Genomic DNA, 144,179 nt, shown 5'->3' with positions numbered 1-144,179 from the left:
ATGAAAACTGAAGAAATAAGTGCCATTGACTACTGAAAAGGTAAATTTCATTTATTCAAGCTACTTCTGAAAAGAAATGAGAAGAAAACATATTTTTGTGCTTTTGAGTGTTTTTATGTGGAATTATTATGCTTGTGATTTATCTGGTTGTGATTGTGCAAAGGTTTGGTGGCAAAGGAAGATGGAGTTGGCTTTTGCAGAGGGTGAGGAAGGTGTGGAGAGGTCCTAAGAAGCCCCTAGTACCCTTCTGAAGACTTCCATAGCGATCGGACTTTAAAAAATCACACATAAGACATTCTACAGGAGGCTGCAAGGGATCTATAGGAGGAGGCCGAGAGCTATTTTTGGAGTCTTGAAGGTGCAAAAATGATAGGAAAGGGGAACTGAAAGCTACATGAAAGTATTGAGGTGTCTAGAACTTATCAAGGAAGATCAAGAAAGAACGTGATGGTTGGATTTGTTCAAATAGCAAGAAATCAGCTTTATGGAAAAATGCAGAAATTAGGGCAGATTGGCGAAATGTTGTGAATGATTTGGGAAATATGTGAGAAGTGGGCTGGTGTTGGCTGTTCTATGGATGTGTAGTGAACTGAGATGTCCTGCAAGATATCTGCACATTTACTTATCAAATCTGACCAAAGAAAGAACTAACTATACCATGAAAACAGAGCTTTTTCTAGCTTGACAGAATCTCTGACCTACAAACAGAAAATGTTGAACAGTAACCTATGAATAGAAAAGCATGAAGAGAGGTCTATGGTGAAATAATAGGAAATTATCTAAGAAACTAAATCTAAACCAATATATTAATCTTTCCAAATCAAGTTATCACACTAGTAGTTGCATGGAAGAGAAAAAACTTTTTTTTGGTGGCAACAATAGTGCCTTGACCTCAGATCATTGTCCCAGGAAGGGAGAAAGGAGATCAGGGCCTATTTTTGACCTTTTTGGATCTTATTCTATCAGTGTAGTAACCTACTTAAGCAACTAAAATAAGAACAAGTATACTAACCATCAAAAGCAACCCAATCTAACAAAGTAAAATGAATCTATGCAACAGAAATTAACTCATGAACTGAAGAAAAAACATATAAGTAAATAGTAGGAGGTTCTAGGTAGCTTAGGTTGGGCCCTAACCCAAGAGCTTCAACCCTCTGAAAGAGATCAGTGCTGGCTCAAAAATTGTTTCATCTTCATTATCAAAAATAATAGTTACATTACATAAATTGTTCTCAGAAAGGAACTCGAAAATGAGCTGAACACAATGCTGCACAAAAGTGAAAAAATCTACTAATAACTGGCTAACCTACTAAGGCTCTAAGCCTCCTTATTTATACAAATGGATTCCTTCAACAATCCTCCTAAAATCAAGGAACTTGGCTTCCTAGAACTGGAGATAAACAACAGTCCTTCTTTAGTTGCTCGGCTACCCCTTGGAATCATCAATGTGGAACTTTGTGCTCTGAGTTACTAATGGAGGATTCAAGGAAAGGGGTCATAAGTGAAGGAAACACCCCCCTACAGGTCCTCTTCCCTGTTTTCCTCAATCTTTGGCTACCATTTGCTCATAATTCCCTTGACTTTGTCCAAAATTGACCAAAAAATCTGCATAAGGCACATATTAGACTACATGGCAAAATGACAACCCAATTCATTCTATTAGCATAAATATATTCAAAAACATGCAATAAACTAATGAGAATGGTGGATTAAGTCAAATTAAGAGGTAGAATGAGCCCATATAATTACCCATTTTTGGGGCTCATCAGGCCACCTCAAGAAGGTACCTTGTCAACACACGTCCTAGCAGGAACTTCAACAACAGAGAAAATTTTGCGCGCAAGGATGGAAAATACAATAGTGTTGCCAGAGGGAGCTCTAGCATCATCCAATGTAATGGATTGGTTGTTTATTAGCATGACGAAAGGCCTCAGCCTTAATCTGGATGTCCTTCCTTAGGAAACGATGTATCAGTTACAGGATGGGATAACGGCAGAGCTGCAAGCTAGGGAAAGCCGTGCGGTCCAAGTTCTTAGTGAGAAGAAAATAAACATAGAAAAACTCAGCTTGTAGTGTGATGATTTGGTGTCACAGAATAAATACTTGGTGTAGATGGTAGATGATGGTTGTCGACGCATCCCGGAGCTGGCCATGACACCACATCTACCGGTAGAAGTGCGGATCCACAGTTTGGCTACTGGAGTCTGCAGGCTACTGGAGTCTGCAAGGCCGGAGAAGAGACGACAAAGGTTCAACTAGAGTTTAATCTTTAGATCGTCAAACTGTGGTTGACAACGTAGCCTTCCACGCCCCGAGAAGGTCGAGAATAGTACTCTAGTTCTATCACAGTAGGGTTAGAAGGAATTGGAGGTGCAGTGCGTGACTGTACCAACATGTTGGAATAGGTACTCGAGGTCCTCACATCTTTGAAAGAGGACCCCAACATCTAGGGGTTGCAGATAGAGGCACGCAAACTCCAACAATAGTATGATAGTATCAGAGGAACTGCGCAAACAGTAGTCCTCACTCAGCATCTTCTGAGGATGAAATAAGCCAAGGCGTTAAAGGAGCAGGTGGATAGGACGTGCTATAAGGAAGTAGTTCTCAAAGCACGCGTTCAACCATGGATTGACAAGGCCTTCACAATCACAAAGAATATTCAAGGGAAGCTCATGCACATTCAAGGGATGCCTGCGCGAATGCAGGACAACATGCTAAACATAGAGGTCTCATAAGAACGGATGCAGCAGGTTCAACAAGCAGTAAGTCAGTGTGCTGCAGACATCATGACCATTCGAGACCAGTTGGAGGGACTCTGCGCCAAGATCACTGCGTCGACAGAGTGGCTCGAGGGTGAGTCACGATGTTTGCGTTGGGGGCCTATTGGGCATGGAATCCCCCCAAAGCATGTTTTGGGGCTCAAAGCCCATGTTTTGAGTGATATTATTGTAATGCTCCGTGAATTGCGGGCGCGAAATGTATGTTAGAGTCATAGGGTTGCCCACCCTATGTTTGAATGTAATGTCGGCCTACCCATGGTCCGATGACCATGGGATTATATAAATAGAGCGAGGCTCTAAGTTGCAAAGAGAGGAGAATAGAATCTAATGGATAGAATAAGGTAGGAGCACAGAGTAAGTGTCTAAGTGTGTCTTGGGTCATAGTAGTAGGAAGAGGCTCTGCAGCTAAGTACGCGGACCCCTGCAGCTAAGTGCGCAGTGCTGAATAGAGTTTGTAACCAAAGGAAGAAAATAATAGAGAATTTTTATCTAAATTACATGTAACTGTCTTGGGTTATTATCTGTTGAGTATGAATTACAATCATATTGTCTATTTACCGCACTCACTTGTATGAATTTTCAATATTGTTAAGTATAACTATAAGCATACAAATAAGCTACATTAATCAACTAAGATAGGATTACTAGTAAGGACTTGGGTAATAACATTGTTCGACACTCGAGTAGGGTTGCGCGAAGATAACATGACAGGCTGCAAGGTATAGGTAAGTGCGTGTAGCGACGTGTGCACAGGGTCGAACAAATGACCACTTGAACCCATCAGACATCCCCAGGGTACAGAAACCTATTTCTAGCACCCTCCCATACTACTTTAGGTGAGACCTCAGTGCACACTCCACGGATTGTTCCCGAAAGGACCAGTAGTATCAAGATTTGTTTGGATAAATCACCTTCGAGGCTGGGTCAGGCCCCAATAAGCCAACATGTATGTTCTGAAGAACCCTAAATGTCCTTCTATATGAGAAGTCTATAATTCCATAAAGTAAATTTTGTTTAATTTGAGAATTATTACATAAGGATAATCGACCCTGATAATAGGAAAAATAAAATTTCCACATAATTTTTTCTACTGTGTTGGGGTCCTCCTCTAGTTTTTGAAGGATAATGAATACTTTCTCATTTTATTCCATTTTGTCCTTCCTTTTTCCACTTATTCAAATTGTGGAATAGAAATAACACATAATAAACAACACGTGTCTTTGTCTTTCTTTAAGAATGTATTTGTCACAATATTTGGTTTTCCCTTTTGATAGATAATTACAAAGTCATAAATAAAACCTTTTTCACCCATTTTTGTTTCTCTTTTGAATAAATTATCTATTCCAATAAATAGTTTAAACTATGTTCATGATCTATTTTTACTATAAAATGTCTTTTAATTAGGTATGAATGTCATTTCTTAACTACATGTAGTATGGCCAATGTTCCTTTTCATAAATCGGTATTAGTGAGTACTTTCCTCTAGGTTTTGTATTTTAAAACAGAGGGTGGACTCTTTCTTACATCAAAATTGAACCAATTCTATTGCTTGAGCCATTATATTCCACAAAGAAGTTTCTTGTGAGGTCAAGTGTGGCCAAGAAATTATTTTTACACATATCGTCTTTTAAGATTTTCAAATATTTGGTTTTAATATTTAGTCCATGAAAATCCTTCATTATTTAAGAATTTTGTTAAATGTGTTGCTATTTGACCATAATTATGGACAAAATTGTCATAATATCTTAAAAATATTAAGATTCCTGTGATTTTATTCATGGTCTTGGGCATTGGTCATTCCCTCATAGATTTGATATTCTTAGGTTCAATTTCAAGGACTTCATGAGATACAATATGTTGGAAAATTAACTAAAGTAGGGGAGTGAATCAATTTATTTCATTCCTGGACAACAAATGCAATTTATTTTCCTTTTCAATATTTATCTAAACCATTAAATAAGAAAAATTACTCCGTATAAAAACCATATTTAACACATTAACAACAATCAAATACAACATAAAAATCAAGACATGTAAGAAACATGTGTGTACATATAAGTGGAAACCAATAAAAGGAGACAACCACAACTTTTTTTTTGTGATGCAAAAGCAAGCTCATACATCCTCTATTACATTAGCCTTGGAGGCTCCAACCTCTCTTCTATTTTGTAGGCTACAACTTGATAGTAAGCTCCTACTCCCACTTACATCAATTTTTTACAGGCTACAACCTATAGGAGACTCCTACCTCAATTTTTTCTGCAAGCTACAACTTGCTTGGAAGCTTCTACTTCCACTCCAACAAACTTCAGCCTGTTATTTTTCAGGCTACAACCCAAAATGAGACCAAAATCCTGTGATACATAAAAGGAACAATGTGATGTTTTACCTTATCTTTGTCTCTGTTATGAATTGTGTTTCTGTCATCTATACATGTTCTTATCATTGGCTCCTCCTTATTTTTGCATCACATCTTCTCCTCTTCCTCTTTCTCTTTTTACCAAGTAACTCAAAAAGATTGTCTCATCACAACTCAATAAATTATCTAACATTTCAAGTTCCAAAATAACATATTTTATGACTGTTATAGCTCCAAATCTCACACTTGATGTTTGTGATGCTGCACTCATAGCCTAGTGCAACCCCTCCTTCCAAACCTAGTCCAAATATTCAAAAAACGGTGTTTTGCTCCCTATACATGACATTTCCCTGAGCTAAACGCGTGTGTACGCAGGTCTGTGTATACCCAACCTATGTATATGTCTTAAAACACTTAAAAAAATTAAAACTCCTTAATTTCGGGCAGAGATCGCTTGTTTTACCTACTTATTACCTATTAGTTCCCATGGCCCAACTATTCCCAATGAATTCCCAACTAAAAAACTACTTTGGGAGAAGTATAAAAAGGCTTCAATGGGAAGGCCTGAGGGAGGAGAGAATAGAGAGAAAGATCACTCTACTGAGATTTTCCCTAACCAGGTTTGAAGATCCTTGTGTTTCCAGCACTTCCCCCATTTGCAGGAAACCCTTGTTTCCTTGTGTGACGATGTCTTTCTACTTCAGAGACCATGGAGTAAGTCATGGAAGGAGTTTGTTGAAGGCTTGAGACTCGACGAATCTAGAGGACGATTCCGCTTGGAGCCTACGAAAGGATGAATCATGTGAAATCATTCCTTTTTGTACTTTAATTATTTATGATAAAAGAAACACTTGTCTTGTTCCTCATATAAATCTTCTTCATATTCATGATGTCAATGTTATAATTCATATGTGAATGGTTGTTTCTAATCATATAACTAACTACCGTTCCTTATGTTATGAAGATGATTCCTTTATGATGCTTGGTCAATATACTGTTGTACTTTCTAGAATTGTTTGTTTTGCAGGTTGAAGGAATAAAAGGAACTCAAAGAGTGTTCGGACCCTAATTAGATCTTCTCAAGCGAAGGACCTCAGGTGCACCCCTTTTTCGTATAGATTATTTATATTAGCATCATGGATGTGTGGAATGTGTGTTTCTCTGTGTAAATAACCTCCGATATGCTAGGGTATCAACTCAATACCATAGGAGAATTTATCCCTTAACAGAATTGGCGACTCGACTAGGGACAATAGTATTGTTGTTCCTAGTTTGGGTTTATTCAGGTCAATCACGGCTCATCTGTCTGTTTGCTTGCTGTTACTATGTAGTATGTTCCTGTAGGAACTTGAATTATAAGTTTGGTCAGTTTTGTTGGTCACTTTAATTGTCTAATAATAAAACAGTCGAGTGCCACATAAATTATAAACCCGGGAAAGTTTGATTATTCCAAAGGTGACTACGTACTGTATGTACTCAATCTTAATGGTATTAAAATTTGTAGTATAAACAGTCTACTATCTCTTAAATCCCTACTCTGTGTTACAGCAGTTACAGTAGTTACAGCCTGTTGCAGAAAATGATGTAAGAACAAATAACTTAAAGGAAACAAATCTGCAGAAGGAAGTGATGGCTGTCCTGCAACAAAGGATCAGGACCCTATCCTCAGAGTAAGGACTTTCAACACCTGCCTCTGTTGTCCAGTTCACCCATACACTCTGTAAATCCTAATCACCGGTGAGGCACTCATATGCAACATCAATCATTTAAAAAGGAAAACAGAGTTTCAGCAAAAGTAAATATCATTAGAAGCAGTAACTGTGATATAAACAGAAATCACACACACACCACACAACAGAAAGAAGATGGGTGAATCTTGTTTTGAAGGTGAGCCCTGTCCTTCTCACAAGATTCCCCAGAATATGGGAATTAAAATAAAATACTCAGAACAGAATTACTATTCATCTGCCAATAAATCATATTACAAAAAGAGATTCAATCTCATCCCTTCACTACAAGTTCTATGTTACAGTTTGTTCCCCTCCTTTCCGTCCCTCTCTCTAATGTAGATGCCTCCTCTTTATAGAGGAGACATTTATTACAAAATATTTTCATACATTCTGATTCAACCCTTCTGTACCAAAAATAGGAAAGTTAGTTCTTGATAACAAAATATTGTTACAGTCGTGAGGATCATGATCATTATGACCAATATAGTAATCGGTCAGACTCCTTTGCCGATGCAGATTTGTTACATAAATCTCAACTCTTCCTCAAAGTGCACGTGTTGTTCGTGCTATTTCAGCTTCGAGGTTCATGCTGTTATTGCTGTTTCAGCTTCACAGTTTGTGTTGTTTTCGCTATTTCAGCAACGACAAAATGTGATCCTGCCAGTTAGGCAGTTTCAGCAATTGGTCAGCACTTTAATCAACTTCGGGGAACAATTATAAAGATAGCATGACTACGTGTTGAATAATTAAACATATAGTAATGAGGAAAGTTACTCTGTACCTTTTGGAGTGATTAAGCCAAAACACTACCAAAGGCTTTCAACTAAGGGTTGAAGAGGGTAAAATAATGGCAAAATATACAGTAAAAAATAGATAATATGGGAACCTAACATCCCCCCCAAATGAAAATGTTGCATGTCTGTATGCAAAGTCTACTTTGAATTGGAATCAGAATGCTGGGCTGAACAGTGTAGATTGCTTATGCAGTAAGTGTAAAAGGTGCTGTCAACCATGTCTCTGAACCCTTGGACATTATGAAGTCTTTTCCATGCTGCCAATTCTTCCCTCTTAGTCAATGTAAATTGAGCCTTGTATTGTTCTCCAGGAAGCCATAAGAGAGGGACATGAAAATAGTAACCAATCCACCATTCAGCACATTGTCTCATGCATTTTACATAATCAGGTATCCATGATATTGCTACCTGAAGATTGAGGGGATTGTAGGGATGGTATTACCGTCTTTCCTTGGGACAATGTTCCCAGAATAATTCATTTGCTTTTATGGCTAGAGGTCCTTTAGCTTTGACATAATGTTGGAAGTATTCCAAGACTGCTGCTTGCAGATTCCTAATGTGATCAACCATCCCTGGTTCTCGTAGATTTCGTTGATGTTCCATAAGAAAGATGGCTGCATTCTGTGGTTCCGAACGAATCCAGAGAAGATAGTTCTCCTGATTTTTTTTTGCAGACATGAAAGCATTCTGCCAAGTGAGTTGATTGGCCAAAAAGGAAATAAAAGCTCTTATTTGAATATCACCACAAATAGGAAGTATATTAATCTTTCTATCTTCAGGCATAGCCTCATTGTGAAGATAGAGTTCACACAGCAAATTCTGGTCATTGTTTGGTGCCTCTACAAAAGATTCAATGAATTGTTGTGGTGTAGAGACCTGGTGTGATCTTTCATCCTTTATTGCTTTTAATTGGAGGAATGCTAAGCGTTCTCTCAAGAATACAGAATAATTAAAAGAAGGCTTTCTTGTAGCCAGTAAGCGCTGGACCAAATCGAGGATAAGGGACAGTCTGGCTTTTAATTGCTTATTTTCTTTGTGTTGTGCACGAGACTGTTCCATTGCTTCCCAATTACTATAGGCATAGTTAAACCATAATGAATTCTACTGTTGAAATGCCTTTCCTTGGGAGAGCTTGTATTTTGCTTTCCATGTGTTGCTTAATTCTTGAAAACTAGAAGTCTGTGCATGAGCATTGCTAACATGGGGAGGTTCAGTTTGTATATGCACAGTTGTAAAAGATTTTGATTCTGGTTTCTGCTCATTAATAACTTGGGTAGGTCGGGGTGGTTGTATTTCTTCTTCTGAAATCTTTGAAGACCCTGTTGGTTCTTGTGTAATAGCAGGGTGTTCTTTTTTGAATATAACAGGGCTGGCTCCAGTCAATGGGACTGCAATTATCTTATATCCTGCTTGAGTATAGATATCCCCACATTCACTGCACATGTATTCACTGTATTTCTTTTTCTCTACACTCTTTTCAGCTTGAGATGCTACCTGAGGTAGCATGTACAGGTTGAGTTCTTCTTTGTAGGCTTCCCTAGCGATTTATAACTCTTTCTGATAGGCCTTAATTTCTGATTTTAAGAACTCATTTTCTTCTTGTAGGGAGGCTAGAGTAACTGGGGCTTCTATAGTTACAGATTCCAAAGGAGAAGAAAATTTTTGTTCGGCATTAACTTCATCATATGCGTCCCCAATAGGTGGTTCTTGTGTGGCACCTATTGGGTCAGCGGCTGGTTTTTGTGTAACAGCCACATGCAGGTCGTCTTCTTTTTTCTCCCCAACAGGTGGTTCTTGTGTGGCACCTATTGGGTCAGTGGCTGGTTCTTGTGTAGCAGCCACATGCAGGTCGTCTTCTTTTTTCTCCCCAACAGGTGGTTCTTGTGTGGCACCTATTAGATTTGTGGCTGGCTCTTATGTAACAGCCACATGTAGGTCGTCTTCTTTTTGCTCCCCAACAGGTGGTTCTTGTGTGGCACCTATTGCGTCAGTGGTTGGTTCCTGTGTAACAACCACATGCAGGACGTCTTCTTTTTGCTCCCCAACAGGTGGTTCTTGTGTGCCACCTATTGGGTCAGTGGCTGGTTCTTGTGTAACAGCCACATGTCCTATATGATCTTGGATGTCTAGTTTGAATTTGTCGGCAGCTAGTTCTTGTGTGATAGCCACATGTCCTATATCAGCTTGGATGTCTAGTTTGAATTTGTCGGCAGTTGGTTCTTGTGGAGCAGTGTTATAGACATTTTTGTGCCTTACAGCATGAAGCATGAAATGTCGATAATCCGAGGGATCCAAAGTCCCTAAAAATGTCGTTCCTACCCCTAGAGGAACAAGGTCAGCAAACCATAGCACTAAAAATCAGTTCTCCACCTGAAAACACTCTAAAACAAGTTAATTCTGGATCATGTCAACTGCTCCACTGAGCATCTGCGCTGAATGTCAACTGCTCCACTCTGTACCTGCGCTGAATGTCAACTCTAATGAAGGCTACCTGCGCTGGGCGAGATTTGCCAAGTGGCACAGTCATTCTACAAGGTGTCAAATGCCCAGGAAGCTTCCAAAGTGACACTTGGATCAGGGAATTCACCTTGTGATGAGTAAGAGGATCTAGATCTTCAAGTGGAAGCAAGAAACTCCAAGTGCTCCTCTATATAGAGCTCTCTCATGAGGTCTAAAGAGGCTGGAATCTTGTGAATGTAAGGAAGTGTTGTTGGTTTGAGTATAGAACTATTGGGTGATTGCTTTGAAGGAGGTGAAGAGGAGATTTCTTTCTGTTGAGAGGTGTTGCTGGATTGGGCCTCTTATGGTTTTAACACTCTTAGAACTTTACTTCTTCCATTAATAAAGCATTTGAGGTTCTTCTATATGCATGTGTCTCTGTGGAGTATTGATGCTTGTATATTTGATTTATTCTAATCCTTGAATCAATTATGGATGTATGCTTCTTGTAGTTTCCTTTTCTTGTGCTTTTGCAGGATCTTTGTGTAGCTGGACCAGTGAAAGAGCAAGGAGCTAGGAGCAAGCAACAAAGAGGGAAGATTGGATCAATCATTAGCGGAAGATAACGGTTAGTGGATCTCTTTCTCCTCTCTCTTACATCTCATAAAGAAGGAATTTTGAATAGCTTTGCTTTGATTGTTGCTGAGGTACTATCACCCTTAGAGTGGGATAGGGTCATTCCGTATTGGATACTTTTCCCAACAACAAATTGGCGACTCCACTGGGGATCGTATCTTGTTGGTTGTTTGTGTTTTTTGCTATTCATTTCATAAACAAAGGGAGTACCGAATCGAACTGCATTTGGATCTTTCAAATGCAAAGTAGAGGGCAGCTACTCTAGCTCAGTTTCTGGGTAAGTTTATGATTTGAAGAGCTGATCCACAAGGACTCTAATAAGCTCTTAGTGATAGCTTTTCATCCTCCTTGTTATCCCTTAGTGTGTCCTTGACTGATAGCTTCTGATTTGGCCAAAAACTGTGAATTTTTTGAGCAATCTGTGACCCGGAAACCAAGAGAAACGAAAGTTTCGTTCTTCAGTGCAGGCTGTGTGAAGGCTGTCTGCATTTCAGCGCAGCTCCCGAAGGGGCTACCTGCGCTGAAGGTCAAACTGCCTGTGTACCACCTGCGCTGGACCAGTCTTGCCTTGTGCTACTGGGGTTTCCTGCTGTTTCTTGCCCTGTTTTCACTCTTGTTTTTTGCTGCCTGTTACCAGTCCATGTGCCTATCTGAAACCAACTTTCCTTGTCACTATTCCGCCTCCGTTGTATAAAGAAATTGTGTTTGTTCTTTGTGTATTTCTTGTATCAGTTACAGTTTCCCATAACGAAAGTGAACTAGTCTTGCTGTGGCCTCTTAGATCTAGACCTGTGATAAAGTGTCGTTGTGATCTTAAGAGTTAGTTTGTTTGCTGTTCATAGCTGATTGAGCTTTTACTTTCGTCATATGGTTTGAATTTATATATTTCTAGTGTCGAAACAAGTAAATCTTAAGGTGTCTTTCGATTTTGGACAAGCTTGTTTGCTTTCACTTGAAATTGAATTCGAAATTATACAACAACTTTCTTTTTGTGTCGCACAAACATTAAGAAAGAGAAAAGAAATACCTGCATTTTTTGCATTTTGCATATAAGTTTGTATGTTGAATTAGGGGAAAAGTGCATTAGCGAGTGCTCTTTGATCTGTGTGAAAAGATTTTGTCTCTCTTTTCCCTCAGTAGTTAAGATTTTCATAAGTCGAAAAGATTGAAAAAGCTTGCTTCTCATCTTCGACTGCATTTAGGAATTTGTATCAATACATCTCGTGGTGAACCTTGAAAGGAAAACTTTAAAAAGATCAACTTAAAATATATTGAATGAACCTAACAATGCTTTGAAACATAATGCAAACATCTAGAGTTCTAAGCTAGAGACGTGTTCCGGCGTCGTTAAACGTAGTGACTGTCGATCTCGACGAAGGTGGGTGATTCCTCCTGAGAGTCGGTGGCACTAATACGGACTTGTGCTCCCACGTACCGTCGCATATATATTGGGAGACCCCTATAGGAACAAAGCCTTTATCGATAGGAAACCGTGTCAGCCGCCCTACTAATCGCAATGCAGTGAACACAGCATTCACGAAGATCGACCACTCGTACCGTAAAACGTATTCTGTGGTTTTGCGAAAAGTTTGGCACACCCTCTGCGTAGAAATCCAGAGCAGTTTCTTTTGGCCTTTTTCAAACTCTATAACTGGAAAAGTCCAACCGAGCATTTATCACTTCGGGCTCGGTAATACATCGAAGGAGACTAGAGTCATCTTTAGCTTTTTCTCGACTCTTAAAAAGTGAAAAAGCAAGTTGTGTCTAAAAGCGTCTAATAAAATTCATTCAATTCGGAAACACAAATTTCCCCTTTTAATATTTTAGTTGATCGAGTAATCCGCAATCGTGGAAGAAAGTCAATTGAAACCCCGTCATTCGCGGAGGCTTACGAGTCAACCGTCTTTGTCTCCGGAATCGAAAACAGTACGGGCAAAGCGAACTCGTTTAACCGGTTCAAAATCTCCTTTGAAAGTTAGAACAAGTGTTCCAACTGCATCTGAGGTTCCGGTTACTCCTAACATTTCTGGAAACCCTGCCTCTATAGAAGAAGTTCAACAACCACATAAGGACAGTAATATTGATCCTAGTCTGGGGGCAAATACTTGTGTAACTGAACCAGTTCCATCTGTAACCGGTCCAGAAAGTTTTGTTCCTCAAACAACTGTTGCTGTCGAAGCAACCACTTCTTCGGCACCAGAAATATTTTACGGACCTGACGGTCTTCCTCTTCCACCGGGTTTGATTGCGATAGAGGAAATTGCAGAGGATCCGCAAGCAAGTACTCCAACCCATTTTGGAGTCGGGGTCACTCTATTTCCTTCATCAGAAGTTAATCCACTACAAATGGAAGTTCCTGTAGAATCGCTAGGCAATCTATTGGATAGACTTAAAATGTCTGAACAACCGTCATCGTCTAGGACTGTGTCAAATGACATAGCGACAGCAGAAGCCCCTGCCGTCACTCCAACGATGTTTGCCGGCATACCAGCTGTCCCAACTAACTCTCAACAGCTAGAAGGAGTCCACCAAGGGACTATTTCGACAGTATGGTCTGTTCCAGTTTGTTCATCCGGAGTAATACCCGGTAATTCTTATGTTGAAACTCGCCAAATTGATCCATTTGGAGGTCAATCTGGGCCATCAATCCCCTTGAGTTCTGGATTGATACCGTATGGGGGGCAGTATGCCCTTTCATTACCCCCTCCGGGAGGGTACCCATACGTGAGTTCACAACCATGTTCAGGTTATACTGGAACTGCATCAAGTAGTTGGGTACCTATGCTGCCTCAACAACCAAGGATTGTATATTCTATGCAACAGTGTGTACCTGTGACGAACATCCCAACCACACCGGCTATTGTAACCGTGTCGCAAGTTCAAGCGATACCTGTTACATGTCAACCTCAGATTTCTCAAGTTGTAATGCAACAGTCGCTTGACCATGGGTCACAACCACAATCGCCAACTGGTGGGACGACACAAGTACAAACGGGTACAATTACCCCACACCTTGGTCCAATGGTTAGCATGGCGCAACAAAACATGGCGTCACAACCATGGCTTGTACAATACCAACAACCGCAATTCCAGCAAGTGTACCAAGGTTCTGAGTAGCAGATCTTTGCAAACAGTGGACAACCGTATATCCAAAACGGTCAAAACCAACCACTTTACAGTGGTCAATTCCACCAACCGTATCAGTCATACCAGCATCAATTACATTATGCTTGTATGCAAAGACCCACTGCTCAAGCGATTCCATCGTACCCTGGTTACGCTTCGCCTAACCTGAATCAACAGTTACCATTCGTGGCAACTTTAGAGTTACCCGATTTACACCGGTTAACGAACAATCTGATTGCTTATGCCCCTTGGTGGCGAGCGATTCCTCATAAACTTCCATCTGACATTCCTAAATTCAATGGAAATCCAGGTGAAGACCCGTCAAATCACGTGATGACTTTTCATCTGTGGTATTCGTCGAACACCCTTAACCACGATTCGATAAGGCTTCGCCTTTTTCAGAGGACATTGACAGGTCCAGCAGCTAAATGGTATATTGAATTGCCAAGAGCCTCTTTCGACAATTTTAGTTCCCTAGCCACGACTTTCTTAACCCATTTTCAACTACCAATAAGGTATGAAACGGGAACAGAAATATTAACCAACTTCAAACAGACAACTGCTACCCATATATCTGATCATATACATGAGTGGCGTCGTCGTCGTAGGATGGTGAAAACATATGTTCCCGATCAGCTATTAGCTGAATGGTTTATAAAGTCGTTACTTCCGGCTATTACGGAAGATGTGGCCAAGGGGGGAGTCGTAACAGAGGAGCAAGTGATTGCTCGTGCACAATATTTGGACTTAGTTTATACTCAGTCCGGCACACTCTATGACAAAATACCTGACGCCCCTAGACCAGAGTTTTCAATTCCTCCCCCTCCTAAATCAAATAGTGACTCTCATGCCAGTGATGGCGTGATTGGCACAGCAAACACGAAATCGATAAAGGCTTCGTCAAAGAAAGCCCGTAAGAATTCGGATCAAAATGCAAAAGAAGAAATTCTTGCTTCAGAAGCAACCAATCAACCAGGAAGCAAGAAGAAACAAAACAAAGGGAAGAAGAAGAAACAAGGTGAATCATTTCCTCAGAAAAATTCTTCAAACCCTCCTGGAAAAGGGAAACCAAACAGTCCATGTATGATATGTGACGAAGATCACTGGACAAGGGATTGTCCTAACAAAGCTGAGCTTAAAAGGTTCTTTAAAAGTTCCCAAACCTCAGCTGTGTTGACTGATCCGTTTCCCAACCCAGGTCAAAATCTGGTTGATAGTGGAAATGCTTCCCCGTCGCAAGTACTTATGTTGTCGGTTTCGAAACAGCAGAATGATGCTTTGATTTCGACAAGGAACAAAGATTACAGGAATCCTCAGCTGTCGAACGAAAAAGGTAAAGATCAACCAAGTAGTTCGACAACAACTTCGACAGAAGTTGTAACGCCCACCATCCCTGAATTAACAATAAAACCGCCGAAGGGTGTAGTACACAAGTCGACATTTAATCCTCGTGCCAGAGCGGTGCAGCATTATAACATAGTGGAAGATTTGGCCCAATCGCCATCCGCTATGTCGACTCTTGAAGTGCTACAAAATTGTCCAACCCAAAGGCAGGCGTTGTTATCGGCAATTGGTGGGGTTGATCCTAAGGATTCCAATCTTGTATCCTTTGATCACAAGGGATATGATCCTCAGTTACCAGCTCAGCTAGCTTTCCTTATTCAAGTGAAAGCACTCAACAAAACTGTTCACAGAACAATAATTGATGAGGGAGCCTTGACATGTATTATGTCGATGAGTTGCTGGAAAACTTTAGGATCTCCAACCTTGTCGCGATCTTCGACGACATTAAAAGCTTTCGACGGAAGGACTTATACCCCTTACGGTATCCTTAATAACTTGAAAGTTGAACTAGGAGGAAAGACGGTAGAAATTGATGTAGAAGTCATTGATGGAAATCTTGACTATAACATCCTACTAGGTAGACCATGGATTTATGCCATGGCAGCTGTCGTGTCGACTTATTTTAGGAAGATCGCATTCCCGTTTGAAGGAGGGATTACGATCGTCGACCAACAGAATTTCCTCCCTAATGGTTCGCAAGTTATAGGAAGCATTCCCATGATCCATGAGAGCAACCATTCAATTCAAGATATCGGAGTAGGATTATTGAAAGACCCCACATTGATGGGAACTTTCGTGCGACCACCTCCTATTTATACAGGAAATGTACCGTTTGTAGCAACCTGCAACATGATATCTTCCACGAAGGTCAACATGGATCATTCAATGGTTTTGCCCCCAAGCCCTTTTGAAATATTGTGGCAATCAATGTTTCAAGCATGGGAGGCAAGCCCAAATCAACGCTCGTCAAGCGTTTGGGTAGATAGGTCTAGAGAATATGGAACCCCATTAGATCCTTGGTCGAGAGTACATGGGACTGACGAAGGAATCTTACAAGCAATGATGATTGAGGGGGCACCATGGAATGATTACCACCATCGTTCCCTTCTTCCAGAATATGAAGAAGATACTCAAAATGACCTTTATCACCCTTCAGTATTTGAATTCCTAAGAAATACTGTAAACACGGTGGACTCCGAGCGAAACCTATCCAATATTGAAGAGACTATAGCCATAAATATCTCGACTAAAACAGATGTTGTAGAGAATATTTATGTCGGCAAAGGTTGTTCCCCTTCAGAACTGGAAATATATAACGCTCTTTTTCGCGAATTTAGAGATGTCTTTGCTTGGTCATATGATGAAATGTTAGGCATCGACTCGAGTATTGTTGAACATGAAATTAAAATGTATCCTGATGTCAAACCAGTAAGACAACGGCTTCGGCAAGTGCACCCGAAGAAAGCCGCTGCCATTAAGGCAAAAGTTGAAAAACTTCTCCATGCTGGATTCATCTACCCGGTTCCTCTAACCGATTGGGTATCGAATATTGTCCCTGTTATGAAGAAACAAGGGACGATTAGAGTGTGTGTTGATTATAGGGATGTAAACCAAGCTTGTCTGAAGGACAACTACCCTACACCCTTCATCGACCAGATAATTGATGAATGCGCCGGATGTGAAATCTTTTCATTTATGGATGGATTTTCCGAGTATAATCAAATAAATATCCGCCCACAGGACCAGTCAAAGACTGCATTTATTTGTTCGTGGGGCACATTCGCTTATCAAAAATTACCCTTTGGTTTAAAGAACGCAGGGGTGACGTTTCAAAGGGCAATGAATTATGCCTTCCATGACATCAAAAACATCGTTCGACCTTATCTCGACGATCTGCCGGCTCATTCGCAAAAGCGGATTGATCATCCGCAGCATTTAAGAGCGATATTTCTACGTTGCCGACACTACAAGATAAGACTCAATCCGCACAAATGTGTGTTTTGCGTCGGTTCTGGTCATTTACTGGGCTTTGTAGTCTCTAAAGATGGGATTCGTCTCGACCCCTGTAAGGTTCAGGCAATCATTAATTTGCCTCCACCTTCAAATTTGCTTCAGATTCAAAAACTACAAGGGAAAGCAAACTTTCTGAGGAGGTTCATTCCAAATTACGCAGAACTTGCTAAGGGTTATACTCGTCCTTTGAAAAAGGATGTACCTTTTGTCTGGGACCAGGTGGCGCAAGCTTCTTTTGATGCTCTGAAAGATTGTCTAGTAAAAGCATCATTAATGTACGCCCCGGACTATCAAAGAGATTTTAACCTGTATCTGGCTGCACTGGATACGACCATTGCGATGGTTTTAGTTCAAGAAGTCGATGGAATTGAACATCCTATCTTTTATTTAAGTAAAAACTTAAACGATACAGAAAGTAAATATTCTTATGTTGAAAAACTAGCGCTTGCTGCTGTTCAAGCGATTCAAAGGTTTCGACATTATGTCCTCTTTCGGAAAACTACCATCTTGTCAGATTGCAACCCCATGACTTATATACTGTCGCGACTGTTGCTGGGGGGCAAATATTCAAAATGGATAGCGATCCTTCAAGAGTTTGATCTGGAATTTGTGAAATCCAAATCAAAGAAAGCTCTAGTTTTCGCAGAATTATTATGCGATCTACCATCATCGTCCAACGATGAAACATCGGAAGAGTCAATCGTGGACGAAAGTTTGTTTCTGATATCTGTAAGCGATGAGTGGTATGGAGATATCATACTTTATCTCCAAACCCAAAAGTTCAGGCCTAACACCTCTCGCTCCGAACAAAAACGTATACGATACCAAGCAAAAGACTACATGATCGTCGGTGATACACTTTACCGTCGTGGTGTCGATACAATTCTGATGAGGTGCCTTACCCATGAGGAGGCCGAAAAATCCCTGAATGATTGTCATTCAGGCACGTGTGGGGGGCATCAGTCTGGATATGCAACAGCACAAAGAATCTTACGAGCAGGATACTTCTGGCCAACCATGTTCAAAGATTGCATAACTGCAGTCAAAAGTTGCCATGCTTGTCAAATCTTTGATAGCAAAACCAGACGACCACCCGCACCTTTACAGCCGATAGTTGCTGTTGGGCCCTTCACCAAGTGGGGCATCAATTTCATGCAATGTAACCCCACCTCGACCAGGGGGCATGGGTATATTATAGTCACCGTTGACTATTTTACCAAATGGGCCGAGGCGATGCCTACATTGGATAACACTGGTGAAACAGCTGCCCTTTTCTTTTTCAATCATGTATTCGCCAGGTTCGGCGTACCACAGGCTATAGTTACAGATCATGGGTCACACTTTCGCAATCACATGATGGTCGAATTAGCTGCCAAGCTAGGGCTATCTCACGACAGCTCTACCCCATATTATCCGCAAGCCAACGGACAAGTTGAGGCAATCAACAAGGTCCTGAAGTGTATGTTGCAAAGGATGATTGGGGTTCATAAAAGAAGGTGGCACCTAATCCTGTACTCAGCCTTGTGGGCTTACCGAACGTCAGTAAAGAACGCAACTGGGTTCACACCTTTTCAACTGGTGTATGGCCTGGAAGCTGTCTTACCAATCCAGTGCGAAATTTCGTCGCTTAAACTCGCAATCGATCTTCTCCCCGGAACTTCAGAAGAAGAGACTCGTTTCTTGGAACTAATCCATTTGGATGAAACCCGTCGTGATGCCGCTTTGGCTAACGAAGCTCATAAGAAACGAGTCAAGGCTCAGTTCGACAAAAATGTCAAACCCCGTGTCTTCTCAGAAGGTGATTTGGTCTTGCTTTATGACCAAGAATCTGATAAATTGGGAGCAGGTAAATTCAAGTCCTTATGGATGGGCCCCTGTATTGTTAAAAGGGTGTTAGCAAAAGGAGCCTACGAGTTAATGGATTACGATGGAATTCCACTGGCGCAGCCCCGCAACGGGTTGTACCTCAAGCGTTACTATGCTTAAATAGTAACCTGCATGCTTTTGTTGTATTTTGTTTTCGCTAAAGTGTTTGTCCTGGTCGAGTGATCCACCTTTTCATTTATTGCAGATGTCGAACCTTCTCGAGACATGTGTTGGATATGCCGACGGAGCAAGTCGTAGTTCACGGAAGTTATCTTCCGCAGCCTGGGCCATTTTTGATCCAAGCGGCGAGTTAGTAAGTTTCAGAGGTGTATGTATTGGGCAATCAACGAATAACATCGCTGAGTATAGCGCGTTGATAGAACTACTCTCTGATGCCATCACACGTGGCATACGCTGACTAATTTTCAGGCTAGACTCACAGCTCGCAATACTACAACTCAATGGTATATATTCTGTTCGCAATCCAGCTATTTATCGCATGTTCCTAAGGGTTAAGATCTTGGAAAGATGATTTGATTCAATTCAATATCAACATATTTCAAGAAACTTAAACACATTAACTGACTCATTAGCAAACTATGTGTTAGATAGACATTTGCAGCATTTATAAAAGGGACACATCATCAAAGATTGTACATATGGATCACATAAATCAACCAGAATAAAACCCGAAAATCAAAATACATATAAGCTGTTTATATAAATTCATACATAATGTTCTGTAACCAAGACAAAATTGGTCATATGACCTAAAAACTCAAAAAGATGCTAGGGGCCACCCTAGCCTAGTGGTGCTCATGATAGTACGTCACGGCCTGTGCAATCATGTGCAAGAGACGAGTCCATCGTCTAGGCACGCCAATAGTATGTCGCTGCAGCTGTAAAGGTAACTCATCAATCTGTACATCCGGAAGACCATGAGTAAGGCTCTCAACCTGCTCCTGCACAGCTGTAAGGGTCTCAGTATCGTCAAGATCGCGAATAACAACTCTCCTAGCAGGCTCCGCTGCCGGGGCAGCAACTGGCGATCTCGGACGAACTGCTGGACGAACAGGACCAATATCTGCATGCACCCAAGAGTACAATTAAAAGTCTTGATAGAATAAAGCACAACAACATTATAAATAAGAACAGTGAACAGTAATATGGTCAAGGAGTTTACCAATGGCGCCCCACTGTTCGCCATCCGGTAGCACCAAATCCGGATCACCTCGGAAATCCATACCCACATATGGATACTCGGAAAATGCCATCTCCTGGCGCTCGAACCACCTAAAGAAGGCCCCGGTAAAAGTAATCTGAGGTTGACCAGCATGCCTAGACATGTGGTCGACCCACCTCTGCATGCGTGGCTCGGTCGGAGAAGGCAAGTCGAGTATGATGTACTAAGGCTACATCAGTGGGATTTTCTCCAAGGCGAAGGCAGTCAGAATAGAACCAAATCCAAAGTTCTTCAGCTTCCCATCCTTTACCTTGGTCAATTGACTTTTCATCTGAACAAGTACTGCATCACACCAGTTGAATACTTTCGGTTGGAGACACTCCAAAGCGTGCTGCATATAAGACCTGTTGGCAACATGTAGAGCTGCACTGCCGGCCATCCTACCAATAGTGAATAGAATGGACCTGAGAGCCCAATCAGTAATCTCACGGATAACAATCTTGCCGTCTCTGCTCGGCTGAGAGCCTTCCCTGCCGTACCTGACAAGGAAATGGGGGCACCTCGCCTTGACAGTCCAGTCAAGAAGTACATGTCCTCTATGGTCAAGGGGATGGCCTTTCCCCTAATCTAGAACACTTGGTTAACAGGATCCCAAGCATCAAGCATGTACTGCAGCAAAGAAATCTGTGCTCTCATACTAGAGATACGGAAGAACTTCAGCAGGCCACAGTTCCGCAACGCGTTCACCGTGACAGGGTCATGGAGGGCAATCATGTCCTCCTCTTCATGTTCTCGTTCTCGCCATGTAAGGGACATTTTGTTCAAGAGTTCCCTGCAAAGCAAACAAGAGAAATAGTAAGTTCCTGATTTTGATGAAAAACTGGCGAAAAAATCATCAAAAAATGACCTTAAAAACTCAGTTTTTGAGCCCAGCGCAGGCATAGAGTCTCCCACTTGCGCTGAGGGTCAGGCTGCCTTAAGGCAGCTTGACCTTCAGCGCAAGTTTCAAAAGGGGAACCTGCGCTGATCCTAGGGCACCCTGGCAAAACCCCAGGGGCTCAGAAATACTGGAAAACATGCATGAAACAAGAAAAGGAAACCATGAAAAGAAAGAGCTAGGGTTTAGCTCCTACCTGGTCCAGACGGCGCCGAAAATCGTCCGCAGAATCTCCCGGAATCAGCTGGTGAAAATCAAGGGGGAAGAGGCACCTCCAGAGCTCCAACAAACCAAATGCAAATGAAATGGTAAATGAGAGGTAAAAACACCTTTTAATGGCTTTTTACACAGTTTAAAGTGAAATATTAGGGTTATAATATCATTTTCATGCAAATATTATTCATTTCTAACAAAGTTTGTTGCAACAATTGAAAAAGCAGTACTATATTTGAAAAGAGAAAAGCTAGTAATGGTAAAAATCAAAATTTGACCATATAATCGAGCAGTTTTACCGCGGAATTTATGCTCGTTAAAAAATAGAAAAGCGAGATCCGAGCAGTTTTAGCGCATAGTTCATGCTCGTTAAAAAATAAACATAAGATTGAGCAGTGTTTTGGCGCATTCAAGCTCTTTAAAAAATGAACCCAGTGCTGGTAAATAACCATTGTGATCATAAATTTATTAGCCATAAAAAGCCTTGGTCGTGTTTGCACCCGCCACCTCCATTCCATTTGGCCAATCGTTCGCCTCCATATGATTGTTTACCTATTTTGAGGAACAGCTGTGAAGAGTGATTTCACCTAGCCATCCTTGTGACACTGCCGTGATTGGAAAATTCCAACCTGTACCTGGAATCTGCTGCTATCCCTGTTTATCACTCGTTCCTCAAAATATGAGTCTTCTTTGAGCTCTTTTCATCTGACTCGTAAAATATGAAAAGTTTGCCGAGTTTTGGCCTTCCAGCTCGTTAAAATGACCGGAAGAGCTATCCCTCCTCTAGATTTTAATCTTTTTGGACCTGAGGGATTATTGCACAAAAAGGTCGAGCGCTTGTTTTATTCGGCTCGTTAAAAATTATCGAAAACTCATCCCTTCTGTATTGTTTTATACTTTTTCGGACTTAAGGGATTAGATGACGAAAAAGGAATTCTGGAGTTAACTTTCTGTACCTTTTTAGACTCTCTAAAAATGAAAAGGACCAAGTTTTCCTTGTCGTTAGACTCGTTAAAATGATTAAATAGCGACAAACTTGTCTTTAGAAGAGAATGAGTTTCCCTATCGCTAGGCTCGTTAAAACATAGCGATGGGCTTGCCCGAAGGGCAGGTTATAGAACAAGCATATGTTATCCTCCTCAAGCTTGACAAAAATAAAGAGGTACTGGTCAGAAATGACTGGGGAAAAATTGGGAGAACCTCAAAGCTTTAATGGTAGCAAGTCGCTCTTGAACATGACACTTTGTCCTTCGTATCACATCGGGTTGGGTTGTTTTCATTCACCGGTTTCATCACCGTGGTCCTCGCCAAACCATCCACATTTGGGGTAATGCTACCAATCCATCACATCAGTGTCGTTATATGTTCAAGAGATGTTGTTCAGAAAGAGTCAACCATGTCCCATCCACTGCCATACATTATCCTTCATCCACCCATGATCGCCACACTGAATCATATTTCACAGATTGTTTTCACCTCCACTAAAATCATTAGCTCCGTTCCGTGTCACTGATGGGGGATTCATTAAGGCCCTCCTTTGACGGATCGCTTATTGTCGACTTCAGCTCATTATCCAAGAAGTTGATCTAGGAACACCCCCCTCAGTACTTTGAAGCTTGCATGCCTCAATGGCAAGTTTCTCACTTCCGGCGACAGGTATACATCAATGACCTTCGACCAGAAGATTTTGCGTGGTGTTCGACGCCAAGTCCTTTATTCACACCACGTGAATTGTACTGCAGTACCTTGACGGTCATTGTCATTATTGGTGATTCCTCTTGCGCTTGTTAACGGTTTACCTTATTGACCGGTAATCAAGTGATGTCTTTCCATGTTCGACTTCAGCGCAATTCTCACATGGATCGACTTGTACTTAGAGTGAAGATCGAACGAGTTTGAAGACCCCGGATCTAGTTTCATCCATCCGGGCTGTGATATATATTCAGGAAATATAAAGACATTTGATATGTACATCATTGCAGCAGATGATCATCCTACTCAAAGGATGATAAATTCAGCAGAGAATTATCAGTCTACCATCAGACGATCGTCTGTTCTATGTACCAAAATGAATTTATAAAGCTGAGCATGGGAACGCCCGCCTCAACTAGATCATGAAAGCAGAATGAAAAATAATGTATTGTATTGTATTTTATTACAGGGCACCTCTCAGCGATTGAATGAACTTCGGATACTCCTGATAAAGCATTTCACCCGATAAACGACCTCATACTTTAGGGGGCAACTGTTATAGACATTTTTGTGCCTTACAGCATGAAGCATGAAATGTCGATAATCCGAGGGATCCAAAGTCCCTAAACATGTTGTTCCTACCCCTAGAGGAACAAGGTCAGCAAACCACAGCACTAAAAATCAGTTCTCCACCTGAAAACACTCAAAAACAAGTTAATTCTGGATCATGTCAACTGCTCCACTGAGCATCTGCGCTGAATGTCAACTGCTCCACTCTGTACCTGCGCTGAATGTCAACTCTAATGAAGGCTACCTGCGCTGGGCGAGATTGGCCAAGTGGCACAGTCATTCTGCAAGGTGTCAAATGCCCAGGAAGCTTCCAAAATGACACTTGGATCAGGGAATTCGCCTTGTGATGAGTAAGAGGATCTAGATCTCCAAGTGGAAGCAAGAAACTCCAAGTGCTACTATATATAGAGCTCTCTCATGAGGTCTAAAGAGGCTGGAATCTTGTGAATGTAAGGAAGTGCTGTTGGTTTGAGTATAGAACTGTTGGGTGATTGCGTTGAAGGAGGTGAAGAGGAGATTTCTTTTTGCTGGGAGGTGTTGCTGGATTGGGCCTCTTATGGTTGTAACACTCTCAGAGCTTTACTTCTTCCATTAATAAAGCATTTGAGGTTCTTCTATATGCATGTGTCTCTGTGGCGTATTGATGCTTGTATATTTGATTTATTCTAATCCTTGAATCAATTATGGATATATGCTTCTTGCAGTTTCCTTTTCTTGTGCTTTTGCAGGATCTTTGTGTAGTTGGGCCAGTGAAAGAGCAAGGAGCTAGGAGCAAGCAACAAAGAGGGAAGATTGGATCAATCATTAGTGGAAGATAACGGTTAGTGGATCTCTTTCTCCTCTCTCTTACATCTCATAAAGAAGGAATCTTGAATAGCTTTGCTTTGATTGTTGCTGAGGTACTATCACCCTTAGAGTGGGATAGGGTCATTCCGTATTAGATACTTTTCCCAACAACAAGCAGCTGCCTCTGTTGAGAAAAATGATGTTACAAAATCGTGAACACTTTGAATTTCGGCATCTGAGGGTGAAGGAGGTGAAGGTTCAGGGCTATGCGGAATACGGGGATTTAAAATGATAGGAGGAACAACCTCGGTTGCTGCAAACAACCTTGTTCGTTGCCGAGGTAGGGAACCAGGAGAGGCAGTAGTTTTCCTCTTACGAGGACTTTTACTCAGGGTAAGTGAATCATCAGAAATAGTAGCTGCCTTTACTGAGGCCCTGGTTCTTCCTTTTAACGGGGTTGTAGTTTTCTATTGCTTTTTCATTTTAAGGAAAGTGATGAGGGTATCCTCGTCTGAATCATTGGTAGGGATATGAACTATGGGGGTGGATGGTTCGGCTTCATCAGGGGGTGAGGACTGCTGCAGATTTCCAGTCCTGAATTGGGGTGTTCCTGCTGCTGGTTGCTGAGTTTCAGCATCTTGCTAGGAATTTTCTTCATTTTGTTGAGGATTTTCCTCAGCTGGTTTGGGAGGGTTAATGAGGGGAGGTGGATTATGCAGGGCAAATCCTCTATTTATCAAGAGTTGGACCAAACGATGGTGCGTGAGGTAGAGGAGTTGGTGCCTTGCATTCACAGTATAGTGTGCCATATTTTTCAGACATCCAATGAGATAATAAGGCATATTTACTAGACGACCATGCCACAAATGATTTAATAAAACAAAGTCATGTTGGTAGACTACCTGATAACGACCCTCACAAGTGAAGTAATGCTTGATGAATTCTGCAACTTTTGGCCAAGGTGCTGATAATGACCGAAGCGCAACACCCCTGCCTTTAGCTTCCACTTGCTCCACAGGTAACAAGAAATCTTACTGTGCATTGAGGATAAGATGCTTCCTGCTGAACCAGCGAATGCCATTGGTTGGAAGCCTCGAAACATCCGCGATGTCTTCTTCTGTTACTGGGATTCTCACCCCTTGGACAGTAGAGTACCTCTCCCTCAAATTGCATGCAAATTCGAGAACCTTCTGCAAATCAAATTCCGGAAGTCTTCTGAAATAGTCCACCCATCCTGCTTGTAGGAAGATTTGGTATGCATCTGGGTAAAGTTCCAGTAATGCCGTCCAACCCAGTTCATGTCTAACAACATCTCCTACTATGGTTACTGTTTTAGGCAGAATACAAAGTGCAGAGCCGAGTTGCCGAGGTCGAAATAGAGCAGAACGTTGCAAAATGAAATTATGATGTGGTAAGGCATAAACGAGGTGGATTAGACACAATCCGCGAGGAATAGGGATGGTGGTGATGGGCGTATTATGTAATGATTACAATATTTCGGTAATCAACCCCAACTGCGGCTGAATGATATGGTTGGCAGTACGACGCTTTTAGTGGTCATGTCAACTATCTCCTTATTAACTACAATTTAATATTCACACATAACATGCATACCTTTACAATTACCTTTGGTTGTTGCACCGAAAAGTGTTATCTCATCCTTAATAGGTCAATGATCATTATATAAAGGGTTTGTAAGGTGTGAGGGTTTTCATACACGAGGTTTTTATTATTCACAAGAGGCCGTAGTGAAGGGGTATTATTAACAGGATAAATGGCTGATTCCTTTGAATAAAGAATGATATGTTTCTATTGAAGTAATAGTTCATTCTCGGGAGTAAAAATGGGGATAATTAGGAAAACATAAAAGATTGGTGTTTAAGCAGTGGGATTTGGTGTTTCGACACTGGAAAGTGGTGTATCAGCAACGGGAAAGGGTGTATCAGCAACAGGAAATGGTGTTTCAACAACGGTAAATGGTGTATCAGCGACAAGAAATGGTGTATCAGCAACGGGAAATGGTGTATCAGTGACGGGAAATGGTGTATCAGCAACAAGAAATGGTGTATCAGCGACGGGAAATGGTGTATCAGCAACGGGAAATGGTGTATCAGCGACGGGAAATGGTGGAGGGAATGAATTATGATTTGGAATGACAGGGCAATGCTTTTTCAATCTGCAGATTAATTCTTCCTATATTGGAATTTTTCTTTTTCAGCCACCATCCAATGCTAAGATCTGCAAAATAATTAATTGTAACATGGCAACCCTTGACAGGGTTTATTAGTTAAGAAATCTATTCTAAAAATAACTACATAAACAGGAAATTAAGTGTATTGAGGGGTAGCTGGTTCCCCCAAAAAGGCATAGTGTATGTTTGTCATGCAAGTAGCTTTGAAATTCTCTTTAGAAACAGGCCGTTGATACAAATGGAGTTGATACCGATTCACTAATAATGGTGTTCTACTATCATCAATTGTTAGGATTCCAACTGTTCCATTTGGAAAAACAACATCTACTTCATAAGGTCCTAGCCACCTTGTTCTTAATTTCCCCTGAAAATTTTCAAAACGAGAGTCATACAGTAAGGCCCAATTACCTTTTTGGAACTACTTGTGCTTAATAGTTTTGTCATGCCACCTAGTTATTTGTTGTTGTATCATGGTTCTTTGATGGATGGCATCCAACCTCTTTTCATCCAATTCGTGAAGCTATTGCTACCTAGCTGTCTGTGCATCAGTCAAATCAAGGTTAACAGCTAAAGCAGTCCTTAAGGTTTTGATTTCAAATTCCACAGGAAAAACAACACTTTTACCATAAACTAATTCATAAGGTGAAAAACCCATAGTGTTCCTCCAAGTAGTTCTGTAAGCCCATAATGCTTCAGGAAACCTTTGAAACCAATCCATTCTATTCTCCTTGACTGTCTTTGTTAAAATGGCTTCTATGACTTTATTTGTACTTTCCACTTGCCCATTTTCCTGGGGCTGATAAGGTGTAGTCATTTTATGCTTAATGTGATATTTCTGGAGTGTATTTTTGAAGCCATGAGAATTAAAAGGAGGTCCTCCATCTGTAACTAGCTCTGTAGGCAAACCAAACCTAACAAATATTTCTTCAAATAGAAAAGTTAACACTGATTCTTCATTAGCTTTGATGAGTGCCTTAGCTTCTACCCACTTAGTCATATAATTTGTGCAAACCAGCATATAAACTCTTTCATTGGATGTAGGATTGATGGGACCTATAAAATCTAGTGCCCATATTTCAAAAGGTTCAAGTATTACCTGGGGGTTAAGTGGCATTTCATCCCTGTGATTAGGCTGGCCCATTCTCTGATAGCTATCGCAGGCCCTAACATATTTCTTTGCGTCCTTGAAAAGTGAGGGCCAATAGTAACCCATTCTGAGAACTTTGTGTGCTGTTCTTTTGTCCGCAAAATTCCCTCCACAAGGGCCATCGTGGCAAGCCTTAAATATATCATAAACTTCATCTTCTCTGATGCATCTTTAGATTTCCTGATCGAGTCCTGTGTGAAAGAGGCACCCACTTATCCAGCTGTACCTAGCACTTTGCTAAACGATCTTTCTTTTCTCTCTGTGTGATAGGTGTGATGGTAGTTTCCCTGCAACTAAGTAATTGGCAATGTCTGCATACCAAGGTGAGTGAGCAGATACTACAAATAAATATTTATCAGGAAAAGAATCATCCACTGGAATGTTTTCATCAGTTTTTAACCGAGAAAGAAAATCAGCAACTACATTTTCTTTACCTGGTCGATCTACAATTGTGATATCAAATTCTTGTAATAATAATAAACATCTGGTAACTCGAGCATTTGTAACTGATTTATTCATTAAATATTTAATGGTCGAGTGATCAGTATGCACAAAGGTAGTGTAACTAGTAATATAATGTCAAAACTTATTAATAGCATAAATAACTGCTAAGAATTCTTTCTCGGTGACTGTATAATTAAGTTCAGCAAGGGTCATATTTTTACTAATAGAGTAGATAGCATAGAGAAGATTTTTTTATTCTTGACCCAAGATAGCTCCAATTGCAGTATCTTAAGCATCAGAGGATATATGAAAGGGGAGCACCCAGTCAGGTCCTCTTAAAATGGGAGTTGTAGACAATTGATGTTTAAGTTCATTGAATGCTTTTTGACAACCATCAGTCCACTTAAATTCAGCATTTTTCATAAGTAACACAAACAAAGGAGAAGCTATTTTACAAAAATCCTTGATAAATCTTCTATAATATCCAGCATGTCCTAAAAAACTTCTTACATCAATTTGTCTTTCCGAGATAGGAAGAGTCTAAATTACTTGTACTTTAGCTGGATCAACTTGAATTCCCAGGAATGAAATGAAGTGTCCCAAAACAATACCTTGATTCATCATCATATGACATTTTTCAGTACTTAAGGCAAGATGTGATTCTATACACTGTTTAAGTACTTTTTCAAGGTTTTGTAAAGCATCTTCAAAAGTCACACCATAAGGAGTAAAGTCATCCGTAAATATTTCTAAGGAATCATTAAGCATATCTGAAAAAATTCCTATCACTGCTCTTTGAAATGTTGCTGTGGCATTACATAGTCCAAATGGAAGAACTCTATAGGCAAAAGTCCCCCATGGACTAGTAAAAGTGGTCTTGTCCTGATCTTGGGGTGCAATATTGATCTAATTATATCCACTAAATCCATCCAAAGAGGAAAAGAATCTCTTACCTACCAAATTATCTAGTACCTGACCAATAAATGGTAAGGGAAAATGATCTTTCTGAGTAGCCTTATTTAGAGCTCTATATTCCACACACACTCTCCATTTCCCATTTTTATTAGGTACTATTACTAATGGTGAAACCCATTCACTATCAGATATAGGATATATAAATCCTGCATTCAACAGTTTTTGAAGTTCTTCCTTCACAATTTCCCTTAAATTGGGATTCATTTGTCGTTGGGGTTGGCAGACTAGGCAGGATCCTTATTTAATATAAATACGGTGAGTACATAATTCAGAAGAAATTCCCTTCATATCTGTGTAATCCCATGAGAATGCTTGTTTATTCTCGTGGAGTAACTTCATTAACTATTGTGTTTCAGCGTCTGTTAGGTTAGGGTTTATATTTAATTTTTTTCCAGGCTCGATTTCGACTGCTATACTTTTGGAGGGGGTGTCAGCTGATGTCTGAGATAAGTCTTCAGTTTTAAGATTTTGCTGTGATTCAGATTCCAAGATTGTAGTCAAGTGATCATGTATTTCAGAGTTAACCGAAGAAGGTTCAGAAATAAAGCTACTAATTAATTCATCTTCGGTTGAATCTTTAAAAGTTAGGTCTTGTCTAACAATCAATATGGGTTGAGTCTCATCATCCTCATAATCTAACCACACAGAGTTATCATTATTAATCATAGGTGTAGCATAAGGGTACAGAGTAGGCTGTTTGGTTTCACATTCATTAGAAATTTTCATTGAACCTGACCTACAGCTGATGAAGGCATCTGCTGTAGCCAGCCAAGGTCTCCCTAAAATCAATGGATGACCCCCCAACTTTGTTTTGGTCTGTAACACCACAAAATCAGCTGGGTAGTTCCAAGATTTGACTGAAATTATCAGGTCTTCAATGACTCCTTCAGGTTTGATTGTGGACCAGTCAGCCATCTCTAGAATGGTTGGGGTTTCCCTAATTAAATTTTTTAACTGCAGCAACTGTGCTGTTTCAAGTGTCATGATGTTTATTGCAGCACCCAGATCTACTAGAACTCTAGAAACAAAGGTTTTACCAACCTGAACTGTGACTGTAGGGTGACCAGGGTCACCATATTTCATAGGGGGGTTTTTTTCTGACATTAGAGCAGCTCGATCACCCATCACATGAACTGTGAGGGGGTCCTTAGCTTTTCTTCCAGGTTTCTTAATACAAATATCTCTAATAGTTCTAGCATAAATCGATACATCTCTCAGTGCTTGTAAGAGTGGAATTTTAACATATAAATTCTGCAGCTCTCCTAACAGATTAAAAACAGGTGGCTCAACTGTTTTGATAAGAGCCAAACGTTTAGGGAATGGTGGCTCTGCTACTTCAACAGTCTTTTTAGAGGATGTTTCAACTGTTTCAACATTGTTATTAGAGGATGATCCAACTGTTTCAGCATTGTTACTAGAGGATGATCCAACTGTTTCAGCATTAGATGACTTTTCTTTTCTGATTTCTCCTTTATCAGAATCGGAAGTAATGTCATCAATAATGGGTTCAACTATTCTTCCATAGCGTAAATGAATGTCATTACATTGCATAGGGGAAACCAGTTGGTTTTGAACATCAATTACTTGTAGAGCTTTATTATTATTCGGGTTGGGGTTAGGTTGTACAGGCAGCTGAGGTCTTATTGTCTGATTATTTGGTGCGGCATTTGATCGTAATGAGAGAGATTGCTGATACTGAGGTAATTGGTTTGGAAATTGGATCTGTGGAGTTGTCCAATTCGGGTTCCATTGATTAAAATAGGTTTGTTGTAGAGCCCAGAGATTCCACATCATAGGATCAACAAAAGGAGGGTTTGGTTGCTGCATGGGTGGGAAATTCATTTGATAAAGGTGTGGGTACTGCATTTGATTGAAGGGTGGGTAATTTGTTTGAAAAGGAAGATGATTATTCCAACGATTAAATGACATGTTATAATTTGTACCTTGTCCTCGGGCTTGCCATTTCCTTCTCTGTGTGAGGAGGTACACTGCTTCAGCTTCTTCTTCAGTTGGCTACAGTGCTGCTTTTATTCCTGGCAAAGAAGGGCATTGTTGAGTCTCATGGTCCTTTTCACAGATAGATCAGATTGGTACCTTGTCCAAGGGGCATTCTCTTAGTGGGTGTTTTTCCCTGCATTTAGAGTAGAAAATAGCCAGAGCAGCTTCTGCTTCTGCCTGCTTCTTTTTAACCTGCAAGGTATCAATTTGTGAAGCAAAAGAGCTTAACATTTCAGTTTTAAATTCTTCAAGTAAGTTACCTATCCCAGCCCGTGTTGCTCCTCCACTTGCTGATTTCTGGACTCTTGAGTATGTACTGTCTTTGCTCTTTGGTTTTCTTGCTGCTCCTCTCGAACATCTTTTACAGAGATTGATAATCTCATCACAGGATTCCTTAGATATGTCTCCTTTTCCAAGCATATTCAACATATCTAAACAATCATCTCATACCCCTTTTAGCAATATTGACTTGAGAATATCCTTACTCATATCAGGATGATCAGATCATTGTAAGTTATATTGTAGCCTTTCCATGAAGTCCTCCAGACTTTTGTCCTTCTTCTGAGTCATCTTGAATAATTCCTCCTTCCTTTCTCTTGTTCAACAATAATCTTGGTATTTAGCCAAAAATTTCTCCTTTATATGGTCCCATGTTGTAATCACATGAGCTCCAAAGCTCATGAACCATCTTAATGTGTTCCCCTTTAATGTAGCTGGAAACAACTTCAATTTCTGAGCAGCATTAACATAGTCATACCTTCTACACAATATATCAAATTCAAAAAGAAATTCATCAGGATCTTCTATGGATAACCCATAGAAATTGGGTAATGCTGAAAGTGGGATATTCTTCATAGGAGTTGCTCCTCTAGGGAGATCTCCAATGGGGAATTCCAGGGTGGAGAGAAAATTTTCTCCCCTTCCCTCTATTCTGCAACCTCCACCGAAACGTCCTTCATTTTTATCCTCCATTGGTTGTTTTCCTGATGCGCTTGCCCGATCTTCGAAGTTTTCTGTTGGAATTTCAATGTCCTGCACTGGGTCCTCCACCTTAACTTCCTCTATTGGTTCTGCTACTGGTCGTTCGTCTTCTTCCACTGGTTCCTCAGTATATTCTAATGATTCTATAACCCTCTCTGGTCCCACTACTTCCTCTGTTTGATAATCTGTCTGGGAAGAGTGTTGGACCTGTGGCCTTCGAGAGCTTAACCTCTGGGATGTCTCAGCTTTTGAAATAATATCGTCAATAAAAGTTTTTCTTCGTCCTCCTTTGCCTTTGCCACCTGAATGGTTAACCTTCTTGCATCCTCTCATGCATCCTACTTTTCTAAACAAAAATGTTAATACCCTTAAAATCTTCAGTTGCCTTCCCCGGCAATGGTGCCAAAATGTTGGTCACTTTAATTGTTTAATAATAAAAAAGTCGAGTGCCACATAAATTATCAACCCTGGAAAGTCTGATTATTCCAAAGGTGACTACGTACTGTATGTACTCAATCTTAATGGTATTAAAAGCTGTAGCATAAAAAGTCTACTATCTATTAAATCCCTACTCTATGTTACAACAGTTACAGTAGTTACAGTCTGTTGCAGAAAATGAAGTAAGAACAAATAACTTAAAGGAAACAAATCTGCAAAAGAAAGTGATGGCTGTCCTGCAACAAAGGATCAGGACCCTATCTTCAGAGTAAGGACTTTCACCACCTTCCTCTGTTGTCCAGTTCACCCATACACTCTGTAAATCCTAATCACCGGTGAGGCACTCATATGCAACATCAATCAGTTAAAAAGGAAAACAGGGTTTCAACAAAAGTAAATATCATTAGAAGCAGTAACTATGATATAAACATAAATCACACACACACCACACAACAAAAATAAGATGGGTGAATCTTGTGATGAAGGTGGGCCCTGTCCTTCTCACAAGATTCCCCAGAATACAGGAATTAAAATAAAATACTCAGAACAGAATTGTATTCATCTGCCAATAAATCATATTACAAAAAGAGATTCAGTCTCATCCCTTCACTACAAGTTCTGTGTTATAGTTTGTTCCCCTCCTTTCTGTCCCTCTCTCTAATGTAGATGTCTCCTCTTTGTAGAGGAGACATCTATTACAAAAGATTTTCATACATTCTCATTCAACCCTTTTGTACCAAAAATAGGAAAGTTAGTTCTTGATAACAAAACATTGTTACAATCATGAGGATCATGATCATTACGACCAATATAGTAATCGGTCAGACTCCTTTGCCGATGCAGATTTGTTACGTAAATCTCAACTGTTCCTCAAAGTGCGCGTGTTGTTCATGCTGTTTCAGCTTCGGGGTTCATGCTATTCTTGCTGTTTCAGCTTCACGGTTTGCGTTGTTTCCACTATTTCAGCAACGAAAAAATGTGATCCTGCCAGTTAGGCGGTTTCAGCAATTGGTCAGCACTTTAATCAACTTCAGGGAACAATTATAAAGATAGCATGATTACGTGTTGAATAATTAACCATATAGTAATGAGGAAAGTTACTCTGTACATTTTGGAGTGATTAAGCCAAAACACTACCAAAGGCTTTCAACTAAGGGTTGAATAGGGTAATATAATGGCAAAATATATAGTCAAAAATAGACAATATGGGAACCTAACAAGTTTCTTCAAACTGTTTTTTGTTTTTTATTGAAATCTTTTATAGACGTTGTTTTTCTAGTTTACAGAAGCATATATACACATGTTTCCTTTAGTAAACCTAAGTATACACAAGTTTCCTTAGGCTCAGTCGTGTATACACGCAGATGTACATCAATACAGTCGCATATATCTTAAAATTTTCAAGATTTTTCAAATCGTTTTTGTTTCTGAAGGTTTGTCTGTTGGTCTGATTCAGTCCTAAACAGTTACTTTTCTGCGTCAATCTTTAGTTTTACAGCAAGTATCTGATTTCAAATTCTCTCTGATTGTGGAAAGTGTTGGTATTATTTGTTTTTGCAAGCGTCATCGTTTTTGTTTAATCACAAAAGATTTCTATCTAGGAATATTTGTTGCTCTGATTCCTCAGGGTAGGAAGATTGATCTCAATCTTTGTGTCAAATCTTGTTTTGTTGACATTTTTGTTTTCTTGTCGAAACTACTTTTTTGTGACCATCTACTTTTCTTGTTTTCCGAAACTTGTTGATTGAAACTTTCTTGAAAATTGTATTTTTGATCTTTTGGCCTTTGTTGCCAAGCTCTTATTGCTACTTTTGATTGTTAAGAGCATCTCGAAACACATTTTTTTTGTTGAGTTTTCATCCATTTTGTGTTGTCAGCTTGCAAAGTGTTTTGTTGCCGATTTTTCAATCATAAAGTTTCAGTCTTGTTGAGAGCACTTTTGAAAAGACATTTTTTCTTTTGCTTTCGAAGAAAACTTCTTGAAAAACTTGGTTTTTCTTTCTTGAACTTTGTTTTGATTTAGTTTCTTTTAGTGAATGAAAGTGCATTTTTGTTTGTCTTGAAACTTGCTTTTAGTGTAGAGACAAAAATGAACATTAGCAACTCATATTCCATCTAAACATTTTAAGTGGAAAATCATATTGATAAACAAGTTACTTTCATTTCTTGATTTAGAGTAGTCTTAAGTCTTGCATCAGCATGTAGGCATTGCATTAGGATAAATTTGCACATTTTTTTAGGACATCCATAGTTTTGTTAACTTTTTTGAGTGTGAAGCTTGAGTAAAAGAAAAGAAAAGAAAAATTTGTTGGTTTCTTTGAAGTTCCTCTAAACCTAGTAGAAATTTCTTTCATTGAAGAACAAAACAAGAGCATTTGCATGTAGTTTGGTTTTTATTAATTTATTTTGTGTCAAAACACCACAAGTTTCATTTCCACTTATCCCTTGACTTAAGAACAACCCATTTAAAAACAAGCGCTAATTAAAATATAAGAGAACTTTTTATAATTGTCAAGTTAGACACACCAACACGTTTTAGGATATTTTATGGCCTTCGATTAGGTGAGTGGAGAGTGAACTCTCCAAGGCCATTTAAATTGTCAAACATAAGATTCTGAATAGTGAGTGAAAATCCAATAGCGTTAGGGAGACCAGGAAAGCTCTGAATCTGGGAGCTAAGCACGAGGGTTTTTGAAGATAAGGAAAAGAGATACCCCCTCTCCTACTTGTCGGATCTAACCTCAAGACTGTTCCGCCTAGGTTTTGATACTAGTTAGTAACCTTAGTTGCTACTCCTAAGGATCTACATAGGTGGTTGTGGAGGTGCATCTCATGGCACCTGAGGTCGACATTGTATCACTCTCAACGATACTACTGGAGGGAACCCTTGCGAAGCTTGGGGGCTTGCACCAGCGTAGGCTGTTGTTAGGAGGTCACCGTAAATTCCTCTATTACCTTCGCTAGTAGGACTGGGCCGTCATTATCCCAGACTATCTTCGGAAGGCCCCTTACTTCACTTTCTTGTATTTTGGTGTTCGGCCCTCATCACCCGGAGCGGAAATACTCAAAAATTGTTTGACTGGATGATATCTTCTAAGGAACTTTTTAGTGTGTGCTTTATGCTCATAGTTGTCCTAGCTTTCAATTTTTTGAGTCTTTAGTTAGATCTTCGTAAAAAATTCAAAGTGGTTGACCGATCACCCAGACAGTCTCGAAGACTTCGTGGTCTTTCACCACCAAGTTTAGAGCCTTCTGCTAGAAGGCGCAGAGGTAATACTTTCAGTGGGTTTCATCCTGTGGTAGCTGATGCATCGGGGATTGATCCTCCTCAAAGGGACATTAGTGTTCAAAATAGGCCTGGTACTTCCACGGAACAAGAGAGGAACACTCCTCTTCTTTCTCAAGTTCTATTTTGACTAGAAGATAACATAGAAGTAGAAGAATTTAAAGAGTCATTAGTGGCGTTGAATTCTCCCCTACCTTCTAGTTATCTAGAAGTATTACAATACGTTGGGTCTCTTACGCGTAGATTGTCAAGTCTAGGTCATATTAGACACTTACCATCGATGACTACTACTGGAAGCATGGCTTCTACCACAAGTGCTACAACTATGCAGATTCCAACATCAGTACAATGTGGAGGAACCATCTCCATCCCCTCTGCATCTTTATTTGGGTCTTTTTCTAGCACATATTTAGTTGGTTCTACCTCCATTCCTTCTACGAGTGGAAATTCCCAAGCCAATGCTTTTAGTACTAGATTCTTCCCATTTGACACCCATTCACAGGGTATTCCGTCAGTTCCATTTAGTGCCTCCACATCCATGATGGGTGGATCAGCTTCATTTCAGGGTTTTCCTTTTGGAAGTGGTCATATACCACATTCCAACCCGACGATAGGATCTATGCCTTTTTCTGCCACAGGACAAAGCAGTAATCCCTTTCAAGGTTGGACTAACCTTGTGGTTAGTGGCATGGGAACTGGGAATCCATTTTTAGGCCAACAAGGGAAAAGGCCGTACTCCACAGTTAGTTTGTTTTGAAATATTCCTCCCTTAGCTTCTGCTTGGAATCCTTATCAGGGGTTATCAACTCCTTATAATCCTTTAGGAGGGAGCTTCATCGGCTATGGAGGTTTTTTGGCCGGAGTTGGTCAAACTCCGAGTTTTGCTAGATCACAAGGTCTGCCTTTTGGTTCAGCTGTTTTTGCAGGTTACTTCAGGTATCCTGATGCCTTCCAAAATATAGGCCAATATTTTCAGAACTTTGGGAACTCCGCCCAGTCAAGGTGGAAACCCCAAGTTCCTCTTAGGCTTCCCTTTTTGGCAACACTGAACTTGTCGGATCTCATGAAATTAACAAACGATCCAATCAAATACAATCTGTCCTAGCCTACGGTCCCAACCAAACACCCTTCAGACATTCCGAAGTTCGAGGGGAAGGGCAGTGAAGACTCGAGCGACCACGTAACCACATTGCATTTGTGATGCTCATCAAACTCCCTTATTGATGACTCGATTAGGTTGAGACTTTTCCATTGCACCTTGATTCGTAATGCGACCAAGTGGTATATAGGGTTTCTAGGGGGCATCTTTACATCTCTCACTGACTTAGCTAATATTTTCTTAAATCATTTCCAGTTGCCCATCCATTATGATGTCGGAACTGAACTTCTAGCCACTTTTCGTTAGGATACGGTAACTCACATTTCTGATCACATTCAGGAATGGAGACGGAGAAGAGGCACATTAACGCCGAAATTCCTCTGAAATATTGTCTCGAATGGTTTTTGAAGTGTTTACAACCTGAGATCTCTAAGGATGTCTCCATGTCCGAAGTCTATTTTGAGGAGCAAGCTATTTTTAGGGCACATCAATTCGAATTGATTTACTCTCAATCTTTTATCCTACAAAAAATCTTACCAGATGCTCCTAGATCTAAGGTTGATATAGCTAAGTTGAAGCCAGGTCCTCATGTGGATGGTATCGTTGGATCAGTAGACACAAATGCGGTGAACTTGTTGAGCCAATTGTGGCAGTTGTCTTTACAAACTTCTTCCAACAACCAGGTCACATCGTCTAACCCTTCATCTTCCCAACCCTCTTCAGTTAATTCCATACAATCTACCAACCCCAAAGGAAATCAAAATCCGAATGGGAAGAAGAAAGGACGAGGTAAGAAAATGAGTCAAGATGGGAAGGCTGATGTAAATAATCCTTGAAATAATGCTGGTGGTGGTAGAAATGAGTCTAAAAAGAAAGTCAAGTTTCCATGAAAGTTATGCAGTGGAGACATTTAACTCATCTCTACCCCAAGATTCAAGACACTCAGTGCTTGTTAGGGAAGCAAGGGACTTCTAGTTCTAAAGCTATGTTAACCAACCCTTTTCCCCAAGGGCAGCAACTTCTTGCTGGCGCAAGTTCAAACCCTCGTACCTCCGCAGGGGGCAACTAGGAAGGAGAAAAGTCATCGAATGTTTTCATGATGGGTTCCAATGTCCATGTGGCCACTTAGTCACATGATTATGGTGAAGCAGAAACTTCCAAGGAGAAAACTGCTCCCAGAAATACCGACCTTCATATTGAACAACCCTTGTTGAGACTGCACCACGGATACCGAAAGGTTCCGCTAAACGCACAACTATTAATCCTAATGCTAGGGCTGCCAAGAATTACTCCATTTTTGAGGATCTGGATCAGAGTCCATGCGGTTTGTCTGCTTTAGAGGTTCTCCAATCATGTCTGGCTCAAAGAAGTGCTTTACTCTCGGAGATTGGGGCAGTTGATCCAACTAACTCTTTAATCCTCACTTTTGATATGTTAAATTTCAAAAAATGACTCCCTTATCATATGGCTTTCCAAATAAAGTCAACATATCAGAAAATTAACATTTTTCGTATCGTTATTGATGAAGGAGTTTCCACGTGCGTCATGTCGATGTCATGCTGGAAGGCTATTGGATCACCTTCGGCTATTCCTTCACCTACCCTCCTGACTGCATTTGATGGATATTCTCATAGGCCACATGGGATTTTCCCGACTCTTCCCATATGTGTTGGGGGGAAGGTCGTTAATATTGAAGTAGAAGTCATTGATGCTAACCTAGACTACAATCTCCTCTTAGGAAGGAATTGGGTATACGAAATGGACGTCGTTGTTTCGACTCTATTTCGTGTCATTTGCTTTCCTCATGAAGGGAAAATCATTAAGGTTGATCAATTGGATTATTGTCTAGTCGATCCTCAAGTAACTTCTGACTCTATTGTTCCTTTAGTGGATAACCCTCATCCGGTTACTGAGAATCTAGGAGTTGGGATGTATTCTTCATTGATGGGTACCTTTGATCATCCCTCTCCTATCACTAAAATCAATGTCATTTCATCATCTAAGAAGTCTCCTTGAAAAGAGTTCTTTTGAACTCATTATTTTTCAGACCCTTGGACCTTGCCTTCACATAAGACGACATTAGCTGAAGGACAAGTTGATGTAATGGCATTCCCTATTTCTGCAGCTGAGCTTAGATACCAGTCTATCGTTAACTCTGCAGATGACCACTCTACTCCTTTTTCTGAGGAGGAGCTAGATGGTGATGTGGCCCTAGCCTGGACCCTTGATTCTACCTCCACCTTGGAGTACATAGATACGGTGTTACCTTCCGAAGAAGAAATCCTAGAAATAATGATGGGTGTAGATTGACCTTGGGAAGACTTACACCATCATTCATATTTTCTTCCTGCATTGCAGGAAGTAGAATCTAGGTTCTCCGAGCTCTTTACTAGTGATGTTTGTACGGTATCAAATCCTTTGGCTCTAGCACACTTTCATGCCGAAGGTAGTATGTCGGTGATTTCAAAAACGATATCTATAAACATCTCTATGAACCCTAATGTGATCAAGAATCTCTTCATCGGAGTCGAATGTTCCCCTGAATAAATTCAAGGAATTTTGAGGTGCATTCGCTTGGTCTTATGAAGAAATTCCTGGCATTGATCCATCTATAGTTCAACATGAGATCAAGACAGATGAAAATGCCAAACTAGTTCGTCAAACACTTCGGTCGGTTAATCCTAGGAAAGCAATAGCCATTAAAGTTGAGGTAGAGAAGCTGCTCAAGGCGGGTTTTATATACCCTGTTCCTCTTACCGATTAGGTTTCTAATCCAGTCCCTGTGGATAAAAAGCAAGGAACAATCTGAGTCTGCATTGACTTTAGGGACCTAAATAAAGCTTGTCCCAAAGATAATTACCCCACACCATTTATTGATCAGATTATTGACGAGTGTGTGGGTAATGATATTTTTTCCTTCATGGACAGTTTTTGCGGTTATAATCAAATCTCTATCCATCCTGAGGATCAACATAAGACAACTTTTATATGTCCTTGGGGTACCTTTGCATACAGAAAGATGCCTTTTGGTCTTAAAAATGTTGGAGCTACTTTCCAGCGGGCCATGTCATATGCTTTCCATGACATTAAACATATCATCAAAGCATACTTGGATGATCTGGGCTCATTCTTGAAAGAGAATTGATCATCCTAGTCACCTTCGATTGGTTTTTGAGTGATGTCATTTTTATAAGATCCAGTTGAATCCCAATAAGTGAGTTTTCGAAGTTACATCTGGTCGGTTATTAGGGTTCAACATGTCAAATGAAGGGATTCTAGTTGATCCCTTCAAGGTTGAGGCAATAATTTAGTTGCCTCCCCTGTCCTCAATTCGACAACTTCAAAGTCTTCAAGGGAAAGCTAATTTCTTGAGGCGGTTTATAGTGAATTAGGTTGAGATCACTAAAGGGTTTATGTGTTTGCTACGCAAAGTAGTTCCATTCGTATGGGATGACTTTGTGCAGCGGTCGTTCAATGATTTGAAAAAGGCATTAGTCTCTGCCCCGCTTTTGAGTCCATCGAATTATGGTAGGGACTTCCTTTTATATCTCGCTGCAGCAGAATCAACCATTGGTATGGTTCTCGTTCAAGAGGACGATGCTCTCACGCAGCATGTCATTTATTATTTGAGCCGAGGCTTGATAGGTCCTGAACTTCGCAATTCTCCGGTTGAGAAGTTGGCTTTGGCAGCTGTCCATGCTATCCAACAGCTCCGTCATTATATCTTAGCGACGGTCAATCCATTTCAATTTGTCCTCAGTAAGCGAGTGATTGGGGGCAAATATAATTGATGGATAGTCATTTGATCTTGAGTTCTTGTCCGCCAAGTCTAAGAAATCCATGGCTTTCGCCAAGCTAATTTCTAAGCTGCCTTGTGGAGAGAATACTATTTATGAGGAAATTTTTCCTGATGAACATTTATTCCTCATCTCTTCACTCGACCCTTGGTATGGAGATATCATTGTCTATGTCCAAACTTCGAAGTTTCCCTCTACTTTCTCTACAGATGAACGTCGGAAATTACGTCACCTAGCCAAGCACTATGTTATGATAGGTGATACAGTATACCGTTGAGGGGTTGATTCAATCCTTCAGCATTGTTTAAGCCTAGAGGAAGCAGAGTCAGTGCTTAATGACTGCCACAATGGAGTTTGTGGTGGTCATCTTTCAGGGCTTGCTATAGCCCAGCGTATCTTACGTGTCGGCTATTTTTGGCCTTTTCTCTTCAAAGATTGTGTTGAAGTGGTCAAACGTTGTCACCCTTATCAAATATATACTCGGAAGATGCACGCACATCCAGCTCCTCTTTTTCTCGTTGTCACTATCGGTCCTTTTACTAAGTGGGGTATTGATGTTACAACTTGTAATTCGCCTTGAGCGGTGAATCACAAGTACATTATCGTGGTTGTAGACTACTTTACGAAGTGGGATGAGGCCATGCCCACTTATAAAAATGATAGTGAAATGACAACATTGTTCCTTTTTAATCAGATTATCTCAAGATTCGGTATCCCGAGAGAGATTGTCACTGACCATGGCAGTCATTTCTAGAGTCAACTAATGTCTGAATTGGCTCTCAAATTGGGTTTCCACCAGTAATATTCATCTCCTTATTATCCTCAGGCCAATGGACAGGTCGAGGCAGTCAACAAAACTCTCAAGATGATCCTACAATGGATAATCGACAAAATCGGTCCAATTGACATCTTATGTTGTATCCGGCTCATTGGGCATATCGAACCTCCGTAAAGACTGCTACTGGTTTTACACCTTTTTAGTTAGTTTATGGGATGGAATCTATTTTTCCTATCGAATGTGAAATTCCATCTCTTAAGTTAGCTGTTGAGCTCCTTCCAGAGACTTATAGTCTCGAAGAGCGCCTCCTTCATTTGGAACATCTCGATGAGCAGCGTCGAGATGCTGCCATGATCAATGAGGCTCATAAGAAAAGGGTTAAAATGTAGTATGATAAAGTTGTCCGCCCTAGAGTCTTTTCTGAAGGTGATCTTGTCTTGGTCTATGACCAAGATAAGGACACCTTGGGGGTAGGCAAGTTTAAGCCTATGTGGTACGGTCCCTTTATTATTAAACAAGTTTTAGAAAAGGGGCGTATGAGTTAATCAATTTTGGAGGAAACAGTTGGCGAAGCCCTGAAACGGGATCTACCTTAAGAAGTACTTTGCTTAAGTAGTAACTAGGTTGGCTTCTTTGTATATTTTGTATATTTTTACATATCTCATCAAGATTTTTTGATATCGATACTTTTTGATCTGTTGTGGCAGGAGTTGATGGATGACTTGGTCTATTTTGGATTCACCGATGCTGCTAGTCGGCACACTCAGAGCCTCGCTTCCACAGCTTGGGTACTCTACTATCGAACCGCTCAATTGATGGTGTCAAGGGGAGTATGCATTGGTCTCGCTTCAAATAATATGGCTGAGTATACTGCCATCATTAATTTACTATCCAAAGCTATTTCTTATGAAATTGATTCATTGGTAGTCTATCTTGATTCATAATTGATAGCGTCACAATTGAATAACATCTATCAGGTAAGGGATCCATGTTTATATTGCCAGTATTTAAGGGTGAGGTTGTTGCAAAGATCATTTACTTACATCAATTATTTGCACATTCCAAGATCTCATAATTGGTTAGCTGATTCTATCGCTAATCAAGCGCTAGACTGGCACATCAATCATTCATCATAATAAAATCAAGCATCAAAAATTCGAACTGTATATATATATCATAAAACATCTTGAGTGTACGTAAGTGTGTCCAAAATAATATACAAAAATTTGGAATCAAATTCCCATAATCATGTCTAGTACATCTAATGCCCCGGCTCAGGATGAGCGGCTAAGTAGGTAATTATCACATTGGCCACACGCCTAAGAGTGCGAACCCAGTCACGTGGCATGCCAACCACATGACACTGCATATCTATAGGAATATCCCCTATGGTAGCCATCGGTACTCTGTGAGTGAGTCTCACCAAGTTCTGTTGGACTGTGTGTAGCAATCACTCTGTGTTTGCAGCTGACTCTTTGGCCCCTCGGCCGCGACATATGTGCCATGGGAACTCATCTGGTCATACTGACCCAATATCTGGAACATGATCATCATATTAATCATTTGAATCCTCCCAAAAATATTTTTCAAAATTCATTATTATATTTGAAAAAATCACAAAAAAATCATAAAAATAAAAATACTTACCTATGTCACCCCATGCTGCGGTCGGTGGTAATACTAGATCAGGATCCCCTTGGAAATCCAACCCAGCATAAGGGTAGTCATCTATGGCAATGATCTGATCCTCCCACTAGGAGAAGAAGTCATCGTCAAATGCAGTCCGTGGGATGTTCCCACCTCCTAGACGTTTCATCAAGTCAGCCCACCTGCCCATTCGTGGATCTCGTGGGGTGCTGATTAAAACTAGCACTATAGGATGAACTGCTGGGACCCTCTCAAAAAAGAAAGAACACAAAATAGTCCCATATCTGAAGTTTTTGGTTTGCCCTCTCTTGATGGAAGTAGGCTGACCTTTCAAGCTGGCCAGAAGAGGAGTACACCAGTCAAATACAATGGTAAGACAATCTACCGCCAAACTCATGGCTGGCCATGATGCCTGGTGCATAGAAGCTGATTCGTTCACTCTAGCTATAGTGAACAAGATTATCCTCAATGATAGACTCTCCACATGTTTGATTGGAATCTGACTTCTAGCCTTCTCTAGATGTCCCGAGCAATATATATGTATGTAGTCCTCGATCGAGAGACTGCCTCGTGTCTTGCCCCTGGAATGTACTACCTCTCCCCTTCGAGAAAGGCGTGTGATGAAATAAATGTCATCCACTTCTATCCTGAGTGGCATTTGGTCAATCATAAATGAATCATCCTCGATGCTCCAGTAGTGAATGAGCATCTCAAGTAGGCATGTGTTTGCTTTCATATTTGGAAATTTGAAGAAGTTTAGCAAACCACATCCTCGTAAGGCATCCAAAGCATTGGGATCATTCATGACCTCATCATCCACTGAGGTGTCCTCTCTTTCTCAGCAAGTGACTGGCATCCAAGAAAAAAATTGATTTTAAACCGTTAGTTTTTTTGTTTGAAATGTTCACGGCATATATGCGGGTCCATTTACATACAGTCGCGTGTAGGGCCCGCGTGTACGCAGGTTTCATATACCCAACCCGCGTATACGCCGTGGTGAAATTTTTCACAAAAAATTCAATAGTAAAACTTAAATTAAAAATTCGAAAACTAGTCACAATTGAATGCAAGACAAGAATAAAGGTTACCTGGTGATTTTGGAAGGATCTGAACGGTTGAATTTGGTGTATGGGAAAGTTTTCTTCTTTTGCTCCAATCCTTTGCTCTCAAGCTCAAATGGTGAAAATGGTGAGTCCAAAAACTATTTATAGGCCTTTAAAATTTTTTTTTTTTCAAAACTTGGTTTTCTTTGGTCTCATGTAACTTTTAACTTTGGAGCTTGGAATGTCGAGAATGGTTTGATTTTCAGGACATTTTGGATGTTTTTCGATAGTTTCGAGACGCTTCCATGGTTGTTGACTTGTCATGGCAAGTATCATTTTCTCACTGGCATATAGGTTAGGGACACCATTTTTCCGTTGCATTATGCATACTAGCCTCCATTTGTCGATACACTTGCCATAGGGTCGATCCCATCGTGTTATGGTTCATAAAACACCTTCACTCATAGATTTTTAAAAATCATGACACGATGGTAGAGCCATCCTTTTCATGGGAATCGTAGATAGCACCTTACTGAAATTTGTTGCCCATGCTGCTGCAATTTGAGTAGGCTCGGGAGTCCTCTGTAGTCCCACCATGACATATGTGATGAAGACTCATTCCTCTTTACTGCTTCGCTTCGTTCTGGCCTTATACCCTAGAGGCTCCTTTGTGTTGAGTTGTACTACTGCATTGCATTTTGACCATTTGCACCCTTTTAGCCTTAAGCCGGCTTCACTTGGACTCGTGTTTAAGCCAACTTTTGACCATGACTACTGCGAAATCAAACTTGCATGCCCTTGCCTTCTGCAACTTGACACACCTTGATCCATGGAAGGAACACATCTTTGAGTGTCTTTGATGAGTTTTCACCTCCCTGCATAGAGCATAGGAACATTTCAAACTCATGAACTAGATCATCTGTTTCACCGACACTCATTGTTTCCACTGTACTATAGCATTCTTTTATTCTTTTTCTAGCTTAAAGAGAAAGACAAAAAAATTATATATTCCAAAAAAAGAGTGGGAACGAGACAATATTTCCACTTATTGTTGGCAGCTAGATTTAGTTGTGTCGCCCTTGAACAAAGCACTCAAAGCAAAGTCTCCTCCATCTGGGCAGGATTTAGTTTAACCTCGGCATGCCTTAACCTTCTTATTGAGTCAAGCCTCCCCCGATTGGTTATCTCTTCCAATCATATGGAGGGTTCGTTCGTGCCTCCTGCATGACAAACTTATACAGAGTCATCATATGCTGCCACAGGGTCACATTGAGTTGTGCTTTTGTTCAAGGGAAGTTAGCTTGAGTTAGCCTCTCTGCGGTGTCTCTTGACTCATTTTTCAGTCGGCCATCCCTGGTTGTCAGTATCATGTCTATCATCACATCAGCTATATTGGTCCTTTACTCATGACGGTTTGAGAAGGTCCCCATTGAATTCTTGCTGGTGGGTCTTGTCCTTATCGACGATAACATCTTTCTCTCAGGATAGGCCTAGAGTTACAGCCTGGCCCTATTTTCATTATTGATAGGTCACCTTGCGTTCAGCATCGATCAGTATCATGGGTCTTTTACTGAGTGGTTTCCCTTGTGTTGGACATCAGCTTACTTTATCACACATTGGGATTCATGCAGTACCTTGGTTTCCATTTGACCCTATTGGTGGATACCTCACCTCTGTGTCAGTTTTCATTATTGGTTGGTTCAGAGGGTTTCTGTCGTGCGCTAGCTACATCTTGTGTACGCCAGAAATGTGCTTTGGTCGAGCTACTACATATTTTTCATCTGATTCCTTCCACATTATTGGCCTACGGGTTACACTCACGCTAGATTCATGAAGGATGCCATAGTGCCTTCCTTCTACCAGATCTTTCCCTATCAAGTACAACTCATTGCTCTAGGGCAAAGATATAGAGTCCATTTGGAAGTACCTTGGGATTTGCAGTCATTAGTGGCAGATCCTTCACTATCGATAATGGAAAACCATCATTGTCTCCTGATTGATAGTTTCTTATAGGTGTTCGACTTCAGCTCATCTATTAACACTTGTTACCTTGTACTAGGTACCTTGACGCTCATTATCATTATCAGTGAGTAGTCTCGCATTTGTTAACAGTATACATCAATGATTGGTAATCAAATGATTTCTCACATGGTTGAATCTAGATCATTTATTCCCATAGTGCAGAAATGTACCACGGCGGTCAGTGAAGACCTTAGGTTGCATCAACATTTATTGGGTCACTTGATAGTTGTTCTTGTTGCTGCTAGTTGATACCACTCTACCTTATATGTTGCAGTCATTCATGGTGATATTCTATATGCTGCCACCTAAGTTTTCAATGTAGTACATCTTACTCCATCATGTTCATTTTGGTACCTTTTGTGATCAGTCTTTGATATCAGTGATCGGGTTCATTCTTCAGCATCATTGACATTCTTATATGTGATATTCAGACATGTACTTGTTTGATCGTGATCAGATGATTCATTATGTATTTTCCAGTTCTTTGTACTTGTATACTTAGTGGATCCTCTTATACTTGATATGTAGACATGCTTTACGTTCTCTGAGCATGAGTATGCCTCCCTCAGACAGTGTGTCTTTCTGAACTACTTTTGTGGCTTGGCAGGTTGAACTCTGGTGAAGTCCTTCTCAGTTTTTGACAAATTTCATTTCCATGTACTTGCTTAATACATTTCAGCCATCATGTACCCCTTTTGACCTCATATATTAGGGGGCATTTGTTATAGCTCCAAATCTCACTCTTGATGTTTGTGATGCTGCACTCATGGCCTAGTGCAACCCCTCCTTCCAGACTTGGTCCAAATATTCAAAAAACAGTGTTTTACTCCCTATACGCGAAATTTCACTGAGCTAAACGCGTGTGTGCGTGGGTCTATGTATACCCAACCCGCGTATGTCTTAAAACACTTAAAAAAATTAAAACTCCTTAATTTTGGGCGGAGTTCGCGGGTTTTACCTGCTGATTACCTATTAGTGCCCGTGGCCCAACTGTTCCCAACGAATTCCCAACTAGAAAACTACTTTGGGAGAAGTATAAAAAGGCTTCAACGGGAAGGCCTAAGGGAGGAGATAATAGAGAGAAAGATCACTCTACTGAGATTTTCCCTGACCAGGTCTGAAGATCCTTGTGCTTCCAGCAATTCCCACATTTGCAAGAAACCCTTGTTTCCTTGTGTGATGATGTCTTTCTACTTGAGAGTGTTGGGTCCCTATAATACTAGTGATTACCCCATTACTATTGTTGTTGTATCCCTTATTAATATTTTTGTGCCACTATTGTCCCCAGATTGTTATTACTGCGCCCCATAGAATCCCTCTATTATTATTTTTGTGGCTTTATAATATTATTGTTAGGTCGGCGAGGTTATATTGTGACTCCTTAGACTCCTATACATAGAAAGGAGGTTTTGTTATTTGAATCATCCAAGAATTGTTCATTTGTGTACTGTAAAGGAGGTTGCCCCCTTGAAGAGGCCGAATTATAAGGCGTTGATTTCTCTTTTCTATCTTTTTGTGAGCTAATTTCATAACATTTGTTATCAGAGCTTTGGATTCTAGGGTTTCGCTACTCCAAATAGGTAATCTTGGAATTTTCACTATAACTTTTTTCCTGCAATGTTTCAGAAGCCAAAAAAAAAAACCCATTTGAGAAGAAATCATGTTGAATCTTGGGTCCAAAATTCTGAGCTTTTTGTGCTATATTTGTAGAGATATGATCAGAGGAAGTTGGTATTTTTGCAGACTCCTGAATTACATTCCAAACAGGTGACCTAGGGAAAATCATCATAACTTTATCTCTGAGAATTGGATTGAAATTTCATCAATAGGTATAGAAAGAGGATGAACTTTAGTTTGTTTTATATATCTTTCAGAGCCAAAGGTCAAAACACTGACTCGTGGCTCGTCATGCATGTTCGCTCTACTGAACTAGTCTATAATTAGGTCATCTTGGGAGATTGTGCATAACTCTTCCTTGGAGAATATAATTTGGATCAGACTAGTGGCATTGGAAAGAGGACACAGAGAGCTACTACAAGCCCCAATTTTAGAACTCGGTGATCCGAAATTATAGAGATACATCAGATTCAATATCAAGCTTCTACAAAGTGAAAAAAGGTGTGTAGTTTTTTTTTTTAATTTTGCATAAGCTTGATTTGAAAAATTGGTTTGAATCAGCAATTGATGCCCCGAGGAAAGAAAATGCAAAGACCTAGTAACCAGCCTAAAATCTCTAGCATGAATCATGAGGAAGAGGAAGAAATGCTACATGATATATCAAAATTATGAGACCAGTGCAACAAGTGTCACTTGCACAAAAAGCAACAAAATCTAAGATGGATGGTTTAAGGAAAGATGTAGAAGCTAATATGGATGGTTTAAAGAAAGGTGTAGAAGCTAAGATGGATTGTTTAAAGAAAGATGTAGAAGCTAAGATGGATGGCATGGAAGCTAAGATGAATGGTGTGGATGCTAAAACTGATGGCATGGATGATAAGATTTGAGAATTGAAGATAAATATCAATAAGTTGCTACCAGAAATGGTCAAAAATGGTGAAAGGGTAGTAAAGGAAACTCAAGATGAGAACAAAAGAAATGTTAATCATGATTCTATAGACTCTAATTTTGGATCGAAGACCCACCATATTACAAAAATTGATATGAGGAAGTTTGATGGCAAGGATCCCGTAACATGGATATTACAGATGGAGCAATTTTTCGATCTCAATAATGTGCAAAACACACAAAACGTACGTATTGCAAATTTATATTTGGAACCAAATCAGCTTGTATGGTATCAATGTCTTTGCTCTCATAAACAAATTATCACTTGGGAAATATTTATGGAAGAATTGACAACATATTATGAGGATACAAAAAGCAACAATTTTTTTAGCCAATTGATAAGTCTCAAACAAGAGGGTTCAATATTGGAGCACATTGAGGAGTTCCAAAAATTGAACATAAGGGTAAAAAATATTCCAAAGGAGCATAGGATTGATGTGTTCATAGGGAATTTAAAGGATAATATCCAACATGATGTTCGCCTTTGGGAACCTGATTCATTAGAGAAGGCATTTATGTTAGCAAGAAAAATGGAAAGAAAAATTATGGCAACCAGGAAGCATACCACTCACAACTATAAAGATGGAAGTGTTGTTGCTCCTAGCCTTCCACAACCTATAAGGTTGACACCACAACAATTGGAAGGAAAAAGAGCAAGAGGGATTTGTTACAGTTGTGATAGAAAATACACTAAAGGTCATAAGTGTATTGAGAAGAAATTATTCTACATAGATTGTGAAGAGGAAGAAGAAAAGGAGCAAGAAAGGTCAAAAGAAGAGGATATAATCCAGGAACAAAGCCTAGATAAAGAAGAAATGAATCCAACCATATCTTGTAATGCATTGGTAGGAATTACCACTCCTCAAACCATCAAGATAGAAGGAAAAATCAAGAAGTACCCACAATTTTATTCATTTTAAGGTAGCAAAATAATTGAATTTCTTCTTATATGTAGCAACAGAGTGTCAAGTGATGGTTGAAAATGGAGGAATAATAAATTTCTCTAGAAAGTGCCATAATATCAAGCTATCCATGGGAGAATATGTATTGACTAGCCCAATGCTTTCCATTCCAATGCGAGGTGCTGATGTTGTACTAGGAGTCCAATGGCTACAATCCTTAGGTACAATAGCTTTTACTTTTCAAGAACGTTTAATGAAATTTTATGTGAAAGGAAAGGAAGTTGAGTTAAGGGGTATTGTAGCAAAACTGAGAAAGATAATCAGCTCTAAAGGTATGACAAAGCTTCTAAAAAAGGAACAAAGAGGTGTAATTGTACAATTATGTTCGCTAGATGTTTCCACGTTAGAATCATCTATTTCTCAAGATCTCCAAAAAGTCTTGGACAATCATTCCAAGGTATTTGAGACTCCCAAAGGTCTCCCACCTATTCGTGATCATGATCATGCTATTCATATGATTCCAGGAAGTGTCCCTCCAAACATCAGGTCGTATAGATATCCCTATGCCCAAAAGAGTGAAATTGAACATATGGTTGCAAAAATGCTAGAGGTTGGTACAATTCAACCGAGTCAAAGTTCTTTCTCTGCCCAGTAGTATTGGTGCACAAGAAGGATGGATCATGGTGCATGTGTCTGGATTATAGGGAGCTCAACAAGCTCACTATTAAAGATAGGTTTCCCATTCCTGTCATTGATGAATTACTAGATGAATTGCATGGATCAATTTAATTCACCAAGTTGGATCTTCGTTCAGGATAGACCCAAATCAGAATGAAGACTGCAGACATTCCGAAAATAGTATTTAGAACTCATGAGGGTCATTATGAATTTTTGGTCATGCCTTTTGGCCTTACCAATGCACCTTCAACATTTCAAGGTTTGATGAATTACATTTTCAAACCATTCCTTAGAAAATGTGTGTTAGTATTTTTTGATGATATACTAATCTACAACAAGTCTTGGAAGGATAATGTTGAACATGTTGACAGGGTGCTACAACTATTAGACAAGAAACAATTATATGCAAAAAGATCCAAATGTTTCTTTGGAGTACAAGAGGTGGAATATCTGGGTCATATTGTATCTCATGAAAGAGTTAAGGTGGACCCTAGCAAAATTAAAGCCATTAAGGAATGGAAAATCCCCACATCCATAAAGAATCTGCAAGGATTTCTCGGGTTGACAGGGTATTATTGCAAGTTTATTAAGAATTATGGGAGAATAGCAGCACCTCTAACAACATTATTGAAGAAATATGCATTTTCGTGGACTCCAGAAGCAACAAAGGCCTTCGAGCATCTTAAAGAGGCAATGTGCCAAGCACCGGTCTTAGCTACACCAGACTTCACAAAAACCTTTATTATGGAATGCGATGCTTTAGGAAATGGAATTGGTGCTATTTTAATGCAAGATGAAAGACCCATTGCTTTTGAAAGTCGTCCAACCAAGAGAAAGTTTCTACACAAAGCTATTTATGAGAAGGAAATGTTGGCAATACTCCATGCACTTAAAAAATGGTGACCCTACCTAATGGGAAGATACTTCAAGGTAAAAATGGATCATGATAGCCTTAAATACTCTTTAGAACAAAGATTATCCTCTGAAGAGCAACAAAAGTGGGTCACAAAGATGTTGGGTTATGACTTTGAAATCATCTACAAAAAAGGGAAGCAAAATGTGGTGGTAGATGCACTCTCAAAGAAAGGATGAGGATGTGGAAGCATTGTTGTGTGCCATCTCTATTATCCAACCAGATTGGATGAATGAAGCAAGGGAGGAATGGAAGAACGAAGAAGAAGTGTGGGAACTTATTTGAAAGTTACAGCGAGACTCTAGTACGTCTGATACATTTAGCTAGCAAAATGATTCGTTATGGTACAAAGTTCGCTTATACCACTGTAAGAATTCCTAGCTAAAACAAAATATTCTTATGGAATTGCACACTTCTCCCTTAGGAGGGCACTCAGGATTTTTAGAAACTTACTACAGGGTTAAGAAGGAATTTTTTTGGGAGGGCCTTAAATCAGATATTCAAAAGTTTGTAGCGAAATGTTTGGTTTGCCAACAAAATAAAGTTGAAACACTTAGGACACCAGGTCTATTACAACCTTTATCCATTCCAAGCCAACATTGAGAGGAGGTTTCAATGGATTTTATCATAGGTTTACCCAAGTCTAAGGGAAAGAGTGTCATCATGGTGGTAGTTGACAAACTTACCAAGTATGCACACTTTTGTGCATTATCACATCCATTTAAAGCCAGTACAGTTTCTACTGCATTTATGGAGAAAATTAAAAAGCTACATGGAAACACAAAGATTATTGTAAGTGAAGAGATCCCATTTTCACTGGAAATTTTTGGACAGAATTATTTTCTTGTCTTGGTACTCAGTTAGCTCATAGCTCATCTTATCATCCTCAATCTAATGCACAAAATGAGATAGTAAACAAATGTTTGGAAGGATATCTTCGTTGCTTTTTATCTAATAAACAGACACAATTGGTCAAACGGTTGCCTCTGGCTGAATGGTGGTATAAGACTTCCTTCCATAAAGCAACAAAAATGACCCCATTTATGGCACTTTATGGATATCAGCCACCATCCTGTTATCACTCAGGTTGTCCCTGAAGGTTAAGAAAGGGATACGACTGAGGTAACCACAAACCAACTTTGGACTGCAGGTTCTAGCCAACCTGCAATCAGAGAGGGCTCTCTCTTTTAGATTTAACTTTGTTTGAAAGGATTTTAGGCTAGGTCTTGGGTTCAGGGGGTTCTTTGTTTTGTTTTGGTGGGAAAATTGATTTTTCAGGTAGAGAGGCAGTGCACAGTCTAAGGGTTTCGAACCATTGGGCGTGGAGTCGAGGAGATGAATGCTGTTAAGTTTCCTTAATAATAGTGAGGGAAAATGGAGCAAGATAGCTGCATTTGAAACAATTTCTCAGGTTTTATGGATGGAAAGAGATGCTAAGTGATGAGAGGCAGTTAAGAATCTCTCAGTCGACTTAACAGAGGAGGTAACACAGCGCTACCTAGGGGCAGTTAAGAATCCCTAGATAATTGGCAAGCACAGGTAAATTGGGGTAAACATGAGCCAGGAGGAATTCATATTCATAACCAACTTATTGAGATGAAAACACAGAGAAACAGCAGAAATTGAGCATAGAGAGTATTTAAACTAATTCTAGGCTATTCTATCTTTCTGTTACTTAGATGGCGATAAACAACAAACAGAGGTAAGATGTATTTATTGTTTCAAGCTGAAACACAGGAATTCCATCTTCATATCTTCCAAAACATTGATTATCAACAGACATTTTGCTCTCCAAGCTTTCAGCAATCTTTGGTTATGGAAAAACTAAGATACACAATGCAAGTGTCTAATGAAATTCTCAATTCACCAACCCTTAAGACTATACAGAGGGTGGTATATATAGGGCAAAACTTTCTATCTACTGCTTTTATTACATCTTGACCTAATCAGGTCATAAGAATAATTTATTGACCTAACTCTATCTGGAATTAAAAGCAAAAAATCTCTTGAGCGGCGCTGAGGGTCGCTGTAACAGAAATAAGTAAATGATGTGGTCCTTGGTGGCTTGCTGTAGTGTCCTTTGAAGTAAATATGCATGGGTTCCTGCTCCTCGATGTCTGCCTCCATTTAAAGTTTAAGTTGTGATTTGAGTGCAGGAATGGGCTTTAGCTGCCTGATTTGACTTTCCGGGGGCTCATTAATTCTTAGCTGCTTCGAGCCACTAAAATATCTTCCGCTGATACTCTTTGGCATTTTTTCCTTTTCTGATACTCTTTGACAATATCTGGAGTGCTGATTTGGCATCCTGCGGGTCTAATCACTAATGAATGGCCGTTGTTCGGCCTTTGTATCTTCTGAAATGATCTTCTGCTCCTTTTGGTGTGCTTTGTGAAGAAAACAGATCATTTTTGCGCCTTTTCGGGCTTCCTGGGGCCGCATGGTGAGAAGATTCGCTAAAGATTCCCTGAAGATTCTCTATTTTGGCCCAAAAAATCTTGCGATGACCGATTTGTGCTAGGCGCAAATCGCTCATCAAAAACTGCCTCAGAATTCGATTTCGGGGCTCCGAAGTGCGACTTTCGCGCCTCTGCGCCCAAAAAAGTGCTGATGATGTCAGCATGACGTCAGCATTGTACGGCGGGTGACGTCAGCATGACGTCAGCAGGGCGACATGGTGGGATGACATCAGCATGACATCATTACGTATGGATGATGACGTGGCAGGTACGGTGGCGGGGGCACATGGCAGTGACGTGGCAGGAGGCCACGCAGGCACGTCACTCATTGGGTGACTGGGCAGGGCAGTGACGTGAGCATGTGACTGCGCAGTGGGTGACGTGGGGTATGACATCACTAGGCAGGGAGTAAGCAGTATGTGGCGCACCGCTTTTCGGGGACGGCGGTTTCGGAGGGAGGGGCTCCGCCATAGCCCAGCGCTTGACGCGTGGCGGGAGTACGGCGGTAATACTGCCCATCTCCCAGACGCTAAAGGCCGGGCAGTTCGGGGATGGGGCAGCCTGCCCACCGTCGATCTGCGGGGTTATGGATCGGACGGCTGGCAGCGGATGCGAAGGGATAGCAGGTTAGTGGGTGGGAATATTCCAGGTATATTCCTTTTTTAATATGCGTGGCGGATGGGTTAAAACATAGGAAAAACGGGTTTATGTGGGGGTTTTTACAGGCGCGGATTAATATTTATGTACAAAAATTTGGGTTTGGAGGCAGGATGTGGGTTTTTTGCAACGTTAGGGTGAAAATTTACAAGGAAAATGTTGGGAGGAAGGTGAAAAACATGGGTTTTTGGGCTAAGGAAGAGGTTACAAGCTGACCAGATGTCAAACTAGCTCCTTAATGACTCGGATGGGCTAAAAACAGTCCTAGATAGACTGAGATTTCCCGGAATTATAAAGAGTATGGCTATATTGCGAGGGAGGGATATTTACATAGGGGATTTTATATACATGATTTTTAGTAGGGGAATGGGGAAATTGTTAGGGAGTTATATAATAAAGTTAGAAGTTAATATGGAGATGAAAAGATGGCGCTAAGGTATGAGACCTTAGGCCATTTTGGGGAAAAGAAGACTCACAAATGATGAGTGAGCAGTCCTTGAGTGAAGGAGATCCTCACCAAGGCAAATGTCATGGGGATGATGAAACTGAGAGGCTCAAGCAGATCTTGACCTCTTGGGGGATGTTAGTAAGCGACTTTGGGGTGATGAGAAGAAAGGGGAGGTTAGTGAATCTCTAGCTTGAGTACCTCCTCATGAATACGAAATTGCCTGATAAATGTGATCTGAAAAGAAAAAACATTGTGAGGTACAAAATTGATCACTAATCATGATTCTGCCACATCAAAGCTACCTACCCAGCCTACTGCCCTAACATTTTTTCTTCTTTTTGTTTTGGGTGCGCTTAGACTTGCAGACCCAGATTCACAATTTTTCTTTTGAATTCTCCTATCTAGATCTGCACTTATTTCTGCCAGGGCCCAGATTAAACAGTTGGGTCCTTTTGATTCTCTACCTATCTTCAAATCTGCCAATATTAAACTGTTTAGATAGATGTCATTCTCTATATTCTAAAATAGAAAATTGAAACCTAGGGAGGCCAGGATTAGATTGTCTGGACCTCCTAAAATAAAGAACTCTTCAAAACTGGGACAACTCCTCAAAAATGGAATCACAGCAATGACATTTGAATTGGTACACTTTATTACTTCTTCTCTGGTTTTCTTCTCGGGAAATATGGAACCTTGCTGCAAGAAAGATGACATATTTGGCATGTAAAAATGTCAATCATGAGATATGAAACCTGTTGCAACAGGAGGCTAACAGTGGCTCCACTTGGGGATGGCTTTTCCTTGTGAAAAGTCAAGAACAGCAGGTCATACTGCCTTGATCTCTGTTGTCACCGTAACTGAAAAACTTCTTTGCTCTGGCTGTTAGAAATATGAAACTCTGTGACAAGACAACCCTCTCCTCAAGTGAATTTTTGTGAACTGCTCAGCAACACCTGCTTTCTTCTGCATGCTGGTTTATTATGTACAATGCTTCCTGAGAATATATCTTTGAGAACATGAATTTCAAATTGATGTACTTCCTTCAACATTGGTGTGAAATAAATTGCTGAAATCTTTCCTCTTCTGTTAATCTTTCCTTGCCTGAAAATTGCAAGTGCAAAACAGCTTCCCTTTGGCTCGAGTTGCTGTTATGACATTGTTACTCTTGCCGCTTTGCTAAGATTGATACGGAGATAGGTCTTTAACAACTGGACAAACAACACCGGCTGTGCCTCCATGAACTTACTACTGTTCCTTCAATAATCGGCCTACTTATCAAAATGAATTAAAAAATAGTGCTCATATATACACAATATAACTGTACAAAGATATTTACAGAATTTGTATTGTTTTAACAACAAGGATCGTGATAATGTTTCAACATCCTGCCATTCACAGGACCTTCTTCAACAATGCTGTCTTCCATGGATCTGAGAAAATAGGTGTTGTTTCCCTGAACAACAGAAATAATAAATGGGTCTTTCCATAGGAAATCAAACTTTGTATGCTTGCCCTTGTCTTCTCTTCTTGAGTCCCACTTCAAAACTTTGTCACCAATACCGAAATTTTCAGCTTTAGCCCTCTTATCAAACATCTTTTTGAGATTTTCTTGTAAGATTTGTGCTCTGTCATAGACTTGTTCTCTGGTTTGCTGAACATGAATTGTCTGATTAATTATTCTTTGAATGTCATTTGGTTCAGCCTGAATCTCTTGTAATAGCCTGATGGTGGGAATGCCCAGGGATGAAGGGAATCTAGCCTCCATGCCATATACCAGCTCATAAGGGCTCATTCCAATTGATCTTTTGTTTGAAAGTTTGTCTGTCCATAGGGCATTCACCAGCTTTTTGTGCCAGTTTTTCTTGTTTTCTTCTAGCATTTTCTTTATGATGTTGATGAGGCTCTTGTTAGATGATTCGGCCAATCCATTGCCTTGAGGGCAATATGATGTAGAGTGGCCCAGGGTGATATGAAACTTGTGACAGAACGTGATCATCTTTTTGGACGTAAAGGCAGTGGCATTGTTAGTGATGATTTTCTCAGGGCAGCCAAATTTGGAAAGGATGTTGCATTCAAGGAATTGGATAATGATGGTATCATTGGCTTGTCTACAGGGAATGGCTTCAACCCACTTGGTGAAATAATCGGTGGCTGTTAGGATCCATTTGTGCTGGATTGAGGAAGAGGGATGGATTTATCCAATGAAGTCAAGACCCCATTGTTGGAAAGGTTTTTTGGTGGAGATGGGTTTAAGGGGGATGGGCAACAATTTTCTCTTGCCTTAAAAAATTTGGCATTTGTGGCACGACATGGAAAACTTTTTAACATCTGTAAGAAGAGTGGGCCAGTAGAAACCAACCCTCAAGATTTTTTCTGCTGTGGAATTCTAGTAGAGATGTCCTCCACAATCACCTGCATGGAATTCTTTCATGACATTGTTAGTTTCATGCATGATTAAACAATTTAACAATATACCTTCATGATTTCTCCAAAATAATGCACCATCAATCACAAAAAATCTCAAAGCCTTCATTTTCAAAAACCTCTTCATTGTCCTGGACAATCCCGGGGGAGCACACAGGTTTAACAATACATAGCAAATGTCATTGTACGAGGGGCATTGCAGAAATATTTCACTGATCTGTGGAGTCACCAGCTCCGATTCATTGTCCAGCTGGTTAATATCTAAGGCTTGAAAATTTGTTTCGGACATTAGTTTAGCTAAACCTTGTCCCTTTATCAGCTTGGTTAGTTTTATTTCAATATCGTATTCGAGGATACTTCCGATCCACTTTCCTCTTTTGCCTTCTAATCCATCTTGAGTCAGCATGTCTTTTACAGCAGCATGTGGGACGTAGGCAATCACATGTGAATACAGTATGTACACTCTAAAATCCTTGATGGCCTTGACAAGTGCGTAGGCCTGTTTTTCCATTATCGGGTATTTCAGTGGGGCGTCTCTTAAGGCTTGGCTGGAAAAAGAAATTGGCTTTCTAGCTCCCTGTTCATCCTTCTGCAGTAGGACAACAACTATCGTATGCTCGGATGCAAATGAAAATATGATAAAATCTTTATCGAACTGTGGACTAGTTAGGACAGGGGTTTGAGTTAAGGCAGATTTGATACTCTCAAATGCTTGCTTAGCTTCCAGGGACCATCTTACCTTGGCATCTTTCTTTGACATGTTGCTTAACAGTCTTATTAATTCAGCCAGATTTGGGATGAATCTCCTCAGAAAGTTGATTTTCCCAAGGAATGCTTGTAGCTCTTTTATGTTTCTGGGGTATGGAATTTGGAGGATGGCTTGTATTATCTCAGGGTCGATTCTGATCCCATCTTTTGATATGATGTGGCCAAGTAATTTTCCTTCTTCAAGGCCAAATAGGGACTTCTTAGGATTCAACGAAATGCCATATTTTCTGCATGTCATGAAAATTTACCTGAGGTGCTTGAGATGTTCTTCATTAGATTTGGAAAATGGGGTTAAATCATCAAGGTACACAACCAGGAAGTCATGTATTTCTTTGGTGAAAGCAATATCCATTGCTCGTTGAAAAGTGGCACCAGCGTTTTTAAGTCCAAATGGCATCTTTACATATTTAAATGTTCCCGAGGGTGTGGTAAAAGGTGTTTTGTCTTGGTCATCTGGGTGAACAAGTATCTGGTTAAAACCTGAAAATCCATCTAGTAAAGAGATTCTAGATGATCCCACTACTCTCTGCAATATGTGGTCCATTTTATGCAATGGATAGTGGTCTTTTAAGGAGACTTGGTTTAAATTTCTGAGGTCTACACAAAGTCTGATTTCACCTATCTTTTTTCTTGTGGGAACGAGATTGGACACCCACTCAGAGAATCTGATAGGGGCTATTATGCCTGCTTCCCACATCCTTTTTACTTCTTTTTCAATCGGGGGAAGCAGCACGGGGTTGATTCTTCTCAATTTCTGTTTGAAGGGCTTCTGATTGGGTCTCAATGGGATGGTGTGCTGAATCACTGATGTATCATAGGACTTCAAATCCTCATAGCTCCAAGCAAATACATCTTGAAATTATTTGAATAAGTCAATGTACTTGGGCTTTTGATCGGGTGGCAGATTTTTGGACAGTTTGATCATTTTTGGATTCTCTGATGTCCCAATGTTGTGTTCTTCAATTTCTGTGTTTATTTGTTGTAATTTTGGTTTTCTGGGAACATCATTGGAGTCAAACATGTCTTCTAAAGGGGTGAGGCCAGCGGGCAAAAGTTTATCTTTCAAGTCAATGACCTCAGCCTCTGTTTTGTCTATTTCTTCTGCCTGTGCTTATTTCAGCTGTTCAATGTTTTCATTGTCAAAAACGGTTGGATTCAGAATCAGTTTGGTTGTGGCAGTATCTAGAGCTTGCTGACCTTCATTTTTCTGTTGTTCAGAATCTGTCATGGCATTCGTGTCAATGTGAATATTTGAAAATTCATGCGCAAGGGTAAGGAAATTATTGATCTGGGCATCATTCTCGAATACTTGCCAATCTATGACATTATTTGGGATGGTGGGCCTATGTTTTGTTTTGGCTATGAAATGATGGTGTGGGTCAAAAGGGAGTTTACATGTACTTTGAAATGTGGCCAGGCTGTGTGCATGAATTTTGTGATTTCTGGAAATTTTGTCAAGCTTAAATTCGACAAATGACTGGAGTATGTCAGTAGCAGCAGTTTTGTAGGCTCTCATTCTGTTGTCATTGGTAACAAAATTACCTTTCATCTGTTGTATGACTATATCAGAGTCCCCTAAGATAGACACTTTTACAGCACCTAGAGTTTTTAGCAATTTAAGGCCTAACAGCAGAGCCTCATACTCTGCCATGTTATTTGTGCATTTAAAGTTCAGTCTGTAAGCATGTCCCTCTGCATGATTATTGTGTGTGTTATGAATCCAGACACCTGCCCCTGCTCCTAACTTGTTAACAGAACCATCAAACTCTAAGAACCATGTGATTTCTTGCTTGTTGACAAAGCTAGGAGTGTTATCCGAATTAGGGTTGGGCAGATTTAAAATTTTTTCTTGGGAATGTTCTTGTAACACGCTGGTTGCATTTACTGTTTTGACAATTTCTTTATCATGGGTAATCGTTTCTTCACTGATGTGCACTTGTTGTTCTAGAGCCAGCAGTTTACCCTCAGTGGGTAAATTTATTTTATCATTAAATAAAATGAAAGAATCCATATCAGAATGGATCGAATAAATGGGAAAATTTTCAGGCTTGCTTTCACTACTCACTACATATTTCATGAGCGTTTCTCTGTACAGTCTCTTTGGTTGCCCAAAGACTGGAATGGTAGCATAGGAAAGGTCTAGTTGAAGGGATCCTTGAAGCTTCGCTCCCCATGATCTTGACAGGAGCATACTGTACTTGGGAGGAATGTCAGCGACCACTACATCCATGAGGATGGTCTTGTTAGGATATTGGACTAAGGAGACACAGAGGTCTTTGATGAGGCCTAAACATTTCACTTGACTTGAGTCAAATGAGTACAGATCTTTGTATGGCCTTGTAACATCAAGGTTCAGTTTTTCCATCACTGCTTTGGGCATAAGATTCTGTGATGCCCCTGAGTCAAACATAGCGTTGTGTAACACTTTTTCATGGATATGCAGACTGATATAAAAGGGTGGGTCAGGTCCATAGGTAGATTTTCCATTAACTTCTGGTCCAAACAGCAGCTCAGGGGAATCATCCAAAACATTTACATCATCTTTGTTTTCTGGCATTTGTAATGATCTTTGAATTTGTTGCCTATACACATTGTGTTTAGCAAGTTCTGAGAGAGGAATAGCTATCTTGAGTTTTCCTATTTCTGTCTCCAAATTAAATGGCTTATCCCGTGGAGTCTTGGTGTTGATAACATCAATTTTTTCCTTTTCACATGAACTATCAGTGGCTTTTTCTTGTTTTTCATTGTTGTGGGAAGTATTCGCTTGCGGTTTTGCAACTTCAGGAGTACTTTTTGGGATGCTGTTTGAGTTTTGTTTTGAGAAAGGAGGTGGCAAAGGCTGCTCAATAGCAGGCTACGTGTCTGTTATGTCTTCTACAGTCACTTTACTTGAGTTTGGGGTAGTCGTATCAGCTAGTTGGGTTATGACAGCTTTGTTTTTAATCTTGTTGGGCTGTTTTCTTTCCTTTGTCTTGCTAGGCTCAGAAATATCAATTGTCTTAGTTCTCAGTTTATATTGTTTGTGTACTTCATACGCAGCAGTATCATATCCCTGCTTGAAATCAAAAGACTCACCAGTTTTAGTTTGGAATTGACTGCAATCATGTTCGTTTTGGTCTTCTTGTGTCAGGAAAGTTTGATGCTCACCCTTTAGGTCCATTACATTTATGTGATCGTCTTCTATAGGCTGACTGGATGTGTATCCTTCTACATAGTTATCTTGAAAAGGGGGTCTGATATCCTGGTCTTGGTTAAACCTACCAGCATTTATGTTCTGTGTTTTCCTGAAATTTGGGTTTCTTATGGTGTTGGACTACTGTCCTTCCCACGACGCCTTTCTCTCAACATGTTCTACTCTTTCCCCTAGTCTTTGCAGGCCATTAATGATAGCATCAAGATTCTGGTCAAAGGCTGAGGGTTCTTCCTTAAAGGTGGTTCTCTTTTCCATTCTCGCTATGTTTCTTTTGGAAATTAAGTTGGCTTCTATGGTAACAGCAACCTTTTGCGCGTCTTCAAGGGTTGCAGGAGCTCTTTCTTTTAACTGATATGCCATATCTGGGTCAAAACCGTCAGGAAATTTGTACAAGGCCTTAAATTCTGTGGTATCGCGTTATATACATTATTGAATCTTGCACAGTATTCTAAAACGGTCTCTTGAGGACCTCGTTTAATTGTATCATATTCAGCTCATATGTGCAAAGGATCTTTATTTTTCTCCCACCTGTTAGTAAAGGATAGGTAAAGCTCATCAGGAGTGGTTATGGAATTTGCAGCAAGTGATCTGAACCAAGTTCTTACATCACCTGTCAGGCTCTGGACAAAAATTCTCATTCTCACGCTGTCATCATCTATTTCATAGTTTTCAAAATAGTCTTGCATCTTTTTGGCATGCTGAATAGCTGTGAAGGTACTAGTGGATTCAAAATATGTGATTTTGGATTGGTAATATTGGGGTAAAGCCGCAGCGTTAGCAGGTAATTGCAGGGGTGCATATCTATTATCCATATTGGTGGGGATAAGAGGAACAACAGGGATTACAGGGACAACAGGAGTAATTGGAACAGTAGAAACAACAGTAGTGGTAATGGGGATATGTGCTGTGAATGAAGGTGTGACGGGAGAGCTTTGAGATGTAGATGATGAACTAGGGGAAGCAGGGGTAGACTGGAACAAAACCTTGACAGGAGTTGGAACAGAGCTAGGGTAAGCTGTTTCAGGACTCAAATCAGCAAAATTTTCCTGTCTTTGTTGCTTCCTAAGGACTTTAGGGATTATGTTAGGGTTTTCAAAAACAACTGGAGGATCTGGGTCTGGGTTTGACCTTGTATATCGCGGATTTTTCTTGGGAGCCAGCTTCCGAACTTGTTTTTTGGGTATATTTTTTGGAATATTTTTGTATTCACAAGGGCCAGATAAGATTTTGGAATGGCTGTGTATATCTTAAAACTAGCATGAAGATTTACTGAAGCAGATTTTATCTAAACCTGTTAATGTAAGACAAAAACGGTTTCAAAGGCTTCCTGGCTGACATTCAGGCTTCATCTGTAGTTTTAGGAAATATAAAGCAATTAGAAAATCAATTTCTACAAGGGATTTTTAACCTTCTTCGTGAAACTCTGAAAAATTAACAGAGGGTGTTCCCCAGTGGAGTCGCCATTATGTTATCACTCACGTTGTCCCCGAAGGTTAAGAAAGCGATACAGCCGAGGTAACCACAAACCAACTTTGGACTGCAGGTTCTAGCCAACCTGCAATCAGAGAGGGCTCTCTCTTTTAGATTTAACTTTGTTTGAAAGGATTTTAGGGTAGGTCTTGGGTTCAGGGGGTTCTTTGTTTTATTTTGGTGGGAAAATTGATTTTTCAGGTAGAGAGGTAGTGCACAGTCTAAGGGTTTCGAACCATTGGGCGTGGAGTCAAGGAGATGAATGCTGTTAAGTTTCCTTAATAATAGTGAAGGAAAATGGAGCAAGATTGTTGCATTTGAAACAATTTTCTCAGGTTTTATGGATGGAAAGAGATGCTAAGTGATGAGAGGCAGTTAAGAATCTCTCAGTTGACTTAATCACAGGAGGTAACACAGCGCCACCTAGGGGCAGTTAAGAATCCCTAGATAATTGGCAAACACAGGTAAATTGGGGTAAACATGAGCCAGGAGGAATTCATATTCATAACCAACTTATTGAGATGAAAACACAGAGAAACAGCAGAAATTGAGCATAGAGAGTATTTAAACTAATTCTAGGTTGTTCTATCTTTCTGCTATTTAGATGGCGATAAACAACAATCATAGGTAAGATGCACTTATTGTTTCAAGCTGCAGCACAGGAATTCCATCTTCATATCTTCAAAAACATTGATTATCAACAGACATTTTGCTCTCCAAGCTTTCAGCAATCTTTGATTATGGAAAAACTCAGATACACAACGCGAGCCTCTAATGAAATTCTCAATTGACCAACCCTTAAGACTATACAGAGGGTGGTATATATAGGGCAAAACTTTCTATCTACTGCTTTTATTACAACTTGACCTAATCAGGTCATAAGAATAATTTATTGACCTAACTCTATCTGGAATTAAAAGCAAAAAATCTCTTGAGCGGCGTTGAGGGTCGCTGTAACAAAAATAAGTAAATGATGTGGTCCTTGGCGGCTTGCTGTAGTGTCCTTTGAAGTAAATATGCATGGGTTCTTGCTCCTCGATGTCTGCCTGCATTTAAAGTTTAAGATGTGATTTGAGTGCAGGAATGCGCTTTAGCTGCCTGATTTGACTTTCCGGGGGCTCATTAATTCTTAGCTGCTTCGAGCCACTAAAATATCTTCGGCTGATACTCTTTGGCGTTTTTTCCTTTTCTGATACTCTTTGACAAAATCTGGACTGCTGATCTGGCGTCCTGCGGGTCTAATCACTAATGAATGGCCGTTGTTCGGCCTCTGTATCTTCTGAAATGATCTTCTGCTCCTTTTGGTGTGCTCTGTGAAGAAAACGGATCATTTTTGCGCCTTTTCGGGCTTCCTGGGGCCACATGGTGAGAAGATTCCCTAAAGATTCCCTGAAGATTCTCCATTTTGGCCCAAAAAATCCTGCGATGAGCGATTTGCGCAAATCGCTCATCAAAAACTACCTCAGAATTTGATTCCGGGGCCCCGAAGTGCGACTTTCGCACCTCTGCGCCCAAAAAAGTGCTGATGACGTCAGCATGACGTCAACATTGTATGGCGGGTGACGTCAGCAGGGCGACATGGTGGGATGATGTAAGCATGATGTCATTACGTACTGATGATGACGTGGCAGGTACAGTGGTGGGGACACGTGGCAGTGACGTGGCAGGAGGCCATGCAGGCAGGTGACTCATCGGGTGACTGGGCAGGGCAGTGACGTGGGCATGTGACTGCGCAGGGGGTGACGTGGGGTATGACGTCACTGGGCAGGGTGGTAAGCGGTATGTGGCGCACCACTTTCCGGGGATGGCGGTTTCGCAGGGAGGGGCTCTGCCACAGCCCAGCGCCTGACGCATGGCGGGAGTACGGCGGTAATACCGCCCATCTCCCGGACGCTAAAGGCCGGGGAGTTCAGGGATGGGGCGGCCCACCCACCGTCGATCTGCGGGGCTATGGATCGAACGGCTGGCGGCGGATGCGAAGGGATAGCGGGTTAACATGTGGGAATATTCCAGGTATATTCCTTTTTTAATACGCGCGGCGGATGGGTTAAAACTTAGGAAAAACGGGTTTATGTGGGGGTTTTTACACGCAAGGATTAATATTTATGTACAAAACTTTGGGTTTGGGGGCGGGATGTGGGTTTTTTGCAGCGTTAGGGTGAAAATTTAGAAGGAAAATGTTGGGAGGAAGGTGAAAAACATGGGTTTTTGGGCTAAGGAAGAGGTTACTAGCTGACGAGATGTCAAACTAGCTCCTTAATGACTCGGATGGGCTAAAAACATTCCCAGATAGACTGAGATTTCCCGGACTATAAAGAATATGGTTATATTGCCAGGGAGGGATATTTACATAGGGGAGTTTATATACATGATTTTTAGTAGGGGAATGGGATAATTGTTAGGGCGCTATATAATAAAGTTAGAATTTAATATGGAGATGAAAAGAGGGCGCTAAGGTATGGAACCTTAGGCCATTTTAGGGGAAAGAAGACTCACAGATGATGAGTGAGTAGTCCTTGAGTGAAGGAGATCCTCACCAAGGCAAATGTCATGGGGATGATGAAACTGAGAGGCTCAAGCAGATCTTGACCTCTTGGGCGATGTTAGTAAGTGACTTTGGGGTGATGAGAAGAAAGGGGAGGTTAGTGAATCTCTAGCTTGAGTACCTCCTCATGAATACAAAACCACCTGATAACTGTGATCTGAAAAGAAAAGACATTGTGAGGTACAAAATTGATCACTAATCATGATTCTGCCACATCAAAGCTACCTACCCAGCCTACTGCCCTAACATTTTTTCTTCTTTTCGTTTTGGGTGCACTTAGACTTGTAGACCCAGATTCACAATTTTTCTTTTGAATTCTCCTATCTAGATCTGCACTTATTTCTGCTAGGGCCCAGATTAAACAGTTGGGTCCCTTTGATTCTCTACCTATCTACAAATCTGCCAAGATTAAACTGTTTGGACAAATTTCATTCTCTATATTCTAAAACAGAAAATTGAAACCTACGGAGGCCAGGATTAGACTGTCTGGACCTCCTAAAATGAAGAACTCTTCAAAACTGGGACAACTCCTCAAAAATGGAATCACAACAGTGACATTTGAATTGGTACACTTTATTACTTCTTCTCTGGTTTTCTTCTCGGGAAATATGGAACCTTGCTACAAGAAAGATGACATATTTGGCATGTAAAAATGTCAATCATGAAATATGAAACCTGTTGCAACAGGAGGCTAACACATCCATCACATCATATTTAAGAGAAAATTCTAAGGTTCAAGCAGTGGAGCATCACATCGAACATCAACAACAAGTCCTCCAACTCTTAAAGGATAACCTTGTGTTGTCACAGAGTAGAATGAAACAACAGGGAGGTCAACATTGCAGCGAAAGAAGTTTTGATGTAGGTGATCGAGTATTCCTATGGCTAAGCCCATATAAGCAAATGTCCCTCAAGCAAGCTAAGAAGAATAATAAATTATCAGCAAAGTATTATGGTCTGTACAAGGTGTTGCAAAAGATTAGTACTATGGCATACAATTGGAGCTTCCTGCTGCTTCTCGATTGCAACCAATTTTCCATGTTTCATGTTTAAATAAGGTTATAGGCGACAAGCTCCCAGTTCAAACAATATTGCCAAAACTTTATGAGGAAGGAAAATTTTTATTGGAACTAGAAGCAGTCACAGAAACAAGAACTCGACAATTACAAAATCGATCAATTTCAGAGTATCTTATCAAGTGGAAGAACTTATCTGCTAAAGATTCCACATGGGAGGATGAGAATTTTATACAGAAGCATCCAGAACTACTCAAGCATTGAGGACAACACTTTTTTGAAGGAGAGGGGCATGTTGGGTCCCTATAATAATAGTGATTACCCCAATACTATTGTAGTTGTATCCCTTATTAATATTGTTGTGCCCCTATTGTCCCCATATTGTTATTATTGTGCTCCATATAATCCCTCTATTGTTATTTTTGTGGCTTTATATTATTGTTGTTAGTTTGGCAGGGTTATATTGTGACTCCTTAGACTCCTATATAATGAAAGGAGGTTTTGTTATTTGAATCATACAAGAATTGTTCATTTGTGTAATGTAAATGAGGTTGCCCCCTCGAAGAGGCTGAATTCTAAGGCGTTGATCTCTCTTTTTTATCTTTTTGTAAGCTGGTTTCATAACAGAGAGATCATGGAGTAAGTCATGGAAGGATTTTGTTGAAGGCTTGAGACTAGACGAATCTGGAGGATGGTTCCGCTTGGAGCCTACAAAAGGATGAATCAGGTGAAATCATTCCTTTCTGTACTTTAGTTATTTATAATAAAAGAAACACTTATCTTGTTCCTGATATAAATCTTCTTCATATTCATGATGTCAATGTTATAATTCATATGTGAATGGTTGTTTCTAATCATATAACTAACTACCTTTCCTTATGTTATGACAACGATTTCTTTATGATTCTTGGTCAATATGCTGTTGTACTTTATTGAATTGTTTATTTTGCAGGTTGAAGGATTAAAAGGAACTCAAAGAGGGTTTGGACACTAACTGGATCTTCTCAAACCAAGGACCTCAGGTGCACCCCTTTTTCATATAGTTTGTTTATATTAGCATCATGGTTGTGTGGAATGTGTGTTTCTTTGTGTAAATAACCTCCGATCTTCTAGGGTATCAACCCAAGACCCTGGAGGAATTTATCCCTTAATAATGATAAAAACATTGCTAGCTATTAGTATGCCACACAATAGTATTGACTGAACAATCTTTTCTCTTTGAATTCCACTCATTAGTTTCCAAATTCTTTCAATATTTCAATATTAAAATAGATAAGTTGACTTTTGAAATATTCAAACAAAATAAATCATAAGCCAAATTCAATGATTTATAAAGCCAAATTCCTCTTGAATAAAAACATTTTAAGAACCTATAATTAGCCTTTAATCAAAACATTATAATCATTCTTTAATCAACTTGACACATATAATACACAATCAACTTTCGAATCAGCCTTATCCATAAAACATTTGAAAGCATATTACTAGCCATACACCTTACATTTCTTATATGGTAAATAAATTTTCATAGGGACAACAACTTTAAAACACACTAAAAATATACCTTCAACACCTGTTTCCATCAATGGAAATTTCATGAACAATTCGACCATTTAGGGTTGATGGAAACACTATGATCCTCTCCCTTTTGTCCTGAAAAATATACTGCTTATCTATGTTAACCTCTATTTACCCCCCGGCAATGCCTCCCCCACCCCCACACCCCTCCCTTTTAACATCAATCACAAAGGGTTCTATGGACCATGAAAGGGGATACTCCTCCAATCATTGCACAAGCTTTATATGTTTTTTTTTCAACTATGGCACACTTGTTTCTATAAAGCTCTAGTATTTTTATCTACAAACGAAAACCTCTTGAAAGAGTACAACTATATATTTATAAGGAATCCAAAGAATTTAGTGTTTATCATTTTCATTAAATCATCAAGCTAATACTAAGTCTGAAATTGATAAGTGAGTGATTTTGTATACTTAGTTATGAATATTGGAGCATAGAAGAAGGCCCCAAAAATGTAAAGAACCTATTTGGATCATTCTTGAGTCATCTTAATAATTTTATATGCACCAATTGGATTGACCAAATTGTATGCATAAGGGGCATTAAAATTGTTCACAATATACCATGAGCATTCTTATGCATTATGGCTCCTCCCCAAATATTCCATCCCTTATACTAATTAAGTGTACAACCAAATTTGTTGCTAATATTTTTTATCATGCATCATGAATCCTTAGTGGTTAGGTCCCTATACTACTAGTGTAACTGCTTATTGTTATTAGTGCAACCACCTTATCATATTGTTGTTCCCGAGTAGTCCCCATACTTCTATTATTGTGCCTCATATAAGCCCACTATTGTTATTGTTGTGCCCTTACATTATTATTTTTATGTAAAATCTCATTACATTATCAACTCTTAGACTCCAATATATAGAAAGGAGGTCTTGTTATTTGTATCATAAAAGAATTATTATTTTATGTAATGTAAAGAAAGTTTCCCCCCCGAAGAGGCTTAATTTGAAGGCGTTGATCTCTCTTTTCTATCTTTTCGTGATATGGTTTCATAACATTTGGTATCAAAGCTTCGGATTCTAAGGTTTCATCACTCCAAAATAGGTCATCCTGGAATTGTCGCTATAATTTTTTTCCTCGGGTCGACATTTTAGATCTTGTCTCACTACAATTTATAAAAATGATCTGAGGAAGTCAAGGTTTTTGCTAGATCTAGAATTCCATCTCAAACAGATCATTATGGAATGTTCACTATCATTTCTTTCCTACAAATGTGTAGGTTCTGAAATTAAAACCCATTTGATACGAAAATTTATGAAGCTGGGGCCCGAATTTCAGATCTTGTTTTGCTATATTGTTCGAGATATGTTCCAAGACATTTAAGGTTTATGCTGGCTCTAGAATTACATCGCAAACAGGTGACCTTGGGAAAATCGTCATAGCGTTCGTTCTGAGCATCATATTAAATTTTTGTAAGAAATTACAGAAAGAGGGAAGCCTATAGTTTTGATTGTATCTGTTTCAAGTCTGTGTAGGTTTTAACCCCATATAGAAATTACCTCCATACGAATTATAAAACATAGAAAATAAACAATGCGAGAGCATAACACATAAAACACTTATACATATAGATTTTCCCCTGGATCCCAAAAGAGGGACTACCATCTTGATTTTTTGTTATGTTCCTTTCAATGTTACAATACATATTTATACATGCCGAAGCATCCAATACCATTGGCCGAAAACCATCGCATCCAATACCATGGGCCGAAAACCATCGCATCCAATACCATGGACCGAAAACCATCGCATCCAAAACAATTGACCAAAAACCATCGCGTCCAAAACGATGTGCGAAAACCATGGACAAAACCATAGGTATATCTGCCCAACCTAATATAGGGTCCAAAAAAATATTTGCTCAGGTCACTACCCTAGACCCCGTAGAGGGGTGCTACCCACCCCCCTTAAACCCGCTGTCACCCCCCCGCTGTGCAGTTAGCGCAACAAGGGCTAGTTGTGGAAGGAATATCACACAACCCAACATTCTCCCACTTGTTGTTTTCTTTCCATGGGGAGCCATAACAGAGCTTAGTCATTTATATACCCCTGAAATGGTCATTGTATATCTACACTAAGAGAACTTCTCAGAGCTCACAAATTTTGTCAATACATCTGCAATGTTCTTCAAAGCGTGCACCTTTACCAGCAACACCTTTTTGTCTTCTATCATATCCCTCACAAAGCGATACGAGAAATCAATGTGCTTTGTCTTTCAATGATAAGCAAGGTTCTTTATGAAGAAAATTGCACTTTGGTTGTCAGAGCTATCCTTATAGCTCCCTGTGCTAACCCCCATACTTGAACACAATCTGTGCAACCAAACTACTTCCTTGCTTGCATGAGTAACTACCATGTATTATATCTCTATACATGATAATGCCACTACATATTGTTTCTTACTCATCCAGCTGACTGAACCTCCAAATAGGTTAAACACATACCCACTTGTAGATCTCCTCTGATCGAGATATCCAGCCCAGTCTGTATCAAGAAAGCCACGAACATCCAAAACTCTGTCCAATCCTGGTATTCCATGGTAGCACAAACCATAATCACTACTACCACACAAATACGTGAAAACCCACTTCACTTTTGTCAAATGCTCCTTTCCTGGTTTTCACATAAAACTACTCAATACTCCCACTGCATGTGCAATGCCTGGTCTACTATAGACCATTGTGTACATCAGGCTATTGACTGCACTTTCATATGGAACACGAGACATGTCCTCTTCATCTTCTTGTGTCTTGGGACACTATTCAGTAGATAACTTCACACCTACAGGAATAGGAACCCTCACCGGTTTACTATCCTGCATATTAAACCTTTGTAGTATTGTCTCGACATACTTCCTTTGGTTTGACTAGAGCTTTCTCTTTTCCCGATCTATTTTAATTTCCATGCCCAAAATATAGTTTGCAGCACCAAGATCTTTCATGTCGAATTTGGAGGACAATTTGGTCTTAACATCCTTGATAATTTCTTTGTCATTTCCAACGAGCAACATATCATCCACATACAAGACTATATAAATAACCTTATCACCAATTAATTTCAAGTAAAAACGGTGATCTTCTTTGCTTCTTGTGAAGCCATGTCCCCATATAGATGTGCCAAATTTATGATACCACATCCTTGGTGACTGTTTTAACCCATACAAAGACTTATTTAACTTGCGTACAAGTTATTTCTTACCCTTCACTACAAAACCTTCAGGTTGCTTCATGTAGATCTCCTCTTCTAGATCCCTGTGAAGAGATGTTGTCTTCACATCCACCTATGCTACCTAAAAATCAAAGAAACATCAAAAGATAAAAGTAATATAACAGAAGCTACCTTGGCAACAGGAGAAAAAATATCCCCAAAATCAATTCTTGGCACTTGGGAATAACGTTTTGCTACCCACTGAGCTTTGTATTTCTCCACCTTTCCTTCTGCATTTGTCCTCTTCTTGAACACCCATTTGGTGCCAATAGGTTTCCTTCCACCCAGAAACTCCACCAGATCCCAAGCCTCATTTTGTGCAAAGATGTGATTTTATCAACCATGGCCTCTTTTTAGAGTTTTCCATCCTCTGAATCTACTGCTTCATTCATAGTTTTGGGATCATCATCAGTAATAGATAAACAAAAATTTGAACATAAAGTAGATGGAATGTACCTTTCTAGCTGCCTTCTTTCTCGAACTGATCTTCTCACACCTGGAGTTTGTGGCTCTTCATCCTCTGATTCCTCGTTCGCTGTAGAGTCTGGTTCTTCCTCCTTTAGCTCAAACTCTATCTTCTCAGGCTCCTTTGATGGGAATTCATGATTAATAATATCTTTCACATCTTTGAACACCACATCTTGGTTGTACGCAACCTTCCTTGTTACTGGGTTCCAAATCTTATAACCCTTTAAATCATCCTTATACCCAATAAAGATGCACTTTTCATATTTACTATCCAACTTCGTCCTTTTCTCCTTTGGAACATGTACATATGCATCACATACAAATATCCTCAGATGTGAAAGAGAGGGTTTCTTACCAGTCCATACCTCTTGTGGAGTCTTCTCCTCCAATGCTAATGAAGGTGATCTGTTGACCAGGTAACATGTTGTCTCCACCGCCTTTGCCTAGAATTCCTATCCTAACTCGACACCACTCAACATGCTTCTTCCCTTTCCATCAGAGTCTTTTTCATTCTTTCTATAATTCCATTTTTCCCAGGTGTGTATGGAGTAGTCTTCTACCATGCTATACCACACTTCTTACAGAATTCTTCAAATTCCTTGTTGCAAAACTCTCCACCATTATCTAGCCTCAACAACTTTATATTTTACTCTTTATGGTTTTCCACCAGAGCCTTAAATTCTTTAAGGTTGTCAAAGACTTTAGATTTCTTCTTAAGGAAATATATCCATGTATTCCTTGAGATGTCATCTATAAATGATACATAGTACACAGGCTTACCCAGTGATGGAACCTTCACAGGTCCAAACACATCACTGTGCACAAGATCTAATATCTGTTTCGCCCTCTTACCGCCAGAGGGGAAACTCACCCGATTCTGCTTCCCATATACAGAATGTTCATAGAAATAGAAATACAGATAGTTATTACTCATACCTTCTATCATACGTTTACCATGAAGTATTCGAAGTCCTTTCTCTCCAATATTTCGAAGCCTTTGATGCCACAACACGGTCTTCTCTCCAGAGACCATTAGATTTTCTACTCCACTTTCAGGAACCACAAAACTTTTGCACTCGTCAACAGCAGTGCTACATTGCATATTGTACAAAGTTCCAATTCAAACTCCCTACATCAATACCAGTGCTCCCTGAACCACCTTGCAGGTATCCTTCTCGAACACTGTTTTTACTCTTGCATCATCGATCTTGCTTACAGAAATCAAATTTCTAGCCAATGCAGGAATATCTAGAACACCCGAAAGTGTTCTAACCCTTCCACCTTGCAACTTAAACTTTACTTTTCCGCGACCAACGATTCTAGCCTTCATGTCACCCCCCAAGAAGACATCAGTACCGCATATTTCTCATACTTGTAGAACCACTCTCTATGGGGAGTGAAGTGAAAGGATGCATCTGAGTTAATCAACCATGCCTCATGATCTACATGTGTACTTGAAGAGGCCAAGTACACATCTCCACTTTCATTTGAGGTGGTTTTCAATGTTGTAGAAGGAGCATCATCAGGTCCCTTTCCTTTGTCAGGAGCTTTAGATTTACAGTCCCTTTTGTAGTGCCCTTCCTTTCCACATTTCCAGCACACCACCTTTACATGTTTTCCAGGAGATTTAGATCTCCCACTTGATGACTTATTTTTGGTTTTGTTCTGGGAATCTCCTTGTACAGAAAAGGCATCACCATTTAGGCTCTCCATATTTTTCCATCTCATCTCCTTCGTTAGCAAGGATGAGACTATTCCATCAAACTGCAAGGAAGTTGCATTACTACCTATTGAAATAACCAGACTATCCCATGAATATGGTAGAGAACACAGCAAATGGATGCACTTATCTTCATCTGAAATTTTAATATAAACAGATAATAATTGACTTACCACAATATTAAATGAATTCAGATGTTCTATCACCGAGTCTCCATCTTTCATCCTTAGGTTATACAAGTTTTCCAATAGGAACAATTTATTCATGAGAGACTTAGATTGGTATAATGTCCCTAACTTGTCCCACAAACCCTTCGTCATACCTTCCCCTAATACATTCAGCAATATTGAATCTGAGACACACAATCGTATTATGCTCTTTTCCTTCGAATCCAACTTCTTCCATTCTTCATCAAACACTCTCATTGGTTTAGTAATTGGATCTACCATGATCCACTAATCTTTATCCACCAACAGATCCTCCTTCTTGAGTTTCCATAAGTAAAAACTATGACCATTAAATTTCTCAATCTCTACCTTTCCACTACTCGCCATATTCCTTCACCACTAGAATCGATCTCGCAGATCTCCCACTGAATAGTGTCTACCACAAGCCTGAGCAAAACCCCTCAGCCACAAAGGCATCCCCTTGAAGCCAAAAAAGCTCTGATACCAAATTTAGGTTTTAACCTGGTACATAAATTACCTACATACGAATTCTAAAACATAGAAAATAAACAATGCGAAAGCATAACACATAAAACACTTATACACAGAGATTTTCCCCTGGATCCCAAAATCGGGACTACTAGCTTGATTTTTCATTATGTTCCTTTCAATGTCATGATACATATTTATACATGCCGAAGCATCCAATACCATGGACCAAAAACCATCGCCTCCAAAACCATAGACCGAAAACCATCGCGTCCAAAACCATGTGCGAAAACCATGCACAAAACAATAGGTGGGTCTTTTCCACCTAATATGAGGTCCAAAAAAAAAATTTCTCAGGGTGCTGCCCGAGAACCCATAGAGGGGGGCTACTCACCCCCCGCAAAACCCCCTGGACAAGGGGGGCTACCACCCACCTTGTGACCCCCTTGCTGCGTAGTCAATGCAACGAATGGCTAGTTGTGGAAACAATATAACACAACCCAACAGTTTGAAGTTCGAAACAGTGACACATGACACTTTGTACAAGTTTTCTCTTATGAAAAGGTATATAATTAGGTCATCTTGGAAGATTGTGCATAACCCTTTCTTGGAGAATCTAATTTTGATCAGATTGGTGGCATTGAAAATAGGATGCAGAGGGTGACCACAGGCTGTAATTTTAGAAATGGGAGATATGAAATTATAGAGTTACATTCATTTCAAGATCGAGCTCCTAAAATCAATAAAAGTCGATATGAGGAAGTGTGATGGCAAGGATCCGGTAAATTACATATCACAAATGGAACAATATTTTGAGCTACATGATGTAAAATGGTTTCAAAAGGTAGATATTGCATCTTTATATTTAGAACCAAAGCATTTTGTATGGTATAGAGGGATTTGTTCTCGTAAATCACTTGTCACCTAGTTAATTCTCATGGAGGAAATGGTAGCACATTGTGAGGATACAAAGAGCAACACCTTCTTTAGCCAATTGATAAATCTCGAACAAAAGGGTTCAATGGTAGAGCACATTGAGGACTGCCAAAAATTGAATATAAGGGTAAATGATATTCCAAAGAAGCAAGGAATTGATGTCTTCATAGGGACTTTAAAGGATAACATTCAACATGAGGTTCATCTTTGGGAACCTAATCCATTTGAGAAGGCATTCTGGTTGGCAAGAAAAATTGAAAGAAGAAATATGGAAACAAGGAATCTCACCAGTCATAACTACAAATATGGAAGTGTTTTTTCTCCTAGCCTTCCATAACCTTCAAGGTTTACACCACAAAAACTAGAAGAAAAAAGAGAAAAATGGCTTGTTACATTTGTGATAGAAAATACACTAAAGGTCATAAGTGTGCTGAGAAGAAATTATTTTACCTATATTGTGAAGAGGAGGAAGTAAAGGATCAAGAAACATCAAAAGAAGAGGATATACACTAGGAACCAACCCCAGAGAAAAAAGAAATGAATCTGACCATATCTTGTAAAGCACTGGCAAGAATTACCATTCCTAAAACGCTAAAGATAGAAGGACATATCAAGAAGAAAAAGGTTCAGGAAGTGAAAGATCACATCGAGAAAGAAGAAATGAATCCGACCATATCTTGTAACATATTGGCTGGAATTATCATTACTCAAACTATCAAGATAGAAGGAAATATGAAGAAGAAAAAGGTAATAGTATTGATTGATTCGGGCAGTACCCATAATTTTATTCATTGTAAGATAGCGAAGGAATTAAATTGCTTCCTCTATCTAGCACCAGAGTGTTAAGTGATGGTTGCAAGTGGAGGAACCATAAATTGCTCTGGAAAGTACCATAATATCCAGCTATCGATGGTAGAATATGTATTGAATAGCCCAATGTATTCCATTCCAATGGGTGGTGCTGATATTGTACTAGGATTCCAATGGCTACAATCCTTGGGTATAATAGCCTTTAATTTTCAAGAACTTTTCATGATTTTTTCTTCGAAAGGAAAAGAATTTGAATTAAGGGGTATCATAGGGAAACTAGGAGAGATAATCAACTCTAACGGAATGAAAAGCTTCTAAAGAAAGAAAACAAGGCGTACTTGCACAATTATGTTCGCTAGACGTTCCCACATCGAAATCATCTATTTCTCAAGATCTCCAAAAAGTCTTGGACAATCATTCCAACGTATTTGAAATGCCCAAACGCCTTCCATCTATCCATGATCATGATTTTTATAGCTCCAAATATCACTCTTTCTGTTTGTGATGTTGCACTCATGGCCTAGGGCAACCTCTCCTTCCAAACCTGCTCAAAATACTTTTAAAACATTATTTTATTCCTTATACGTGACATTGCCCTAAGGTAAATCCATGTGTACGTGGGTCTGTGTATACCCAACCCACGTATATGTCTTAAAACACTTAAAAAAATTAAATCTCCTTAATTTTTGGCAGAGATAATGGGTTTTACCTATTCATTACCTATTAGTGCCTGTGGCCCAACTGTTCCCAACGAATTCTCAACTAAAAAATTACTTTGGGAGAAGTATAAAAAGGCTTCAATGGGAAGGCCTAAGAAGGAGAGAAGAGAATCACTCTGCTGAGATTATCGTTGATCAGGTCTGAAGATCCTTGTGCTTCCAACACTTCCCCCATTACAGGAAACACTTGTTTCCTTGAGTTATGATGTCTTTCCATTAGTTGAGATATCTTTCAGTGAGTCATGGAAGGAGCTTGTTGAAGGCTTGAGATTGGACGAATCCAGAGGATGGTCCTTCTTGGAGCCTGCGAAAGGAAGACTCAGGTGAAACCATTCCTTTCTATACTTTAGTTATCTGTAATAAAAGAAACACATTTGTTGTTCCTGATATTGATCTTCTTCATTCCTATGGTATCAATGTTATGATTTACATATGAATGGTTGTCTCAATTGTATAACTAACTACTTTTCAATATGCTATGAAGTTGATTTCCTTCTAATGCCTATGTAGGTTTTAACCTCGTATAGAAATTACCTGCATATGAATTTTAAAACACGAAGAAATAAACAATGTAAGAGCATAACCCATAAAACACATATACACAGAGATTTTCCCACTGGATCCCAAACCCGGGACTACCAGCTTGATTTTTCATTATGTTCCTTTCAATGTTATAATACATATTTATTCATGCCGAAGCATCCAATACCATGGACCAAAAAACCAACCCATCCAATATAATGGACTGAAAGCCATCGTGTCCAATACCATGGACCGAAAACCATTGCATCCAATACCATGGACCGAAAAGCCATCGCGTCCAAAAAACATGTGCGAAAATCATCCATAAAACCATAGGTGGCTCTGCCAACCTAACATAGGGTCCAAAATCAAAATTTTCTAGGTACTCCCCCGAACCCTATAAAGTGGGGTTATGGGTACCCCTAAAGCTCCCTATTAACTACGTGGAAAGAATATAACACAACCCAACATTCTCCCACTTGTTGTTTTCTTTCCATAGGGGGCCACAAGAGAGCTTAGTCATTTTTCCAGCCCTGAAATGCCCATTGTTTCTCTACACTAGGAGAACTTCTCAGAGCTCATAGATTTTGTCAATGCATCTGCAATATTCTTCAAAGTGTCCACCTTTACTAGCAACACCTTTTTGTGTTCTATCATATCCCTCACAAAGTGATACTGAGCATCAATTTGCTTTGTCTTTGAATGATAAGCAGGGTTCTTTGCCAAGAAAATTGCACTTTGGCTATCACAGTCTATCCTTATAGCTCCCTGTACTAACCCCATACTTGAACACAATCTCTACAACCAAATTGCTTCCTTGCTTGCATGAGTGGCGGCCATGTATTCTGCCTCTATAGTTGATAGTGGAACTAACGATTGTTTCTTACTCATCCAACTGACTGCACCTCCAAATAGGTTAAACACATACCCACTTGTAGATCTTCTCTGATCCAAATCTACAGCCTAGTCTACATCAAAAAAGCCACGGATATCCAAAACTCTGTCCAATCCTGCTCTTCCTTGGTAGCACAAACCATAATTACAAGTGCCACGCAAATACCTAAAAACCCCCTTCACCGCTGTCCAATACTCCTTCCCTGGTTTTGACATAAACTTGCTCAATACTCCCACTACATGTGTAACATCTGCTCTAGTACAGACCATTGCATACATTACGCTACTGACTGCACTTGCATATGGAACATGGGACATATCCTCTTCCTCTTCTTATGTCTTGGGACACCTTTCAGCAGATAACTTTACACCTACAGGAATAGGAACCTTCACCGGTTTACTATCGTGCATATTAAACCTCTTCAATATTGTCTCGACATACTTCCTCTGGTTTAACCAGCGCTTCCTCTTTTCCCGATCTCTTTTAATTTCCATGCCCAAAATATAGTTTGCAGCAACAAGATCTTTCATGTCAAATTTGGAGCACAATTGGGTCTTCAATTCCTGGATAATTTCTTTGTCATTTCCAACCAGCAACATATCATCCACATACAAGACCAAATAAATAACATGGTCACCATTTAATTTAAAATACACACAGTGATATGCTTTTCTTCTGGTGAAGCCAAGTCCCCATATAAATGTATCAAATTTCTGATACCACATCCTTGGTGACTATTTTAACCCATACAGAGACTTCTTTAACTTGCATACCAGTTCTTTCTTACCCTTCACCGCAAAGCCTTCAGGTTGCTTCATGTAGATCTCCTCTTCCAGATACCCATGAAGAAATTTTGTCTTCACATCCATCTATTCGACCTCAGAATCAAAAGCAGCAGCAGTAGATAAAAGTAATCTAATAGAAGTTACCTTGGCAACAGGAGAAACAATATCACCAAAATCAATTCCCAGAACCTGGGAATAACCTTTTGCTACCAAACGAGCTTTGTATTTCTCCACACTTCCTTATGGATTTGTCTTCTTCTTGAACACCCATTTGTTGCCAATGGTTTTCCTTCTACCTGGAAACTCCACCAGATCCCAAGCCTCATTTTTGTGCAAAGATGCCATTCCATCAACAATGGCCTCTTTCCAAAGTTTTCCATCCTTTGAATCCACTGCTTCCTTCACAGTTTTGGGATCATCATCAGTAATAGATAAAGCAAAATTTGAATAGAAAGCAGATGGACTATACCTTTCTGGTTTCCTTCTTTCTTGAACTAATCTTCTTACACTAGGAGTTTGTGGCTCTTCATCTTCTGATTCCTCCTCTGTTGTAGAGTCTAATTCTTCCTCCTTTATCTCAAACTCTATCTTCTCAAGTTCCTTTGGTTGGACTTCATGTTTCATAACATCTTTCACCTCTCTAAACACCACATCTTGGCTATACACAACCTTCCTTGTTACTAGGTTCCAAAGCTTATAACCCTTCAAACCATCGTTATACCCAAAAAGACGCATTTTTCAAATTTACTATCCAACTTGGTTCATTTCTCCTTTGGAACATGTACATATGCATCACATCCAAATACCCTCAGATGTGAAAGAGAGGGTTTCTTACCAGTCCATACCTCTTGTGGAGTTTTATCCTCCAACGCTGATGAAGGTGATCCATTGACCAGTTAACATGCTGTCTCCACTGCCTCTATCGAGAATTCCTATCCTAACCCGGCACCACTGAGCATGCTTCTTGACCTTTCCATCAATGTCTTGTTCATTCCTTCTGCAACTTCATTTTTCTGTGGTGTATATGGAGTAGTCTTCTGCCGTGCTATACCACACTTCTTACAGAATTCTTCAAATTCCTTATTGCAAAACTTTCCACCATTATCTGTCCTCGGCAACTTTATCTTCTTCTCTGTCTGGTTTTCCACCAAAGCCTTAAATTCTTTAAACCTGTTAAAGACTTCAAATTTCTTCTTAATGAAATATATCCATGTATTCCTTGAGAAGTCGTTTATAAATGATACATAGTACACAGAATTACCCAGCGATGGAACTTCACAGGTCCAAACACATCACTGTGCACAAGCTCTAATATCTGTTTCGCCCTCTTACTTCCAGAGGGAAACTCACCCGATTCTGCTTCCCATATACACATTTTTCACAAAAATCAAAATCCAGAGAGCTATTACTCATACCTCCTACCATACATTTACCATGAATTATTCAAAGGCCCTTCTCTCCAATGTGTCCAAGCCTTTGATGCCACGGCATGGTCCTCTCTCCAGAGACCACTAGGTTTTCTACTCCACTTTCAGGAACCATAGAACTATTGCACCCATCAACAACAGTGCTACCTTGCAACTTGTACAGAGTTCCAGTCCGAACACCCCACATCAATACCAGTGCTCCCCAAACCATCTTGCAGGTATCCTTCTCGAACACTATTTTTACACCTGCATCATCCAACTTTCTTACAAAAATCAGATTTCTAGCCAATTCAGTAATATGTAGAACACCCGGAAGTGTTCTAACCCTTCCACCTTGCAACTTCAACTTTACGTTTCCACGAACAATGATTCTAGCCTTCTTGTCATCCCCCAAGAAGAAATGACCACCATCATATTTCTCATACTCATAGAACCACTCCCTATTGGGCGTGAAGTGAAATGATGCACCTGAGTCAATCAACCATGCCTCATGATCTACATGTGTACTTGAAGAAGCCAAGTACACATCCACACCTTCATCTGAGGTGATTTTCGCCTCTGTAGAAGGAGAATCACCAGATCCCTTTCCTTTATCAGGAGCTTTAGATTTACAGTCCCTTTTAAAGTGCCCTTCCTTTTCACATTTCCAGCACACCACCTTTACAGGTTTTCATGGAGATTTACATCTCCATCTAGATTTAGATGTCCCACTCGATGACTTATTTTTGTTTATGTTCTGGGACCGTCCTCGTATAGACAAGGCATCACCATTCTGGCTCTCCATATTTTTCCATCTCATCTCCTCCGTCAGCAAGGATGAGACTATTTCATCAAAATGCAAGGCAGTTGCATTGCTACCTATTACAATAACCAGACTATCCCACGAATCTGGTAGAGAACACGACAAAATGATGCAATTATCTTCATCTGAAATTTTAATATCAACAGATGCTAACTAGCTTACCACAGTATTAAACGCATTCAAATGCTCTGTTACCGAGTCTCCATATTTCATCCTCAGGTTATACAGATTTTTCCGCATGAACAATTTATTCACTAGAGACTTAGATTGGTACAAAGTCCCTAACTTGTCCCACAAAGCCTTTGTCGTAGCTTCGCCTGATACATTCAGAAATACTGAATCTGAGACACATAATCGTATTGTGCTCTTTGCCTTCTGATCCAACTTCTTCCACTCTTCATCGGTCACTCCTGTTGGTTTAGTACCTGGATCTACCACAGGTCCAAGAAAAACCCCTTACCAACAAAGGTGTCCCCTTGAAGCCAAAAGCAGCTTTGATACCAAATGTAGGTTTTAACCCCGTATAGAAATTACCTACATACGAATTCTAAAACACGGAGAAATAAAAAATGTGAGACCATAACCCATAAAACACATATACATAAAGGTTTTCCCACCGGATCCCAAACCTAGGACAACCAGCTTGATTTTTCATTATGTTCCTTTCAATGTTATAATACATATTTATTCATGCCAAAGCATCCAATACCATGGACAAAAAAACCATGACGTCCAATACCATGGACTGAAAACCATCGTTTTCAATACCATGGACCGAAAACTATCGCGTCCAATACCATGGACCGAAAAACCATCGCGTCCGAAAAACATGTGCAAAAATCCTGCACAAAACCATAAGTGGGTCTGCCAACCTAATATAGGGTCTAAAATAAAAAATTTCTGAGGCACTGCCCCGGACCCCATAAAATGGGGTTATGGGTACCCCTCAAACCCCCTGTTAACTACATGGAAAGAATATAACACAACCCCACAGCTTGGTCCATATACTACTATGCTTTTGTGAATTGATTTTTTTGCAGGTTGAAGGATCGAAAGGAAATCTAAGAGGGTTTGGACCCTGGTTGGATCTACCCAAACGAAGGACCCCCAGGTGCACCTCTCTTCATGTAGTTTGTTTATATTAGCATCATGGCTGTGTGGAATTCTTGCTTTTCTTTGTAGATAACCCTTGATATGCTAAGGTATCGACCCAAGACCCTAGGGGACTTTGTCCCTAAACAGAATTGGCGACTCCGCTGTGGACAACAGTATTGTTGTTCTTAGTTTGGGTTTATTCAAGCCAATCATGGCTCAGCTGTTTATTTTCTTGCTATGACTGAGTAGTCTATTCCCGTAGGAACTTGAACTGTAAGTTTTATCAATTTCTTCAAACTCCTTTTTCTTTTTTCTTGAGATCTCTTGTATACGGTGTTTTTCCAATTTATAGAGGCATATGTGTGCAAGTTTCCTTGAGTGAACCCACGTATACATAGGTTTCCTTGGGCTGAATAGCATATACACATAGCTGTGCATTGACACAGTCGTGTATACGATAAAATTTTCAAGATTTTTCAAAAACTTTTGTTTTTAAAGATCTGTCTGCTAGTTTGAGTCTTTCCTGAATAATTATTTTTCCTTGTCAGTCTTTATTTTTACAGCAAGTTCATGATTTCAAACTCTCTCCTGTTGTGGAAAGTATTCGACTTGTTTTGTTTTGTTGCAAGCGTCATCATTTTTGTTTAAGCACAAAATATTTCTTTCTAGGAATCTTGGATGTTCTGGTCTTCCAGGGTAGAAAGATTGATCTCAATCATTGTTTCAAATCTTGTTTTGGTGATCTTTTTGTTTGCATGTCAAAAATACATCTTTGTGGCCATTTACTTTTATTGCTTTTTGAAAGTTGTTGTGTGACGATTCTGAGAATTATTTTTCTTGATCTCACGATCATCATCACCAAGCTCTCTTTCGTTACTTTTTGATTGCTAAGAGCATCTTGAAAGACACTTTTTGTTGAGTTTTCACCCATTTTGTGTCGTTAACTTGCAAAGTGTTTTGTTGCCTATTCTTCGATCATAACGTTTCAGTCTTAGTTGGAGCACTTTTGAAATGTCATTTTTGTTTTTTCTTTTGAAGAAAACTTCTTGAAAACTTGGTTTTTGCTTTCCTTGGCCTTGTTTTGAATTAGTTTCCTTTTTGCGAGTGAAAGTGCATTTTTGTTTGTCATGAAATTTGCTTTTAGTGTTTGGACAAAAATGAGCATCAACAACTTATATTCTATCTAAACATCTTAGGTGGCTAATTAGAATTGATAACCAAGTTACTTTCATTCTTTGATTTAGAGTAGTCCTAAGTTGCATAAGCATGTACTCATTGCATTAGGATAAAGTTGTGTATCTTTTAGGGCATCCATAGTTTTGTTAATTCTTGTGAGTGTGAAGCTTGAGTAAAAGAAAAAAAAAATTGTTTGCTTTCTTAGAAGTTCCTCAGAACCTAGTAGAAATTTCTTTCATTGAAGAACAAAACAAGTGCATTTACATATAGTTTGGTTTTTACTAATTTCTTTTGTGTCAAAACACCATAACTTTCATTTCCACTTATCCCTTGATTGAAGAACAACCCATTTAAATACAAGCGCTAATTAAAATATGCTAGAACTTTTTCATAATTGTCAGTTTGGACACACCAAGAAGTTTTAGGATATTTTAGGGCCTTGGATTAGGCATGTGGAGAGAAAAATCTCCAAGGCCATTTAAACTATCAAACATAGGAGTCTGAATAGTGAGTGAAAATCCAATAATGTCAGGAAGACCAGGAAAGCTACAGATCTGGGAGTTAAGCATGAGGGTTTTTTAGGATAAGGAAGAGAGATACCCCGTCTCCTACTTGTCGGATCTTACCTCATGACTATTCCACCTAGCTTCTGACATGAGTTGGTAACCTTAGCTGGTTCTTCTAGGGATCTACATAGGTGGTTGCAGAGGCGAATCCCGTGGCACCTGAGGTTGACCTCGTATCACTCTCAAGGATACTACTAGAGGGCAGTGCTGTGAAGATTGGGGGTTTGTACCAGCGTAGGTTGCTGTTAGGAGGTTAGCGTAACTTCCTCTATTACCTTAACTAGTAGGACTGGGCTGTCATTATCCCAGAGTATCTTCGGAAGGCCCCTTAATTCACTTTCTTGTATTTTGGTGTTCGGTCCTCATCACCTAGAGTGGAAATACTTGAAAGTTGTTTGACTGGCTGACATCTTTTAGGGACTTTTTAGTGTGTGCTCTATGCACTTAGTTGGCTTAGCTTTCATTTTTCTTGAGTATTTAATTAGATCTTAACAAAATATTCAAAGTGGCTGACCGATCGCTTAGATGGTCTCGAAGACTTTGTGGTCTTTCACCACAAAGTTTAGAGCCTTCTCCTAGAAGGCACAGAGGTAATACTACCGGTGGGTTTCATCCTGTGGCAGCTAAGCATCAGGGATTGATCCTCCCCTTAGGGTCATTAGTGTTCAGGATAGGCCAAGTACTTCCGCAGAACTAGAGAGGAACACTCCAATTCTTTCTCGAGTTCTCTTTCAATCGGAAGATAGCATAGAGGTAGAAGAACTCCGAGAGTTGTTAGTGGCTCCGAATTCTCCTCTACCCTCTAACCATCCAGACATATTACAGTACGTTAGGACTCCAATGCATAGACCATCAAGTCCAGTTCATATTACACACTTACCTTCGATGACCACCACTAGAAGCATGGCTTCTACTACAAGTGCTACAACCATGAAGACTCCAACATCAGTACAAGGGGGAGGAACTATTTCTATCCCCTCTGCATCTCTATTTGGGTATTTTACTAGCACATCCTTAGTTGGGTCTACCTCCATTCCTTCTATGAGTGGAAATTCACAAGCCAATGCATTTAGTTTTGGATTCTTCCTGTTTGGTACCCATTCACATGGTATCCCGTCAGTTCCATTTAGTGCCTCCACATACATGATGGGTTTGTTGGCTTCATTTCAGGGTTTTCCTTTTGGAGTTGGTCATATACCACATTCCAACCTGACGATAGGATCTATGCCTTTTTCTTCTATAGGACAACGTAGAAATCCCTTTCAAGGTTGGACTAACCCTGCAATTAGTGGCATAGGAACTGGGAATCCATTTTTCGGCCAACAAGGGAATAGGCTGTAGTCCACAGTTAGTTCATTTCGAAGTATTCCTCCCTTAGCTTCTGCTTGGAATCCATATCAGGGGTTATCAACTCCTTATAATGCTTTAGGAGGGAGCTTCACAGGTTATGGAGGTTTTTCGGTTGGAGTTGGTCAAACTCCGAGTCTTGCTAGATCACAAGGTTTGCCTTTTGGTTCAATTAGTTCTGTTAGTTACCTCGGGTAGCCTGGTGCCTTTGAAAATCAAAGCTTATCGTTTTAGAACTTTGGGGGCTCTGCCCAGTCCAGGTGGAATCCCGAAGGTCCTCCTAGGCTTCCTTTTCTTGCAACGTTGAATTTTCCAGACCTCACAAAATTAACAAACGATCCAATCAAATACAATTCGGCCTGGGCTCCGGTCCCAACCAAACTCCCTTTAGACATTACAAAGTTCGAGTGGAAAGGTGGTGAAGACCTGGGCAACCATGTAACCACATTCCATTTGTGGTGCTCATCAAAGTCCCTTATCGATGACTTGGTTAGGTTGAGACTTTTTCAACACACCTTGACTGGCAATATGGCCAAGTGGCATATAGAGTTTCCAGGGGGCATATTTACATCTTTCACTGATGTGGCTAATATTTTCCTAAATCATTTCTAGTTTCCCATCCGTTACAATGTCGGAACTAAACTTCTGGCCAATTTTCATCAGGATACGACAACTCACATTTTTATCATATCAGGAATGGAGACGGAAAAAGAGGCTCATTAAAGCCGAAATTCCTCTAGAATACCATCTTGAATGGTTTTTGAAATCTTTACAACCTGAAATCTCTAAGGATGCCTCTCTATCCAGAGTCTGTTCTGAGGAGCAAGCTATTTTGAAGGCCCGACAGTTAGAATTGATTTATTCTCAATCTGGGATTCTACTAAAAATCTTGCCAGATGCTCACAGGACTAAGGTTGATATAGTAAAGTCAATGCTAGGTCCCCATACAGATGGTATCGTTGGATATGTAGACACAAATGCGGTGAACCAATTGAGCCGATTGCAGCAGTTTCCTTTACAAACTGCTCCTAACAATTAGGTCACATCGTCTAACCCTTCGTCTTCTCAACTCTTTTCTGTTAATGTCCTCCAATCTTCTAACCCCAAAGGAAATCAAAATTCCAATGGGAGAAAGAAAGGACGAGGTAAGAAAAGGAGTCAAGATGGAAGACTAATGCAAATAAACTTGGTAATAATACTGGTGGTGGTGGAAATGAGTGTAGAAAGAAAGTCAAGTTTCCATGCAAGCTATGCAGTGGAGACCATTTTACTCATCTCTACCGAAAGATTCAAGATTCTCAGCACTTGTTAGGGCAGCAAGGGACTTCTAGCTCTTAAGCTATGTTAACCAACCCTTTTCGCCAAGGGTAGCAAATGCTTGCTGGGGTGAGTTCAAATCCTGGTACCTCTGCAGGGGGCGACCAGGAAGGGAATCAATCATCAAATGTTTTGATGATGGGTTCCCACGCTAATGTGGCCACATGGTCACGTGATTATGGTGAAGGTGAAACATCCAAGGAAAAAATAGTTCCCAAAACTACCAACCCCCTTCATATTGAGCAACCCTCTGTTGAGACTATACCTAGGATACTGAAAGGTTCTGCTAAATGCACGACTATCAACCTTAATATTAGGGCAGCCAGAATCACTCCATTGTCGAGGATCTGGCATAGAGTCCATTTGCTATGTCCACTTTAGAGGTTCTCTAGTCGTGTCCTGCTCAAAGAAGTGTATTGCTATCGGCAATGGGGGCAGTGGATCCAAACAATTCCGTAGCTCTCACTTTTGATATGCATAATGTCAAAAAAGACATCTTCATCATATGGCTTTCCAGATACAGTTTACTTACCGGAAAACTAATATTTTTCAGATGGTTATAGATGAGGGAGCTTCCACGTGTGTCTTTTCTATATCATGTTGGAAGGCCATTGGATCACCTTCGGTTGTTCCTTCACCTACCCTCCTGACAACATTTGATGGTCATTGTCATAGGCCATATGGGATTATCCCATCCTTTACTATATGTTTTGGAGGAAAGGTCATTAATATCAAAGTAGAAGTCATTGATGGTAACCTAGATTACAATATCATCTTAGGAAGGAACTGGGAATACGAAATGGATGTCATTGTTTTGACTTTGTTTCATGTCATTTTCTTTCCTTAGTAGGGGAAAATTGTTAAGGTTGATCAATTGGATTATTCTCCAGTTGATCCTCGAGCAACCTCAGACTCTACTGTTCCCTTAGTGGATAACGCCCATCCGCCTATTGAGAATCTAGGAGTCGGGATGTACTCTTCATTAATGGGTAATTTTGATCTTCCTGCTCCTATAGCTAGAATAGATACAATTTCATCCTTCAAGGACCCGTTATAGAAAGAGTTTGTTCAAACTCACTATTTTTCGGATCCTGGGACATTTCCTTTATCTGCGCCCACATTGGATGAAGGGAAGGTGGGTGGAATAGAATCTCCTACATCTGTAGCAGAGCTTGGATATGAATTTATCAATAACTATATAAATGACCATCTCACTCCTTCTTCAGAGAAAGAGTTAGATGGTGATGTTTCTCATATTCAGACCCTTGATTCCACTTCGGCATTGGATTGCTCAGATATTGTTTTTCCATTTCACGAAGCGATATTTGAAGCAATGACAGCTGTAGATCGACCATTGGAAGATTTTCATCATTGTTCATGTTTTCTTCCTCCTTTGCATGAAGTTGAATCTAGGTACTCCAGTCTGACTAGCGATGTTTGTAGGGTTCCTTTGGCTCCAACAAAGTTATTCGCCAAAGGAAGTATATTGATTGGTTCGATAACTGTACCTATAAACATCCCTAGGAGCGAGTTGGCAGAGCCCCCTGACCAACTCTACCCTAAGAAGTGCTTTGCTTATGTAGCAGCTAAGAAATGGCTTCTTTGTACATTTGTATGTTTGTACATATCTCATTGGGAGTTTTTTGATATCGACACTTTTTGGTCTGCTGTGGCAGGTGTTGATGGATGACTTGGTCTATTTCGGATTCGTTGATGGTGCTAGTCGGCACACTCAGAACCTCGCTTCTACAGCTTTGGTAATCTACCATCCAATTGGTCAGTTGATGGCATCAAGGGGAGTATGAATTGGTCCCGCTTCAAGTAATATGGATGAGTATACTATTGTCATTATTTCACTATCCGAAGCAATATCTTATTAAATCGATTCGTTGGTAGTTTATCTTGATTCATAACTGATAGTGTCACAATTGAATAACATTTATCAGGTAAGGGATCCATGTTTATATCTCTAGTATTTAAGGGTGAGGTTGTTGCAAAGATCATTTACTTACATTAATTATTTGCACATTCCAAGATCTCATAATTGGTTAGATGATTCTATCGCTAATCAAGCATTAGACTAGCACACCATTCATTCATCACAATAAAATCAAGCATCAAAAAGTCAAAACTGTATATATATATCATAAAATATCTTGAGTGTACATAAGTGTGTCCAAAATAATATACAAAAATTGGGACTCAAATGCACATAATCATGTCCAGTACATTTAATGCCCTGGCTCAGGATGAGCAGCTAAGTTTGTGAATACTGCTTTGGCCACACGAGTGAGAGTGGGAACCCAGTCTCGTGCCATGCCAACCACATGAAGTTGCATGTCTATAGGGAGATCCTCTACAGCCTCCATCGGTACTCGGTGAGTAAGTCTCACTAAGTGTCGTTGAACTGTGTGTAGAAGTCACTATGTGTTTGCAGCTGCCTCTTTAGCTCCTCGGCCGTGACGTCCATGTCATGGGAACCCATCTGGTCATACTGGCCGAATATTTGAAACATGATCATCATATTAGTTATTTGAATCCTATCAAAAATATTTTTCAAAACTCATTATTATATTTGAAAAATCATAAAAATAAAAAACATTTGTTACCTATATCGCCACATGTTGCAGTTGGTGGTAAAGCTAGATCGAGATCCCCTCAAAAGTCCAACCCAGCATAGGGGTAGTCATCTACAGTGATGATCTACTGCTCCCACTAGGGGAAGAAGTCATCGTCGAAAGTAGTGTGTGGAACTTCCCCACCTCCTAGTCGTTTCATCAAGTCAACCCACCTGCCCATTTGTGGATCTCGTGGGGTGCTGATCAAAACTGATACTCTAGGACAGAGTGCTTGGACCCTCTCAAAGAAGAAAGAGCACAAAATAGTTCCATACCCAAAGTTTTGGTCTACCACTTCTTGATAGAAGTAAGATGGCTCTTCAGGTTGGCAAGAAGAGGAGTACACCAATCAAATATGGTGGTGAGACAGTCTACCACCAAGCTCATGGCTAGCCATGAAGCCTAGTGTAAGGAAGTTGATCCATTCACTCTGGCTATAGTGAACAAGATGATCCTCAGTGATAAACTCTCCACATGCTTGATTGGAATTTGACTTTTCTGGATGACCTGAGAAATATATATGCGCGTAGTCCTCGATAGAGAATCTGCCTCGTGATCTGCCCATGGAATGTACTACCTCTCCCCTCCCAGAAAGGCCTGTGATGAAATAAATATCCTCAATGTCTATCTTGAGTGGCATTTGATCAATCATGAATGAGTCATCCTCGATGCTCCAATAGTGAATGAGAATTTTGAGCAGGTGAGTTTTTTCTTTCATGTTTGGCATTTTAAAGAACTTTAGAAAACCGCACCCTCTTAAGGCATCCAAGGCATTAGGATCATTCATAACCTCATCATCCACTAAGGAACGCTCTCTTTCTCTCCAAGTGACTGGCATCCTGAAGAAAAAAACAAATTTGGACCGTTAGATTTTTTTTTTTGAAGTTTTCGCGGTGTATACGCGGGTCCATTTCATACACAGTCACATCTAGGGCCTGCGTATACGCGAGTTGCACATAGCCAACTTGCGTATACGCCATGCCAAATTTTTTTGACAATAATTCAATGGTGAAACTTGAATTAAAAATTCTAAAACTAATCACAATTGAATGAAAGACAAGTTTAAGGGTTAGCTGGTGACCTTAGGAAGATTTGAACAGTCGAATTTGGCATATGGCCAAGTTTTCTCCTTTTGCTCCACTCGTTTGCTCTCAAATCAAATGGTGATAATGGTGAGCTGAAAAACTGTTTTATAAGCTTTGAAAATGTCAATTTTTTTCAAAACTTGATTTTGTTTTGTCTCATGTAACTTTTAACTTGGGAGCTTAGAATTTCGAGAATGGTTTGATTTTTAGGACATTTTGGACACTTTTTTCATAGTTTTGAGATGGTTCCATGACTGCTGACTTGTCATGGTAGGTATCATTTTTCCACTGGCATATAGGTTAGGGAAGCCATTTTTTCCGTTGGATTATGCATACTAGCCTCCATTTGTCGATAAACTTGCCATAGGGTTGATCCCTTCATGTTATGGTTCATAAACCATCTTCACTCGCTAATTTTTTAAATCATGACACGATGGTAGAGCCATCCTTTTCATGGGTATTGTAGTTAGCACCTCACTAACATTTTTTTCCCATGCTACTTCGATTTGAGTAGGATTGGGAGTCCTCTATAGTGCCGCCATGACTTATGTGATGAAGACTCATTCGTCTTTACTTCTTCACTCCGTTCTAACCTTATACCCTAGAGGCTCCTTTGTGTCGAGTTGTAGTACTACATTGCATTTTGACCATTTGCAGCTTTTGACCATGATGATTGCAAAATCAAACTTGCATTCCCTTGACTTCTGAAACTTGACACACTTTGACCAGTGGAAGGAACATAACTTTGAGTGTCTTTGACCAGTTTTCATCTCCCTGTATTAAGCATAGGATAGTTTCCATCCCAAGAGCTAGATCATATGTTTCACTGACACTCGTTATTTCCACTGTACTATAGCATTATTTCATTCTTTTTCCAGCTTAAAGAAAAATACAAAAAAAATTATATATTCCAAAAAGAGTGGGAACAGGACAATATTTCCACTTATTTTTGGCAGCTAGAGTTAGTCATGTCGCCCTTGAACAAAGCACTCAAAAAAAAGTCTCCTCCGTTTGGGTGGGATTTAGTTTGACTTAGGTATGCCATAACCTTGTTATTGAGTCAGTTCCCCCCGATTGGTTACCTCTTCCAATCATATGGAGGGTTCATTCGTGCCTCCTGCATGACAAACATATAGAGAGTCATCATATGCTGCCACATAGTCACATTGAGTTGTGTTTTTGTTCAAGTGAAGTTAGCCTGAGTCGGCCTCTCTACAGTGTCTCTTGACTCATTTTTAAGTTGGCCATCCTTGGTTGTCAGTGTCTTATCTATCATCACATCAGTTATATTGGTCCTTTACTCGTGCTGGTTTGAGAAGGTCTCGATTGACTTCTTGTTGGCGGATCTTGTCCTTATCGACAACGATATCTTGCTCTGGGGATAGGCCTAGAGCCGCACCCTGGCCCTATTTTCATTACTGATAGGTCACCTTATGCTCAGCATCGATCAATATCATGGGTATTTGACTGAGTGGTTTCCCTTGTGTTTTACATCAGCTTACACTATCACACATTGGGACTTGTGCAGTACCTTGGTTTCCATTTGACCCTATTTGTGGATACCTCACCTCTGTGTTAGCTTTCACTATTGGTTGGTTTAGAGGTTTTCTGTCGTGCGTTAGCCACATATTGTGTACACCAGAAATGTGCTTTGGTCGGGTTACGACATCTTTTTCGTCTAATTCCTTCCACATTATTAGCCTACGGGTTACACTCGCACTAGATTGATGAAGGATGGATTAATGCCTTCCTTCTAGTGTATCCTTCCTTATCGACTATGACTCATTGCTCTGGGTCAAAGATCTAGAGTCCATTTGGTAGTAACTTGGGGTTTGCAGTCACTAGTGGCAGATCCTTCGCTATCAATAGTGGGAAACCATCATTGTCTCCTGATTGATAGATTCTTATAGGTGTTTAACTCCAGCTCATCTATTCATACTTGTTAGATTTTATTGGGTACCTTAACGCTCATTATCATTATAGGTGAGTAGTCTCATGTTTGTTAATGGTATACATCAATGATCGGTAATCAAATGATTTTTCACATGGTCGACTTCAAATCATTTATTCTTGTGGTGTAGAAATGTACCATGGTGGTTGATGAAGACCTCAGGTTGCATCAACATTCATTGGTTCACTTGACAGTTGCTCCTGTTGCTACTAGTTGATACCACTTCACCTTATATGTTGCATTTATTCATGGCGACATTCTATATGCTAACACCTAAGTTTGCAGTGTAGTACCATATCACTCGATCATGTTCATTTGGTACTTTTTGGATTAGTCTTTGGTATCAGTGATTCGCTTCATCCCTTAGCATCATTGATATTCTTATATGTGATATTGGGACGTGTACTTGTTTGATCATGATTAGGTGATCCATTATGTATTTTCCAGTCTTGTATACTTGTATACTTAGTGGATTCGCTTGTACTTGATATGCGGACATGCTTTACTATCTCTGAGCATGGGTATGCCCGCCTCAGGCAATGTTTCTTTCTGCTCTCCTTTTGTGGCTTGGCAGGCTGAACTCTGGTGAATTCCTTCTCAGTTTTTGACAAGTTTCTTTTCCATGCACTTACTTAATACATTTCAGCCATCGTGTACCCCTTCTGACCTCATATATTAGGGGGCATCTATTATATCTCCAAATCTCACTCTTGATGTTTGTGATGCTGCAATCATGGCCTAGGGTAACCTCTCCTTCCAGACCTGGTCCAAATATATAAAAAAATAGTGTTTTATTCCCTATATGTGACATTTCCCTGAGATAAACACATGTCTAAGTGGGTCTGTGTATACCCAACCCACGTATATGTCTTAAAACACTTAAAAAAATTAAATCTCCTTAATTTCGAGTGGAGATCATGGGTTTTACTTGTTGATTACCTATTAGTTCCCATGGCCCAACTGTTCCCAACGAATTACCAACTAAAAAACTACTTTGGGAGAAGTATAAGAAGGCTTCAATGGGAAGCCCTAAGGAGGAGAGAAAAGAGAGAAAAATCACTCTACTGAGATTATCCCTAATCAGGTCTGAAGATCCTTGTGCTTCCAGCACTTCCCCCATTACAAAAAACCCTTGCTTCCTTGAGTTATGATGTCTTTCCATTAGTTGAGATATCTTTGAGTGAGTCATGGAAGGAGCTTGTTGAATGTTTGAGATTGGACGAATCCAGAGGATGGTTATGCTTGGAGCCTGTGAAAGAAAGACTCAGGTGAAATCATTCCTTTTTGTACTTTAGTTATCTATAATAAAAGAAACACTTGTCTTGTTCCTCATATTGCTTTTCTTCATGCTTATGGTATCAATGTTATGATTTACATATGAATGGTTGTTTCAATTGTATAACTAACTACGTTTCAATATGCTATGAAGTTGATTTCCTTATGATGCTTGGTCCATATGCTACTATGCTTTCTTCAATTGATTTTTTTTGCAGGTTGAAGGATCAAAAGGAACTCCAAGAGGGTTTGGACATTGTCTAGATCTACCCAAATGAAGGAACCTCAGTTGCACCTCTCTTGGTGTAGTTTTTTTATATTAGCATCATGGCTGTGTGGAATGCTTGTTTTTCTTTGTAGATAACCCACGATCTGATAGGGTATTGACCCAAGACCCTAGGGGACTTTGTCCTTAAACAATGATCATTCTATTCATTTGATTCTAAGAATTGTTCCTCCAAACATTACGCCTTATAGATATCCATATGCCCAAAAGAGTGAAATTAAACGTATGGTTACTGAAATGCTAGAGGTTGGTATAATTATCCAACCAAATTTGATAAACAAACCAAGGGATGAATGGAAGAATGAAGAAAGAGGATGGGAACTCATTCAAAATTTGTAGAAAATCCCAGTTCAAACAATATTTCCAGAACTTGACAAGGAAGGGAAAATCATATTGGAACCTGGAGTAGTCACAGAACCGAGAAATTGACTGCTACGAAATCTATCAATTTAGAGTATCTCATCAAGTGGAACAACTTACTCGCTGAAGATTCCACATGGAAGGGTGATAATTTTATAGATAATCATCTAGAACTACTCAAGCATTGAGGACACCACTTTTTGAAGGAGAGGGGCATGTTATGTCCCTATACTACTAGTGTAACCCCTTATTGTTATTAGTGAAACCCCCTTATTTTATTGTTCTTCCCATATAGTCCCCATGTTGTTATTATTGTACCCGATAGAAGCTCAGTATTATTATTGTTGTGCCCCGACAATATTATTGTTATGTAGGCCTAATTGTTTTGGGACCGCTTAGACTCATATATATAGAAATGAGGTCATTTCATTTGTATCATCCAAGAATTATTCATTTCTGTAATATAAAGGTGGTTTCCCTCTTGAAGAGGCTTATTTTGAAGGTGTTGATCTCTCTTTTCTATCTTTTTGTGAGTTGGTTTCATAACATTTGCAATTCTATTGTTCATTATACCACATGTCTTCCATAAGATTGATGCATTTTAATAATTTTTATCCTATCACAAACAATGTGCACCAAAAACATTAATAATTTATATCTTTCATTGATAGTGTTGCACTCTTCCTGCTTGCATGATTTCTACCAACATTAGGGCAAAAAACTCTAAACAATATTGTGTTCACATAGGGGTGCAAACATAAAAATGACCAACACTATTCATGTATCATTAAAACTAATAATGATCAATATCGTGATACCTCTATCTGAGTGCATTCTCAATGGAATTATGGATCCAAAGTTATGGATGGAAACTCTTATAATAATAGAAAGATGTAGTACCATGGCTTCTTAAAGGAGCATATGCAATATATATTTCTTCAATCTATTGTTTGTTATTATGTCTTTCATAGTGTATGCCTTATTCAAAATGAATATTAGCCTTATTTTTAAATTGATGGGTCTCTCTTTCAAATTCATAACCTTTTTCTTCAACCCCCAAAGTATATATAAACACATAAACATCATATTGCACTACATATACCTCATGTTATACATACTTTTGGTTGATGGGTTCTCACCCAAATGCTGAAAAACCCCAGTGCACCATAGCCTAAATGTAGAAAACATATAACTAGGGTGGAAATAAGCAGAGATATTTTCACTATGATCTAGCACAGCGGGAAGATCCAAGGGAGACACTAGATAAAAATAGTGTTAGAAAGATCCAAATATTGCATTCAACGAAAATCTTTGTTTTATCTAATTGATTTTCACCATTCAAGAATTTTATGCAGCTCGTTGGTACCATAAGAAAATATTCCAATATGAAGAACATTGAAAATCTCAACAATTACTTCATCCATCATAGTAGATATTTAAACCATGTAGTTGATAGACATATCCAACATGTCCTCCTAGTACACCCATTTTCCTCCCACATGGGCTTCACTGGGGGAGCAACACCATACCATATGTGCTCATATTGGGGGATATATATTAAGGAAAAATGAAATAATATATTAAGAATATAATAGGAGGTGAATGGTTTCTATATTGATAGGTATAACAAATGGAGCTCAAAGTTAACAAAAAAATATAAAGCGGTATCAAAAAATATAAATGAAAAAATGGATACTTACATTATCTAGTGAAAATAGGGGTTTTTTTAATTGGGAAGGTGTATTGGGTTTGTATTGGTAAGGGTTTAAATAATGTGATTTTTAAAGGTATTTTGCAATATATAGGAAAATTAAGGGTATTGTTTAGTGCTCCATGAATGCATGTGATATATGAGAGGTTCAATGAGAGAAGCCCCCACATTTCCTCAATGTATCCTCTATTGCACGCTTTGACCAGTATTTGGGTACTTCAACCATCCGTTGAGTGGTGACCACCCATTAGCCAAGATGACAAGGGAACATCTAGAGCAAGATGAATTCTTCACAAAGGACCATTCTCTACATTCCAACTCTAGATCAAGGTCATGACATCTAAAAAAAAGACCCATCTCTATTCATGTCATGTTCAACATGTTGAAGTGAAATCATGACCGTGACTATCATTTGGTACAAAGATACTAATTAGGGAAAGAAATTTGAAGGCTGCACTTTCTTTTGCTCTCACCATATTCAAAACTAAAAGCTATGCATATTTGGCTTATTGAATTCACTGAAGGAAAAATGTGCCATAATATTCTTTGAAATGTAATGAATACAGCCTACTCTTTTACATACAATACACTCTAGCATCCTTAATATATACACTATAATAGTCTCAACACATGGAATCCCTTTTTCCCTAAACACTGGGAATCCACAATATTGTCCACTATACTGGAACCATAAATGTGACCTTGCTGTATCTATTCAACACATAATTTCTTATCCTTTTAAATAACATATACTATCACACCACTTCAGAAAATGTACACTATCATACCTCCTCAAGTTTGTTGGTTAGATAATGGATAATATCGTATATTATGGTGTTGAATTGTCACTCGGTATGTTTTCACTTAGATTCATTGACATGTAACACATAATTATTAGATATGGTCTACAAATACATTGTGTAAAGTATAATTTTGACATATGGTTTGTAGATAAAATCCAGATTTTTAATTCATACTATGTTTAACAAACATCAATTATTTTGACATTACTTAGACTATGTAAATGATGATCATTTCTCATGTCCTTCAAGAACCTTGTTCTCTTTTTCATCGCCGAAGAACATCATGCTCAAAATCATTATGAAAATCATGTTGCAACAAAAATGATCCAACAATAAACATTGTTGCCTCCAAACCCCATAGTTTCATTTGGAAGATCTTATGATGTTCATAAGTAGGCTTTGGAAAACACTCTCTAATGACCTGGCACTAATGGAACACGTACTTCTCCATATTTCCACCTTCTTAAACTCTTCCAACTTCTCCTTCCTTGTTTCATGTCCTTTCCCCTGCTACTCTTCGTCATCTACAATTAATGACATTCCTAGACGGTGATTTCTAGTAGCATTTAAAGAGAATAATTTTTTTTCCTATTATCACTTGGCCAAGTCACCGTGATATAGGATCTTGAATTGATTGAGGTTGCATTAGCATTATGGTAGTTACATTGTAATATGAATTTATTTCAACACATATTTTCCAATCCTTTTGGAGATATATTTACTCTTCAAACCCTATTCCAGCATTCCTGTCATCATAGTATTTGGGATCGTGCCCAATAGAGACTTGGGATATGAGAAAAATTAATCTCCTTAACTCATCAATTCAAGAACTAGAATGGGAATGCATTTTAGCACTAAGCACTAATGAGAATACTTAATCACTTAGTATTTGAGACCTACAAAATTTGAAGTCTGCTTTGCTCCCATGAAAAATGTGTACATTGAGTGTAGTCCTTTTTAAGTCTCTTCATGCGAACACATAGACAGATGGCATGACACTTTGTATCGTAGAGATCTAGCTGAAAGGTAAAGCTTTTGATTCAATATTTAGAGCATAAAGATCTAAACCAAGCACACCAAGATCTCACTCAATGTCATGTATTACTCTTGGAAATATTGCTCCTACACTATCATAATGAAAAGGAAAATCGAGTAGGAAGGTAAAGAATGTCATTCATTTACTTGGTGGTAAATACTCATCATTATATCCCCAATATTAAAAAGGCCTTCAGGCATTGGTTGAGTTCATGTTGGAGTAGATGTATGTTTGCATTCCATTTCTTTGTGCATGTTTTGGTTGGAAAAAATATTGTATCAGTCTCCTTCCTCTTCATGTGAACACTTATTTACTACTCTCTTCATTCCCACTACACTCTTGTTGAATATAACTCTTAGGCTTTGGTTCATCATTGTCTAGAATGCCTATCTATGTTCTCTTATAACCTCTTACATTTTCTATTTTCAAAATGTCCTAAATGAGGTGAAAATAACCCTTTTCCACCGTTCTATGGAATTCTATATCTCCCTCATATATTTTATATTTTCCTTTAACCCATTTCTTATCTTTTAGATTATTCAAATTTTTATATTCCCAAACTTCACTTAGTTCCATCTCTACGATTTGGAAACAAAGAAAAAATAGAAACCTTAATTCCTTTGAACTGGCTAATTTTGAGGATTGGAACCTCAGGCTTACCATTAAACTTTGTGCTTTCTTAGGACTATGGCATTTCTCGTACTCTTGTTGAGGTTCATTTTAACACCTATCTATTTTTGGTTTTTTGTGACACATCAATGTCAAAGGATGTTAATATTGATACATCATCAATGGCATTAGGTTCTATTCTATAATTAATTTTTCTTCAAGTAAGCTGAATATCATCATTGAATACATGCATTTATTCATTTTTATAGGTTATTCTATGATAGTTCAAGGCTCTCAACTCATTTCTTTATATTCTCATCATGTGGTTTAAATTCTTGACTCTAGCCCTTGATTCATGTCCAAAATTTTTAGAAACATAACCAACACACCCATGCTACTTAGCATAAGATATATGACTCATAAAAGCATCTCCTTCACATCCATGGCTATTAGAAACACTAATGGGGATACTCTCCCCCTAACATGTTTCTACTCTAATACTGACAATATTCTTCTTTGTTTTTGTTGAGAACCTGCCCTCGAGGCCACGTCAACTTCAATTATTCATTGAAGTCGCATGTTTCTATTGGAAATAACATTGAGAGGGGAGGTGAATCAGTATTATTAGATCAATAATTTAATTTTCAAAACTCATTTGTATATGCTACTTCGTCTTAGTGAACTAGCATGTATATGCAAATATACTTAATGCAACCAGCGTATATGCAGAGATCTTTTGATTTACCCAGATTATCATGCATTGAACTTTAATCAGTATATCAAGAATTCATTTGAAAGTGCAGTAAAAGCAGAATAAAGCATCACACATAAGCAACACACAAGAACAAAAATATATAAGGTGGAAACCCAATGTGGGTGAAAACTACCTACTACTGTTGTCTCTGTCTTATTTTAATAATAAGAAAAATCAGTTTACAATTCTTGTACTGGTGGAGTCTTATACTAGTACGCAGGCTTCTACCTACAGAAAGCTACAACCTTCTCTCGGTCTCCATCTTCTACTGGAAGGGAGCTACAACCCCCTAGTTCTTGTACTAGCTGATATGTTTACTAGTAGGTGTTGGCGTACAGAAGGTTGCAACCTTCTCTTTTCTTCCAAGGACAACGTTTCATAAATTTTCATATTGGATCCGTCAATAAAATCATTCAATCATCAAATATATCTACATCAACCAATCTTGTTTTGAACCAACCACAACCGAATCAATCAATCACTTTAACAACCCATCAACCTGATCTTTCAGAATGCTATCACCAGAATACAGTAACTAGAACCCAAACTACAACCCAGAACACTACACTAGAAAACAGAAGTAACTAAAACATATTTTATGAGGTATATGTTACTTCCACTTGTCGAACCTGTGTGTACACGTGTTTTTTTCAAAGCCAACCAGCGTATACATCTACAAATATAATTTTAGAGTTCTACTACTATTCTAGAATTTAGTTATACCCAGATCATATCATTTACATAATAATATATGCATCAGTATTTAGATCTAGAATATATGTGAGCTTCAACACAAAATATAGTTCATTTTACACATTAAGATCTTGATTCACCATTAGATCTGATTCCTCATCATTTGCTAAGGTTCATCGTTGGTTCAGATCCAGCTGTGCACCATAACCCAATAACCTGCATACTAGATCTCACGCTTCATCAGATATTCGATACTTGCACACCTTGGCCTAATGATGTTCTCCTCCTTTTATAGTTTGTAGGCCTTTCTCAATACCATGGACTAAAACCACTTAGGACCAATAACTTGGACCAAATACTTAGTGCCAATACCTTGGACCTGATACCTTGGACCAATATCATGGATCGAAATACCATGGACCAAATACTTCGGACCAAAACCTAGATTTCCAAGGTATACACACTTTTCCATTTGTGAAAGTGCATGCACCCGTATACGCGACTTGTATACAGTGAACCCGCGTGTATACGTGCCTTGGATAACGGTGTACCCGCGTATACCTCTCTTTCTTCATTCTGTGAAGTTTGATCTGTAATTTTGTGTTGTTAACCTATTGTACCATGATCTGTCATTTGAGTGAGTTGTCATCAAGGACAACACCTGTTTAGTAATGCCAACAATCTCCCCATTTGGACTTGATGGCAACACCAATTCACTCTCCCCCTTTATCATGAAGGAAAAGGGTCATGCTCCCCCTAAATACCTGCTGAATTCTCTGATATGATGAAGTGTCTTGATTAAGTTCCTATGATCGAGTCCATGCTCCCCCTGAGCACAAGCAAGGTCTGCAAAAAGCTAACATGACTATATACATACATCACCAATGACTTTCCTATCACCAAAGACTCATACATACATCCATCTCCCAATCAAATGGGGATATACCAAATTTGATTCATCCACCTAACCAAGTGGGGATATACCAATTGTTTATACAAGGAACATTACATCATCCATCCCATGCATAGTGGAGTTACAAATTAGGTCTTTTCATGAAATTTACATTAAATGAAATACATGACATATAACAGAGACAAAATATTTTAAACAGGGCCATGATAGTCATCAGCAACTATCATCAGTAGCATCTATCAATCAACATCTAGATCAACAACCATGTTCTCCCCCTGAACCTATTCCAGTTGATTAAAAAACAACTATGTGAATCTGTATCAAGATCTTCTAAGATAATGCCAACAATGCATTTCTAGAAGCATTTTCTCCCCCTGAACTTGTGGCAGATGTTCACTGTCAGATATGATCATTGCATATATCAGAAGAGTTATCAAGGTATCATCATCAATTAGATATACATCAAGCTATCAATAGCTTATGAGAGCCAACATATTTCCACATGTCATCAATAGATTGTAACCATCATCAAATAGAGTAGATAACTTACTGAACCATATCAGACCCCTTTCTCGTGAGTCTACTGCTTTTCTTCAGACCAACATATACGCGATTGTACCCATAGAAACCAGCGTATGTATGTGACTACGCTTCATGAAACTCGCATATACCAACTTTTCTAAAAAAAAATGGAATTTAACAGCGGGATGATGCAGCAACTACTCCCAGCTTCCGTCTGAGATATTCAAATGTCTCTCTCGACAGTAGTTTGGTGAATATATCAACAACCTATTCTTTGGAGGGAACATACTCCAATTTGACCTTTTGTTCAAGAACTTGTCCACGTAGAAAATGATATTTGATGGGTATGTGCTTGGTCTTTCAGTGCATGACTAGATTCTTTGAAATATCGATGGCACTTGTATTATCACATAGAATGGATATGGGTGGAGTACATGTGATTTGAATTTCTTGCAAGGTTTGCATCATCCAAAGTAGTTGTGTGCAACAATATGTAGTAGCCACATATTCTGTTTCAGCTGTAGATAATGCAGTTGAACTTTGTTTCTTGTTGAACCAAGAAACTAACCTAGAACCCATATAGAAACTAACCTAGAACTTTTTCTGTCAGCAACGATTCATACCCAATCTGCATTTGTATATGCATGAAGTGTAAGATCTGTATCTCTAGGATACCATAAACCAAGGTCCTGTGTTCCTTGAAGATATTTTAAAATCCTTTTGACTTCTTGAAGGTGTGATTCCTTTGGATTTGCTTGGAATCTTCAAACTATTCCCACTGCATGCATGATGTCTAGTCGGGTACCTGTTAAATAAAGCAGACTGCCAATCATGGATCTGTAAGTTGGTTGATGTACTGCTGTTGATTCATCACTTGAGCTGAGACTGCACCATGTTACCATTGGGCTACATACTGGTTTAGAATCTTCCATGCCATACTTTTTCAAGATCTATTTGAGATATTTGGTTTGTGATAGAAAAATACCATATTTATTTTGTTGAACTTGTAGACCAAGAAAATATGTAAGCTCACCAAGCAGGGACATTTCAAATTCTGCTGCATTAATGAAGCACAATTTCGACTCGTGGATTCTTAATTACTACGACAAATGATATCATCAACATAAACAACAATTATTAGCAATTTGTTATTATCAATCTTTGTATATAGATTGCTATCAGCTGATCCCTTTGAAAAACCTTGTTGGTGGAGATATTTGTCAAGACGGTAATACCAGGCCCTTGGAGCTTGTTTTAGACCATAGAGAGCCTTTATGAGTCTACATACAAGCTTTGAATCATTTCCAACAATGAATCCATTTGGCTGCTCAATATTGACTTATTCTTCTATGTCTCCATTAAGAAAGGTAGATTTTACATCCATTTGGTATACTTTGAATCTTTGAAAACTATAAAGAACAAGAAACATTCTTATGGCTTCAAGTCTAGAAACAGGTGCAAAAGTTTCTTCAAAATATATACCTTCTTGTTGAGCATATCCTTTACAAACAAGTCTAGCCTTGTTTCTAATAACTTCTCCATTTTCATTCAACTTGTTTTTGAATATCCATTTAGCTCCTATGATGTTCTTATCATGAGGTCTAGGAACTAAGTCCCAAGTATTATTCTTTTCAATTTTCTCAAGTTCTTCATTCACGGCCTTGATTCAAAATTCATGTTTGCATGCTTCATTTAGATTTTTAGGTTCAGTGGAAGATAGTAATGCTAGACAGGTTGAAGGTTCTATAATAGTTCTTCTTGTCTAGACACCTGCTTCCTTATGTCCTAAAATTTGAGTTTCAGGATGATTTTTCTAAACATACCTGGACGGAGTCTTTTCTTCTACTATTATCTCTTCTTCTGGTGCTTCATTGGTTTCTTGTTCAAAATTAGTGTGATTTGATGTGGGAAGGTAATCCTCATCATCTTCATAATCTTTGGTTTTTATTTGTTTTGGATTTTTGCATCCTTCATCAACCACAACATCAATACTTTCAATAATTTTCCCAAGTCTTTTATTATAACATTTATATCCTTTACTTCTGGAAGAGTAACCAAGAAGAATACCTTCATTTTCTCTGGGTTCAAACTTACCAAGTTTTTCATCAGTCCTTTTGATGTAACATTTGCTTCCAAAAATTTTGAAGCATTTTACAGTAGGAGTTTTACCATACCAAAGTTCATGTGGAATTTGAGTGATGTTTACCAGAACATTTTCTTGGTTGAGAATAGTGACAAGAGCGAATGTAGATTCACCCCAGAAGGTTTCAAGAGTTCTAGACTCATCTAGCATAGCACGAGCCATTTGTTAACAATTTTGTTCATCCTTTCTACCACTCCATTTTTCTTAGGAGTCCTTGCGGTGGAGAACTACCTTTTTATTCCATGTTGTTCACGAAAGTAAAATAATTCATTTGAAGTAAATTCACCTCCTCAATCAGATATTAGGCATTTAATTTCGTGATCTGATTCATTTTCAACCAAAGCTTTGAAGGCTTTGAACTTTTCAAAATCTTCATCTTTATGCTTTAGAAGATCTATCCAACACATTCTGGAAAAACCATTAGTGAAAAATATAAAGTATTCTTGTCCATGAGGTGACTTTTTCCTTAATGGTCCACATAAATCAGTATGAACAACTTCAAGAGGCTTACTAGCTGATCCTTACTTTTCAGGGAAGTGCGATATGGTTTTCTTACCGAATTGACATGATTTTCATATTGTATTTTCAGGAATGCTGATATCAAGAAGATCACAAACATCTTGGAATCTACATGCTTTTCTTATTTGAGAAAATCTTATATGCCCCAATATTTTGTGCCATAGCTAGTGTTCATCATTTTTTCTTAGATAGCACTTTTGTTGTCCTCCCTTGAGTATGTATAAGTTGTTTGGAGTTCTTGTACCTTTGATCACGTTTTCTCCTATATCAAGCTCATGAAAAACACATTTGTTTGATCGAAATACTACTTCATTTCCTTGACGACACATTTGACTGACATTCAACAGGTTATGCTTTAGACCATTAACATACATAACATTCCTAGCTTTAACCTTTTCTTTTAAGAAAATAAAGCCTTTACCTTTTATGACAGCAGGAGTTTCATTTCCAAATGAGACATTATTTTCCTTTTCTAAGGCATTATATGAGTGAAGATTTTCTTTGTCACCTGTCATGTGTTTTGAGCATCCATTGTCTATGTACCACTAATTTTGTTGTCCTTCTATACAAGTCTATGCCACATCTTTCTGTTTGTGGTTCTTTATTTCTCCATAGTTTGGGTATTAATGGAGTTTTCTCCTTTTGAGATATTTTCCAAAATTTACTCCTGCATTCAGATGCTTCATGACTGAAGTTGTTGTCGATAGAGCATTCTATTTCATTTTCAAGAAGAGAAAAGTTATCATAGGACCTTTTCATGATCCCTATCACATTCCTTTGATTTTGTGCTTCTCTAGACATGATGGTCCTATAAGCAACACATTGAGCGGCTTTGTGTCCAAAGTTTTGACATGAAAAACATTGGCCATTAAAGAAGTTCCTGCGATTATTGAATCTATTGACCTGGTGATTGTAGTTTCTATTGATATTCATCCTTGAAGCAGATTGGGCATGATTTACCTGAGGTTGGTTGTTGCTTCTTTTCATCCTTAAATTAAATTTAGCTTGATTTACTTGGTGATCTGGTTTATGCCTTTGCTGACGATTGTTCACTGCTCTTTATTGCATCAAGATAGCTTTTAGTGTAGGTTGACAACTTCTGTGCTTGAGATGCATCTTCAGTATATCCATGACCTTTCTTTATCAGAGGAGAATGATACACTTTGATAATTTCATTTAAGGTTTCTGGTCCTTTAGCAAATCTAAGATTGAGAGATTTTTTTTCTCAAGATTCTTTCTTAGGCCCACAATTTCACATTCTAGTTTTTCATTGTGTTTTTCTCTTTCAACAAGTTGGAATGTTAAGGTATCTATAATCATATTCTTTTATTCTAAATAGATTTTGAGTTTAGATATTTCATCATAGAGTTCATCTTCATCTAATGCATCCAAAAAATCATCATCTTCATAAGCCATCAGAGGTCTATAGTCATTACTATTTTCATCTTCATTAGTAATTCATAAACCATCGTTATCTTCATGAGTATAGTAGCTCTTCTTACTTACACTTTGTTTTCTATTCCATTATGTAGATTCCTTCCCTTTATCATATTTATCTTTATGAGGACATTTGGTAGCATAATGACTAACTCTACCACAAGCAAAACATTTGAAAGGTAGTTTACCTCTGAATCTTCCAGAACCCCAATGAGGATTCTTGACAAAGTTTACCTCCTCTTCCTCTTCTGAAATATGTTCTGATTCATTGAGTTCTTGTTTTCCTTTTGCTAAATATTTAAATGTGGTGTCTCTCATATCTGATAGACCTCCTTTTCTCATCTTAAAGGCAGTTAAGATTCCTTGCAGTTGTGTCATAGTAATAGTCTATAGATCTTGATTTTCTTCTATGGCAGATACTTTTGATTCAAACTTAGGAGACAAAGATATTAAAACTTTTTCAACTAAAGTAACTTCCTTTATCTCTTCACACAGGTTCTTCATGTACTTAACAATCTCGTTTATACATAAGAAGTATCTAGCTATACTTTCATCATTATGCATCTTGAGAGTTTCATATTGAATTCTGAGAGTTTGTAGTTTAGCACGTTTTACCTGAGAGTCTCCTTCGTATCTTAGAATGATTTTGTCCCATATTTCCTTGGCAGATTTGAGTTGCTGAACTTTGACAAACTATGATTGTGACAGACTTCCCAACAATGTATGACAGCCTTGCCATTGATTTCATATTTATTTTTACCTGTCGTATCTGTAGGAATTTCTAATGGAGATGTATACCCTCCTTCCATGATTTCCAAGACATCTATTCCAAGAGATTGAACATAGGCTGTGGTTCTTACCTTCCAATAAACAAATTTTCTCCTATCAAAGATTGGCAGTCTGATGGATCCCCTACTTTCTTGATTACTCATGATGATAGATCTTCCTTCAAGCGATCAAGCTTCTTCTGAAGGACCTGCTCTGATACCAATTGTTGGAAATAACACTGAGAAGGGGGGTGAATCAGTATTATTTGATCAATAATTTAATTTTCAAAACTAATTTTTATACGCTACTTCAGCTTAGTGAACTAGCATGTATATGCAACTATACTTAATGTAACCAGCATATATGCAAAGATCTCTTGATTTACCCAAATTATCATGCATTGAAGTTTAACTAGTATATTAGGAATTCATTAGAAAGTGCAGCAAAAGTAGAATAAACCATCACACATAAGCAACACACAAGAACACCAAGATATAAGGTGGAAACCCAATGTGGGTGAAAACCACCTGCTGCTGTTGTCTCTGTCTTCTTTTAATAATAAGAAAAATCAGTTTATAATTATTGTACTGGTGCGGTCTTATACCAGTACGCAGGATTCTACCTGCAGAAGGCTACAACCGTCTCTCATTCTGCAGCATCTACTGTAGGGGAGCTACAACCCCCTATCTCTTGTACTTGTTCATATGTTTACTAGTACGTAGGTGTCGGCCTACAGAAGGCTGCAACCTTCTCTTTTCTTCCAAGGACCACGTTTCATAAATTTCCATATTGAATCCATCAATAACATCATTCAATCATCAAATATACTTGCGTCAACCATTCTTCTTTTGAACCAACCACAACCGAATCAATCAATCACTTTGACAACCCATCAATCTGACCTTTCAGAATGCTATCACTAGTATATAGTAACCAGAACCGAAGCCAAAACCCAGAACACTGCACCAGCAAACAGAAGAAACTAAAACATATTTTATAAGGTATACACTACTTCCAGGTGTCAAACCTGCATGTACACATGTTTTTCTCAAAGCCAACCAGCGTATACATATGAAAATATAATTTCATAGTTCTGCAATTATTACAGACTTTAGTTATACCCAGATCATATCATTTACATAATAATATATGTGTCAGTATACAGATCTATAATATACATGAGCTTCAACACAAAATATAGGTCATTTGACACCTTAAGATCCTGAGTCATCATTAGATATGATTCCTCATTATTAGCTAAGGTTCATCATTTGTTCAAATCTAGCTATGCACCATGACCCAATAACCTGCATACTAGATTGCACGCTTCATCAAAAATTTGATACTTGCACAGCTTGGCCTAATGATCTTCTCCTCCTTTTATAGTTTGTAGGCCTTTCTCAATACCATGGACCAAAACCACATAGGACCAATACCTTGGACAAAATACCTAGGGTCAATAACTTGGACCCGATACCTTGGACCAATACCATGGATCAAAATACCATGGACCAAATACTTCAGACCCAAACTTAGATTTCCAAGGTGTACGCACTTTTCCTTTTGTGAAAGTGCGTGTGTACGTATACGCGACTTGTATATAGTGAACCCATGTGTATATGCGTCTTGGCTAATGGTGAACCTATGTATACCTCTCTTTCTTCATTCTGTGAAGTCTGATCTGTAACTCTGTACTGTTAACCTGATGTACCGTGATCTATCATCTGAGTGAGTTGTGATCAAGGACAGCACATGTGTCATAATGCCAACAGTTTCTATTTCATCTTTTTCTAGACTTTATTGGGATGCCTTCTATTATCTACAACTCCTTCTAGCTTATTGTACGATTTTCTTTGACTGAATTCTTCTTTCTATCTAGCCTTATTTAAGATACAAAAAAGTTTGCAAACTTTGGCCACATGGCCAAGAAATGAAGGAAATACATATGTCTTCTTGTGCTTATATTCTACTTTGCATACAATTTGAGATCAATAGCCTTACATCTAAAATAAATGAAAAAATACAAGTAGCCATAGAATTATTTTCATACCTAATGACTGATGTTCTACTCATAGGTATAGGTCTCCTTTGATTTCATGTTTGAGGGAACTTCATTGTTGGCTACACCTTTTGCTGGTTAGTTTTAATTTGATTTCTCTTACATTTTGTCACTACATGTCTTTGTTTATAGAATGAAAAATACTTAACATCTTTCAAAGGATCAAAGGGTATCCTTTGGAACCCTCCAAATTTTCTCAACTCATCTATGAGAGAAAATGGCCTTCTTTCAAAGGATACTTCTGTTGAATCATTATTTTTTTATGATTTTCTAATTGCCTTTATTTATTCCCTTACTAATTATTCTACTATCACCTTCTCCTACAAGTCTTTTTGGAGTTGTTTTATGATTTTCAATGGCCTACCTTTGAGCTACTTCTCTTTTCATATTTATTCTTCATGGAGACAACCTCCTCTTATAGATCTTTATAGAGTATATTATTTTCATCTAATTCATTTCTTGTTGAAACAATTCTAGCTTCTAATATTTCACACGTTTCATCTCTCTCCTTCAATTGGTCTCTCATCAAATTTTTAATTCTTATAGCTTCTTCCAACCGTGTTCTTAGGCTAAGAATTTCTTCCTTGTAATCATTCTCTTTTTCCTCATACATTTGTAGCAACTTCTTTTGATTTTTGTTTTCATTTGTTATTATTTCAATCTTGACTAAGGCTCAGTCAAGATTGGCTTGTTCCTCATCTTTCTTCTCCTCGTGAGAATTAGGTACAATCACACTAGGAGAGCATGTCTCAATTCGTTGAACACTTTCTTTCTAAGAGGCCTTTTCCTTCTTCCTTTTTTTCTTCTCCTTTTATACACTTATGCTACTAGTATCTCCTGAATATGTGAGCTACAACCTATCCTAGATTTCTTTCGTAAATTTTAGATCTATTACTGTCTCAAGGCTGATATTGTGAACATTTTTGTAAATTACACATTTTTCTTGATAGTTTTATTGTTTTCCTTGTGTAGAATGGCAATATTTACTATACCCATAACATGATGGCTTCCGTACACTAGGTCCATAAGCTATCAGTTCCAATTTTACCATTTCTTTCGATTCTTGAAATTTTGCACCACTAAGCACTAATACACTTTGATAATTCATATTCAACTAGTTATTCCTTTTAGCAGTTAAGCTGACACAAAAGGAATATGATTTTATACCAATTATTGGAAACATGATTAAACTGAGAGGGGGGTGAATCAATGTAGTGCATTCGTGGGCATCAAATATTGTTTAATTTTTTCAATATTTATCTGTAATAAATAAGAAACATTACCCCATATAAAATTCATATTTAACATGTAAACACCATTTATATACAACGTAAAAATTATCACAGATAAGGAACATATTTGGACATTCGATATAAGTGGAAATCCATAAAGGAAGAAAAAAATGAATTTGGTGTTGTTGTGATGCAAAGGAAAACTCCTACTTCCTCTATTACAACGAATTTTGGATGCTCTAGCCTCTCTTCTATTTTACAAGCTACAACTTGTTTGTATGTTTCTACTCCCACTTATCTCAATTTCCTGTAGACTACAATCTATAGGGTGCTCTTACCTCAATTTCTTTTGTAAGATACAAATTGGTTGGAAGCTCATACTTCCACTTAAACAAGCTACAACATGCTACTTTTTAGGCTATTACCTGAAAGGAGAGCACAATCCCTTGATACATAAAAGAAATAATCTTTGTGTCTCTATTCTAAATTATGTTTCTATCCTCATTACAACTACTTATCTCTAGCTCCTTCTCCTTATTTTTGCATCACATCAACTCGTATTCCTCTTTCTATTTTTACCAAGTACCTCACAAACTATATTTTGCCACAACTCAATCAACTCTCTAACATTTCAGCATTCCAAAATAACATATTTTATAAGAAATATTTGTTGGTTTTTAGTATTCCAGAGAATAATATGGTGTGAAGAGTATTGTTTGTTTGAATTCCACTCATTCATTTCCAAATTTTTTCAACATTTGAATATTAAAATAAATAAGATTATTTTTTAAATATTAAAACAACAAATATCATAAGCCAACTTCAATTATTTACAAAATCCAAATGCCTTTTGGATCACAACATTTTAAGCACCTCTAATCAATCTTTAATCAGACCAATATATTAAGCCTTCAATCTGCCTTTAATGACCTTTACAGATGTAATTCACAATCAACTTTTAAATCAACCTTACACATAAAACATATGAAAGAATACTGGTGGCCATACATTTGACAAAATTTACATGCTCAACATACTTATATACAGATAACAAATTTACGACACACTAGAAGCATACCTTCAACACCCTTTGCGATCAATGACAATTTTTCCAAGACAATATAACATAAAAATATTCTTCTTGAATCCCAAAGGAACATTGGGATTCCTTTTCATATAGATTTTGTGCATCCAATAGTTTCATTATGTTCTCAACATGTTGTACATGCTCTTCCAAAGATTTCTTGAAGATTAGTATGTCATGAAAAATTACTAACACAAATTTTGTAAGGAAGGGCTTAAAATTAGAATTCTTGAATCTTTGAAATGTTAAAGGTGGATTAGTAACTCCAAATAGCATAAGCAAAAACCTCATAATGAGCTTCATGTGTTATAAAGGATATTTTGCAATGTCCTCTTTCCTCGCTCCAATTGAAGATATCCTAATTGAGGATCCAAACTAGTAAATAAGATTATTCCATGTAATTCATCTAATATTCATTAATGACATGAATGGGAAAATTATGTTTGATTATCATTTTCTTGAGTTTTCTATAGTCTAGACACAAACACCATGAGCCATATATTTGTAACCGTCACCACTAGTGAAGAGAAATCACCTTGGGTACATTCGATGGTGATGGTGTCTAACATTTGTTGGACCATATACCCTATCTCACTCTTATGTTTATATGGGTAACTATAATGAATAATGTTAGGTGGTAGAATTCCATGTTGGAAATGAATAACATGGTGACAATCTCAAGAAAGTGGAATGTATATGTATTACTGAAAGAGAAAAATTATTTACTAAGAGTGAAAAGAATAAAATCAGTAAAAATATGAATACGTAAGCATAATGCACATATTTTACTCTTGGAATACCCAAACCTAGAGGAAAACCATAGCCAATGGAATTCTACTAGTCCCTTGGCCAAAACAAGGCCAAGATAGCCAAGTGAGCCTTCATCGCTCACCTCCTTATCGCATTACATTAGAGTCTTCCTATCATTTTAATGGCTCTATGACATGAATTTTACAGGAACAAAGGCATTGGAATCCAATAAACCATGGGCCTAAAACCATTATTATAGGACTAGTCAACGTTGAGTCTCTCCCATAATCAAGTTTACCTAAAAATCACCCTGCAATCCTTAAATTGGTGTTTTCTTGACTAAATCCAGTGAAATTAGTGATGTGAGTTAGTTGTGCTCACTCTAACCCTTACTCTATACCCTGGGATTTTTTTAACATAACTTTCTCGCTATAACCTAGGTCTAATACAAGACTTTAACTAAAGTTTTACATGGTGTGCATGCCTTACTAGGTCTTACAACAGTACGCCCATTTACATGTAATATAAATTTGAACTTTTCACACACACACACAGATATATATTCTTTCTCTTCTTTTTTTGGCCCATTATTTATTTATTAGATGATTTACTTAAATTAAATAATTGGTTTCTTCGTTATTTAATAATAATCTATTAGTTTATAAATTACTTAATAAAAATTAGTAAATCATTATTAATAATTAAGAATACTTTTTATTAATCATAATAATTATTAGTAAATTAATAATGTTACTAATTAATTAAAAAATAAATAATAGTAATAAAATGTAACTTTATTATTAGTTATGACACAAATACACGGAATATTTTCTTTTACAAGTTTATATAAATTTTTGTTATGTAGGTTATTATGATAATTTTATCACAAAAATAGTAAATATATCAATTCATATTACTAAATCAAGTGAGTTTATAATTTCTCATTTTGGAAGAGCTCAATCTAGTTAAAGTAAAAAAATTATAAATTCATCGCATAATGCCAATTTTAAAGAAATATTTGTTATCATGATCCATTTTCACTTTAAAATTTCTCTTAATTAGGTATGAATGCCATTTCCTAACTGCATGAGTATGGACAATAAATTTCTTTATCATAAATGGGGCTTACTGAGTACTTTTCTCTACATTTTGATTTTAAAAGGGAAGGTGACATTCTTGCATCAAAATTGCATCAACGCTATTGCTCGACCCAATATACTCCACAAAGATTTTTTTTTGTGAATTCAAGTGTGGCCAAAACAATATTTATATAATCCTCTTCTAAAATTTTCAAAATCTTTTTATTATTTGGGTACAAAAAAATCTCTCCTTCAATAAATTTGTTATATGTGTTTCTAGTTTATGATAATCCTTCAAAAAATTGTCATAATGTGTTAAAAATTCTAGGATTCCTTTGATTTTATGCAACGTCTTGGGAAATGTCCATTCCATCATTTATTGGATATTATTAGGTTCCATTTTGAAAACTTCATGAGATACAATATGACAGAAAAGTATTCATATTAAACCCTAAAGAAACTCGGGGAAGCCTTTGCATATATCTTTTTCTCTTCCAATGGTGTCATGATGTTGTCATCATCTTGTACATGCTCTTCTTGAGATTTGTTGTAGATTAGTGTTTCATAAAAATTACTAACATAATTTTTGTAAACATTGGCTTAAAATTAGAATTCTTGAAGATTTGAAATGTTGAAGGTGCATTATTAATTCTAAACAACATAACCAAAAACTCATAATGAGCTTCATTTGTTTTAAATTCTATTTTGCAATGTCTTCCTTGCTCATTCTAATTTCAGGATATCGTAAATGAGGATCTAAACTAGCAAAGAAATTTACTGCATGTATTTCAACTAAAAATTCATTCATAACAGGAATGGGAAAGTTATCTTTAATTATTTCTTTTTTTAGTTATCTGTAGTCCAGGCACATACATCATGAACCATATCTTTATAACCATAACCACTAGTGAATATAAATCACTTTGTGTACATTGAATGATGATGCTCCCTAACATATCATAAACCATATTCCTAATATCACTGTTATGTTCACATGGACACCTATAAGTCATAATGCCAGGTGGTAGAATTCCATATTCCAAATGAGTAACACGGTGATGATCTTCAGTAGCTAGAATGTATAAATATTACTACAAGAGAAAAATTATATATCGAGAGACAAATCAATAAATGAGTGACAATATCAAAATGCAAACACAAGGCACACAATTTACAACGGGGAAAACTTAACACAGGGAAAAAGTGTAGCCAATGGATTTCTATTAGTCCCTTGGCCAAAACATGAAAATCCAACCAAGTGAGCCTTCACCACTCACCTCATTCTCACATTACAATAGATTCCTCCTAACCTTTTAAAGGCTCCATCACATGAATTCCATGTGCATTTTTGATGGTTTTGGACCCACCAACATCAAGGGATCTCCTTGGTATGAAGTCCCAACTAGACCTCACACCATTTGGTGTAGGAGTCCCATTTGGTATGATGGACCGGTTGCTATTATGTTAAATATGTACCTCAACTCTTTCTTGTGAGCAAAAGAAAGTGGTTTGATTTGTCTTTGAGAAGTGAGGTTTGTATGCCTGGTGAGTGTAAGTGTCACTTATATGAATCGTTCTTTCACTGTTGAGGGAGAGGGGGAGAGTGAGTTCTAGGTCAATTGGGAGCAGTCTGAACACTGTTAAGAATACACAACACAACAGGACATGCATAGCTTCCATAGAGAAATCCACACACATGTGGCAGTCTCAACATGCAAGGTAATATAACATGTACAACACTCAACGGACCCGTCAAAATGAGTGCAATGGTTGTTACAATAGGCTTCAGATGAAAGGTCTGTTTGATGTCCGGGAGAGTAGTCTACACGGGTGAGACAATGCTAACAGGATATACAATAGACTTCCATTAATAGATTATACATTACAACAAATGAAATAGTTCAGATGTAGAACACAGGTTGAAGCCACATGCATTACAGGTGCTAAAGATCAGTGATACAGCTTATACAATATATGTGTGAAAATGTGTTGGCATGTTAGCAGGTTTATAAATTAATCAAAAGTTCCAAGACACAAAGTTACACCATACATCAATAACCCCAAGAGCGGGTGTTGGAGCCACTACTTACTCCTTAAAGGAAAGTGTTAACATTCAGGTTGTTCCCCAGTAAATCTCTAATGGGTGAATACGATTGAGGTAACCACTAACCATTCTTTTAGCTGCGGATTCTAGCCAATATACAACCAGAGAGGGCTCTCTCTTTGTAATTTAGCTTTGTTTTGAAGCATTTTAGGCTAATTATGATGCACAAAGTTTGGTTTTAAGTTTGTTGGATGGTGATTTCAAATAGAGCTGGGTGCAAGTCCAAAACAGTTTATACCATTCGGAAAATCGGGTCAATGAGGACAAACTATTGAGAGTGTTTTTCTTAGATAAAGGGCAATGCTACAGAGCAAGATAGTTGATCTTGGAACAATTTTGAAATCTAGAAATTGGTGGAATGTAAGCCAGTGGATGAAGGGCAGTCAAGAATCCTTGATCATGCTGGCAGAGGGAAGGTGCATGAATATCATCAAGGAGCAGTAAAGAATTCCTAAGTAATATTCAAAATGAAAGGACCAACGGAAACAGAAGCAGCTAAGAAGTTCTGTTTATGACTAATCCTGAAGAAAACATATTTAATACCAGAGATTGAACACATAGTGTATTTAAACAAATTTTGGGCTATTCCTTTCCTCTGTTACTAAGATTTTGAAACATATATGAAATTTGCAAACACAGAAAACATAAAACACAGTTTAGAATAACTTATTTATCCATAGAAAGACACAGGAATTCTATAGCAGGTCCCAAAATCATCAAATCCACACTCAGACGGTCCAGCAACAGTGAACTTCAACAACCTTTGTAATAGACAGTCTCAGAATTTACAGCGCAGTCTAGAGAGAAATCACCAACCCCAAATACATAGTATGGGGAGGTATTTATACAAAAAGGAGATACAAAATATCATGTGGATAAGTTCTCAAATAATAACTTTCTTCACCAACCATTCAGAAGAAGTAAATGAGAGAAGTGAATGCTGTTGTAAATGTTGGTGTGCTAGTTGTTTAATTTGTTAGAGATATTTGACTTTTGGATTGAGTGACTTGGCTGGTAGCTCCATCTTTACTCTGCGTTTCTTGCATTTGTTGTCTCGCTGCTTTGCTGTGTAGCTATTCCGACCTTGTCATTAGTGCTTGGTCGTTCATTAATGAGCCGCAGTCACAATTTGACCTCCTCTTTCTCCTGTTTTCACCCTTTGATAGGTGGCCCGTGCATTTGAATTTGCTGACCTGTAGCTGACCAAAAAGGAAACAGAAACAAAATTACCTCGGTAAAACCTCCAGCATTCCCTACCACCAGTATTCTATAGGCAATTGATGTCTTCATATTTTTATCAGTGTTTCATCAGCTTCAGTATATCTATAAAACTTGGGCTAGACTTCAAAAAGATGATTTATCTCATGTTCAATGTAGAATAGATTTTCTAATTTATCATAAAGACTTTGTCCAGAGGGAGGCCCTATTTCCTTTGAGGTGCTTGAGGATGCTATAATTTGATTGGAAACATAATTATTTACCCTGTTGGCATACTGTTCGTGTGTTAGCAGTCTTCCACTGCTAGTTAACAAGCTGGGTAATCCTTTGCTCTGCAATGTTGCAAAATTTAGTTTGAAGGCATTTATTTCTGCTTGCATTTCTTGGCACTTTCTTTCTAAATTCTGTACAAAATTCCTCAGGGTCAGCATCTTTTTCACTATCAACATGGTATATGTCATGTTCCTGATATCTAGAGCCGCCAGCTGCTCTTTGGTATGAGTGTTCAAAAATTGAATTGCTCAGGCATATTTCCCAATGATGCTCTAGCCTTTTGAGTCTCAAATTGAGCAATCCCTATCAATTCTATTTGCTCATGTATAGTCTGAATTGATTGCCATTGGTCAGTAATAGATTGGCCAATTTTGGCCCACAAAATTTTCTTGATTTCAGCTAGAGTTTTATCTAGAGTAAGCTCTTTTTCTAAGTACTTTATTTTATTATCCAAGACCTTTATTTCCCTTGTTTTTACAGCCACTGTTATCTTGGACTTGTCATAGCTTACTTCTAGCTTGGCAAACTATTCTTTGGCCTCTTTTAGCTCTGTCATTTGAACTTCTAGCTCCTTTACTGCTCTCATCATTTCTTCCATACTCATGCTAGATTCTGATGTTGTTGTTGCTGTTGTTGCTGAACCATCTGTGGTTGATGTACATGCTGTTGATGCTGGAATGATAGGAGCAATTGTTGCTACTACTGTGGGAAGGGCAGTGGGGACTGTTGGAGCTATTATAGGTGGCTGGGATGTTGACTCTCCCTGCTTTCCTTGCAATGCTTTCTCGAGTTCTTGCTCCATTTGAATTATTCTTTGGTTCATCCTCATCAGCAAATCCATTGTATCTCCTTCTCTCTTCTCTTCTGCAAGTTCTGTAGTTTGTGGGTGCATGGTTGCAGGCAACCTCAGTTGCTTTCTAAGTGCAGCAATATCTTCTTCCTTTTTTCTTATGAGGGATTTGATGCCCTTGGCATCCTTAGGATCATGCCCTAGCTCAACAATAATTTCTTCACGGTCTTTATTCGTTTGTCTTTAGCCAAGGAAGATATTCTTTCCAAATCCAATTGGGCAGATGTATTTCTCAATGATTCCTTCAATTGGTGGGCCAACATTGCCTTGTCTGTTAGTGTAGCATAGACCATTTCACATGTTTGCTTGTGTAGCTCAATTTGGTCCATTGGGTGTATCTCCTTGGCGAGGACCTCTAAGTTTTTCTTTATGTAATCTGCAGTTGTCTGTGGCTGTGGTACCTTAGGCTTGAAATGACTTAAGATCATTTTCTCCTCCTCAATGTCATACACTGCCATTAATCTCTGCTGTTTGGAGGGTGTTGTCTTAAGAAATTAATCATACAACTGTATTCTCAATAACTCATTTTGGGCCTTGATTTCCATGAAAGTTCCCTTAATACCAAATGGTTGTGCACCTTGCTACCTTGAGGAGGATACCTCCATACCACGTTGCCTCTCTGTTTCTTGTCTGTGAGAGCTGGTGGATGTTTGCTGGCTGGTTTCCCTCTCTCTCCTTGGACTGTCTATTATTTCTTCACTAATTTCCTCTTCAATTTGAGGATCTACTCTCTGTCTTTTGGCCTCTGGCTGCTGTGTTGACCCACTTGCAGGTGTGGTCTCTTCCCTATCCCATTTCTTGCTCCTTTCCTCATTGAGAGGAGTCTGTAATGCTGAAATCTTTGGTGCCTCTGTCTGTAGTGGAGGGGCTTGCCCTTTACTCTGTTCCTTTCAGGTAGTTTGTTGGTCTGTCATTATTTCTTGCTCTGTAGCTACTACCTCCTTACCCTTTGTTGTTCTTGTTGCTGGTGTAGACCTTTCTTGGGCAGCTTGTGGAGCTGCAGCAGTCGATGTGCACTCTCCGACTTGCTGTGGTAGTTTGAATGACACCTGCCCAAAAGAACCCAAGTCAAGAGTCTTTTCCAAATATTTCACATTTTTCTCCATTATTTCTTCTTGGGTGAACTCTTCAACTAGTGTGCCTTCCACCCACTCATCTTGGTTGGAAAATTGTTCTATCTGTGGGATTTTGAAATGGTCAGAAGCTGACAGCCTATATTTTATTTTCCTTGCATTGATAAAGCCATATGGGTCATGGGGTACCCACCAAAAGCTTCTTTTTAATTTGAGTTTCTCCCCCAATATTTGATCAGCATCTTGCCATCCTTCGTTTTTGTTCATGACAAAGGGGCCTAGTTGGTCTCTAAATTTCAACTGAGCCTTTTTCTTGGTGCTATGGAAATGAGTTAAATCAGAATTGATAAATTGCCTGTAAAATTCCAAGGCAAACAGTCTCATTGGCACATATCTTGGTAGTCTGTAGGGACATAGCTCACAGCCATATATCCTGATGACAGTGTGATTCTGGTAAAAGTACCAGTCATCTATTATGTAGTTCTTGGAGAGCTGCAATATTTTCTGCATATCATAAGACAATCTAGCAAGAGGAGTTCTCTTTAGGAGAGAAGAGACTAGATAGACAAACATCTCAATGAACTCACAGTAGGAGTAGGGAGAGCTACGGACTTCATGAAAGATTGAGGTCCAAAAAATCACATATCCTTTTTCTCCTTTAGAGTCCAATCTTTTGATGGGGAATTGGAAACAGTCTGGCTGGTAATACAGGAGCAGATGATAGATGTAGGATGAATACTTGAATACTCCCTCCCTATCCAATTTCACTAGTTGGTCATGTATCTTATTGGCAATGAACTTGTCATAATTGTATTTGACAGCAGGAGGTTGTCCTGGGGTAAATGCAGACAACAAGACCAATATAGTTTCATCAATATGTTCACTTGTCTTGAAACCCAGCACATAGGATATCATATCAACCAGTAATTTACCCACTTCATTGAAACATACATAGAGAAAAGGAGGTGGCCCTGTAGGCTGGCGATCTGCTCTCATGAATATTTGGGCAATTTGGGCTATCTCTGAGCTGGAGAGTTTGGGACCTTCATCAAGCAAGAATTTCATAGAAAGAGGAGACAACAACTGAGTTGGTTTAAAATTTAACATTTGATTGATGGAGTCAGGAGTTATATGAAAGAGGATGCTCCCAAATGGAGACTTGACTGCCCTTTGAGTTGGTTGATAGTTTTCACAGAAGAGGTGAATTATCTCAGGGAAGATATTGATGGAGGGGAGGAAGTATATGGGAAAATTTGATTCCCATATCCCATAAACATCATTGTTATTCAAATAACTATTTCTCAGCTCACAGAATGTCTGCAGATGGTTTATGTCACCAACCAAGTCTTGGATTAGGTATTCCCTATCAGCCAAAGGTAGTGCTTCTAATTCCCTGTGGGGTGCATTGAGAGGAGTGATATTCAAGGCTACTGGAGTGGCCATCTTTGAATTTTTTGTGCTTGTAATTTGGAATTCGGGTCTGTGCAACAACAGAAAACAGAGCACTCTGAAGCCTTTCTCGGGGAATTTACAGACTGAGCTTTGATATAGAAATGGCCTCACTCGGCAGAACTCAGAGGAGAAAGACAAAGTCTGTAGGGTTGAATTGGGAAGCTAGATAAAACAGAGGAACTGGTGCTTTTTTGTAGTGGATTTTGCCGAATTAACTCACTATTTGGGTAGTTTTGGAGACTCTGCTGACAGAAATCGGGTGGAAGTGTTGTTTAATGACCAATTTGCAGAGGAGGGCAATGTTTGCAGGTTTTCTTTTGAACAATGGCTCACACAGTGAATTAAAAGGTGGTGATTCATAGGCAGGAGTGCATTTTACTTTGAATTCTAGTTCCTCAAGCGATTTCAATGGAGAAATTTCGAAAAATAGGGTTTACAAGTGAATAACAGGTAAATACCTATTTTACAAGCGACTGCTACAAATTGTGGGTACAACATTGAGCTGAGGAGGGTGAGTTTATAGAGTGAACTCGTTTTGGTCGCGAACTGGAGTTCTGGAAGCAAATTGGTCATAAGTGGCATGCATAGTCTCTGCAAGCAAACAAATAAAAATGAACATAAACCATCACTTTCATGCGTTTTAATGAAATTTGGGCTTTTTAGCACTTTTTGACGCTTTTTTATGATGATGTCGTCATGACGCATTTTTGTTGTGCAGCAGGTATGGAGGGTGACGTGGCAGCTGACATGCTGGATGACACTGTGGTGGGGTGGTGATGTCAGCAGATGACTTGGTGCTGACACGGAGCGGTGGCAGGCGACGTGGATGCAACGTCATGAGGTGATGTGGGTATACGTCAGGGGAGAGGCGGCAGGGCGGTAAGCGGTATTCCCCGAACCGCCTTTGGTTCGTGGTGGTTATTCAGGAGGGGGCTCTGATCACGCCAAGAAGTCGATGCGTCGCAGGGGTACGGCAGCAATACTGCCCATCCACTGGATGCTAACTCTCGACAGATGAGGGGCTGTGATATTACTGCCAGTCGTTGGATCTACGGCGCTGGATCGGACGGTGGACAGGTAATGTAAGTAGCGAGGGTTTAGAACATACGGGCCCGCACCTTCTTTTATCATTTAATAATATTTGCAGGGTTCTAAACTTTTGGTTATGGTATTTTGCGTGGTTTATATAGGCGGGTATGGCTATTTGTTTAACCAAACATCAAACAAATCCCTTTTTAATGGGGGGGGGGGGTGTTAATCTATGGTTTATGAGGGGGGTTTGAGTGCGGTTATTTATTTAACTTGGCGTTAAATAAACCCCAATGTTTGTTAAACGTGGAGGGGCTATTATTAAGGTCCCAAATGAACCCATAATTCCCCAAAACTGTATTATATGGCTATAGTTGCCAAGGGTAGGAATATTAGGTATTTTTTGGGTTTTTTATATAGTTTTTTGTAAAATAGGGGTGGGAAAAATGATAAAGGAGCTATACAATAGGGTTAAGGTTAATATGATTTTATGGATAGGTAACGCTAATTTTATGAGGTAATAACTTAGGTTTTTAGGGAAATGAAGTAAAATGGTAAGATATTTTACATAAGAAATGTGCATTCTTTCAACTAAGTAAACTCAGAGTTCAACTTAGCATTTCTCATAAAATGAAATGAAATAGGACTATTGGGCAGATCCCAAGGTCCTTGAGGGGATGTCATTAAATGATTTCTGGGGGAATGAAAGGGGAAGTTAGTCATGCTTCCACTATTCTACCACCAAACAACTACCATGGTACTTGTGTCATTGATGAGATGAGTCTTTCATGACCAGACAAAAAGGTGATCACAAACTTGCTTCTGCACCCTCAAACTGCCTACCCAGCCTAAAAACACCTAGCATTTTTTCTTCCATTTGATTGGGTGCATTTGGACTAGAAAACCTTAATTTTCCTCTTTTCTTTTGAATTCCCTCCTATCTAAATCTACCCTTATCTCTTCCAAGGGCCCAGATTAAGCAGTTGGGCTCCTTTGTTTCTCTACCTATTTACTCATCTGCCAAGATGACACTCTTTGGACAGATCTTTATTCTCTATTCTAAAGACAAGTAAATTCAAACATGATCTAACCAGGATTGAACTATTTGGCTATTCATCAACTGTATGTAGAATCAACCACCTGTACACAATGAAATTCTGAAACAATGGAATAGTAGTGGCATTTCAACTAGCACACTTTCTTGGTCTTTTGGTTTGGGGTTGATTTTTATCATTTTTTCTAACCAATCCATTCTTTTTGCCCTTTTATTTTTATTTTAAGGCATACCCTGTTTTCATTTTTTAATTTTCTTGCTTTGTTTACAAAATATGGAACCTTGCAGCATGCAAGGATGAACATATTTGGCCCTTCTACAGTCAATCATGAAAAATGAAACCTATTGGTATAGGAACCTAACAGTGGCTCCACTTGGGGATGGCTTTTCCTGGTGAAAATTCAAGAACAGCAGGTCAGAGGGCCTTATGTTCAATTCTTGATGTAATCTAAAAATTCCTTATATTGTAGACACAATAATACCTCTGCAAAATTTGACTGTTTCTCCCGAATTCATTCACTTAGTTGCAGCTCTGTTTAGGTTACTCTGTCTGAATATTTGTCATCATTTTCACAGTTACCAAGTCTCCTTTTTAACTTCTCCTGATAATCTCCAAGTATAATACCATAAGGTGGTAGAATTCCTTGTCTTTCCCTCAAAATTTGCCGCAGCTCATTCCTATCATATTGTTGTAGTAAATGATAGAAAATAAACACTATTATCTACAAACTAAAGTGATGAATTCTTAAAAAAACCTGATCAAAATAATGCTTTAGCATTCGACCATTTACTGACCCATCATCAGCATGTGTGCCATCCAAGTGTTTTAGAAAATATGTGTTGTTTCCTTGTACAGACTGAATAACAAAAGGTCCTTTCCAAAGAAAATCAAATTTTCCATGTTTTCCTTTATCTTCTCTTCTAGAATCCCACTTTAGAACTTTATCCGCAATGAAGAAATCCTCTGCTTTGGTTCTTTTATCAAACATATTTTTTATTTTTTCTTGTAGAACCTAACTTCTCTGATATACTTCCTCTCTAGTCTTCTACAAGTGAATAGTTTGATTGATCCTTCTTTGGATATCATTAGGTTATGCTTGTATTTCTTGCAGCAACTTTATCACTGGGATTCCCAAAGAAGAAGGGAATCTTTCCTCCATGCCATAAACCAATTCATATGGCCTTGTTCTAATGGATCTTTTGGTCGTCAATCTGTCTGCCCATAGTGCATTTACCAGTTTTTTATGCCAATTTTTCTTGTTTTCCTCCAAGACTTTCTTGATGATGTTGATTAAGCTTTTGTTAGATGACTCAGCTAGACCATTACCTTGAGGGTAATAGGCTGTGGAGTGGCCCAAGCTAATGTGGTACTTGTGGAAAAAATTGATCATTCCTTTGGATTTAAAGGCAGTTGCATTGTCTGTAATAATATTTTCCGAACAGCCAAATCTAGACAGGATGTTGGTTTCTAAGAATTGCATGATGATTGAGTCATTGGATTGCCTACAAGGGATAGCCTCTATCCACTTGGTAAAATAGTCTGTGGCTATCAGAATCCACTTATGCTGGCCAGAGGATGAAGGGTGGATTTCCCCTATGAAGTCTAAACCCCATTGTTGAAATGGCCTTTCAATTGAAATGGGTTTTAGGGGCAAAGGGAGCAGCTTTTTCTTACCTTCAAAAATTTGGCATTTGTGGCAAGAAGTTACATATTTCTTTGCATCAGCAAAGAGTGTGGGCCAATAAAATTCAACCCTTAGGATTTTATCAGCTGTCGATTTCCAATATAAGTGTAAGTACTTTGTTAGTTTCATCCAGTGTTAGGCAATTTAGCAAAATACTTTCGTGATTTTTCCAAAATAAAACATTGTCTATAATACAAAACTTTGATGCCTTCACTTTCAAGAATCTCTTTTTAGTCCTGGATAACCCTGGAGGAGCTTGCAGGTTTAACAATACAAAATGTATGTCAGCATACCAAGGTGATTGTAAAAAGGCTTGACTGATCTGTGGAGTCGCCATCTCCTGTTCCTTATCTAGTTCATTTATGTCAAGGGCTTGAAAATTGGTTTCAGTCATCAGCTTGGCTAGTCCTTGTCCTTTTATTAGTTTGGTTGGCTTAATTTCAATGTCATATTCTAAAATGTTAGCTATCCATTTTCCCTTTTTACATTCAATTCCTTCCTGAGTCAGAATGTCTTTGACCACGGTATTAGGGACATAAGCTATCACATGTGAATACAAGATGTAAACTCTGAAATCCTTGATGGCTTTTACAAGGGCATAAGCTTGTTTTTCCATGATCTGATATTTGAGTGGAGCATCTCTAAGGGCTTTGCTAAAAAGAGAAATGGGCTTTTCCCACCCTTGGTCATCTGTTTGCAATAGGACAACAGCAATAGTATGCTCAGATGCAAAGGAAAAAATCATGAAGTCTCTATCAAACTTGGGGCTTGTTAGAACAGGTGTTTTAGTCAAAGGCATTTTAATTTCCTCAAAGGCTTGTTCAGCTTCTATTGTCCATTTGACTTTAGAATCTTTCTTCAGCATATTATTCAATAGTCTTATCAGTTCGGCCAGATTCAGAATAAACATCCTTAGGAAATTAATCTTTCCTAAAAAAGCTTGCAGTTCTTTGATGTTTCCTCGGTGAGACACTTGGAGGATAGCTTGTATTCTGTCCAGGTCAATTCTAATGCCATCTTTTGAAATTATGTGACCTAGGAGTTTGCCTTCTTCCAGGCCAAACAATGATTTCTTTGGGTTCAATGATATGCCATATTTTCTGTAAATTAGGAACACTTGTCTCAGATGTTCTAAATGTTCTTGGTCTGATTTTGAAAAAGCAGTGAGGTCATCAAGGCATATGACTAAGAAATCATGGATCTCCTTTGCAAAGGCTATGTCCATTGCTCTTTGAAATGTGGCCCCTGCATTTGTTAGTCCAAAAGGCATTTTCACGTATTTTAAGGTTCCCCAAGGTGTTGTAAAGGCAGTTTTATCTTGATCATCTGGGTGAACCAAAATCTGATTGAATCTTGAGAATCCATCTAACAGTGAGATCCTAGAAGCTCCTACTACCCTTTGTAGGATATGATCCATCTTAGGTAAGGGGTAGTGGTCTTTGAGAGAGAATTTATTCAATTTTCTTAGGTCAACACATGGCCTTATTTCTCCCGTTTTCTTCCTAGTAGGCACTAGATTTGAAATCCACTCTGAGAACCTGATAGGTGCAATTATTCCAGCTTCGTACATTTGTTTAACTTCCTTTTCAATCAGGGGAAGGAGGACAGGATTCACCCTTCTAAGCTTCTGTTTAAAAGGTTTTTGATTGTTTTTCAAAGGTATAGTATGTTGGATGATAGAAGTATCATAGGAATTGAGGTCCTCATAGCTCCAGGCAAAGACATCTTGGAACTCCTTAAACAACTCAATGTATTTCAGCTTTTGATCAGGAGACAATGTTTTGGAGAGTTTTACCATTTTGGGATTTTCTGTGGTTCCAATATTGCAGTCCTCAATTTTTGCATTGAGTGGTTGCATTTTTGGCTTTCTTGGAATATCATTTGAATCAAATATATCCTCCAAAGGAGTTAACCCTGTAGGTAGAAAATTATCCTTTAGTTCAATTACTTCAGATTCTCCCTTAGCCATTTCATCAAGGTCCATTTGCTTCAGCTCTTGTAAATTTTTGTCATCAAAAGTTGTTGGATGCAAAATTAAATTTGTTGTTTCAGCTGATATACTTTGCTCAATTTTGTCTATTTGGTGTTGATCATCAATGGTTCTTGTGTCAATGTTTATACTTGAGAATTACTCTTTCAAAGACAAGAAATTATTTATTTGTGTATCATTTTCGAACACCTGCCAATTTTTGACATTATCTGGGACAACAGGTCTGTGTTTCATTTCATCAGTGAAGTGGTGGTTGGGCTCAAATGCTAGCTTGCAAGTGCTGGCAAAAGTTGCCAAACTATGTGCATGTAAGTTGTGCTTTCTTGGAATTTTGTTGAGCTGAGATTCTGAGAAGGTGTTAAGTATTTCAATGGCTGCCCCTCTATAAGCTCTTAACCTAAGATCATTGGTAACAAAATTTCCCTTCATCTGCTGTACAATCAAATATGAGTCCCCTAGAATTGAAATCCTAACCGCCCTAAGGCTTTTAATTAGTTTGAGACCCAATAAAAGGGCCCCATACTTAGCCATCTTGTTCGTACATATGAAATTCAGCCTATATGCATGACCTTGAGCATGGTCATTTTGCATGTTGTATATCCAAACCCCTGCCCCTGCTCCTAATTTATTCACTGACCCATCAAACTCTAAGTACCATAAGGTTTCTTGATTGTGACTAGTCTTAGGAGTTTTTAAGACTTGCTTAGTGGGAAGATTTGGATTTTGTGGCTCATATGCTATGTCTTGTTCATTTGTGGCATCAAACACATCAATAATTTTTTGATCTTGGGCACTAGGCTATTCATTTATGCTTTTTGTTTGTGCTTTTTCCAGGATTTTGACATCAGTTTTGAGACACATCTCAGCATCGTATAAAATGAATGAACCCATATCGGAATGCATAGAATAGATGGGGAAGTTTTGGGGTTTCTCTTGACTGCTAACCACATATTTCATCAATATTTCCTGGTACAATCTTTTTGGCTTCCCAAAGACCGAAATGGTGGCATAGGACATGTCTAGTTGCAAAGACCCTTGGAGTTTTTCACCCCAAGATCTAAACAAAAGCATTCCATATTTAGGTGGGATATCAGTGACCACCACATCCATCAAGATTGTTTTAGCTGGATATTGGACTAAAGATACACAAAGGTCTTTAATTAGGCCTAGACACCTGACCTGGCTAGAATCAAATGAGAACAAGTCTTTGTATGGCCTTGTGATATCTAGGTCTAGTCTTTCCATCACAGATTTAGGCATTAGGTTATGGGAAGCTCCTGAATCAAACATTGCATTATGCAGCACTTTGTCATGAATATTTAAGCTTACATAGAATGGAGGAACCCCTCCATCTACTGTTTTACCATTGACTTCAGGACCAAAAATTAGTTCTGGTTGCTCATCTAAAACATTGACTGCATCCCTATTCTCCGGTATTTGGAGTGACATGTTGATTTGTTCCCTATACACTTCATGTTTCGCCAATTCAGACAAAGGAATAGCTATTTTCAGTTTTCCTATTTCAGTTTCTAAGCTAAAAGGTTTTTCCACTTGAATTCTTGTATTGAAAGTAGCAAGGTTTTCCTTTTTTGTTGTATTTTCAGTGATCTTCTCTTCATTGTTAGTGTTGTTTTGAGGTAAATCTGTTTTGAAACTATTTTCAGGAGGGCAGTTTAGATTTTCTTTTGAGGGAGGGGATGTAGATGACTAATTTTTTGAGGGCTGTACATCTGATATGTCCTCAGTCGTGGTTTCCTTTAGGTGTAGGTCTATTTTAGTAGGGGGTTATATCAGTACAGCTTTATCCTTTGTTTTCTTTGGCTGCTTGGCATCCTTCAGCTTGGTAGGTTCAGGCACATCTATGGTTCTGCTTCTTAATTTGTATTTTTTATCAACCTCATAGACCGCTGCACCATACCCTTCTCTGAAATCAAATGACTCTCCAGATCAGGTTTGGAATTGGTTGACAGCATGAGCCTCTTGGTCTTCTTGGGTTAAAAAGAATTTTTGTTCACTGTTAAAACCCATTATGTTGATTTGGGTGTCCTCTATAGGCTCACTAGAGTTTGAGGCTTCGGCATAGTTCTCTTGAAATGGAGGTCTTATGTTCTCGTCAGGGCCAGCCCTTTCAACATCTGGATTTTGATTTTTTCTAAAGTTTGGGTTTCTTGCGGTATTACTTGACCTTCCCAAGATGATTTCCTTTCAATAGTTTCCACTCTATCTCCAAGTCTGTCCATACCTTTGATGATTGCATCCAGTTTTTGTTCAAATGCTGAAGGCTCTTCTTTGAATGTTGTTCTTCTTTTAGCTCTTTCTCGATTTCATTGAGCAATCAGGTTTGCCTCCACACTAACAACTATATTTTGCATGTCTGCTAAGCTTGGAGGGGCTCTTTCCCTCAGTTGATATGCCATGTCAGAATCAAATCCATCAGGGAATTTGATCAAAGCTAAATCAGGTGGAGGTCTAAGGTTCTGAGGAATAGCATTATAGACATTGTTGAATCTAGCACAATAGTCTTGGACAGTTTCTTGTGGGCCTCTTTCTAAATTGTCATATTCTATTAAAATGTGTAAAGGGTCTTTCTTCTTTTCCCATCTGTTTAAAAAAGATTGATAAAGAGCTTCTGAATTGGCTATAGAATTTGCAGCAAGTTCTCTAAACCAAATCCTTACATCACCAGTTAGACTTTGGACAAAGATCTTCATTCTCACATCATCATCATCAATTTCATAATTCTCAAAATAATCTTGCATTTTCTTAGTGTGTTGTTGGGCTGTATAGGAGCCAATACCATCAAAATATGTGATTTTGCTATGATAATCCTAAGGCATGGCCTCTGTATTTCCAGGTAACTGCAGAGGAGCATAACGGTTTGCCATATTTACAGGGATAAATGGGACGACAAGAAGAAATAAGACAGTTGGAATAACAGGGATAGTGGTCGAAATATGTGTAGTGGATGGGGGAGTGGAGAGGATACTTTGAGGAGTGGATGACGAACTCGGAGAGGCTGTAGTATTGATAGAAAGGACTGCTGCTCTCCTAGGGGTGAGCTCAGATTTTGAAGGGTTTTGCTGAAGTATGTCAAGGTCTAAATCAGCAGATTCTTCTAGTTTTTCTTTTTTTCTAATTGTTTTAGAGATCAAGTTAGGATTTTCAAAAACAGCTGGGGGATCTGGACTAGGATTTGACCTGGTATACCGAGTTTTCTTCTTTGGAGCAACCTTTTAAATTTTTTTCTGGTATTTTCTAGAAATGTTAAAGATCACAGTTTTTTAAGAATTTTGTGAAGGAAGCTCCTATGAAAAATAGGAGGCTTTGGGCTTTCCTTTGAATATGTTGAAACAATGAAATTGATAAAATCTTTGGAACAGCTGTTTAAAGCCTAAAACTAGACTGGAGATTGACTAAAGCAGCATTTATTTACTTCTGTAAGTGCACAGCAAGAACAGTTGCGTAGGCTACCTGGCTAACTTGAGACTCCATCTGTAGCTTTAGAAAATAGGTAGCAGTAACAAACGGTCATTCTGTTCCCCAGTGGAGTCGCCAATGATGTTAACACTCAGGTTGTTCCCTAGGAAAGCTGTAATGGGGGAATACGGCCGAGGTAAACACTAACTAGTCTTTTTGCTGCTCATTCTAGCCAATCTGCAACCAGAGAGGGCTCTCTCTTGGTAATTTAGCTTTGCTTTGAAGTATTTTAGGCTAGTTATGATGCACATAGTTTGGTTTTAATTTTGTTGGATGGTGATCTCAAATAGAGCTGGGTGCAAGTCCAAAACGGTTTATACCATTGGGAAAATGGGGTCAATGAGGATGAATTATTGAGAGTGTTTTTCTTAGATAAAGGGAAATGATACAAAGCAAGATAGTTGATCTTGGAAAAATTTTGAAATCTGGAAATTGGTGGAATGTAAGCCAGTGGATGAAGGGCAGTCAAGAATCCTTGATCACGCTGGCAGAGGGAAGGGGCATGAATATCATCAAGGAGCAGTAAATAATTCCTAAGTAATATTCAAAATGAAAGGACCAGTGGAAACAAAAGCAGCTAAGAATTCCTGTTTATGACTAATCCTGAAGAAAACATATTTAATACCAAAGATTGAACACAGAGTGTATTTAAACAAATTCTGGGCTATTCTTTTTCTCTGTTACTAAGATTATGAAACATATATGAAATTTTCAAACACAGAAAACATAAACACAATTTAGAATAACTTATTGATCCATAGAAAGACACAAGAATTCTGTAGCAGGTCCCAAAATCATCATATCCACACTCAGTCGGTCCAGCAATAGTGAACTTCAACAACCTTTGTATTAGACAGTCTCAGAATTTACAGCGCAGTCTAGAGAGAAAATCACCAACCAAAAATACATATTATGGGGAGGTATTTATACAAAAAGGAGATACAAAATATCATGTGGATAAGTTCTCAAACAATAACTTTCTTCACCAACCCTTCAGAAGAAGTAAATGAGAGAAGTGAATGCCGCAGTAAATGTTGGTGTGCTGGCTGTTTAATTTGTCAGAGATATTTGACTTTTCGATTGAGTGAGTCAGCTGGTAGTTGCATCTTTACTCTGCGTTTCCCGCGTTTGCTGTCTTGCTGCTTTGTTGTGTAGCTGTCCCGACCTTGTCATTATTGCTTGGTCATTCATTAATGAGCTGCAGTCACAATTTGAATTCTTCTTTCTGTTGTTTTCACCCTTTGAAAAGTGGCCCGTGCATTTGAATTTTCCAACCTGTAGCTGACCAAAAAGGAAACAGAAACAAAATTACCTCGGTAAAACCTCCAGCATTCCCTGCCACCAGCCCTCTATAGGCAATTGATGTCTTTGTATTTTTATCAGTCTTTCATCAGCTTCAGTATATCTATAAAAGTTGGGTTGGACTTCAAAAAGATGATTTATCTCAAGTTCAATGTAGAAGATATTTTCTAATTTGTCTTAAAGACTCTGTCCAGAGGGAGGCCCTGTTTCTTCTGAGGTGCTTGAGGATGTTGTAATTTGATTGGAAAAATAATTATTTACCCTGTTGGCATATTGTCCGTGTGTTAGCAGTCTTCCAATGCTGGTTAACAAGCTGGGTAATCCTTTGCTCTGGAATGTTTCAAACTTTAGTTTGAAGGCATTTATTTCTGCCTGCATTTCTTGGCACTTTCTTTCTAAAGGCTGTACAAAATTCCTCAGGGTCAGCACCTTTTTCACTATCAAAATGGTAGCTATCTTATTCCTGATATCTAGAGCTACCAGCTGCTCTTTGGTATGAGTGTTCAAAAATTGAATCATTCTATTGGCTTGCTCAAGCATATTTCCCAATGATGCTCTAGCCTTTTGAGTCTCAAATTGAGCAATCCCTATCAATTCTATTTGCTCATGTATAGTCTGAATTGATTACCATTGGTCAGTAATAGATTGGCCAATTTTGGCCCACAAAATTTTCTTGATTTCAGCTAGAGTTTTATCTAGAGTAAGCTCTTTTTCTAAGGATTTTATTTTATTGTCCAAGGCCTTTATTTCCCTTGTTTTTTCAGCCACTGTTATCTTGGACTTGTCATAGCTTACTTCCATCTTGGCCAACTTTTCTTTGGCCTCTTTCAGCTCTGTCATTTGAACTTTTAGCTCTTTTACTACTCTCATCATTTCTTCCATACTCATGCTAGATTCTGATGCCGTTGTTGCTGCTGCTGCCGAAGCATCCGTGGTTAATGTACCTGTTGTTGATGCTGGAATGATAGGAGGAATTGTTGTTGCTATTGTGGGAAGGGTAGTGGGGACTGTTGGAGCTGTTACAGGTGGCTGGGAGGTCGACTCTCCCTACTTGCCTTGCAATTCTTTCTCCAGTTCTTGCTCCATTTGAATTATTCTTTGGTTCATCCTCATCAGCAAATCCATTGTATCTCCTTCTGCCTTCTCTTCTGCAAGTTCTGTAGTTTGTGGGTGCATGGTTGCAGGTAGCCTCAGTTGCTTTCTAAGTGCAGCAATATCTTCTTCCTTTTTTCTTATGAGGGCTTTGATGCCCTTGGCATCCTTAGGATCATGCCCTAGCTCAACAATAATTTCTTCTAGGGTCTTTATTCGGTTGTCTTTAGCCAAGGAAGATATTCTTTCCAAATCCAGTTGGGCAGATGTATTTCTCAATGATTCCTTCAATTGGTGGGCCAGCATTGCCTTGTCTGCTAGTGTAGCACAGACCATTTCACATGTTTTCTTGTGTAGCTCAATTTGGTCCATTGGGTGTATGTCCTTGGCGAGGACCTCTAAGTTTGTCTTTATGTAATATGAAGTTTTCTGTGGCTGTGGTACCTATAGAGCTGTAACAAGGGTCTCTTTCACCTCTAGTTATGCCACATTAATAAGTCAAACCGGGAACACTTTGTTATTGCAAAGAGTATCTCAATCCGAGGCTATTCATCAGAGTAATGCTTAGTAGTACAGTGTCCAGAAAATACAAGAGTAAACTGATGCTAAACTAAACTACTTAAAGGAATAAAATCACACAAGGCAGCTTATCAGTCAAGGGTGCGGAAGCGATAACCCATCCCTCTAGAAACTGATGGAAAGGAAATTAGAGCATGGACCATAGGTCTGGGAGCTAGGCAGCGACAGCTGAGGCTCTCTACAGCCTTAGACCTTCTCTCACACCAAAGCAGCAATTGCAAGTAAATGGAATGGCAGAAAGTAAAATGGAACAGCAAACAGGAAATGGAACAGCAAATCTGAAATGGAACAACAATAAATGAACTAAACCTCGCGAGTCCGAACTAAACTTGTTCTATTGAACCAAACTCACACTCTGTAATAAAATAGCAATCTCCTCTCTTCAGGCAACTTCGATGGAATGTACTTTATGGAACAGCACTCACATATGAATTATGGAACAACAATCATCAACCATATATACACAACACGCTAATATAGCAATCTGATGATTAAAGAGAATATGACTATCATTCCAAATAGAATAACATTACTTCCGGATTCCAATAATTGAGATTTCAAATGAATCCAATACAGCAATATTCAATATAAAGGCTCTGTAACAGAAATAGTTGGCCTGGACTGATAACATGCAATCAACTCTGAAAAGATTCACTCATACAATACAAAGTCACTACATAAATCTCTTAAAGAAACCATTAATAAATTAATCGTAACAGAGCATGGAATAACATATGAAAAACATGTCAGATTACTGAGCTATAAAGATAAGCAAATCACAGAGAAATCAAATTATAATGATACAAAAGCAAGTGTCCTTCAGAGCCGGGCCCTTAGCTTCCAACGGTACACCGCCTTAGATTACTCCAGATGCAGAGATGAAATAAATACCAAGTCTTTTATATTAATGCATCAACAACGTACAACAAATCAAGTCTCAGTGAGAGTTGATGATCAAAGTTTAATCTGAATCTTAAGATTACATAAAAAAAAGTCCCTTTGCTCAACGATGTTGTTCCTTTTTATAAAGGTAATGGCGGAGGTATCTATGTAACAAAAATAAGCAAAACAACGATCCCTTAGGATCAAAGATCCTAATGGATTCACCAAGCCATTAATCTTTTGCTTTTCTTTCCCTGTTCCGCCGAATTGGTAACCCTTCTTCCTTCCCTGGGTCATTCTGCTTCGATCTGTTCGATCTCGTTTGCATCCGGTTTCCTTCTAGAGGAACAACAGTTATTCCTCCTTTGTCTTTCCCTTTTGGACGGCAGATCTTCGTTTCCACCTTTTCCTGCATAGGAAAATGACAATTATCAGCGATTACACTTTTCATACTAATTCTCACACATTCTATTAAAATTCTTTATTTCTTTGAGTTCATTATGCAGAAAGGGTTACAATTGTTACTGAAAAGTCACTAAGTTGTTCGTCAAAAACATACCTTTCCAGTGCTCCACACACCCCCCTGCTTACCCTGTTTCATGCCCTCATGAAAACATTATAGTTGACATGCAAGGCGGTGAGTGAATAGGCTGGAGAGGGAACTTCGTATGAAGGCCTACAACCGTGATGAGCAACTAGATCATCAAAGAACTGATTTGTTTAACCTTCAGGCATTTCATACAAGGCCTGATATCTGGGTGTAGGGTGCCAAATGATTGGACTACGAAATCGATACCCTAACCAGGATGGCCCTGCTTGCAAAATATGTTCGCCATAAAGGTTCAATCGGCTGGCAGCTAGCTCAAAATTTTCATATTTGAATGGTTCCCTGAGCTTGATGTTTGGTTTAGAAGTTCGGTATCGAAATTTTGCAGCATCGATGGCGAGGTCTTAATAGTCAGAAAATATTCCAGACTTTGTCGGATTAGGTCCTCGTGCATGGGTCATAATGTCTCCATAACACCCGGGGTTCTCATAAGGTTCCTATGTGCTCTCCATAACCGCACTGGGTCTCTAGGCTCGGCTCTTACCCACAAGTCTAGGCTATTTTCCTGTCTCTAAAAAGTGTTATAAGCCCTAAGCCATTTTAGCTGATTAACCCCGAATGAAACGAAGGCTTGCAATTGTATGTCCGCAACAAAAGGGGCAGGATTTAAATCAGTTTCCTGGTCTAGCACGAGGTTATGCAAGTAAAATTCACACAATAATCTTTGAACCTTAATTCCATAATGCTTGCAACAATCTATAAAATCATTAACAGTATTGATTTGTATAGGGGCACTCGCCCTGACAGCTTTTATCTTTAATCGTAAATATCGTTCAAGCAAAAATAAAGCATAGTTTTTAGCAAGGGCCCGACAGGCCAGAACATCATTATACAAAGAACGCACAGTGTCCATCTGCCTAACAACAATATCTAATCGACGAGTTACCTTGGCAACCTTTTCTTGCTGCTTTTGCCAGCCTTCGAAGGCCTGGCTCTCAGACTGACTCATATCCCGAAGTTGCTATTGCAACTCTTCATATTTCTCCGGAGGGACTGTTTGTTCTCTCAGCTGTTCAGTTTCTTGCTGAGCTTGCTTCATCATCTTGTGCAAGCTTCTTGTTTTTGGATCCTTTTTCCATAAAGCCGTAGAGACCGGGAGTTTTACCTGAACCTTTTTGTTATACTGTTTGGAGTTCAGAACCTGGATCACCCCTGAGGGTGGTGCCTTTGTTTGGATCTCCTTATTCTCCTTCTCTTTCTTAACACGAATGAAAGGTTGTTGTGGTTCCCCTGTCAATGGAACATCATCTTGTCCCTCTGTCTCAATTGGAACGGCAGTCCATTCTTCATTATCAATTGGAACAACAATCTGTTCCTCACCGTCATTTGGAACAACAGTCTGTTCCTCAATGTCATTTGGAACAATAGTATGTTCCTCAACGTCATTTGGAACAGTAGTCTGTTCTTCAGTGACAATTGGAACAGCAGTTTGCTCCTCAATGTCGTTTGGAACAGCAGCAGGTTTTCCAGCTGGGTTTTGACTAACAGGGTGACTATAAGTCCTTCGTCTTCTTGTTTTACGGGATTTTGCTGCAGTGGTCCTTTTTCTTTTTCTTGTGGTCCTTTGTATCTTCAGACTGGCTTTCAGAATCTGAATTTGTTGTCGGAGCTGGGCTATAGTGCTCAATAGCCTCTGCTGTTTTCTCCTTAATTTCTTGATTTCCCTTGCCTCAGCAGAGGGCTTACGACTAGCTCTTAAATCTGCTCCTACTCTGTCTAGAATTTCTTCTGGTGCCTTGGGAACAGATTGTTCCCGGTTGGTGTCCCTTATTTCTTCCTCATGAACGGGCGGGTTTTCTTCTCCTTCCTTTTCTGCATGTGAATTCTCAGGTATGTCTTCCTCTGGGGGTGCATCGGGAGGACCTACTGGGCTGGAGGGTTGGCCATATTCCCCCATACTGGCCAGGATTGCGGCCAATTCATCTTCGCCCACAGGATCTCGCAGCGGGCTGCTCTCTGGCTGTACTACTTCCTCCTCCTGATTGTCCTGCTCAATGACTGCCTTGGAGTGTTCAGCTTTTGTTTCTATTTCGGAGTGTACTTCTCGCTCGTCACCTCCTTTTCCTGCTTGCTCAGCCTCGCCCCCATATTGTCCAACATTTTCTTTGGAAGGTCCTCCTTCTGACTCTAGAGGTTCGTCTATAATATCAATTGGTTGGCTGGTGCTTTCCCGAATCTTTTCCAGCCTCCCTCGTATTCGAGCTAGCCGGGCTGATTTTCTTGGTTTCTTAGGTTGTTCAGGTGTACAAGCAACAAGTTTTTCTGCTACCAATTCTCTGCGTTTTTCTCGTCACTATAGTGTACTTGAAGAATGCTTTCGTTTTGGAGCTACACGTTTTTCTGCTGCCAATTCTCTGTGTTTCTCTGATCGTTCCGGTGTGCTAGAGGAATTTTTAGGTTTTGGGGATGGTGCAGCCAATCCCCTTTTAATCGATGCAATGAGATCCTCCCAGCTGCTCTGTTGTTGAGTGAGACTATGGCTCACTATTAATCGAATCAATCCATGGTGGATAACAACTACTTCTACGTGTTGTGCCATTTTCAGGCTTCGGGCCGCATCATGCAATAGTGAATTTAAAAGTGTAGGCATATTTACAGAACATTTCTCTTTCAAAACAGCTAAGAGTCTAAGATGATGTGGTCTTACCACATCTTTCCTTCCTTTGCAGGTAATGTAGCTCTGTACTATCTTTGCTAATTCGGTCCAGGGTTCTCCTAATGTTGCTGGCAGAACTCCCTTCCCCTTCATTGTCAAGCTTTGGCCTTCATCCTGGAAAATCTCCATAATCTTTTGTAGTCTTTCCTTCCTCAGCGTCCATACAGGTCCGGTGGTTGGTAGTCCTGAGACTTCTGCAATTATATCATCAGTGACTGCTATCCGCCTTTCTCTTACTATGGAGTAGTCCTCCTGCAAGTTTTACAGAAATTCCAATGCCACTGTCTCGTTTGATTCTTGTAGGCGACTGAAATAATTCAGCCATCCAGCCTTTTCCAGGATCTCTCGAGCAGCAGCAGAGACTGTCAATTCCTGAGGTTCGCTTCGGATTGCCTTTCCTCCCATGGTTCCACTAAGGATTTCCAATGGAACAGCAATTGCCTGTGCTGTTTTGAGACGCAGAGAAGGTGATTGTCGCGAAAAAAACATATTATGCAACAAAAATGGATTGTGGATGGCAACTTTGCGTAAAATAGAATTATCATACCATTAAACCATGCCATACCTTCGTACACTATCTACCCCGAATGGTGTGCTGACATGTAACTCGTGGAGTAATGAGATTACCTCCCCCCCCCCCCCCGCGATGTGATACGCTGCCCCAACCGTCAAATAGAGGAGCAGCAGCCACCGTGTAACCAGTCATAAAGGAACATCATATAAAATTATGCCATGTTTTAGATGGACAACGAAATACCGAAATCGAGGCAAAAAGGTGGATCGCGTCTTACATAAGAGCCTGCGTAATATGATGCGAGGCCAGGGGATGGGACGTCTGTCAATCGTACGAAGTCTCCAGAGGTCATTGTTAGTTCCCTTGCCATGATTGGTGCTAATGAGTGTTCATGCGATATATTCATTGGGACATAAAATATGAATTATTTATAGGATATAAGAGACAAAGAGGTATTAATATCATACCTATTGGTGTAGCCATTATGACTTCGATACCATTAATAGAGCTCTGTTGCCGACAGGTGTTCATAACCTTGGCAGACTTGTTTATTTCACCCTCGGAACCATGATCCTTTGTGTGTATTTTGAAAAATATTTTGTCGAAATGCAGGCCATTATGCTGGCTTGATAACCAGATAGCCATAATGCCATTCACAAGGAAGGTGCGAAACGTGGATAGGTCGGCTCGTGATGATACCCTGTTCCAAGGTATGTTTATTTAGTGTACCTTTTGGACCATATCCCTGGTGTGGTGGCCATACTGGGAATGCCACTTCGCTTCCATCCTGATGATCATGGTAGGTTGGCTCGTGATGAGACCCCCTATCCTGCATTTGGCAATCCATATTCATCTTTTCTTTTGGCAAAACACTTTTTCTTATTTATTTACACATAAGGGTGGTTCAGCACTCCTTAAGAGTGGGAATGGTGGAAGAAGTCTTATCATCCCAACAGGGATATATGAATCCTCTGCTCTTATCCCTAAGTAATAATCAAAGAAAATTTTTAAGGACATCGCCATGATAAAGATAACCAATCAAAACAATGGGAATAAGTCAATGACAACAGAGATGAGAGGTAAATATGTCCCTCCTCCTGTCCTCTTATCAATACTAGGCTCTATAAAGATGGCGATCTTATGATCTGCTGACTTCGGTATGTCGTAATTTATGTTCATTGCATAAGTGCATAGTTGTATCTTAAAGACTGGAGAGAACATGGCTAAAAGCATCCTCAATATGAATCATCACAGAGAGCAAAAACATGGCTATGGTGTTCTTTTTTTGAAAAAGGAATAGGAGAGAAGAATCCATGCAAAACAAATAGTTGAGATGCCGTTTTTTGAGAAGGAACAGTCGAAGATCATGAGTGTTGTCTCCTTTGAAAAAGGAACAGCAAAAACTCACAAATGTTGTTCCTTTTGAAAAGGAACAACAAAAACTCACAAATGTTGTTCCTTTTGAAAAGGAACAGCAAAAAATCACAAATGCTGTTCCTTTTGAAAAGGAATAGCAAAAACTCACAAATGTTGTTCCTTTTGAAAAGGAACAACAAAAACTCACAAATGTTGTTCCTTTTGAAAAGGAACAGCGAAAACTCACAAATGTTGTTCCTTTTGAAAAGGAACAACAAAAACTCACAAATGTTGTTCCTTTTGAAAAGGAACAGCAAAACTCGCAAATGTTGTTCCTTTTGAAAAGGAACAGCAAAAACTCGCAAATGTTGTTCCTTTTGAAAAGGAACAACAAAAATTCACAAATGTTGTTCCTTTCGAAAAGGAACAGCAAAAATTCACAAATGATGTTCCTTTTGAAAAGGAACAACAAAAACTTCACAAAAGTTGTTCTTTTTGAAAAGGAATAGCAGAAAATTACAAATGTTGTTCCTTTTGAAAAGGAACAGCAAGAACTCAGAAATGTTGTTCCTTTTGAAAAGGAACAACAGAAACACAAAAACAAGAAAATGTTGTTCCTTTTGGAAAAGGAACAGCAAAGACAAGCTGAATGCAAAAATAAAAAAAAACAAAAAAGAAAGATCAAGAAAATGTTAAGAAAACGTATATACAAGAACTTATGTACAAGTCATAGGAAAAAATGCATTCCTTACTGAATTACAGGTGAGGAAGATTTTACTTCCTCTCCTAAAATTTCCATATCAGTGTCTTGACATAGCTGCTGACAGAAGGATTCCCGAGTGAGTGGCCTGCGATAGAGACGAACTCGGTGGCCATTTACCTTGAATGCATATCCAGAACCGTCGATTGATCAGAGTAAGGGTCCCATTATCATGTACTTTCTGGATTTCGTATGGTCCCAACCAACGAGTCTGCAGTTTCCCAGGGAAATCCTGAAACCAAGAGTCATATAACAGAGCCCAGTCCCCTTCGTTAAAGACTGTGTTCTTGATAACTGCATCATGCCATTTAGCTCGCTGTTGTTGAATAAGTGTTGTATTCTGTAATGCAGAGAGCCTCATTTCGTCCAATTCATTAATCTGCTGTAATCGATTAATTTGTGCCTCACTTACATCTAGGCCAATTTCGTGTGCAGTTCGTAACGTTTGGATTTCGAATTCTATGGGGAAAATAGGCTGTTTTCCAAACAGTAATTGATAGGGTGAATAACCGGTGGTACTTCTCCATGTGGTTCTATAAGCCTAGAGTGCTTCAGGTAGTCGGGCGGCCCAATCACGCCTATGTGAAGCAATGGTTTTTGTTAAAATTGATTCTATTACCTTATTGCTACTTTCTACTTGCCCATTCGCTTGCAGGTGATATGGGGTAGTAATTTTATGTTGGACGTGATAATTGTTAAGTGTTGCAGCTAATTTGTTTCCAGCAAATTTTGGTCCTCCATCTGTAATTATTTCTCTCGGAAGGCCATAACGTACAAACAAATGGAACAGGAAATGTATTACAGAATTTTCTGTAGCTCTAGGTAACGCTTCGACCTCAACCCATTTAGTGACATATTCTGTGGCTACCAAGATATATGTTCTTTGATTTGATGATGGGTTGATGGGTCCAACGAAATCAAGAGCCCATCGTTCGAATGGTTCAATGACTAATTTTGGCCTCAAAGGCATTTCGTCGGCTTGACCAGGTCGTCCTGCTCGCTGGCAGCTGTCACATGCTTGGACAAATTTCTTCGCATCCTTAAAAATTGTAGGCTAGTAGTATCCTGTCTGCAATACTTTATGTCTTGTTCTTTTTTCAGCAAAGTGTCCCCCATATGGTCCGTCATGACAGGCTTCTAAGATGTCGAAAATTTCATCTTCTCGAATACATCTCCTAATTTGCATGTCTGCCCCTTGTGGAACAAATGTCCCCCGATCCACGAAAATCGAGTGCTCTTCTGAACAATCTGCTTATGTTCATTAGCGGTTAAGTGTTTTGGTAACTTACCTACTGCAAGGTAATTGGCAACATCATCATACCAGGGTGTTTGAACAGAAATGGCAAACAGGTTCTCATCCGGAAATTGGTCTTCCACTGCTGCTGCCTCAATTGATTTTGGTATTCGAGAGAGAAAATCAACTACAGGGTTTTCCTTGCCGAGTCGATCCTTGATTTTGATATTGAACTCCTGCAATAAGATCAACCATCTGGTTATTCTAGAATTTTTAACAGGCTTATTTGCTAAATATTTAATTGCAGAATGATCTGTATATAAAACAACGGGATAGCCTGTAATATAATGTCTAAACTTATTTACATCATGTATTATAGCGAGGAATTCTTTTTCAGTAACAATTCAGCAGGGGATAAATTTTTTCTGATATAATAAATAGCATATGGTTTTTTATCCTCTTCTTGCCCAAGGACTGCACTGATTGCTGTATCTGATGCATCAGACGAGATTTGGAATGGTAAATTCTAGTCTGGTCCTCGAAGGACTGGAGCTGTTGATACAAGCTTCTTTAATTCCTGGAAAGTGCGGTCACATTTTTCTGTGCACATGAAATCAACATTACCAGTTACTGCATATAGAGGTGCAGCAATGCGTGAATAATGTTCTATGAATCGTCTATAATACCCAGAAAATCCAAGAAAGCTGCGTACCTCCGTTTGAGTAGTGGGAGTGGGGATAAGCAAAAGTGTTTTAATTTTTGCCGGATCTACCTGAATGGCAACTGCTAAGACAAAGTGTCCTAGAATAAGCCCTTCAGTCATCATCATATAACATTTTTCGTGGCTTAAACAAAGCCTGGTAGCAATGCAACGTTGTAGGACTTTTTCTAGAGTGTCTAGAGCTGGGTCAAAATCATCTCCATATGGTGTAAAGTCATCAATGTATACTTCAATTCCATCATTGATTAAATCTGCAAAGATGCTAAGAACAACCCTTTGGAATGTGGCAGGAGCATTACATAGGCCAAAGGGTAGAACTCTATAGGTAAACGTTCCCCAAGGACAAGTAAAGGTAGTCTTATCCTGGTCCTGAGGGGCAATCTGTATCTGATTGTATCCACTGAAGCCATCCAGGAAAGAAAAGAATTTATTTCCTACCAAAGTGTCCAATACTTGGTCTATGAATGGGAGAGGGAAGTGATCTTTTTGTGTGGCTTTGTTTAACTCCATATAATCCACACAAATTCTCCATTTCCCATTCTTCTTGGGTACAACCACAAGTGGAGAGACCCATTTACTATCAGAAATAGGGTAAATAAAATTAACATCTAAAAGTTTCTGAAGTTCAGCTTTTACAACATCTTTTAGATGAGGGTTGAGTCTTCTTTGTGGTTGACGGACATGCCTTGCATCTTTTTCTATATAAATATGGTGGGTGCACAATTGGGGATAAATCCCTTTCATATCAGGGTAATCCCACGCAAATGTGTCTTGATACTTTCGTAACAGATGGATGAGATTTCTTGGTCTGGTGTAAGGTTGGCATTGATGTTTAGAGTTTTTCCCGGTTCAATTTCCACTACTTTACTATTGGCAACAGAAGTCACAGGTATCATTTGGTCATGTGTGTCTTTCAAGGGATCTTCTTCTAGTTCGCTATCGAATGCAGCTTCTATCATGAAACACTGTGTGTGAGGTCTAGATTCAGTTTGACTTATGAAGTTATTGATAGCATCGTCTTCTGTTTGGTCTTTAAAGTCCAGGGCCTTCTGTATGGTCAATGGTGATCTGATATTGTCAGTAAGATATGATACAGGGTGCTGGTTAGTTTTTATCATTGACAGACTTGGCTATGCTGGAGGGTATAGGACTAGATTTTTAATATCTGGTCCTCTGGTTATGGTCATGTTTCCCTGCCGGCAACCAATGTAAGCATCGGCGGTAGCAAGCCAAGGTCTACCTAAAATTAGTGGGTGTCCATCCAGTCGGGTTTTTGGATTAATTACCAGGAAATCGGTTGGGTATTCCCAGGAATCTATAGAGACCATGACATCGTATAGAGTGCCTTCTGGTCGAACTACAGATCAATCGGCCAATTCTAACAAAGTAGAAGTGGGTTCTACCGATCTAATGTCGAGCTTTTGGCAAGTAGAAGTTGTCAAAATATTAATTGCAGCTCCTAGATCAACTAAAGCATTAGTCAGAGTCTGACCATAGATTTGAACAGTTACGATTGGATTTCCCGGATCTTCGTATTTAATGGGTGTTCCTGATAACAGGTCAGATAAAGTACTGACTACTTGGACTCTTGGGTTAGTGGTCACATTCCTCCTTGGTTTTTTTATGCATAATTCTTTTATGGTTTTTGCATATATAGGGATGTCTTGAATGGCTTGGAGGAAAGGAATTCTTATGTACAGGTTTTGTAACTCTCCCAGAATGTCAAAGTCAGGGTATTGTACCGGTCGTGGTATGACTAATCGTTCTGGGAAGGGAGGAGAGGATGTACTTGCTTGCTGATGAGTCTGCTCCTTATTTACACCCTCTTGTTGTAACAGTTGTTCTGTTGGTAACTGATCTTCAATGTGAACTCTTTTATCTCCCTCTGTTTCTATTATACGTCCAGATCTTAACTAAAGATCATTGCACTCCGTCAGATCAGCTCCGATTTCTAATGATTCTATGATTTGGAGGGATTGGACCGGTCTATTATTTGGATTGGGATTGGGTTGGGCTAGGAGTTGCGGTCTCAAATTAGACTGGGGATTTTGTTGTAAAGCTGGCAGAGTCGGTTGAGGGAGCGGAATAGTTCCTGTTGGCTGATATGTTGATTTTGGCCAGTTTGTCTGCCAGGGTGAACCTTGTGAAGTAGGGGGGGTCCATTGTGGAGGATATAGCTATTCTGCCAATATGATGGGGCGTAAGGAAAATTCGGCCAACCAAATTGGCTTGGTTGATTCATCCATGGATTTGGAGAAGGAAAGGGTTGTGATGACCAGTTCGGAAATGGGGGTTGAGATTGGTTTTGCCACATACTATATTGCTGAGTATTATACTGCGGAGGTTGGAAAGAAGAAGTTGGGTCTGAAAACATACCAGATTTCCTTGGTTGCCATTGGCGACGCTGGTTAATGAAGTATGCTGATTCTGGATCTTCTTCTTCTTCCTTATATACTGCCTTCAATCCAGGAAGTGAGGGGAAACTATGAGTAAGGTGATCTTTTGTACAGATAGCACATGTTTGAACAGCATCCAGTGGACATTCCTTGTGACTATGTTTTCTTCTACATCAGGGGCAGAAGATCGCCAAATTATGTTCTACCTCCATTTGCTTCTGTTTAGCCTGCACAATGTCAAGTTGTGTAGTTAATGTCCCCAGAATATCAGTTTTAAAATTTTCTAATAAATTCCCAAGTTCTACACGTGTTACTCCTTCTGTTGATATTTTGTTATCTCTGACAAACCGATCATATTCTGCTGGTTTTACCCTTGTGCTACCCCTCGAGCTCCTAATACATAAGTCGATGATGTCAGCAAAATTCTCTTGATAAATATCCCCTTTTCCCATGATATTTAATGTTTCAATCCATTGTTCCTTCATGCCTTTGATCAATGTTGTTTTTAACACATTATCAGGCAGAGGTAGTGATGCATATGGAGATCTTTGTAAATTATACTGAAAACGTTCTACATATTCTTCTAATGTTTCATTTGGTCTAGCTATCATCTGAAATATTTCATCTTTCAGTTCTTTAGACTTACAGTAATCTTGATATTTCTTTAGGAAAGATTCCTTCATTTGCTCCTAGTTATTTATAACTCTACCACCTAAACCCATAAACCATCTTAAAGCTGCCCCTTTCAAGGTGGAGGGGAATAGTTTTAATTTCTGGGGGTCAGTGGTGTAATCATATCCCCTTCATAACACATCAAATTCAAATAAGAATGCATCAGGGTCCTCTGATGTAAGTCCGTGAAATGTAGGGATGTGTTGAATAGGAATTGCTTTCATAGGAGCATTTGCTGCGGAATCCACTATGGGATATTGTAATGTAGAAGTTTGAGTATTTGGCTGATTCTGTGCCATAGGGTCGAATATGTGCCAATAACCTTCCGTAATTTCTAGGAGGGTATTCCTAGGCTCAGAAGGAACGACCTTGACAGGGATTGTTTTAATAGCACTTCCTTTGTCCGGAATAATAGAAATTCCCGCTGTTTGAGGAGATTGAATCCCCTCAACAATGATTTTTGCAGCGCTCCCTTTATCTGGGCTATTTAATGACTGAATCATCCTAGGAGGAGATCTTGGTTGTTCAACTTCCCCTGTTTCCCCTTCTCCTTCACAAAGATTGCTTAGATTCCCTTCCTGCAGTCGTTCTGGAATAGAATTTTCAATTTCTTGAAAGTCTTGTTCATCAGTCTCACTATGCACCGCAGCAAAGGCTATAGATGGTGATCCTGCGGCCTGAAGGGAACTAGTAGGCCATTTAGAATTGGTTTTCCTGAGCCCTATTGATGGCTGAGATTCAGTTTTCTTATAGATTTCGTCTATGAAGGTTGTTCGGCCAAGGGTCACTGGCCCTTTGGCTTTTTCGGGTTTGAATGGAGGTTTGATAATTTTTTCTAGCTTTTTCTGCTTAGTCATGCACTCTATAAACTACCAAATTCTATTCAACCCACAATTCTGCCAGGAAAGTGGACGGTGGAGCAGGGCTTTTACATGCTCCGTACACAGGTTCTTACCTTCTGTTTTTAAAATCCAACTCTCCCCTAGCAGACTCGTACACTACTCTGTAAAAGACAAATGGCTATACTCTTTCCCCGGCAACGGCACTAAAATGTAGAGCTGTAACAAGGGTCTCTTTCACCTATAGTTATGCCACATTAATAAGTCAATCCGGGAACGCTTTGTTA

Source organism: Pinus tabuliformis, chromosome 5_1 (genome assembly GCF_031772625.1).
Source record: "Pinus tabuliformis cultivar Carrire ecotype Pingquan chromosome 5_1, CPIR1, whole genome shotgun sequence".
In the NCBI taxonomy this organism is placed as follows: Eukaryota; Viridiplantae; Streptophyta; class Pinopsida; order Pinales; family Pinaceae; genus Pinus; species Pinus tabuliformis.
Note: the sequence above shows the minus strand (reverse complement) of the source record.